At 48.8% G+C, this 107,732-nt stretch overlaps 9 protein-coding genes and 1 long non-coding RNA gene across 21 annotated transcripts; 2 read left to right on the top strand and 8 right to left on the bottom strand.

The window, feature by feature from the left end:
- Positions 1-5,842: 5,842 nt before the first annotated feature.
- LOC120708271 (BTB/POZ domain-containing protein At2g24240-like) lies at positions 5,843-7,470 on the bottom strand. The gene has a single exon (XM_039993468.1). The coding sequence runs from the start codon at positions 7,369-7,371 to the stop codon at positions 6,004-6,006; it is 1,368 nt and encodes a 455-aa protein (XP_039849402.1). The 5' UTR covers positions 7,372-7,470; the 3' UTR covers positions 5,843-6,003.
- A 3,515-nt stretch (positions 7,471-10,985) lies between these two features.
- On the bottom strand, positions 10,986-18,220 carry LOC120708280 (protein IWS1 homolog). Of its 3 annotated transcripts, none has more exons than XM_039993493.1 (15): positions 17,755-18,220; positions 16,680-16,883; positions 16,428-16,609; positions 15,772-15,898; positions 15,484-15,675; positions 15,154-15,204; positions 14,973-15,081; positions 14,398-14,861; positions 13,731-13,835; positions 13,392-13,474; positions 13,001-13,052; positions 12,804-12,872; positions 12,701-12,729; positions 11,883-11,945; positions 10,986-11,802 (listed from the first exon to the last, which is right to left on the bottom strand). In XM_039993493.1, the coding sequence occupies exons 1-15, from the start codon at positions 17,878-17,880 to the stop codon at positions 11,349-11,351; spliced, it is 2,310 nt and encodes a 769-aa protein (XP_039849427.1). In that variant the 5' UTR covers positions 17,881-18,220; the 3' UTR covers positions 10,986-11,348. The 3 variants fall into 3 exon arrangements, with proteins under 3 accessions (XP_039849427.1, XP_039849419.1, XP_039849410.1); XM_039993485.1 differs by having other exon boundaries at positions 14,398-14,867; XM_039993476.1 differs by having other exon boundaries at positions 14,398-15,081.
- Positions 18,221-21,234: 3,014 nt separating this feature from the next.
- On the bottom strand, positions 21,235-25,281 carry LOC120708297. 5 transcript variants are annotated; one of them, XR_005689319.1, is made up of 5 exons: positions 24,328-25,281; positions 23,037-24,198; positions 22,854-22,936; positions 21,849-22,016; positions 21,235-21,769 (listed from the first exon to the last, which is right to left on the bottom strand). It is a non-coding gene; the product is annotated as an uncharacterized LOC120708297 (long non-coding RNA). The 5 variants fall into 5 exon arrangements; XR_005689321.1 differs by lacking the exon at positions 24,328-25,281 and having other exon boundaries at positions 23,037-23,778; positions 23,861-24,321; XR_005689322.1 differs by lacking the exon at positions 24,328-25,281 and having other exon boundaries at positions 21,849-21,985; positions 23,037-24,321.
- Positions 25,282-26,341: 1,060 nt separating this feature from the next.
- On the bottom strand, positions 26,342-27,568 carry LOC120708315 (temperature-induced lipocalin-1-like). The gene is made up of 2 exons (XM_039993522.1): positions 26,887-27,568; positions 26,342-26,764 (listed from the first exon to the last, which is right to left on the bottom strand). The coding sequence occupies exons 1-2, from the start codon at positions 27,292-27,294 to the stop codon at positions 26,579-26,581; spliced, it is 594 nt and encodes a 197-aa protein (XP_039849456.1). The 5' UTR covers positions 27,295-27,568; the 3' UTR covers positions 26,342-26,578.
- Positions 27,569-29,558: 1,990 nt separating this feature from the next.
- Positions 29,559-31,968, bottom strand: LOC120708338 (40S ribosomal protein S11-like). 3 transcript variants are annotated; one of them, XM_039993564.1, is made up of 6 exons: positions 31,826-31,968; positions 31,296-31,336; positions 31,110-31,210; positions 30,128-30,272; positions 29,964-30,053; positions 29,559-29,862 (listed from the first exon to the last, which is right to left on the bottom strand). In XM_039993564.1, exons 1-6 carry the CDS (start codon positions 31,835-31,837, stop codon positions 29,769-29,771), a joined length of 483 nt encoding a protein of 160 aa, XP_039849498.1. In that variant the 5' UTR covers positions 31,838-31,968; the 3' UTR covers positions 29,559-29,768. The 3 variants fall into 3 exon arrangements, with proteins under 3 accessions (XP_039849498.1, XP_039849491.1, XP_039849484.1); XM_039993557.1 differs by having other exon boundaries at positions 29,559-29,866; XM_039993550.1 differs by having other exon boundaries at positions 29,559-29,890.
- Positions 31,969-33,296: 1,328 nt separating this feature from the next.
- On the top strand, positions 33,297-39,144 carry LOC120708325 (calcium uptake protein, mitochondrial-like). 2 transcript variants are annotated; one of them, XM_039993532.1, is made up of 9 exons: positions 33,297-33,788; positions 34,064-34,131; positions 34,221-34,444; positions 34,762-34,845; positions 35,470-35,683; positions 37,553-37,729; positions 37,824-37,943; positions 38,179-38,455; positions 38,758-39,144. In XM_039993532.1, exons 1-8 carry the CDS (start codon positions 33,458-33,460, stop codon positions 38,392-38,394), a joined length of 1,434 nt encoding a protein of 477 aa, XP_039849466.1. In that variant the 5' UTR covers positions 33,297-33,457; the 3' UTR covers positions 38,395-38,455; positions 38,758-39,144. The 2 variants fall into 2 exon arrangements, with proteins under 2 accessions (XP_039849466.1, XP_039849473.1); XM_039993539.1 differs by having other exon boundaries at positions 33,309-33,788; positions 38,738-39,144.
- Positions 39,145-45,392: 6,248 nt separating this feature from the next.
- Positions 45,393-46,295, top strand: LOC120655327 (skin secretory protein xP2-like). The gene is made up of 2 exons (XM_039933086.1): positions 45,393-45,515; positions 45,597-46,295. Exons 1-2 carry the CDS (start codon positions 45,393-45,395, stop codon positions 46,293-46,295), a joined length of 822 nt encoding a protein of 273 aa, XP_039789020.1.
- Positions 46,296-57,212: 10,917 nt separating this feature from the next.
- LOC120657100 (probable glycosyltransferase At5g20260) lies at positions 57,213-58,690 on the bottom strand. The gene is made up of 2 exons (XM_039935355.1): positions 58,086-58,690; positions 57,213-57,994 (listed from the first exon to the last, which is right to left on the bottom strand). The coding sequence occupies exons 1-2, from the start codon at positions 58,425-58,427 to the stop codon at positions 57,323-57,325; spliced, it is 1,014 nt and encodes a 337-aa protein (XP_039791289.1). The 5' UTR covers positions 58,428-58,690; the 3' UTR covers positions 57,213-57,322.
- Positions 58,691-60,280: 1,590 nt separating this feature from the next.
- Positions 60,281-68,307, bottom strand: LOC120708358 (F-box/LRR-repeat protein 14-like). Of its 3 annotated transcripts, none has more exons than XM_039993575.1 (16): positions 68,099-68,307; positions 67,123-67,478; positions 66,929-67,057; positions 66,533-66,740; positions 66,063-66,209; positions 65,906-65,980; positions 65,657-65,728; positions 65,345-65,416; positions 64,629-64,706; positions 64,134-64,205; positions 63,473-63,544; positions 63,168-63,239; positions 61,979-62,122; positions 61,527-61,598; positions 60,930-61,076; positions 60,281-60,839 (listed from the first exon to the last, which is right to left on the bottom strand). In XM_039993575.1, exons 2-16 carry the CDS (start codon positions 67,330-67,332, stop codon positions 60,655-60,657), a joined length of 1,755 nt encoding a protein of 584 aa, XP_039849509.1. In that variant the 5' UTR covers positions 67,333-67,478; positions 68,099-68,307; the 3' UTR covers positions 60,281-60,654. The 3 variants fall into 3 exon arrangements, with proteins under 3 accessions (XP_039849509.1, XP_039849516.1, XP_039849517.1); XM_039993582.1 differs by having other exon boundaries at positions 68,095-68,300; XM_039993583.1 differs by having other exon boundaries at positions 64,635-64,706; positions 68,099-68,296.
- A 14,760-nt stretch (positions 68,308-83,067) lies between these two features.
- LOC120708371 lies at positions 83,068-94,521 on the bottom strand. Its single transcript, XM_039993592.1, has 10 exons — positions 93,137-94,521; positions 91,867-92,346; positions 91,484-91,785; positions 88,374-89,090; positions 88,011-88,289; positions 87,294-87,455; positions 86,271-87,206; positions 85,966-86,181; positions 84,276-84,536; positions 83,068-83,773 (listed from the first exon to the last, which is right to left on the bottom strand). The coding sequence occupies exons 1-10, from the start codon at positions 94,419-94,421 to the stop codon at positions 83,417-83,419; spliced, it is 4,995 nt and encodes a 1,664-aa protein (XP_039849526.1). The 5' UTR covers positions 94,422-94,521; the 3' UTR covers positions 83,068-83,416.
- Positions 94,522-107,732: the final 13,211 nt, after the last annotated feature.

Genomic DNA, 107,732 nt, shown 5'->3' on the forward strand with positions numbered 1-107,732 from the left:
GTAAATAGAGATAGAGATGTACTATATACATACGTTTGCGGGCCGAGTACTCGACAAGTGTACCGTCGGTAGGCTTTACTTTAATCCCGCGCGTGATTGGTCGGTCGGGACCGTACGTCCAGTAGTGTGGGCGCCACGCTAGCTAGCGCAGCGCATGGCCCGGCCAGCTCGAGCTGTAGTCTAGTCACCTGCCGCCCAGATTAGATCAGTCGCCCGATCGAGAGCTTGATCTTGATCTGACCAAATCAGTGCCCGGCCGGCCCATCCCATGCACGGCACGGGCTCGCGCGCGCGCGCGCGCCGTACGCACGCTGCCGCAGCCGCCCCCATCACGGCATCGCTCCACCAGGCGTCAGGCCACCGCCGTACCCATGCCGGCCGGTGGCCGGTGGCGGTTCTGGCGGCCGCACTCGGCCCGGCCGATCTATCGGCGCCGTGAATTGCATTGGCCGGCCGGAGCTAGATATAGCTGGGAGCATGATCAGTACAGCGCCGATCATGCGCGCTACCTATCCATCCATGAGGTCAGTGGCAGAGCTCGCCAGGAATTTTAGCTGGAGCAGAACTCATTTTTGGTCCCTTGCTGCCTGGTCCCGTTGCCGCCCAGCAAAGCATCCACGCCGCCGCCCCTTTGCTCTTCCGCCTTCCCCTCCATAAATCAGACCGGCGGCATGGCGAGCGCATAGCGCGGGGCAGCAGATGGAGGGAGGGCATGTAGGGGAGGGGCGAGGCCGCGAGGGGCCGTGCGGCGGCGGCTAGGGTTCCGCTTCCGGCCGGCCATCGGGGCGTCGGGCGGAGCAGACAGCAGATGGAGGGAGGGGGTGCAAGGGAGGCGGCGTCGACAGCTGCAACGAGAGGCGCGGCATGGCGTGGCGTTGGCCGTTCGGGGCTGGGGCTCCAGTGCAGGCGCCGTGTCTAGCGGAGGCGGCGGGCGGCGGTGCGCGGATGCGAGCGGCCAAGCGAGAGGAGGCGAGGAGCCGAGTATAGGTTTGGGATCTGGGGATATTGGGCCGACTCAGGTGGACTTGTTGGGCCTATTTTCCTCTCTCCCTGTTTGTCCTGTCGCTCACCGTCTCACGAAGACGATGGACGCCGCGTCGCCGCTCCATTGCTCGCCGGAAGGGAGGAAGACAGAAGGGTTCTACTGGTGCTACTCCGACGGTCGGTGGGGCAGCTGCCCCACCGTGCCGTATGGGGAGCTCCGCCTCTGCATGAGGCTGTGTTTAGTTCCCCTTAAAATTCCAAAAATTTCCAGCGCTACAGTAATTTCGAACGTTTGACTATTAATTAGAAGTCTTAAGTGTGGATAACTAACAAAACTCATTCCATAACCCCCGGTGTAATTTCGAGACGAATCTTTTAAGCCTAATTAGGCCATGATTGGACAACGTTGTGCTATAGTAAATAATCTCTAATGATGGATTACTTAGGCTCGTTAGATTCGTCTCGCGATTTAGAACACATCCGTGTAAAAAGTTTTATAAATAAATTTTATTTAGTACTTTTAAATGCCAAAATTCCGTTTCCAAATTTTTTAGAAAACAGAGCTAAACACGGCTTGAATCCATCTACTCCGTGCAAGTTGCAAGTGCGGTGGCCGGCCCTGTCCCCCGAGGATGGATGGGATCACCTAGCTAGCTAGTGCCTCTGAAAGATTCAGCAGCCGGCTGCTAGCCAACAGGCAGCCTGCGCCTGCACCCACTGCATCAATCATCCGCGCGCGCATGCATGCATGTGTGATTTAACCCTGCGTGCCCCGGCCCGGCCGCCGGACAGGGCCACGCACAGCCACTGCGCTGCCTGCCGCCCCGCGCTTTGTTTGGTTGCAATCTACTAACTGTTGACGAACAGTTGGGACAGAGAGGGAAAAAAGAAAACAAAAGTTTTTGCCTGACCCGATGAGCGTCGTCGTCCATATCCTGTAGACAGAGTAGTGTACTGCAGGCATGTGTTCAGCCCGAACTACTAGTAGCTCAGAGGTCAAACCACAAACATGCATGCTAGCTACTAGTAGCCAAGGTTTTCCTTACCGGTAAGGAAAAAAAAACCGGAGGTCAGCGAGAAACGCATTTATCGGATTTTTCGGAAAATTATCGGATTTGCCATTTTGATTTCGGATGAAATTTAGAAAAAAATTCTCAATTTATGCATGAAGTAACCTAGATTATTTCCAAATAATCTAATAGTATAAACAAGATACAACAATGCATATAAATATGACTTTCTTGCCACAACAAACAGTCTGTTTAATATGGCCACCGCTATCGCCATGGCTTCCTATGAAGTTGTGGAGGGACCGAGAGAGATGGGGAATGGAATATGAATAAGATTTAGTGTTAGGAGGCAGCGGGGTGGCCTAATATTTGGCTGCACCAATTTGGTTTGGGTGGAGATTCAAAAGGGCCGAAAATTTCGGGCGATAAGTAAAAAAACCAGACCCCGCCGAGAAACAGGATTTTCGGTTTTCTCGGAAAATTCTCGCCGAGAAATTTTTCCTTGCTAGTAGCTAGATGATGTAGAATTACATGTGACCGACCACTGCTCGTTCTACTATTGTCACACTGCAATCCACTGCATGTTGCTCTCTCCGTTTTAAATTATAGATTGTTTGACTTTTTTATTTTTAAATTTAATCGCTCGTCTTATTCAAAAATTTGTAATTATCTCTACTGCCGGAGATAGTACCTACTGTTGTGTGTTTCATGCTTTCATCTAGTGCATGAATTTTGTTATCTCTGCTGCCCAGCTGAATTAACAAGCCGGCCTCAAAATGAAATGAAAGGCCCCGTCTTGTAGCCGGTGTCTTTGCCGGGTGTCCTTGTCCGCATCCGCACCAGTTGCGGGTAGTAGGGCCGAGCATAAATTCCTGCCTCAGTGGAGGGAGCCTGATGTGCGTTTGGTGCTCTCATTATCGCCACCCACCCAAATGTTTCCTCATCTTGTCACAGTCTAGGCTAGAGGGAGGGAGGAAAATAAAAGAGAGGAAGTTTTGCCATCTAGACTCGAGAACAGTATAGTAGCCCCTCTATGGTTCGCTGGTGAGCAAGATGGCATATTGGCATCCCTCTTTTCTAAAGTATGCGGGGTATGCTAATTTCCGGGCGACCGTGAGTTTTAATTCGTCTGGTCGATTTCCGACCGTTTTCTTTTTTTTCCTTTTTTAGTATTTTTTGTCATTTTCTGATATAATTTTTTTTGAAAAAAAAAATTCAAGGGCATTTTTACATTCAAAACAAAAAAGCTCGGACGAAATTTTTTTTGCATCCAAAACAAAAAAAAAGACTCGAGTAAAAAATTGTTGCATCAAAAAATTCAAATGAAAAAGAATTGTAAAAAAATTGCAACTCCTGGACGGCGAGCCGCCGCACCGGGCCTCCCTGCCGAGCGGAGCAGCCCCGCCGGCGGCCCTCCTCCCTGCCGCGCAGAGCCTCCAAGCCGACGCCACACCACCACCCCGCCGCCGGCGAGCCGGCTCTGCCCCCGCCACGCCGTCGGGTCCGCTGGATCTGGGAGGAGACGGAAGAGATAGGAAAAAGAGAAGAGGAAGGAAGAAAGGAAGGGGAAAGAAAGAGGAGAAGGGTGAGTGGAATTGACCGTGAAGAATTTCGCAAGTCACGGGCAACCGCAAAATCAGTATTGGGGGATTGCAGGCGTCTGGATGGTGGTGGGTCATGTGTACCTGTGGGCACCAAACCGTGCGCTGGATGAGGTTAAAAAAAAAAAGAAAAAAAGATTCATAGCCCGACCCGGAATCAGTTTGAGGCCGCCTCGTTCTCTCAGAGGGCCTTCTGTTCTCAAGCAGGCCAGGTATCTCACGAGGGACCGCGCCCACACAGCCCACACGGTATAAGTGTAACAGCTTCGCCGCGGCCCACGAGTGCATCGAGCGAAGCCCGCGCATACATACACGGCAATAAAAAAAAGGAAATGCATCTCTCCGTGCGGTGCGGACGCAGGACGGCCCGCCGGCCCACGAAACCAACGATTTCGTGCACTCCAACGTGTCACGTGGACGCGTTGCCTCTCGTGCGATCGTGTCCTGCGCGTGCAGGATGATGGCGAGGCGTGCGCGTTCGGGACGCGGTGGGCGGCTATGCGGTGCACGGCACCGAGAGCGTGTCGTCGGAATCATCCGGCGCGCGGTGTGAAGGTGAGTTGTGGTAGAGAGACTAGAGTGGTGGTGAGTTGCTGAGCTCGCCTGCAGTAGGGTGCCGATGCCATCCACGAGAGAGAGCCATTGGTGCGATGCAGCGCAAGCACGAGTGTGGAACTCAGAATGTGCTCTGGTCCCCTTTTGTTCGCCGAGACAAGGGCCCTGTATCTTCTCCATGCTCCATGGCTTTATCTACAGAGCCAATGATTTGAAATTCCGATAATGCTTCGGCTCTGTCAGAGCCAGGGTACTAGCTGTGGAGTGCAAGGATCCTTTTTTCTCTCTAGTAGTCAGGGTTACCTGGCACTGGCAACCTACTTACGGTCCGAGCTAACAGCAAGCAACAAACACTTCACCCCACCGGGGAGTTGCTTCCGGTCCTGGATTCCGAACCACTCCTGCAGCCGCACACTCACGAGCAGGACGAAGCGATTGCTTGCAAGGCTCCTCCCCTCCCAACCCAAACCATGGCGCACGCCCTGAACATCCAAGACACCCGTTGTTTGCACGCATGCGTCAGTCCCCGTCAGTCTCCCGCTCTCGTTGCTGGGTTCGTTACCGAACAATACTGTGAGGCCGGCCGTACGTCCCAGCGCGGATCGGTACTCTCTATGTCCGTGTCGAAGGAATCATTTTGAGTTTATCTTAAATAAAATATTTTAAATTTTGACTATAAATAATTCTTTTTGTTGAGTTTGAAAATATGAAAGCGATATAAGTTGATTCATCTTAAAATGTAGTTTCATAAAAACATATATTGATTAGCAAAAGGATAGTGGTCAAAGTTGTTTCTAGAGACCGTGTCGATGTCAGAAACGAGTATTTCCGAGTGCAAACAACCCCCACAGAACCTGACCATTTTTACAGGAGAACCGTCGGTGCATCAGGACCGCTGGACCGGTGAGACGAAAGGGAGGCTTTCCCCTTTCCCTGCGCGCGGTAGCGTCCGGTGCCGTACGTTTCAAGCGAAAGCATATTGCTCCCCAGGAGTTGCCACGGAGGGGCGGTGACGTACCAACCCTGAAGCGAAGAGCTCACCCGCCGGCTGCTGCAGTGGACAGTGAGCGATCAGCTGCAGGTCTCCTGCCTTGCGGGCGGCTGAACACCGGTGATTGGTGGTGAATGGTGAAGTTCAGCGGCGGCGAGCTCGAGCTCGAGCTCGGCTTCCTGGTCCGGTCGTGGGATCGCTGCTTAACGGTTAAGGGTGTGTGTGCCTTTGCTTTTCGAAAGACGGTTAACGTCGCATCAAAAGCATAAGCATGGGAGGCGGATTGTGTCTGGCTGATTTGTTGTTCATGTTGAGGTAGCCGGCTTGTTTAAGGGAAAGCTTGAGGAGTGCTTGACAAAGTACAAAAGGACATATCTGAACATGCTTCTTCTCGGTCTCCTTTTTGTTTCTTTCCTTGCAGAGGTGGACAATGGCATCTGGGGCAGCCTCAGTTTACCTGTTCCTATTTTTCTGATGAGGAAAACATGTTGAGTGTTAAGCTCATCATGGTTATAATGTACTATGATTATGGGGCCGAGATCTTTCGCGCTGATATCTTTACAAATTAGGAGCACAGAAACATCAGGTGCACACGCGATGACCTCGACAGAACGCAACCCATGATTGCCCGCTGATGTGTTCAGGATCAGCATTGCTGGGTGATCACGAACATCAGAAGGAACAGAGAGCAAAAGAAAAGGTGTTTGTCGAGAATGGCAGTGCTCCACTGATACGATATCCATTCACATTCCTTTCTAGAAACAAAGCACGAGCGTTGTCGCAACTCCCAATGACGAGCAAGTTACAGTGTGTGTGTTTTCTCTGTCGGAACCTGTGTCAGCAATTCCCTTTCTAGTGACAGTCAGATGATCGGTGGCGGCGGCGTCTCCCAGACGTCGAACACGTTCTCCTCGCTGTGCAGGGCGAAGAGGCGGTCGCCGCCGATGGAGAAGTCGCAGATGGCGCCGCCGTTGCTGCACCGCAGCGTCGACGTCAGCACGCGGTCGGCGCCGCTGAACACCGAGATGGTGTCGCCCGTCGACGCGAACAGCTGTCCGCCGTGCGCGGCGAGCTTCGGGTAGCAGGTCTCCTCGCCGCACGCCTTGGTCTTCCCGCTCGCCGTCAGCTTGCTCCGCGATCTCCAGCGCACGCCGGCGGCGTTTCTCCGGAGGTCGAGGAACCCGAGGTCGTCGTACTGGTTGATCACGCACACCGACCTCCCGTCCTCCATCGCGACAGCGTGGACCGCGTGCTTGTCCTCGAGCGACGCCGGGGTGCCGGCGTCGGACCACGACCAGACGACGCTCTTGTCCCGGAAGTCCAGCAGGCCGATGAAGGAGGAGTCGGCCCGCGGGAACATGGTGGCCACCATGAGCGTGCCGGTGGCGTCGAGCCACTGTAGCCTGTCGGCGTCGCCCAGCGCGCAGCCGGGCGGCTCGTAGAAGAAGCCGGCCTGCTCGCCCGTGTTCCAGTCCCAGACGCCGACCCCGTACTCGTTGAACCGGCCCTTGCAGCTGGCGAAGACGTCGCACCCCGCGCCGAGGGCCAGCGCGCCGGCGGTGAAGGACCTGGGCTGGCGGTCGTGGGCCACGCGGAAGCGGTGGCGCGGCTCGCCCGTGAGCGCGGAGAAGGCCGCCACGCCGCCGTCGTCGCGCCGGCCGGGCCGCTCCCGCGCGGCGACGAGGAGCGTGGCGGCGTCCAGGTACGCCGCGTCGTTGACCGGCGCGTGGGCCGGGTAGTACACGGGCCGGCGCTCCTCCAGCGCCCAGTTGTACACGCGGACGGCGCCGCCGTGCGCGACGCAGCACCCGCCGTCGGGGGCCGCCCGGACGGCGGTGCCGTCCCCCGGCGCGCGCCCCGGGACGGACGCGGCCAGGCGCAGGCGGTCGCCGTCCAACTCCCCGAGGCGCGCGGCGCGGACGCGGTCGAGGAGGCCGTAGTAGAGCGCCTCGCGGTGGAGCGCCGCCTCCGGGACGCCCGGGGGCACGTGGAGCCCGCCCGTGCGGAGCAGGTCCAGCAGCACCGCGAAGCAGGCCGGGTCGCGGTCGATGAAGTATTCGGCCGGCCAGGCGCCGTCCCCGCCGTCGCGGCCGGCGTTCCAGGAGGCGTCCAGCATGGCCCCGAGCATGGTGTCCCGCCCGGCGGCGGCGAGCGTGGCGGCCGTCGTCTCGAACACCCGCCCGCCGACGTTGAGCCGCACGCGGCCGCGGCCCGTGGCGGGGGTGCACATGGCCGCCGATCGCGGGCAGGTCACAGCTCGCGCGCGGCGGGCAGCTGGATCATGCGGAGCGCGGGAGGCACGGCCGTTTGTTTGGTACTACTAGTGGCCGAGGAGAGCGGGCGGGAGGACCCGGGTCGCGCAGCTGGCGTATATAACGGCGCGGCGGCCGGGTGCAGCCTCGTGCCGTGCCGGCTGGCGACTGGGACGGAGAAAAGGAGGCGTGCGGCAGGTCGGTCAGGTGCAGGTGCGCGCGGGGACGGAGCCGAGCCGAGGATTTGGTCATCTCGCGCGAGACGTCACCCCAACCGCACGCCCACACCCCGGCGGTTGTTTCGTTGACGCGAGACGACGGGGGCGGGGAGCGAGCGAGCGGGGCGGGGGCGAGTGGAGTCCGGGCTGGGGCCTGGGGGGGACGACGGATTTGGTGGGGCGGCGATCGCGGGAGCCGGGAGTGGGTTTCGGTCGGGCGTTTTTTCTCCTCGAGTGCGGCGCGTGGCGACGCAAACCTAACGGGGTGTGTGCTCGCGAGTTTTGGGGATGGAACTGTAAAGCAAGTGTACTGGTAGTGGATCAGAAAGGCCCTCTGGATGGGTTGGGTCGGTCGGACGCGGACTCGCGTCGCACGCCCCAAAAGCGGCCGCTCGTACACTTCGGTTGCGGCGAGGATCCCGATTCCCGAACCACTCACTCTCGAGCAGCACGACGCTGGGGCTAGCTCACTAGCTCCAAAAGCGGCACCTGCAGCCTCGTTCAGTATAGGTTCACCTTACCGACGGTAAAGCGATTTTCGCCAACTAGCGGTATCGGTAAACCGGCGGTAAATCGCCGAAAACCGCTAGAAACCGCTCGAAATGACAATTCAAATTCAAAAAACCGGTAACCGTTGTTTACCGACTGGTAATCGATGTTTACCGACCGATAACCGTCGTTTTTAACCGGTAAACACCGTATGACTTTGGAAAATTAAAAATTTTGGCAGCATTTCACCGTAATTTTGTAAATATCATTACTGATGGTATATATCAAACAATTATATAACATTTACACATACATAGAATAGAAGTTCATATCATAAAAATAGAAATTCACATCCATAGTCCATATAGATCATCACAACAATAATCCATGCAAATCATCACAACCATAGTCCTCACAAACCATCATCGTCAATATATATAATACATAGTAGTGGTTTCCGGTCCAAATGAACAAATGAACAAATGAAAATATATGTACATATTTGAAATATGAACACACATATATACATATAGCTAAAATGAACAAATTAACATCCAACTACCATGAACAAATGGATCCATATAGCTAATATGAACACATGTTTTTGAATATAGCTACACAACAAACATCTAAAAATCAATGTAAAATCAAGAAATACTCACAATGCAGTGGTTTCCGGTCCAAACGCGCCGATTTCCGCTCGGAAAACGCCGAATACCGCTCGGGATTAGAGGATACCGCTCGGGATTACCGGTCCGAAAGTTTTTTTATTTTTTTGAGTGCCCAAACAGTCAAATATTTGAACATGTTCTATATTAGAATGATGTATGTCATCTCTACTTTCTTACTATATTTTTTCCTTTTTTATTTCAAATATTTTTGAAAATTTTAAATTCGGGCGAAATTTTTCGAAATTTACCGCCGGTATGGATTGCCGCCTAGTAGCGGTATCGGTAAAAATCGGCGGTAACCGGCGGTTACCGATCGGTAAGGAAAACACTGCTACTGAATGCCCGTAGCCGAGGCCACTTAACCGCGGCAGGTAAGGCTTAAAAGGTCGCCTTTTCAGGACGCTGGATTGAGCTTAAAGAGTGGAAAATGCACAAAAGCAACGAGACCGGACAGGATCGTGTAGGCATGTAGCGCAATAATACGCTACTAGTGTCTGGCTCTCCGGGTTCAAGAATTCGAGCTTACGACCATGATCACAAAGAAATGATCACGCTACGTTTGCTTAACCGTCATCGGATAGGAAAAAAAAGACAGCGAAAATAAAAACGGCATTCGAAGTGTACCCGTCGCCGCTTGCGTTCTTGTCCGTAGATCCAGGCATCCAGGTGAGGCATTCAAACAAGTGACAAGAGGAGAGGCCAGAGATTCTCTGCAGGGAAAGCGACGGGTCGGGCGAAGCCGCAGGACTGCAGGAGGATGGCGATCGAGCTGACCTAGCAGCGCAGGTCTTATCCTTGCCTCCTTGGTCGGCTCCAGTGCCGGGGCTCGGATCGGGTGATCTCGACGTCATTTCTTTCTTTGGAGAAAGAAACGCACGCGTTCTCATCGTCTTTGACGAGCGCCCGCAGGACCCAGTAGCAAAATCGGCGGCCGTGCACGGTTCGAAATAAAAAGCGGACACCGGCCTAATCCACTGGCCACTGCCTAATCCTCCATTAATCTCATAGAGTCGACTCTGCTTTGCACGACTTTGATCGAGACGACCGCTGCGAGAAGCACAGCCATGTGTGTTTTGCGGACCGATTTTTTAACAGTCCCAAGGAGGAAGTCCGAGCACTAGAGGAGGGATCGATGATGGCTGTGCTTTAGTTGACCATCTGGACGTGACGCCACCTGACTTGGATGTGTATGGAGTTTCGACTAGTTGAACTGGTCGTTGTACCTGATGCTCCGGTGTATTGTGCCGTGCGGTGACCAAGTTGCGGAAGGAAAAAAAAAACTCGTATTTGAGGAGGAACTGGTCTCTGTCAGTTAATCGTTGCTGACTGATAGACTGGCCTTGTTTAGTTGCTCCTGTAAAATTTTTGAAATGGATTTTTTTATATTTGAAGTATTAAATATAGACTTATTACAAAATTAATTACAGAACTCGTCTGTAAACTACGAGACGAATTTAATGAGCCTAATTAATTCATCATTTGTGTATGATTACTGTAGCAATTTAGTGTCTAATCATAACCTAATTAGGCTCATTAGATTCGCCTCGTAATTTACTAGCAAACTATGTAATTAATTTTTTATTTCATCTTGATTTAATACTCCATATATATAAGATTCCTGTTTGATGTGATGGATTTTGAATTTTGAATTTTACAACTAAACAAGGCCCAGGTTAAAATTGAAAAGATTAAGAAGCAGTGTGACAGTGCTCGGTGCAGACTGCAGAACCATCATCTTTGCCACGCTGGCACTATTATGATTTTCTGTGTTTGCAGCTTTGCATTCTAAAGTTAGAGGAGCCGTTTTATTTCAAAAAAAGAAAAAGGTTAGAGGAGCCGTGTAGCAACAGGAACTGAATTTTCTCATTCCACGGTAGGGGCAAGCGCAAGGCAATTATCGCTACAACCACCCAATATGTAAAATCAAGGTTGCTCGGTCGTTTTTTTTTTCTTTTTTTAATCTTACTGGATTTCCAAGGGTTACTGGAAGTGTATGCCCAGGTATTTTCTACGTTCAAAGCTAGGCAAGTATATATCTCATTTAGTCGCAGTATGTAGATGCCGATGCTGCCCTCGCATTGGCGACTTGGCCTGTCGTAACCTACGTAAATGTAACATCACGGAAGAGGTTAAGTGCAGATAGCATCAGAGCAATTGGTAAGCATGCAACAAAGAAACAAGCCCATTTTGCACGACATATTTTACTACGGCGCGTCCGCTAAGAAAACTACTGCTTAAATTGCCTGTAAATAAACAGCCCATCAGTAAGCTACAACACCATCCTGACAACACGATGCTCTGGGCCTCATGGCGAGCATGGGAAATGGGATTCATTTCGCTTAAAGCTCGGCACCATGCATCTGACCATAACAAACAAGTTACTCCTAACATTACAACTATAGCAAATGTTGCTAACACTCCTAACCACTAGAGAGCCAATCAGATGATAGTTCAAAAGGCAGCCGAACCAAGAGTTACAAATCCATAATAGTGGGTGCCATGCCGGCACCTCTCTGACTAATGGAGCAAATCTAGAAGGGCGGATCCGTTTACAAGAGAAGTTCATAGGCGCCAACTTCAAGCCTTCCTTCTGCGCTTCTTTCCTGTAGAAGCATTCGCTGATGCCTCCTGCTCTATTCCAGTCTTGCCTTCTTTCTCCTTCCGCTTCTCTTTGTCAGCATCACTCACTACAGGAGCTGGAGTACTGGGGTTTTTTGGTTTCCGACCTGGCCTGGCTTTTCCTTCAGTAGACTTTCCTTCATCTTTGGAATCCTTGGGTTTGCTTGCACTCTTGTCATCAACTTCTTCAGGCAATTCATCCTTTGTCTTCTCAGTTGATCCACTGGCTTTGTCCTTGGAGCTCTTCTCGACTTCCTTTTTAACATTGGTGCCAGTTTTAGCCGTTTCTTTCACATCCTTGCTTGCAGTTTTCCCCTTCGCACTTGGAGTAGCAGAGATGCTACTCGGTGTCCCATTGCTTGAACGCACACCTTTGGGACGTCCCCTTTTCTTTGGAGGATCCACAGCATCACTGCCACCATGCAGAAAACACTAAACTCAGAAAATCTCCAGGCATGAATCATCATGACTTCCTTGCATCAATTAACTTACCTTTTAGGTGTTTCTGTATTTTCTTCCTTCACTGCATCCACTTTTCTTTTTCTGCCTCGTGGCCTGTTCAAAACAACCAACAACACAAACTTTTAACAGACAATAATGCCTAGGGCGAGTAGGAGTGAGGGGACAAGTACAAGAGATTATTAACATGCTTTGAATTTGGATAAATAGGAAAATATCAGTTGCCAGCAGGGTTCTGCACAGTTTGCTGGCATCCACAACTTAGTTTACACCAAACATTTCCCTTGAAATTCTATAAGAAAGCAAGCAATTACCAGACTTAAGGAGATATGGAACTTGACTAAGACCATGGTAGTCTACCTGCTGACTCCGATTGCAGTGGAGTGATCATAGCAAACGAAGAGACCATAGCAAATGCACACTACTAATTGCCACGTGACACAAAGGTAAGCCAGGCACTTAAAATTGGAAAACAGGGAGAAAAGTAGACATGTATCACACCAAAAGCACAGAATCACACTATTTCACTATAACCCAAAGCTTTAACTACTCCAGAGATCTAGTTACAAGTGTGCACCCATGCAGGTGGGCAAACAAATTGGCATAACAAGACCTGTGATCCCATTCCCATGGAAAACCATCATCTGTTCTAAGAGTCAAGTCAATTCAAGTATGAAGGGTGTATGCATTCTTAATACAATATATGGAAAACTTGCCCTGCTGCCTACATATATGCCTGCATATACATGAATCAATATCCAAATTTGGAATTGTAACTAAATGCGAAAAATTAGAGCTATAATTTTGACATGGCAGATACAAAAATGGCTGCAAAGACAAAAATAGCTTACGTTTCAGATGCCACAGAAGCTCCTTTCTCCTGCCAGAGTAAAGTTAATCAGAAACAAGGAAACAACATAATCATAATATGCTCATGAGGTGAAATGTGCATACCTCAGTGATAAATTCCCATTTTTCATCCCTGAGAAGTAGTACCTCTACATCCCCATCGTCATATGCGACCTACACTCCAAAAAATGAAAGAACCATGATGAAAAGAAACACAAAAGGTAAATAAAGATCCTTTCATCAACATTATTTTTTCATAGCTAAATAGCTAGTTCAGGTTGCAGTGGTGCATAAATACACACCTTGTGCCTTTTAGAATTGGAATCAAATGATTCCACAACACCTTTGTAGAACCTGCAAAATAAAAAAAAAAGGAAGTTTAAAATCTGGGAAATAATACAAACTGAAAGCCGACAAAATGTTGAGAGGAAGATGCTTTGGTAAATTCAAAAAGAATATTCATTTCCAATCAACCATCAGAAAGAAAATTGATGCAGCTACACGTCAGAACTAGAACTATTCAAAAATAACAAGACATAATAAATAAGTATACAAAGAAATGGGTTGACAACCCTATGAAGCCATTTTGGTACATCAATGAAAAAAATATGGAAACATCTTTCAATATTAAACAGAGAAGGAATTAAACACTTCAACAAGATGACAGAATCTCAAAATCTTCATTCTACTTACATCTTATCATCTGGCCACCAAACTTTGATCCTTGCACCAATTAGGCTGCCATCAAGGCCTTTGTTTTTCCTTGAACGAGGAAGCTGTCAAAAGGAACTCAAGAATCAGATTAAGTAACTGTGAACAAACAAAACAAAACTCTAGGCACATCTGTACTCCTAAGACCAGGTTATTCAAATAATAAGAGGATATATATAAACTGGTTAGCTATCAGCATGAAGAAAATTCTTCACCGCGCAAGAGACTGATTGATCAAGCACTTTCATTTTCCACCTCAACAGCTCAACTAGGCATCTAAAAGAAAATATTGCAATAATGTCAATCAAGCATGTCATTTACCTCTTCTGTATCTTGTTCTTGCTTCCTCTTAGATGTGCTATTCTCTGTGCTTTGTCCTTTGGTTCTACCTGGCCCCTTGGTTGAAGACTTCGGCGAGATCATTTCCTGCATTGTGGCCAAACAGTCAGTAGACTAAATAAGTATTAAAAAAACGAATTGAACGGGCGCATTACAATCAATGCATATGATGTGCTGAACGTTCATGCAATTAAATCTCTAAAACTATACTCAAACGAGCAACTGAATCACAAGCTTGGAATAACAAAGGTACGAATAATAAGATATTCTAAATACAAGTAATTGTATATTAGACTAAAAAGTAGCAAGATTTGATACCTAGCAACAATAAAGAGTAAAGTTACACACACATTATCCAATGCACAAACATAGAACTTCAAAGAAAACTATAATATGGATCTAAATACAACCTAGAAGACATGACGGGCAATGTGCTAAACAATAGAGGTAGCATATGTCAAAAGCAGATAATATTACTCACACATTATCCAATACACAAACATAGAACTTCAAAGAAAACTATAATACAACCTAGAAGACATGACAGGCAATGTGCTAGACAATAGAGGTAGCATATGTCAAAAAGCAGATAATATTACTCAGATCCTTTTCCTCAGAAAACAAAACTTGCTAGTGTTTAGGGAAAAACCTTTAAGCTCAGATCCTCAGCAGGATCTTCCTCAGAAAGAGCTTCATCCTTCTGCTGCTTCGAACTACTCTTTTGAGGCTTCTTAGATGATTCTGCTTCACCAGCCTTTTTTACAGAAGACTTGACCTCATCCTTCGCTGATCGTTTTGTCGACTTCCCTGCTGAATCACTAGCCTCCTCGGCCTTCTTCAAATCCAAACTTGAAGGTTTATTCTTTGCAGCAGCCTTCTTCTCCGATGACTTTGGACCAGGAGGTCGGCCCCGTCTTGGTTTAACGGGTGTAATATCAGCAGGCCTTGATGTATCATCAGCTGCTCCATTGGTCTCCTCTCCAGATGCTACAAGATCTTGTTTAGTATCACCACCAGAATGTGCAGTTGCTTCAGATTTATCCAGAGGATTGAGCTTAATACTTTTATCTGAATCAAGGGCTGACTTCTTTTTGGGCTCTGCAGCAATGGAATCTGCACCTTCATGGTGACAAATATTCAATTGATCAGCATCCACTATGCTTTCAGCATAGCAAGGTTGTGCATGCTTCTCTTTTGTGGAAGGTAGTACTTGATTAGACTCACCAGTACCAGCTGGAGTTGAATTGTTGCTAATAGCAATAGCTGCATTGCCATTCATAGAAGTACCATCTTGCTCCGGATGGCTAACATCTTGCTCTGCCTTTGAAGACTCCTGCCCCACCAAAAAAAAGGAAGCTGGTGTTATATCAGTAATTTCTATAAATTCTGAAGATGCAGAGCGTACCTGTGGTAGTTCGTCAGAGATAGTCCTTTCAGAGAGTTTGCCATCATCCACCTATTAGGACATCAAAAGTAAAGACTATCAACTAAAAAAATTTCTTCAAGCATTTGAAAGCAGTTAATTTCATTCTACAGGCTAAAATCAAACACAATTTCATCTCCCAAACCATCCATATTAATCTAACAAAGTGAAAAATTATGCATACCACCATCTAAAACCAAACAATGAAAAAACAAAGATTGCATATTCTACAGCATGTAAGAATAGCACAATATTTTTTTTAAGCAAAACATCTTCCAATATTAGTTGTTGCAAGTTTGAAATTTAACTAACCGTGTCCTTCCCAGAAGGATCAGCATTGTTATCTTCCCTGTCATCTGAACCCTCTTCACAAACTAATGCAACGATTTGGCTGTATTCGCTCAAGGAAGTGCCTTTTAGTGATTGCAGAAAGACTGGCTTTAGTTTTTCACGGCACGAGTCTATCACCCTCTCAGCAAGTTCAAAAGAAGGTGAAGAAGATTCCTGGAAAAAAAATCAAAACAATTAGATCATGCCAACCCTTATGCTACGAATGTAAAATCTGTGTTGCTGTTGTGAGGAAAGTTCAGACAGATGTACCTTTTCCTCTTTTCTAACATTTTGGAGTAAGCATGATGCAATCTGTGGTTGGACATCCTCACTTTCCTCAATTACCAATCTCATTATTGTTTCCATGCAGGATATGACAGTATCTGAATGTCCAGACCTGAAATAAGAGACAGAAAAGTTCAGAACTTGTATGCAGAATACAACATATATGAAACCATGATATTGTTAAGAAAAGTTCAGAAAACAGAATAAACATAGTGGCAGGATATTGTTAAGTTAAGATCAAACTAAAGATTCATTTAGATCATTATAAAATAATAATCAGTGTGTGCATGTGTACCTTCCACCCAGAGAAACGGAGCACTAAGCTTAGAATCAATATTAGCAGTTTAGCGATGCTGTCAAAACTACAGATATGATGTTGAAGTATCTAAGGAGAATATCAAATTACATATCAGAATTAGATTAACTCTGTCATTTCATTTCTTGTATAGAACAGATCCAAAAAAAAGGAGCAGCTAGCTCTTGTTCCTTAACAAATCATAAGGTACAAGCTATGTTAGATAAATCTATGGAAACTTGAGCGTGCATCCAGGATATAGCTTAGAAAAACAAGTTTTAGCACATCAAGAAATCAGCAAAGAGAAGAAATAGATGAAACCAATACAGATGAAGAGGTTTCTTACGAAACAGTCCTCAAGAAGTGATGGAACATATCATTTATCAAATCATCACATTCAAGATCTAGCATCACCACACAGGACCGGACTTTTGCAACAGTATCAAGAATCGAAGCTCTCCTTCCAAAGAATGGGTTCTCTATGTCATCCAGATGCTGGAAGGCACCCACAATTAAAGAGAATACATCCTGAAACCAAGTAAAAACATGTGAGTACACATAATACAACAGGAATCATTTTGTTCAGGAGAAACTATACCCTCATTGCATCATCATCATATGGAGCGTCGGGTGCCGTGATTCTTGTGATCTCGGAGATACATGATGCCACAGCAAGCCTGACATTTGGGTCAGTATGGCCCATCAGCTCTTTCCTGACCAGCGCTTCAGTTGCTGGTCGAATAGCGTTTGATGTGCTTTCAGGAGGTGATTGCTCAACTTTAAGTAAACAGTCCTCAACTTCCTGGATAAACAAACAATCAACCAACTTGTTGTCTTCATACAATTAGAGGAGCAAACCTAAATAGGCAGCTGGCATAATCAGACCGTTAACATTTACAGTCATTCCAAACTATGGAAATCCCTACATCAATTATTCAGAATAGAAAAAAAAATTCCAGAACACCGAAAGCACTTCCTCTTTCTGCAAGAGAGAGAAAAAAGGACAAACTTCATAGAAGTAGAGAATAAACTAGGCTGACGGTAAACTCTTTTGTGGTAAACATCTCAACCTCAATCCAATCAATATTCGCCAAGAAGTTCTAAGAGGCCAACACCTCCAGCTTTTCAGTCATACCAAACAGCCAAATAGAAAATACAAAATCACATTGTCATGTTCCATAAATGGAACCCTAACAGGTATAATCGAAGGAGCAATTCAAGCCTAGAAAGGCGTATTGTATAATATCTGCTGAAGTTCAATTGCTAAAAAGGTAAAAAAAACATTGTCAGGAATCTATGACAGGGTAACTCTGTATACCAACAATCTATCCCTGAAACACAGTATTTTTTTTGAGACATGAAACACAGTATAGAGAACTGAAAACTCTTCCTGTTTCGGCCAGAACGAAAAGTTTCACGAATTCCAGAGCGTCGAAGACTAAGCAACCCTAGAGTAAATCACCAGCCCAGCTAGCAGTCCACCCGCGGTTCAATCAATCACAGCAAACAGGTAAGAGCGCAAAATCCACCCGTGTTTTCCACTGGTACTACGACAAACCGGAGCCGAAACCACACGGGCGAACACGACACATCATAGACAGCAATCCCTAGCAGATGCATAGTATAATAATGAAACCAGATAAGTACAAGCGCGGGGCACGAGCGGGGCTCACTTTGAGGAGCTTGAGCAGGTCCTCTGCTTCGTCGGGCGGAGCCTGCAGGCATTCCCCGACCTCCCTGAGCCGGTCCTCCAGCTGCCGCAGCTCCTTCTCCGGGTCCGCGGCCCCGTCGTCCGCCATTCCCCCGCCCGAATCGGGCGCCTGCGCGCCCGGATCCAGCGCGCCCGCGCGAGATCTGCCGCTGCTAGGGTTTCCCCCTCCCGGCGCGGGCCGGGAAGCAGGCGGGCGTCGGCGCGGCGGCCGCGGAGGAGAGAGCGAGAAGGGGGTTTAGCGGTGGAGGATGACGAGGCGAGGGATTCCGCGGCTGTATTCCCTTCCCCCAACCCTACCCGCCCGCCAACTCTCCTCTGCTTCCGCGCGACGCGACGAGGTTTCGGTGCGGGGCACGGGGCAGGCTGGTGGTGTCTTATGGCTAGCTGGATTTTCTGGCTCGGGGTGGGCTGCGCGCGGGCGAGGCTTGGCGAGGTTTGGAAGACGCGGCGGGGGAGGCGATTTATTGCGGGCGGGCTGGCGGGGGCTGGCGGTTTGGACTGCGCACTTCGGCGCGGCCTGCCAAAGTTGCATACGCCGCAGCCCCAACGGACCTGGACGGACGCGTCCGGCGGCCATGGAATCCTCTTCACCTGGGCGGTCTCGCGTCCGGGGGCTCGGCTGGCCACCGCCAGGCGGGCGCCACCTCACGCCGCGCGATCTCGGCCGTCGCTCGCGTGGGGGCGAGCCGCCGATGGGCGCCACGCCGCGGGCTGCGGCCGAAACGTAGTTCGGCGCCCGGGTTTCGGCGACCCTCCTCTCTACCTACCGTAGCAGTATTCCGTTTGGCCAAATACCCATCTTCAACTAGGAAGAAACTTAAAAATTGTTCCGTTCTAAGAAAAGAAAAGGAATTTTGCTTGCCTGTTCACATGGCCGTTGTACGGCGAGCGCTCCTGGGATGAAGTAGTGGTAGCGAGTGGTCTTTTGAATAGGAAGCGGCGAGTAGACATTTCGCCGGCGCCGGAGAAGAAGAGAGAGAATATTTTGCCGGCGTTGGAGAAGAAGAGAGATATGACTATGTACCGGTTCGACGCGATGTTTCAAGAGGCAGGAGGAAGCCGTCTGGCGAAAGGGGTATATATAGAGGGCGAGGCAGTAACGGACCATCGCATTAGTGGAATCCACCGAATACGTGTTGCCTCACGTAAAATGTGGCAATGCAGATGGTGTCGTATCGCCTGGACTTGTAAACGAGAAAGATACCTTTTTCAACAGAAAGATATGCATCCAGCGAATGTATTTTCTTTTATCGTCACGCATGCCTCCATATGATGAAAGTTTTTCAAATATTTTGCACGAAGTGATATTGAAATCTTACGGATATCATATAATGAGCTCATGTTTATTGCATAACCTGATATCATCCGAAGTTTATTTAATATGTCAAATATCGTGTTTTTATATATTATTGTTACTATGGTCATTGAATGCAAAAGAGTATTTTTTGTGAAAACTTAAAAATAAATTATGATATAGTTGTGCCACTCGGTACTGCAAAATTCACCTTCAAAATTATTTAATCTGTCGTATTTGTTGGAAGCTGGGACTCATCTCCGACTCCCTGTCATTACCAGCACCTCCCACATCAGAGTAAAAGACAATGACGAGGAGGATGTACTGATAAAAAAATGTTTTGAATAAAATAAATTATTCTATCCCTAGAAAACTTAAAAATTGTTACAGACAAGGAAGAAAAAAATCCTAAAGATTTCTCAAACATGAAGATGGATTGCTCCATCTTTTGGATCATCATTGGCTTCTCTTGCATTAATGGTGACCGTTGCTAATGATTTCCCACCAAAAAAAAAGTTGATCTCAAACTCAGAGGCGGTGTTTGGATATAGGGAAATGAATGGTGCGATAGGGATACGATGGCTTGGATAAATCTTTTGCAATGTTTGGATTCTGGTTTTGGGAAATAAAGGAGCTCTAGGATATGGATATGATGGACTCATATCCCACCATTCATATCCCAGGTAGAGGGGTGAGGTGGGCTATGGTGAGGGGCTTGGGATATAATGTCTAAAATTACAAAATTGTCCTCAAACCTAAAGAACACATGCATATAAGAAAAGGGCACTTCAGTCATTCATTTAATCATTTTTCATACCCAATCCCTAACATCCAAACATGGGAATAGAATAAATTCTTTATTTTACAATCCATAACCCACATAATCATAATCCAATACCATATCCCTATCCTTTTTCCACCATGCATCCAAACGCCACCAGATGGATCACTACTTGAGGTAGGAGTTAGGAGTGATATGTGCCACTAGTGGTGACAGTATATAATAGTACTGTACCCGCAAAAAAGATTATATAATAGCGTAAAGCGACGAAGGTCACTAGTGAGTGAGTCGAATATGGTGATGTATAACATTGATCTTATAAAAATCATAAATAGAAAAAACAGAATAAGCTTTCAGAAAATAAAAGGCCTTATTGAAGGCTGGGCTGGTCCATTACCAGGCTACTGTTAGTGGCCCAAATATGTGGCCCAGCTGACTAGTGGGTTTTGTTTCTCTCTTCTTCTTTTTTTTTTTGGCAAAGGGGCGAACTTGTATTAAAAAAACCCATATTACATTCAAGACTTCAAAGAAAGAGAAATTTATAAGTAGGTACACTAGGATCATCTCCTCCAACTGCTCCAGTCGCCCCCGTCGCCGAGGACAACGAAGAGCAAAGACTGCTCTTCCTCTGCTTCGGCGAGGGGCTCCACAGCATGGACGATGCCGCAAGATCCAACGCCCCGACACACCCAAGGCGCATCTACTCCACTGAACGGACGTCGGCCACCACCTCACCGAAGACGAGCAGAGCAACAAACCAACGCCTCCACCACCAGTCGGTAGCAGAAGCCTAGAAAATCCGGCGCCGATGACGAAGCCACCGACCCGGGACGCAAACCCACTGGGGGTACACAAGTACTCCATCCCAAACACTAGTGCATGACGCGCGCTATCGCGCGCGTTCTAAAGTCTTTGTATCTCGTGTTTTTATCCCTTTCTGCAATTGTTGGCATCCAAAAGCACAATTGGTTGTATGAAAACCACAATAGTATGTCTGAGATTTGTTAATGTGTCAAACCTTCAAGTATTTGTTGAATGGGCCAATAATCCCCTCACTTGGTACATACAATAGATGCAATCCATGTGCGTTAAAGTATTGGGCAAGTTTTTTTAATTTAGTCGACCATAACTTATTTGTTAATTGGCCATCGATCTGAATAATGAAATTTGTAAATTTAGTAGATTGTGATTGTAGAGGAAAAGAATTTACTGGCTTTATTATAAAAAAAATATAATAGTACTTGCAGTTGCAGTTATATTACAATGAAAGATATGATATCGTGCCAAAGAGTTCTAGCAGTTGATTACATCGGAACTTACCAGGAAGTTAAGATCCTAGTGAGATTTGGTGTTGGAGCAACATACCATTAGTAAAATAGTTAGTAGGCGTGTATTTTGTAAGAAATAAAATAGTAATAAATAGAAATGTTCAGACCATAGTACATAATGCGATGGTAATAAAGTTTCTCCGTTCTAAGTGCCGAAGGCCACTAATCAACTTTGGTGACGCTGCTGATTGAAGCTAAATTATCTTGGAATATAAATATTTTATCTGGGGGCAAGGCTTCTTGACTTTACATAAATCGTTTGATAGAAGCTGAATGATCTTGGAATATCAAGATTTTGTAGAAGAGCAAGGCTTCTTTGCTTTACACAGAATCGTTTGACAAAGTACTGGTAAAAGATTACCAGAAGAGGATATGGTCAGAGTAAATAAGGAGAGGAGAACCTGGAAAAAGCACAAGTCCAATTGTATGCTACGGATCTGGAGTAATTTGTGGGACACGTGCAATGTCATCATAGGTCAAGAACAAGAACTCTTCTATGATAGGCCATTTATATGATCAGCATGACAAGAGGAAGCATAACTTGTCAACGTTTTCATACTTGGAACACGAATACCTGCAAGTGAGCAGTGAACCGTGTTGTTAGTGATCATACGAAGGATAATTTTTTTTATGTTTTCACACTATTTTCGTACCTATTTTCAAACTCTTTTGTACCTAGTTTCACGCGATCAGCCGAGTAAGCAGTTTTTTTTGTCTGCTACTAATTGCGTCTTCACACATCACAACGTCACACACCACTGATCTAGCTAGTCAATCATTCAACCTTGTACTGCTGAAATAGAGTATGCAAATGCAGAGAACTGAAAAGCAGTTAATTAAAGAAAATGTATACTCGATCTTTGCGCAGGCAATACAACAAGCAAGCGGTGTGCATCAGAACTGAAATAGAAAGAGGGGATGGACACTTGAGCTACATGTTAGGCTTGCATGTCCTACCGATGATTTCTGAAAAGATCAGGCAAGATATGAACTTATCCATTATTTGATCTCTCTAGAATTAGTAAAACAAGTAGTATCTCAGTCCATGAAACCCAAGGGCTAAGAAAATAAATTTAGGTAAAGAGTTAATATCAGAGCAGATAAAATCAATTCTGTGGGGTTAAGGTCCAATAATGGTGTTTCATAAACTGAAAGAGCTTATCACCTACGCCCCTTTTCCCTTATTTGAGCTCTGATTGATCAAGCTGGCTGGTCATGTTTAATATTACATTATGCAATAGTCATATAAGGCAAAGCACTGCTACAATATTGAATATCAGACCTACAATCTTTGTTTGAGGTCAAACTTTTCAATACACTAATTCAGGAATTCCGAGATGTGTTAAGAACATTGCATTAGGCCTCCAAGTATACTCTGCATTTTTAATTCAAACACAAACTTTAAGTTGATGTTCCATACACTACTCCAAGTATGTACGGACTGCTTATTTTAGTTCAGGAACATATTGAGGTCAGACAAGACTACATGGCATTTTCAAAACTAAATAATAACCATGCATATATATGAAAAAGAATAGATGTGTCTTATAATATATGGTACTTCATTTTATTCTTCAAGTACAAAATACCGACATCAACCAAATCTGGCCATAGAACTCAAACAATTAATAAGTTTGAAGAAAAGTAGCTCATAGTACCTGCCAATGTCAAAGATTTGATACATCTCAAGAACTACATGGTAATAAGTTTCAAATTTGCTCACCGGGATAACATGACATTTCTGCAGATAATCAGTATGCACAAGAAATTTGTTAGTATAGTAAAAAATGCACATGGAAGCATAGGAAGATGTGAAAGTTAATTAGCTTTGTATTACGTACCAGCAAAATAAAACAGCTGACTGCTTTTGCGCCAGTTCAAGAGTCGATGGACGTTGAAGCAGTTCACAAGATGCTGCCATGATAATATTAGTTAAGGTTCAAATTTGAACCATGCAGCCATTTCAATGCAAACTAATCTGCTTTAAACGGCCACAGCCTGCAACTGTTTATAAGAGCACATTTGTAAACAATTAGCTCAAAAAAAAGATGCTATGCTAAGCTTCTTAATTGACTGGTATGAGCAAAAAACAAAAGGTAGTTCTAGAAAAAATAAAATAAAAGGAAACATGGAAAATGTAACTGAATGTAAGCAGGTGTGATTTAGATAGTTTTACTGGACAGACCTCATTGTATTGCAAGATCTATTTGTGATATGAAACGAAAACCTAGTACATTTGCATGGATAAGATTAATTTTATTTGGTCGCTGTGTAAAGAGCTGTTTGTAGCATACCCAGCAATATGTAAACACAATTAACTATGATAATATGGTTGGCAAACAACTTTTCCTTTGAACTAATTTATAATTCTTTTGCACCGTCGTTCCTTGTTAACTTTCTGGGAAAATAAATATGTCCCAGAAATGAAATCTATTTTTAGATAAGTACAATAGCTAGCGTGATACAGGTTCATATCACATTTTAAGTGAATCATTAGCATACTGAATGACATGAATTTACAATACTTTGAAACTATCTCTTCCAAGAATTGCTTCAGTTAGGATGCCTATCCTGATCGGTAGCCTCCCAAAGATGTATTAACTTTCAGTCCCAACTAAAATAATGAAGCATCAAGACTGAAGGTCAAACGTATCGAAAATCTTACAATTTCTGGAATCTCTTCAACTTTGCAGGCATTTCAATAAACCTGAAAATAAATATGCAACGTACAACTGCTAATATGAAATGGTATTTTAAGATAACTTGACTAAGTATAAAGAAAGATATTCTAGGCCAAAATCAAAAAAATAAAAGAAGATCTATAATATACTCTTATGTGATTCTATTTGCTTTTAGGTACCGTTGCAATCAGTGGTGAGGTCTACAATTAATATAGCTGAATAGAAATGTATAGACAATTATCTAAATGATCATATATTAATATGATTTGGCAACAGGCCGAAACTGAAGGTGACCGTGGATGGGAGGTGGCCGAACTGGTTCCTGGTTGCCAATGGCATGCAGTTGTTAGATTTTTTTTTTAAAAAAAACGAACAACGCAGAGCACGATGGAGGTTTGGGCATGGCTATGCTAAGCCTTCTGAAATTAATCCTGATATCGACCGGCCTCACCTGCGTGAGGACTAGGACGTCGATGGGGGATGAAGCCATAGTTGTGCGGGTACACGACGGAGGAGTAGAGGACCTGGTCCACCTTGATGAGCCCCGTGGGGGGGGGGGGGGGGGGGCGCAAGCCTCCGGCCTCCGCTGGCCAGCCGCAGGAGCCCATGCCGCACGTGCCTGTGGGCCATCGCTCGCCTGTCCCTGCCCTGCCCCTATTGGACACGCGCTGCTAGTGGCTGGCCGCGGAACGGTGGCTGTGGCTCCTGGGGTCGGCGCTGGCTGGCGTCGTCGGCCTCGGGGCAGCGGGTCTGGGGTCAGCCGCGGGGCGTCGCCTGCAGAGATGTAGGAAACAGGAGTAACGGGGGAGAGAAGGAACCCAGAGATCCAGACTTGAGGGAGAGATGCAGATCCTTTGAGCGAGGGAGTCCGAGGTCCTTGGTTGCGATTTGAAGCAGAGGAGCACGGGGGAAAGGGCGATTCCGGCGACAATGGTGGCCATGGAGAAGCGACGCGGCCTCCTGGGATCGAGCCTCACTTGTAGAGTCCCGCAGGGCAGCCAGGTGTGCCCCGAGGCGGGCTGACCTCGTGCGCCGGCCGTTCAGACGCTCATCGACGACGAGCGCTTGGTAGCGAAAGCGGCTGGGCGAGGCTCCCCAAGGTGCGGCGCATCGGTGGGCGCGACAGGCGGAACTGCCGATGCGTGGAGACACGGCGGCACAGCGCGCGACCAGGAGCTCAATTCGGGCGGAGGACTTGAGGGAGAGGGTCGACGGCGGCTGGGCTTCCGCGGGGGAAGCTGCTCCGCCCGGCCGGAATCGCCGATTACGGCGGGGAATGGCTCGGCCGGCCTGGGAAATGGCAGCTCGAGGTGCAGGACGAGATGGGGAGGCTCCTGGAGCAAGTTGGCGCACATATGGCCGGTGGCAAGCAGACGAGAGGGAAGATAAGGGAAGCAAGCCGATGAAAAAGTGCTTTTTCATCTGGATGAATGGAAACCTCTAGAGTGAGTTGCCGGTCATGAGCGGGCCGTCGTGCGGGAGCAATATGAACGCAGGACACTCCGTGTTGAAAAACCAGCGCCCGTGAGAGGATAACTGAGGTAGAATCACAACCCTCAGATGACGATCGAACGGGCACTTGATTTCGGGCCGACGTGGACAGCTTCCCTGTGCGCCGTGGGAACGAACTTTCATCTATAGAAATGAGAAGATAGAGCCCAACAAACCTCATCCGTGGATCTTCGCCGGATGCTCCGCCAACACCAACTATGTCGCCACATCCAGGGAAGAGGAGAGGAAGCAAAATCCACCAAACAGCTTCGCCAAAGATGACAGACGGACCCGTCATCGTCACCGAAGTTGACAGGGAAGCGAAGCCACCGCATCATGGCCGGCAAACCTAGACCTACAAACCTATACCTAGTATAGCTAGTAGTCTATACACCGCCGACCGTCGATTAGCACGATCCCCACCTTCGGAGCGCAGGCGGCGACACCCAAAGGGGAGAGGGATCGGCCAGATCGACCCCGGAGATGACAGACGGACCTGTCATCGTCCCCGAAGTCGACAGGGAAGCGAAGCCGCCGCACCATGGCCGACAAAGCTAGACCTACAAATCTATACCTAGTATAGCTAGTAGTCTATACACCGCTGGCCGTCGATTAGCACGATCCCCATCTCCGAAGCGCCGCCGGCGACGCCCGGAGGGGAAAGGGATCGGCCGGGATAGGCCAGATCAACGGCGGCAAATTAGAGTCGCCCCCTTTCCGCCCTAGATTGACCGAAGCAAGAGGAAAGATCCACAGCAGCAGCTTGGGGTGCTTACCAATTTGTTGGCCAGTGGGTTTTGTTTCGATTTAGCGTTTGAAATGAATGGTAGCTAGTTCGAAACGTCTAAATCTCCTGAGAATTTCGTAGGAGATGGTCCCATCTGGCATGCTAGTTGGGAACAATTACAGCACCCATCTAGATACATACTCCAAATGTCTAGTTTACATAGTAAAATTATATATCTAGAAATACTAAAGTAACTAACAAGACGTACATTCTGATTAACTCCATCGATTCCTCCAAATTCCAAGCACATGTATAACGCAACAAGAACATACACATAGGTATAACAGCAGACGGAGACGAATTCAGCAGCAATCCAATTTTATTCGCCGCGCGCGGCACGGATTATAGCAGAGAGATACACTAGTGTACTAGCTAGCTAGCAAGCAAGCGAGAAGCAGAGCAAAGCGCAGCACGCGATGGACGATCATTTGCCGAAGAGCGACTTGAACCACCAGACCCCCTTGGTGTCGGTGGGCGCGGCGTCGCTCTCCGGCGGCGGGTCGTCCTGCGGCGTCCTGTGCAGCTTGCTCACGTCGTAGCCTTCCTCCCTCGCCCGCTCCAGCAGCTGGCTGTACACCTCCTCGTCGATGCTCGTCTTCCTGCACAAGATCTGCACGCGCGCGCGCAGTGATCGATAGATAAGCACACGCGCGCAGTGGAATCGAACGGTCCTTGTCTTCATCAATCCTCAGCCTGAACCTGAAGTGAAGAGAACTCGACGAACTGACTTACCCAGAGGTTCTTGCGGCGCGGCTCGCCGACGAGCGCGTACTGGTAGTCGGCGTCGACGTAGAGCACCCAGTAGTCGCCGACGACGGGGATGATGGGGAGGAACGGCGGGAGGTAGAACTTGACCTTGAGCTTGGCCTCGTCGCTGCCGGGGTCGGCCTTGTACGCCGTCCCCTCGATGTAGTCGCGCTTGCCCTTGCTCCACGTCTCGTTGAGCACGTGCACCGTCGCGCCGTCCTCCAGCAGCGCGTAGGTGGCGCGCGTGTTCCGGCCGTCCCGGGGCTGGAAGAAGGACGGGACCGAGGCGATCTCGTACCACCGCCCCATGTACCGCGCCACGTCCAGCCCGCGCACCACCGTCATCTCGCCGCCGCTCTTCTTCGCTGCCCCCTCCGCCGCCGCCGCCGCCATTGCTAGCCGGTCGATGAGCTGCTAGTTACGGCTTTGCGTGTTTCCGCCTGTGAAAAATCTGGGGATTGATTGCTCGTTGCAGGTGATGATGCGAATGGGATGAGCTGGTGATGGATATATAGAAGGGCCGGGAGGGATGATCTCGGTGAGGGGTTTGGGGGATTGCAGGTTGCTCGCTGGACGGAGAGAGGAGGGGAGCAAGAAGAGGATAAGGTGCAGGTGCGAGGAGAACGGCGTGGAGGGCTCTGGAACGCTTGCCAAGTGCTTGTCCGCTTGCTCAGGGTCTGGGTACGTGGAGACTTGTACGCGAAGGTATGCTTCACTGTACATCTCTCTCTCCCCACCGTGTCGCATCCATGCCCAGACAGGCAGACAGCTGATGAGCTTCCGTTCGCTGGCACGTTGGTCTGGCCGATTTCGCCGAGGAATCAGCGGCGCGCGCGGTAACGCGCGGTACCTAGCCTCGTTTAGCTATCAAAATTTTTCCAGCGCTACAATAAACGTTTGATCACTAATTAAAAATATTAAATATAGATAACTGACAAAATTCATTTCACAGCCTCCGGGTGAAATTGCGAGATAAATCTTTTAAGTCTAATTAAACCATAATTAGACAATATTATGCTACAGTAAATAAACTCTAATGACAGATTAATTAGACTTAATAGATTCGTGTCGTGATTTTCTGTCCATTCATGTACTTAGTTTTATAATTAGATTATGTTTAATCCTTCTAATCTTCGGCTAAAAATTGTTACGGAGATGAAGCCATATAGCCACCGGGTAACAAAGAGGCCCTATTTTTTGTTTGGTTTTGATCCAACTATAAACACACCGTCTACTGTTCCAAACACCAATATTTTCATACCATTTTGAAACTGTCGCGAGTCTTGTGACGGAGAAGCTCAAACAAGCTAAAGGCTGGATAGATTATTTGATCTGAACAGCCAAAAAATCACTGCGTGAGCGATCAACGCAGAAACTGTTTTCACACATGGTTAGAGCACCCCTGGAGTATTCCAGAGCATCCGTGTCGCTGCTCGACGGCCCTGCGCTATTCTCGCTTCTTGCTTGTACCCCAAGTATAAGACTCTACTCTAGACCGCAATGAGAAAACGAAGGAACTGATCTGGGAGGGCGAGACCGCGACACCACTGTACTCTAGCGTTGGAGGTTTCCGGCCATGTCCTTGTCCACGGAGGGAACGGATCTGTTGGCTTCAGACTTCAGTCAGGTGTGCACACGGGAAGACCCAGGCCAGAAGCGCGTCGCCGTTGATCTTTGTTGGGCCTGGCCGATTGGGTCACGTATCTTCTCGGCTGAAGAGAGAATTTTTTTTGAAGTCTCTCATCTGAGTACAGCTGCAGTATCTGTTCATACATGTACATGCATACTTTACACATGCACACCTCACTCACACCACTATATGTATACAAACAATCCTACAACTATACTCAGAAATGAAGACCGCGTCCTTCTTGTGCCTCCGCACATCTTGCACGTTCAGGCCGTCGGGATTAAGGTTGAACACGGACGGAAAAAAGCGATTGGGTCACGTATCTTCTTGGCTGAAGAGAGAAAAGGGTTTCTTGTGCCTCCGCACATCTTGCACGTCAGTTCAGGCCGTCGGGAATCGGGATGGCGCATCACGCTGCACGCCAGCGTGCTAGCATCGCGAGAAGGCCAGGAGGGCGCCACATGAAACCAGAGCATTTTCAGCATATTACCTATTTCTCTCCTCAATAAAAAACTTATCTTTTTGGTGATAGAAGATGCTCCAGCAGACTATCAATCCATCACTAATATCAAAAAAGTTTTAGCAATCTTCAAAACACACCCTCTTGCTCAAATGTAGAGAGTTCCTCCCTTCGCCCTATCTTTTGCTTAATCTACCATAGCACATTTTTTGAAAGATAATCTACCATAGCACTTACTACAAAAAAAATTAAAAGAAAATATATAAAATATGAGAGATAACCAATCTGCTGGAGATGCTCCCGGTCATGCTGAATTGATGATGATCCGAAGATGAATTGGCAGCAACTGGTGTCACCACAAAAGCTACGCTGTTAATGCATTCTAAACAGATACGGGCAGCAAAGATACGGTCGATACTGGCACAGATACATGAGCATTTACTCTACTGCAAATGACACTCATAGCTCCACCTGACAGCAAATCCGGCGTGGATCTTAGCGATTCATGCCTAGACCGCTCGTCTGAGACGATGCGGCACTAGACAGAACAACTGAAAGCCCGCATTATTGCAACCAGCAACAAAAATGATCTTCTAACTGAAACAAAGCATTCACAACATAGTATTACAGAACCTTTTTTGTCTTGACAATATTGCTGAATTCAGCCGCTCTTTGACTTTAATTTCTCACGATATTTTCAGTCAAAAATCCTAGTACAGATCAAATAGCAATACAGAATGGGACATCAAAATCTGATGATCTGTGGTTTTCAGAATCTCAGGCAGCAGTGAATGCCTTCTTTACTGCACCACTCTTGGACCCAGCAGGGATCACCTTCAGCACATTGAACCTCACGGTCTTGGACAGTGGTCTGCATGGCACAAAGGTATTGAGAAGATCTGGGTGCGAAGATAAAAAAATTTCAGATGGAAAGGCAGAGCTCGATCTAGGATCGATCACAACTGCTTTTACCTGCACTGGCCAATGATCACGTGGTCTCCTTCCTTCACACGGAAGCAGGGGGAAATGTGGGCAGGGATGTTAGAGTGCCTCTTCTCATACCTGTACAAGTATAATAGTCAGTACAGTGAAATAATACGGTGAAACTTTGTAAACCACAAAAGACATTCACTTGCCTCTGGTATTTCTTGACGAAGTGAAGGTAGTTCCTACGAACAATGATAGTCCTGTTCATTTTAGCACTATGGCATGTTCCCGCAATGATGCGACCTCTAATTGACACAGTGCCGGTGAACGGGCATTTCTTATCAATGTAGGTTCCTGCAGATACAAGGAAAATGACAAACACATGTCACAGATTGCATTATTTAACAGATTACAGATTTTCTGCACTGAACAGGGTATGGCAGAAACGCACAAGCAATACTGAGTTAAGATGCAATGAAAACAGCAAAACAGACAAACCGACATCAGGTTTCAAATATTCATGTGTTAATGGATTTCCAATAGGAATAATGAAGATGCTAACCAACCATAAGCGAATGATGAAATAAAAAGTCATCTCCACATCAAACAATCTAATGCAAGGGAACAGACAATTCATAATGAATCAGTAATATATAGAAACAAGTGCATGAAGAGAACCAAGGAAGAATTAGAAGACAATTTGTCAAGCCATCTGCATCAGCATCAATTATCCTATGCACATCCAGGTTAGGTGCAGAGCATACCAGCATAATGTTGAGGTCAATGGGGGCATTAAGAGAACCAGACATCAAAATTTCATGCAAAAGAAAAGCAACCTTGCAAGTTGCAATACGTTTGCTATCGTATTATGCCCAAGTGTTGTAGAAAAGACTGAACAGTCACATGATGACAGGTTGATAGCTTAACCATTCATAGTTGCTCTATAGCATCCCAGATCATTGTGATGCTCGATAAAGGGCACATTTGTAACAGATAAATTTTCAGAGAGTTCGATTTAGTAGTAGGACTCTATGCTTGTTTCCTATTAAATTATTATTAAAAAAACCAGCAAATCATGAGTAAATTAGCTTAACAGTAAGAACCCATGAGTAAATTAGTTATGTCAAGCTGATAAGTTCCAAAATGGCAAGAATATAAGCTAATATCTGTTGGACAACCAAGATGACAGACCTTCAATGGCTTCTCTGGGAGTCTTGAAACCAAGGCCAATGTTCTTCCAGAACCTGTTGCCGCCCTTGCCAGGCTTGTTCCCCTTGGTGGCCTTCTTCGGGCTACACAAATGAAGCCATGGTTAGCAGTTTGTTACACAACTAATACCACGGACCAAGTCACAAAGAATATACCACTTTCTCTTACCAGAGGAACACCTTAGGCTGCTTGAGGAAAGCCTTCTCAGTCTGCACAAGTCAGAAAAAATGCTAAATCTAACTGCTTCAAAGGCCATCTTCTGATAAAACGGTGACAATTTAATACAAAACTACACCGATCCTCTTGTGCGAAATCAGAATTAGACTGATCCACAGACGAGAGTGCTCGAATATGGATCTACATCTAGTTCAGAGCATCAGAATTGAACCACTAGCCACTAGGTACTAATGAAGCACAACAAACCATACCACTTAAGCAAAATAACCATAGTACTAAAAAAATACATTGTTCTACGCATTACACGTCTTACACAAGAGTGCAACGATCTCTAACAGAACCAGAATACAGGACTAGATCTGTAGGTGCCACTGCCAACAAGACAAAAAAGCAAGCAAGGCACCTTATAGCAAATTGGGCCAAGAGAACGCTGCGATATGACTAATTGTATCTCCCACACGATTTTTATCGAAAGACAACAACTGGATAGCCCGGGCAGTGAACGACAGGACGCAACTCACCTGCTCGGCCATGGTTGATGCTCGAAGAGACTGACGGGGAAGCGGCTCGGGCGTAGATGGCGGCGGCGGCGCAAGGATAGAAGGCGTGCCCGAAGACAAAACCCTACTCGTCCCGTGGGCTATATGGATGAGAGCTAGGTGGGCTTTTTCCATTTCTTTTGAGAGGTCAGATGGGCTTTTCCTTTTTGTGGCCTGGTTGCTTGATGGGCTAGGTTAGGCCGTTGGCTGGGAACGAAATGAAGTTGTTGCATATTAAGCCCGTCGTCCTCCCGTAAAAATGGTTAATGTCGATACACAGGATGTGGCATGAATAGGGGGCTAATAGGCTGCTATCTTCACAATTCAAATTGGTTTTTATATATTTTTATACTTAAAAAAATTATATAAAATCTGAGTCTGGCCTCTTTAAAATCCAGTCCTTAGATAATTAAATTAAATTTTAAGATGCTTTACCACCACGCATGAATAATGGCGCCCATTAAAGGAAGAGTCCCTTGTAGACTAGTAGTCTTATACTCTTGAGATGACTTGGGGCCTGATTGGATACATAGGGATAATGATTATCTCTCATATCTTTCATGCATCCGAATATATGGGATAATTTTGGATTAAAGTGGATTATCTCTTTTAAAATTCTTAGCCCCTCCAAGGGGTGATAATGGGGCTAATTTTTTTTATGGTCCCCACAAAAATATAAGTATGCACACACACCTAGACATGGGAATGAAAGAGAGAGTGGGCATTAGCCCATAGTTCCAAACAACCTGCTTGGACTAATTTTTAGCCTACAAATTCAAAGCTAAATATTAGTTATATTACTTTATAAAATATTAGGGATGTTTAGATCGAAGTGCTAATATTTAAAATACTAAACTTTAGCAATAGTCCATCCAAACAGGAGTGGTAGGTTAAAATTTAGCCAAGACTTAAAAATTTTAGCAAGAATATGAGTGCTAATAGGTGCTAAAATCAGCTTTAATCCATCCAAATTCTAAACAAGCTATAATCTTATTATTGTCTACAGGAATATTTATGTCACAAACTTATTCTTAATGATACTTATCGCATCAAACAATGCGCATAGCAAAATTATATAGCATAACATACCACATCTCGGAACGATGATCTATCCATTAGCATTTTGTTGAGGAAAATTCTACGATTACATAGAGCATTAGCTACCCATGTAGCGAGGCCTCAAGCATTTGCTACTCACAAAGATCAAAGAGCTAAGTTAGAATTTTCTCTTAAGAGCTAAGTACCTTCGCTTATCCTCGGATGTGAATAAAAAAAATCGAGCCATGGGTTACCAAGGCGTTTACCCCAAAGGTTAACGAGATCACGTGACCCAATGAACTATCTACACCACTGCCATATATTTCGCACACGGTTCCCTTTTTTAAGAAACGAAAAAAATTATTTCGCATTGCGTAGCCTACAAAGCCGGGCATGGCCTTGTCTCGCGGCCACAAAAAAAGGCAGCCCAACCAAAGCCGGCCAGCTAATCGCCTATTCCTTCCCTCGCATTCCGGCAGCCTCGCCCAACGCCCGCCCGCCTGCCCCGTGCGCCCCCGCGTCGCCGCTTCCTCCCTCCCGTCCTCGGCGAATCGAAGCCGCTAGCCCCCGTCCGCCATGGCCGCCGCGCTGACCCGCCTGCGATCCGCCGTCGGGCGGCTCGGGCCCTCCCGCGCGCGCGCCTTCTCCGAAGCAGCCGCCGAGGCCGAGGGGGCGGGCCCGCGCCGCGACTCCAGGGCTTTCGCCGCGGTCGCGGTGGCCGCCGGGACGGGGCTGGGGATCTGGCTGCTGCCCTCGAACCCGCAGCCGCTCGCGGACTCCGGACAGGTGGCGGACGCTGCCTCCGCCGTAGCCGGCGGAGGCAAGGGGGCCTTCTCCGCCTTTTTCGGCGGTGTCGGAGCCGCCGAGGAGCGGGAGCAGGAGCAGGAGCGCAGGTTCCTGTTCGGAGGTGAGCACCCCTGGTTCGACACGTGGCGCTATGATCATTAGCTCATACTATGCGTTATCGATGAAATGTGATATCTCCCCTCACGTGGAAGCCTGTGTTCCCTTTTCTGTTTGATTTGAGACTCGTGGTTATCATTGCATACCCGATTTTAATTGTATTTTCGCCATTTGCGTTCTTATGATTTCACCGACGTTTGTAGTCGTTTATTCTATTCAAGTTAATTTGGTCATGGTTGGTAGAAACGACATGATGATCTGGTTATGGCCCTCGTGTAGACTCGTATCGCAGAAGGGTGTTCTTCAACTACGAGAAGAGGATTAGGACGCGCAGCCCTCCGGAGAAGGTAACCGTGACATGCTACATTCAGAATAACCACTCTGCAAATGGGCCAATAATTTATTGCCGTTCTAATCCTCGCATTTCTACTGCTAGATCTTCGAGTACTTTGCGTCTGTCCACAACCCAGAGGGTGAAATGTACATGTTACCGACAGACTTGATGAGGGCGGTCGTTCCTGTTTTCCCTCCATCCCAGTCAAAAATTGTCAGAGAAGGGAGATTGAAGGGGGAACGCCACCCTGGCGAGCTACATTGTGCCCCATCTGATTTTTTCATGCTATTTGATACAAATGGTGATGGAGTCATCTCCTTTTCTGAGTAAGTGGTTGTGATTTCTGGCAAAATATTTGTTTGCGGTTTGATCTGGTATAGTATTCACTATAATATTGGCAATTATTTGTGTTTTTCTAGTTATTTGTATGCAATGAGATCGTTAAGAGAAGTTACTGTAGGGTATATTACCACATATATTTATAACATCCTCTCAGCTATGCATGCTTGGAGATGACACATTGAGGCATTTAGCTAAGTAGGTCTCACTATGGTGTTGGTGTTGCATGCCTTTCTGTACTTATGTATTATGTATTTCTGTAGGCCGTATGCCATACATAATTTTGCGGTGTTGCCTCATGCAGGTATATCTTCTTTGTAACATTACTCAGCATCCCTGAATCAAGCTTCAATGTGGCTTTCAAGATGTTTGACCTTGATCACAATGGGTATGTATTCCAGCTACTGGGCCTGATAAATTCATACTCTATTCTCGTAGACTTTATCATGTATCTGGTCTCTCCGTTATATCAGTGAGCTCTTAATCATTTCAATTATTGCAAACATGCTTACTTACAGATTTTATTTTGAAATATAATTGATTAATTATATCTTGTTTGGAAACACTGGTGTCGGATGATAATTGATAGCTATTGATACCTGGGGAGAATGGAAACACCATGTTTTCTTCTTTTGACAGCACCTGATCACACTTGTTGTATCGAATTCCCAATATGCTACACTGTCAAATTGCTGCTTCCATAGTTCCATGTTTATGTTTTAAGCTGGGACTTAAAGCAAGGGACCAAATCTCAATTTGTCCGACTTCTGCATTATACCCCCCCCCCCTCTCTAAACTGGACTCTTTTCTGAACCTATTAAATTTATGTTTTTTACAATTTCGTATATGGGTTTTACAGAATGATGCCTTTCAACACTAGTATTTGTGCTACATTGTTGACTTACTTTATGAACATGTCCAATCTTCTCAGTTGTTAGTAAGGGTATGAATAGATTCGGCAAGCTCTTTATCAATTTTATCCTCATTATCATTTGGTACTATGTCTCCACAGGGAAATTGATAAAGATGAGTTTAAGAAAGTGATGACACTGATGCGGTCCTATAATAGGCAAGGAGCTTCCCACAGGGATGGTTTGCGCTTTGGACGTAAGGTTGGTCAGCTGGTGGAAGATGGTGGACTGGTTGAGTACTTCTTCGGCAAGGATGGGAATGAACACCTACACTATGACAAGTTCTCTAGTTTTTTGAAGCAGTTGCATGATGAGGTGATTTATTTGTTTTCATCCTTTCGTTCATTAATTTAAGTATGGTTATAGGTAATGTTTCTGTTGATAACTTGATGTAATACTTGAGAGACTTAATAATGAAAAGCCAAATATGTCTGTTGTGTATCTGTCGGTACCCTGTAGCAGGGATACCCACTCTTACTGCAGCAAGGCAGGACCTGCGTAGTTATCCGTAACTGCGTGGAAAGGACGGAGTAGCCAGGCCCACGGGTCAGGCTCTTCCCTTACCAGGCCAACGGCCCCGGACCCGTTCCCCGCCTGGGGAAGGGTCCGGAGACGCCACGTGTCTCTATAAAAGGGAAGCTCCATGTTGACCGCCGGGGCCTCGGACCCCCCGTAAGGGTCCGAGGCCCCTTGCGTCCGCCCGGACCTCCCTTTACCGCGTAGGGGTCCGGAGCTGCCACGTAGCCCGGAGGAACGGGCTCGCGCGCGAGCCTTCCGCTCGAAGACCCGCGCGCCTACCGCATTTAATGCAGATGGACAAGGCGTGCTCTGCCGCCGCTGCACGCGAGACAACCTTTGTCAGGCCTCGCTGTACACCGCGTATTACCAAGGAGCACAGTGCAGCCGCCTGTGCCGCGGCCGCGCAGAGCCCGCCTGCAGCATTAAATGGATACGACAGCACGACACTTTTCCATCATGTCGCCTACGCCGCAAGCTACACCGCCTGCTTAAGCAGCATGGCGGGCGATGCCACTAGCTACGTCAGGCTCCGTCCCGATAAGACAGCGCCAGGACATGATGGACGAAGGGCTCCGGGAGCAGGCAAGGGAATCCAGAGAGGGATCCCCTTTGCCTGCGACGCCATAATATATGAACAGAACGTTATTTTATACTACAACGTTGGGCCCAGCTGTCGGGGACCCAACAGCTGTGTACGCGCCCCCTTGAGATATAAAAGGGAGGCGCTCGCTGTGCACAGGGACATCCAGACAGACTCAAGCTCTCGCAACCTTCTCACTCTCGTGGGAAGGCAATACAACACACAGGGGACGTAGGGTATTACGCTCTGGCGGCCCGAACCACTCTAAATCCTGCTGTGTTCATCATGTTCTTGAGTGAGATCGATCTAAGACTAGCTAACCCCTGAGTACACACACTCTGGGCTAGGGCGGGTGCCTTCCGCCACCCGGCTGTGGTTTGCAGCACCACGACAGTATCAATCAACTCTGTTTTCTGAGCATTTGCTTGTGGAGTTTCTGTAGAGCTCCAAACAATTCATTGTTTCACGAAATGAATATTGTGCATGTCACAAGAACAAGTTTGATTTTCAAGAAGCTATTGATGAACATGACTATCCTATGTATGTATATATATATAGGTTTGCTGACTAATTCATGTAGAGTTTATTGGTTAAATGAAGTTCTATAAGCAAGTGAATTGTGGAGACTAGGAACAATTTTTTGTACATCGTAAAGGCTGCGAATTCTGGAACGTAGAAAAAGGAGAAGCTGTCAGCCTGTCATTAATAAATTCCAAATCCTTCCAGATTATGAGCATACACAAGTTATCCTGAATTTCCTTGTTTTCAGACTATATAGTGTGTTTTTCTTGGAAACATTAAACTCTGATAAGGCCAAGGTCCAATTTTTTACTGTAAATGCATTAGTCTCATTTGTGTTAGTCTAATGATTATTTCAATTCTGTACTAGATCTTAAGCAGCATCTGGCATCTTTAGGGTACTAAATTTTGCTTCTCTATCATAGAATCAACATTAAAGGATTCATTGAAAGGATTGAAAAATTCTTAGTTCCACAAGCCTAAATCAATACCGTTTCCCCTCTTACTATCTCCAATACATTCTGAGAGAACTTTTTAATCCATTTATTTTGCTGAATCATCTCCAGATTGTTCGCTTGGAGTTCAGTCACTATGATGTGAAATCATCCAAAACAATTCCTGTGAAGGACTTTGCATTATCCATGGTTGCTTCTGCTGACATGAGTCACATAAACAAGCTACTGGACAGAGTTGATGATTTGGATGACAATCCTGATCTCAAGGATCTGTGCATTACCTTTGAGGTTGGACCGTTAGCTATCCAGAAACCTTCATCAAGTCCTCATAATTCTAGGGTTCACCATCTAATACTTTTCAAATTATTATCTGGAATTTCAGGAATTTAAGGCATTTGCTGATCTTCGGCGAAGGTTGGAACCATTTGCAATGGCTATTTTCAGCTATGGTAAAGTAAACGGTTTGTTGACGAAGCAAGATCTGAAACGTGCTGCATCACATGTAAGGTCTTCTACATATGCCCTGTGTAGTTGTTTGAATCATCTGTTACCAATGGAGGGATATTCTTCCAAGTTGCCTCATAAGTCATAAGAAGCACCGGGCCTCACATTTCTCCTATTATGCAGTGTTCTGCCATAGGCTGCTAGCTATACAGATTGTTTATAGCAGTCACGCTACAGTTATTCACAAATATTAGATCTGTTTTCTGAATGATTTTCTAATCTTTGCTTTATAGGTTTGTGGAGTGGACTTGACTGATAAAGTAGTGGACATAATTTTCCATGTATTTGATGCTGACCGTGATGGTAACCTAAGCTCACAGGAGTTCTTGAGGTCATTACAAAGACGAGAAAGTGACATTCGCCAGCCAACAACTTCAGGCTTCCTAGGGGTGGTCGCCTGCTGGCTGAACTGTACAAAGTGCTCTCTTCAACAGATGCTGCCCCAGTAGAATATTTTGATGCTTTCGATACAGTCTTCCGTTGCCCTTGGCTGCTCTCTGCTTAATCTAGGTACCACAAACTCACATTGTGTGAAGTTAATTGCTTTCGTTGCATCGTCAAGCTATCGTGAAATTTCACTTAAACTACTCGTTCTTGTCACTTTAGTTGCATCGTCCAGCTATCATAAAATTTCACCTAAACTACTCATTAGGGTCACTTTAGTTGCATCATCCAGCTATCATAAAATTTCACCTAAACTACTCATTAGGGTCACTTCAGTTGCATCATCCAGCTATCATAAAATTTCACCTAAACTACTCGGTTCATCTCAATATATTTATCACGTTGTAGATGTTTTTGGTTCTGTGCAGGAGCTGGAGAAGCTGATCCGTAACAGGTTGGGTTCTGAAGTGTGGGCCATTGAGGACACGATTTTGGTGTACATATTATCCTGCTCGATGCTGATCAGAGCTGGTCATACACATACTACGTAACAGACGTAAGGAATATTATACCTTACGTTCTCGCCAAGGCTTACATGACAGCTCTCCTCTCCACTGATGTCAAAAGCGACCATCGACTTCACCGGAACCTTTGGTACCTGTCTTGTTAGTTCTCCCCTCAAATGCTAATATTCTGTGGCTGGACAACCACACTTGTCGTAATCCCATAACTAGTCGGTGTTTTCTTGAATAAGTGAATGATAATGATGATCCGTTGGAAGAAAGAAGTTTGCAGTAATATTACAGCCTTATGTACAACGCCTGAGCACAAACAGTCCTGCAGCCAGTGCCCACGGCCACGCTGAGGGTTGGCGACTGTCTGAGCGGCAGTGATTCTCTGCACGCCCACGCTGCCTCCCCAGCCGCCTGTGGCCCGAGGCACCCGCTGCCAGCCAAATCGTCCCTGCAGAATTCCGACCGCGAGAGGTGGCCCGAGGCCAACAGCACGAGGCGGCTAGAACCCCCGACCCGGACGGCGCGCCTCGGCGCCCAGGGCAGACAAACCCGATCCAGGCCGGCGCCGTGCGCGTCCCGCCCCGACGCCGACTGCGCGCGACCCGACTCGGCGTGCAGCCGCGCAGGGGAGCACGAGGAGGTGTCGCGCGACGCGGTTGAGCTCCGTAGGCGGCTGCAAGTTTGTTACGGCGGATGTGGGGGTTGGCCGGTTGGGGCTGCCGATTTCCGGCGGGTTGCGGGGGCCGGCGGTCTACGGTCTGCTCCGCGCTGCAGCGCCCTCGAACCCGGCCGGTGCCTCGTCCCGCCGTTAATTTACGCTGCGCCAGCGCTACGGCACTCAGCAAGTGAAGTGACGTGAGAAAAAAAACCTGTGCTTGTGCTTGCTCTCTTTCGGTTCTGCTGGAGGACTGATTTTCCAGTGCTCCATTTCTTTCAATAGATGGCTCATAATTTTTTTTTCTGAACTACACTCGTCTCATGAATGTACTTTTTGATTTCCTATAAGTTTGTTATTTGGGCATGGGAGCAGCAACCTTTCGCTGGTCCAATATTGTCGGTGTCCTGATCCGGCGGTCCGGACCCAACTAGTGATGATGCTGCATGTTTCCTCGTCCCAGATGTTGATGCAAGAGGCAACACAGTAACGCACGGGTTTATCCTGGTTCCGGCCGTGGGGCCGTACGTCCAGCAAGGGGGTGTGCGAGGGCACTGTATTATCTTGCACCGGAGGTGCCTGTAGTAGGGGGTACAGGCGAGATGAGAGAGGGAGGGAGGCTCCCAAGTCTCTGCTAGAGGAGAAGTTGATTGAGGCGAGTGCCAATATCGGAGGCTCAGTGGTGCTGAGTGTTGCGTACTATCGAATGATCTGACCGCGTCCCCCTTAAAGGAAGCCCGCCTCCTCCTTTTATAGACACAAGGAGAGACAGTGTACATGCGCAGGGGATCGTGGAAGTCGTCGTCTTTCCCCCGAATCGCGGGGGTGCAGTGGCTGAGCACTGTGGGAAGTACACTGTGGGGCATGGCGTCGGGCGTGGCAGTCGTCCTGGGCATCGTCCTCGGTCTTGCGGAGATCGCGCCGGCGTCCTGACAGCCCCAGCAGGCGGCGTGGTCGTCGCTGTAGGGTGTACCGTCTTCCAGATGTGGTGCGGCGGCGTTCCGTGGGCCCTGCAGGCCAAGGTCTTGCATACTTATGTGCGCCAGCAGTAATGGGGCACGTGGCGGTCCCGGGCCCCCCTTGGGCGGAGTGCTAGCGCGTGCGCTAAGGGGGTCCGGGAGTCACATGGAGGTCCTGGACCCCTCGAGGGGGGAGATCCGGGCCTCCGGCTGCTAGTGCTGAGCATCAATCCTTGGGGGACACGTGGCGACGCCGGACCCCTTCCCGAGCAGGGGACGGGTCCAGGGCCGTTGGTGTGGTGAGGTGGAGTTCGGACAGCAGGAGTTGGCAGAATAGTAACGAGAACTGTGCCGAGCACGTCTCGTACCGCGTCGCAGGTTCCCACAGTGTTGCCACAGCGTCTGGGATGGCGGAGCAGTGACCGGAGTTGGCGGACGGGACTCCGGTCACAGCTACTGTGGGGAATGGCAGCCTGACGCCGTTTGTCCTGGGCGCTGTAGAGGAGTGGTTGGCCTTTAATGCCTCCGTACGACGGGCGAGTGAGCGGAAGGGCCGTTTGTCCTTTTCGTCGAGGGGTGGCCTCGAGCGAGACGGAGATGATTCGCCCTACTCAAGGGTAGGTTCGCTACCCTCGAGCGAGGCGGAGACGATTCGCCTCCCCGAGGGTAGGCTCGCTACCCTCGAGCGAGGCGGAGACGCGGGGCGCGGTCGAGGGTCTCGATGGGAGCCCTCGAGCGAGACGGAGATCACCCCGTGGGTCCGAGGGGGGTGCGGATGGGCCGCGTGCTGGGCTTCTTTGAGTCCTTTCCTTTCTTCCAAATTGGAAGGAGGCCGTAGGCCTTCGTGGGCTCAGTTGCCTAGTATGTGTTTGCGTTTTTAGGGTGATTTTAGTACCACGATTAGGGTGCCCCTAATCGTGGTCCCCGACAGTAGCCCCCGAGGCTTTGGTCGAGTCAGGGGATTCGGCCAAAGGGTATTTCGGCGATTTTACCCCTTGACGTGATCGATCGGTGCTGCGTTCCCGCCAGGCGCACCCGGGTGCTGGCCCGGCGGATGTGACAACTCGTCGGTCGGGGCAGTGCGCTTGCGGAGAGAGTACTCCGAGGCGCGCGCCCCTTTTGGTTTTGTTCCGGGGACGAGACGCGTCAGCGTGCTGAGCGGGCCTGGGCCACGATGGCGCCTGCTGCTCTGCAGCCGGTGCTTTTGCTGCGCTGTCCTGCGCTCAGGGTCTCGGCCCCGCTTTCCCTGGTCGCCTTGTGACATGTCGTTCGAGGGCAGTCGGCCAGCGCCGATGCTGCGCCGCTCAGCGTCCAAGGGCTCAGCTTTGATTTGTCCCGTCATGTCTCAGCACAGTGACCGAGGGTATCTTTCGCTCGTGGGGAGCCGCGCCGTCACGAGCGGTCCAAGCCTTCGCACTTCGACAGGCTTGAAGCTTGGCGCCCGACGCAGCTATAAATAGGGGTCGTGGGACTCCCTTTCCTCTCTAACTTCCCTGCTCTTAGCATCGCCTAAGTCTTGTAATATTTTCCTTTGCCTTTCACGATCGGCCCCCAGATGGGGTGGCCTGGCTTTTTTAGGCTTTGATGCTAGAAGAATGCTTGCGAGTGGCGGGGGAAAGCTGAAGAGGGCGTAGGGTTGAAAATGGGACGGGAAAATCCCGTCCCGACCGGCTCCGTTTACCGTTTAAACCGACCGTAAACCGTTTCCGTGGAAAAAATAGAAAAATGGGAAAATAAAACGGAAAACGGGCGGGAACGGGAACGGTTGGGGCGTTTTCCCCGACCGTTTTCATGGTTCCCGTTTTCAGCCGGGAAAATTCCCGCGGGAATTCCCGTATTTGTCGTAGTCGGCTGTGTTACCTGTGTTGGAAACGTGAATTGTTGTTTGCATGTGTTACAACGTGAATTGTGAATTCGTGATTCACTTTACCTGTGTTTCTTAATTATACGAGTTTTGTTTCCATGTTATTTATGCATAGTTGTAATTATTTTATCGAGTTAAATGTTTGAAGTGGTTGTATGTATTTTCCCGTTTTGAGTTATCGATTCCCGATCGTAATCGGCATGCTCCCGACTGATTGATTCCGTTCCCGATATCTCGTAATACCGATTTCGTTTTCCCGTCCGATTTTTCCATTCCCATTTCCGTTCCCGACCAAAAAATATAGTTGCGGGAACGGTTAAGGGGTTTTCCCGACCGTTCCCGACCGTTTTCATCCCTAAGAGGGCGTGCACACCATCCCTTAGCTTCAGTGGGATTAGCAGAAGAGCACTGGGCCCATGGGGTCCTCGTTCTGCGATGTCCCTTAGCCTGAAGGGGGGTTGAGACGCCTGACCATGGCGTTGGTGTCAGGTTTGGTGGCCGTTCTTCGCATCGTCCCTCCTGGCGACAATGTCGCTCTCGGGGAGATGGTGTGGAGGGCGCTGTCCGCCAGCTTGACCCCCCGCAGGGTCTTCGGTGGAGGAGATGCTAGAAGAAAGCTTGCGAGGAGGGCATCCCGCTGGACCCGTGCAGTCTGGGGGCTGCTCCTTGCAATCTCGAGCGGCCTTGCCGTCGCGCCGGCTAAGGACTCGGGGCTCTTCATCGGCGCTCGCTCCTCCCCAAGACAGGGAAAATTGCCACGCAGGTGGCAATGCGTTTGTACTTTTCGACGGCTTTAAGCCGGTAACCCTTTGTAATCTTTGTTCGCAAAGATCAATGAAGTCTCCTTCTCCTTCGCGGAGAGGACTACCGAAAGTGTATGGGTGGGTTCCACCCCTGCAGGGGATTTTGATCCTCGAATGTGTGAAGTTTCCTCCGTGGGGGAGCGTCAGCGCACCCCCGGGTGTAGCCCCCGAGGCCTTGGAGTGTTTGCACTCGTCCAAGGGCTATAAGCGTCGTCCTGCTTGGTTGCTTCACTGAGGTGGCCGTCCAGCATCTTTTTCAGCCGGCATCGGCACTCCTTTCAGCCGGCCTCGGCGTTTTTTGTGTTGGCACAGCGACCCAATGTCCGGCTGAACCATCTGGCAGGCGCGTGTGTCAATAGTGGGGGTTTTGGTTAAACACATGGAACTTCGTAATCAACGGTCGTCGACCCATTCGAGGGTGCGGCCTGAGCCACGGTGTGCGAGGAGCCCCCGAGCCCCGGCCTGTGTGAAGGCGTTCGGGGAACCCTCGACTTTTGTTATGGCCCTTGTCGCCCTTCCGCAGGGAGGAGGGGTGAAGCGTACCATGCTACCCATGCCCGGGCCGCGAGCTATGGCTGCTTCAGTGAGCTGTTACCGGGTAGTTCAAGTGGATGTCCGTGCCCCGTTCGATAAGGGTCGGCTCGTGGTCTGTGGACACGTCACATAAAGCGCTCGCAAAGGTTCGCTAGGCGGGGTTCGGACCCATTCGATATGGTCCGAGGGCTCGATGCTCTCCCTCGATGGGATCCCCCTGCTAGGCACCCTCGACTGGCCTTAAACACTGTGTAGAACGTCTCGAACTCTGTGTTCGAGGGTACCTTGTATGGCACATCCATGTAGTCCCTGACTCTGGCGATCTGGGGCGCCTGTCGAACCCTCGACGGGCCAGGCTACGAACCCCGGATCAGTAAGGCCTCGGAATAAGGTTCCCTCGAGGGTGGCACCCGCGAGGAATATTCCGTCACGGTTCACGAGCGGCGCGGAGTCGTTTGGTCGTGTGCGTGGGTCTTCCGCTGGTCGTGGGCAACGTGGCCCGGTTCGTGCGGTGCAGTGCGGGCTCGCCTTTTCAGGCGACTACCTCGGGTAGACGAAGCGGCGTGGGCGGCGGCTGACGGATGGAACAGTGCAACAGTCATGCCACGCCCATTGGTTACCGCGCCGTAGTTATTGCCGAGTGCGTGTGTGGGAGACTCCGCGGTCATGGGGCCCATCCGTCAGCAGCAGCAAAAATCTACCGCATTCAATGCGGGGGATTCGTGCCGCGGCGGCGAATCTGCCCGTCATAGTGAATAAAAGCGAGAAAGGGGGGATTGTTTGGGCTCACCTGGCCATTTGCCTTCATCTCCCTTGCCTTCTCCACCTCCCCTGCATCCTGAGCCCACAGCCGAGAGCGATAGGAGGAAGAAGGAGAGAGCGAGAGCGCACCTTAGGCACCGCAGAGCTTGCCTTCCCACATCCCCCCGTAATTCGAAGCAATATCGGACGTCCGGAAGCCGTTGCCGTGGGGGAAATCCACCGCCACAGAGGCTGTTCTGGAGCAGCTGGTCGCCGACCGGCTGCTACCGATGAACATCAACTTGGAGCGGCCGGCGTGGATTCCCCCGCAGCTGGAGGAGACCGAGCCGAATCCCCCCGAGGGCTACGTCGTGAACCTTGTGCGTCTCCACGAGCGGGGATTCGGCGTCCCCGTCAGTAGATTCATGTGGGCGTTGTGCGAGTACTACGGGGCGGAGCTGCACAACTTCGGCCCCAACTCCATCTCGCAGGCGGCGGTCTTCGTCGCTGTCTGCGAGGGATACCTGGGGATTGAAGCACATTGGGATCTATGGATCCACTTGTTCTGCGGCGAGCTCTTCGTCGAGAACGTGCGGGGCCAGCCGAAGAGGTTCGCGCGAGCCGGCGGCCTGATGCTCCATTTGCGTCCGAGCCGGAAGAACCTGTACATCCCCAACAAGATGACGACGAACAACGCCGTATGGACTCGAGGGTGGTTCTACCTGTGCAACTTCGGCAACAGGCTCCCAGCGTTTACCAATAAGGTGCTTCGGGAGATACCAGCGAAGTGGGATTGGGGGGTATCACCCCCAGCGCATCAAGCCAGGCTCGAAGTGCTCACCGAGGCATTGGTGCACCTGGCGAGGAAGGGGTTGACGGCGGCTGCCGTCTTTGCGAACTTTCACCGGCAGAGGGTGTTTCCTCTCACGGAGAGGAGCCTGCCGGTCTTCGGCCTCACCCCCGGGGTCCCGGCCTCGGGCTCGAGGACGTCGATGGTGCTGCTCCCCCGAGGCATTGCTGCCCGGAGGGCGAGGAACACGGTGGCAGAGTTCCCCGACAACGCAAACGATCTCTGGGAGATCAAGATGCGCCCCGAGCCGGGGTACCTTGCAGTGGCGAGTCTCGATTTCGATTCGTTGCCGATTTGTGCTATTCCTTTCCCCGCTCCCTGACTCTGATTTGATTGCGTTTTGCAGGGGGTGAGCCGCAGGTGCCACCCCTCGTGGCCTCCGATCCCAGAGGAACACGAAGTCAACCGCCTGCACGTAGAGGCGGTGAAGAAGCGGAAAGAAGCAGCGAAGGCGGCTGCCGACAGGAAGAGGAAGAGGAAGAGGAAAGAAAAGCACGACAAGGCATGCAAAATTGCACGCGCGGAGGGGAAGCCGCGGCCCGCTACGCCCGAGTCCACGGATGACGAGGAGGACACCTCGGACACCGAGGTCAACCTTCCGGGTGATGACGAGGCGGCAACAGGCGCGGATTCTCCGCCTATCTATCAAGGGGCTGGCGACGAGGACACGCCAGTGACGCTGCGTGAAGCGAGGCCCACACCGGGGTTGTTGGTGGACCCGCCCCTCGCGGGGGCGGAGCGGAGGTCGCCCACGCCAGCGGCGGGACGAAGGTCACCGACGCCCGCGACGGGCGGAATATCGTCTACGCCCGCGACAGAGCGGAGGTCGCCCCTGCCGGCGACGGGTGAGGGGATCCCCGCGCCCGCGATGTCGACGGGCGGCGATGGGTCCGCGGCAAGCGCGGAGACGCCTGCGCATACGGCCTTGAGGCATCAGGCCGATCCGAGGAAGACACCCTCGGATCAGTCGTCGAGGGGCGTCAGTGTGCCGCGGGCCCGAAGGAGTGGCACGGGCAAACGCAGTATGAGTGCCCCGTCTGGGTAAGTGGTTTTGGTTTTATTCTTTGCGTTCATTTAATCGATCTCCCAATCCTGCAAACATCAGCCTTTCTTCCCCGATTTCTAGCTCCGGGGCCGTTGCCAAGGATGCAGCCCCGCTCACGCCGGCCAAAGCCCTCAAGACCGGGCGCGCACCACGCCACACTCGGCGCCGCAGCCCCCGCCCGTCGTAGATATTGTGGCGGAGGCTACGAAGCTGCGGGAGGCGATGGCTCGAGGGGCCCAAGCGGCCCAACAAGCTCGAGCGCCGGGGGATGGGGGTGATTCCGGCCAGAGTGGCGTTGAAGCAGCCGCTCAGGCTGACGCCGTGGGGGAGGCCGGTCGGGGTGGCGCAGATGACGCCACCAGGCCGGACGTCGAAGTCGAGGCCGACCGGAGCGACGCGGGTAGCGCCGCTCGGCCGGTCACAGAGGAAGGAGCTGGTAGGGACGCGCAAGAGTGCCCCGCCAGCCAAAAAAAAGATGGAGACCCTCATCCCTGAGCCCCCGAGGGCTGGGGTAGAGGGCGTCGCGGAAGAGGAGTCGGCGCCGAGGGCACCGGTGGCGGAGGAAACCCACGTCTCGGTGCCTGCAGAGGCTCGGGATGAGGGTGTCGTCACAGCAACGACGGCGCAGGCAGCGCCGGAAAGCGTCGTGCCGGTGGTGCAGCTGCCGGATAGCAGCGAGGAGTTCGGGGACTCGAGGGACATCGACCCCGCTGCTGCGGCAAGCACCGCCGACCACATCGCCGAGTTTACGTTGGCCTGCGAGGAGGTGTTCAATGCGGGGACGTCCGAGGGGCCCCATCACGGGGCAATCATCTAGTCCGGCCCCCCGGAGATTCTCCACGACGAGCAAGAGGAGGAGGCCATCTGGTAGGTGTAGATCGAGGCAGGCTCTCAGATTCTGAACCACCTCGATGCGCCCTGGAGCTCCATAGGACGACAGATTACCAGATCAGTCAGGTAAGCAGCTCCCTCCCGGGAATCATTCATATTTGGCCTTGATTTCATTTGTTTTACCCACGCTTTTCCTCTTGCAGCGGCTGAGGGACATCTCGCGCAAAAAGAGCGCCGAGATGACCCGGCTGTACTCTCAGGTGCGCTGGCTTGGGTAGCACAATGCTGGCTTGGTGCTCCAGAACATCGACGCCAACACCAAGATGACGGATCTGGGGGCGCGTCAGCAGGCGCTAGAGGAGGAGCTGGCGCGGACCGCCGGCGAGCGTGACGTCTAGAGGGCCGCAGTGGAGCAGAAGGCTCAGGAAGCCGAGGCGCAAACCGCCGAGCTGCAGCGCACTAGGACGGCACTCGAGCAGAAGAAAGCCAAGCTCCGGCGCAACGAGGCCGAGCTCCAGCGCGAGAAGGCGACCATCGCCACGCTCACCGGGACCCTCGAGGAGAAGGGCAAAGCCCTCGAGGGAAAGGAGGTGGCCATCCGGAACGCGGAGGCCGCCCTCAAGGAGAAGGAGAACTCCTTGTCTTCACTCGAGGAGGCCGCCCGAGTCCAGCAGGAGGAGGCGCAGAAGAATATCGCAGGTGTGTGCTCGAAATTTCATTGTTGTTGGGTTCTAATTTTTCGCAGCTTATCTTGGTTCCTTTGATCAGAGCTGAGGCAAATAGTGGCAGACGAGACTGCGGCGAAGGAGGCGGTCAACACCGCGCTTATGGCGGCACAGGCGGAGTACGCTGACCTGGAGCGGACCGCTGTGAGCGTGTGCCAGGAGCTCGAGGGGGAGGGCGCCGTGTCTGGTAGCTCGGTCATCAGCCGCCTGCGAGCGCTAGGTGGCCGGATCGTCGAGCACGCCAAGAGCACCTTCCGCCTTGGCATCCTGCGAGCCCTCACCGTGGCCTCGACACACTATATCATGGACCTCCAGAGGGTGTTGTCGGGGTACGTCGTTCCCAACGACGCCGATGTGGACGCCACGTCGGCCATCATGGACGACACCGACGCAGCCGCCGAGGAGTTCGCCACAGTCCTGGCCGGGAAGCTCGAAGCTAACATCCCCCCGATAGCCGAATTCGATGCTGTTGCAGACTCGCAAAGGGGGGGATGACAACCTGTAGGGAGACTGGGCCTCGGAGCCCATGTAATGAATTAGTGCTTGTCGTAATTGTACTTGTGAATTAAGAAATTCATTATCGTAAATCGACTGTGTGGCCCATCGAGGCCTTGTGTATTCGAGCCCTCGTTTTCTTTACTCTACTTCCGTGTTCTCGTGTGCGACTTTGGTAAACTTCTGCGAGGAATTTCACGTTCATAAGCGACTTAGGCGTGGGGTGGTGAGGGGGGTGCCGTATCCTGGAGGCGTTGGCGGCCCCACGACTCGGCCGGCCCCGTACCGTAGTTGCTTATGCCTCGCGTCCGTTTTTTCCAAGTGTACGAGAAACTTAGAGACAGAAATTTTTCGAAAAAACGTTGGCAATTTTTGGAGACGTTCGGGGGTTCCCCCCGTAGTAGCCCCCGAGGGAGGCTTGACTTTACCGAGGGTAAAGTCAGGCGTACCTCAGTGTTCGTGCGCATACGAGCCCCCGAGGGTCAGGAAGGTTCCCAAAAAATAAATAAGTAAAGCATACTCCTTTATTGTTTCGAAAAATCAAAAATGCGAGTACAAACAATGTACAAATAGCTCGGAACTCTAATGATAGAAGCGATGTAGCTGCTGTATGTTCCAAGCATTGGTGAAGACTTCGACGTTTTTGTTCGCCAGCTTGTACGTGCCGGCCTTCCCACGGTGGTGAGAGCTTGTGGCGGCCCCTGTTGTCCTGTCGAAGCCTCAGCACCAGGTCCCCTTTGTTGAGGTCTCGGCGCCGGACTCTCTGCGCTTGATATCTTCGCAAAGACTGCTGGTAGCGCGCAGAGTGTAGGAGCGCCACATCTCGAGCCTCGTCCACTTGATCCAGCGAGTCTTCGCGGGCTCGCTGGTTTTGCTGCTCTTGATAGGCCTTGAGCCTTGGTGACCCGTACTCCAGGTCCGTGGGGAGTATGGCCTCGGCGCCATAAACGAGGAAGAACGGGGTAAAGCCCATAGCTCTGCTTGGGGTCGTCCTCAGGCTCCAAATAACCGAGGGTAGCTCTGTGAGCCACCTCCGGCCAAACTTGTTCAGCTAGTTGAAGATCCTTGGTTTCAATCCTTGGAGGATCATGCCATTAGCACGCTCCACTTGCCCGTTCGTCTGTGGGTGCGCCACAGCCGACCAGTCCACACGTATGTGGTAGCTGTCGCAGAATGCCAAGAACTTCTTGCCTGTGAACTGGGTGCCGTTGTCGGTGATGATCAAGTTCGGGACCCCGAACCTGAAGACAATATCAGTAAAAAACAGAACGGCTTGCTCGGATTTAATCTTGCCGATGGGTCGAGCCTCGATCCACTTGGAGAATTTGTCGATTGCTACCAACAAGTGGGTGAAGCCCCCGGGCGCCTTCTGCAGTGGGCCGACGAGGTCCAGCCCCCACACAACAAACGGCCACGTGTTGGGGATGGTCTGCAGAGCGTGGGCCGGGAGGTGCGTCTTTCGAGCGTAGAACTGGCAACCCTCGCAGGTCCGCACGACGTCGGTGGCGTCGGCGACCGCGGTGAGCCAGTAGAAACCTTGTCGAAAAGCGTTACCCATGAGGGTTCGTGGCGCGGCGTGATGACCGCAGGTGCCTGCGTGGATGTCACGGATCAGCTCCTTGCCCTCAGGGATGGGGATGCATCACAGCAAGACGCCCGAGGGACTGCGCTTGTACAGCTTGTCGTCGATTAGGGCGAAGGACTTGGCCCGCCTAGCGAGGCGCCGCGCCTGAGCGCGGTCCGAGGGTAGGATCCCTCGAATCATCCAGTTGAGGTACTGAGCGCGCCAATCTTGCGAAGTGGGGGCCTCGTCGATCTCCATTGCTTCGGCCTCGTCCGTGGAGGAGGTCTCGAAGTCAATGCCCATGGGCTCGGCCTCGTCTGCCGGGGGGTTCCCGCCGAAGGGCCCGGCGTTCGAGGGGCCTGGCTCCGCCGGATCCTCGAATTCGACTGAGGGCTTGGTGATGTCATGAGCGAAGATGTTTGGGGGGACGGTGGTCTGCCCTGACGCGATCTTGGCTAGCTCGTTGGCATCCTCGTTGTACTTGCGCTGGACATGATTGAGTTCTAGGCCGTCGAACTTGTCTTCGAGGCGGCGTACTGCTTTGCAGTATGCCTCCATCTTCGGGTCGTGGCAGTTAGACTCCTTCATCACTTGGTCGATGACAAGTTGAGAGTCACTGCGTACGTCGAGGCGTTTGACGCCGAGCTCGATGGCGATGCGGAGGCCACTGAGGAGGGCCTCGTACTCTGCCATATTGTTAGATGCAGGGAAGTGCAAGCGTATTACGTATCGCATGTGATCTCCGAGGGGTGAGATGAAGAGGAGGCCAGCGCCGGCGCCGGTTTTTATCACCGACCCGTCGAAGTACACGGTCCAGCATTCAGCCTGGATTTATGGTGGGGTAGCTGAGTCTCCGTCCACTCAGCCACGAAGTCAGCCAAGACTTGGGACTTGATCGCTTTGCGGGGGGCGTAGGTGAGAGTTTCTCCCATCAGCTCCACAGACCATTTGGCAATTCTACCCTCGGCTTCCCTGTTGCGGACTATCTCTCCATGAGGGAAAGACGAGACCACGGTGACGGGATGAGCCTCGAAGTAGTGGCGCAGCTTGCGTCGGGCCAAAACCACTGCGTATAGCAGCTTCTGAATCTGCGGATAGCGTGTCTTGGTTTCAGACAACACCTCGCTGATGTAGTACACCGGCCGTTGGATAGGCAGAGCATGGCCCTCCTCCTGTCTTTCGACAATGACCACCGCGCTGACCACTTGAGTCGTCACGGCTACGTACAGATAGAGGGGCTCGCCATCCACGGGTGGCGTGAGAATGGGGGCGTGAGTGAGCGATGCCTTCAGCCTGTTGAGGGCTTCTTGAGCTTCGGGGGTCCACGTGAAGCGCTCGGTTTTCCTTAGGAGTCGATACAGGGGTAAGCCTTTTTCGCCGAGACGCGAGATGAATCGGCTGAGGGACGCTAGGCATCCCATGACCCTCTGTACCCCCTTTAGGTCTTGGATCGGTCCCATCCGAGTGATGGCCGAGACTTTCTCAGGGTTGGGTTCAATGCCCCGCTGGGAGACAATGAAGCCCAAGAGCATGCCTCGAGGGACTCCGAACACGCACTTCTCGGGGTTGAGTTTCACCCCTTTGGCACTTAGGCAATCGAATGCGATCCTGAGATCAGCAACCAGGTCGTCCGCCTTCCTGGATTTTACAACGATGTCGTCGACATATGCCTCTACGTTCCGCCCGAGATGGTCCCCGAAAACGTGGAGCATACACCGCTGATATGTAGCTCCGGCGTTTCTGAGGCCAAAGGGCATCGTGACGTAGCAGTACATGCCAAAAGGTGTGATAAAAGAAGTCGCGAGCTGGTCGGACTCTTTCATCTTAATTTGGTGGTAACCGGAGTAAGCATCAAGAAAGGATAAAAGTTCGCATCCTGCAGTTGAATCTACAATTTGATCAATGTGTGGCAAAGAAAAGGGAACCTTCGGACATACTTTATTTAAACTAGTGTAGTCAACGCACATCCGCCAACTCCCATTCTTTTTCTTTACTAATACAAGATTAGCTAGCCACTCGAGATGGAATACTTCCTTGATGAATCCGGCCGCCAGAAGTTTCTGCAGCTCCTCGCCGATTACCCGGCGCTTGAGCTCATCGAAACGTCGCATGCGCTGCTTCACCGGCTTGGAGTTGGGTCGGATATCAAGGGAGTGCTCGGCGACCTCCCGCAGTATGCCAGGCATGTCCGAGGGGCTCCACGCGAAGATGTCCGCGTTGGTGTGGAGAAAGTCGACGAGCACCACTTCCTATTTGCTGTTGAGGGTGGCGCTGACCTGCAACGTCTTGTCGTCGGAGTGATTCGGGTCGAGGGGCACCTTCTTGATACCCTCGGCGGGTTCGAAGCTTCCTGCGTGTCGGTGCGTGGAGTCCAAGGCCTCGCTTGCCATTTTGTCGAGGGTGGCTGCGAGGGCCTCGTCCTCCGCTTGAGCCTCTGCATGCTCAACGCACTCGACATCGCACTCGTAGGCGTGCTCGAACGAAGAGCCAATGGTGATGACACCCTTCGGACCCGGCATCTTCAGCTTGAGGTAGGTGTAGTTGGGGATGGCCATGAACTTGGCGTAACAGGGACGACCAAGAATGGCATGATAGGATCCCCGAAACCCCACCACCTCAAAGGTGAGTACTTCCTTGCGGAAGTTGGCTGCCGTGCCGAAGCAGACGGGTAGATCGATCTGGCTGAGGGGTTGGACTCGCTTCCACGGCGCAACGCCATGAAATGGCGACATGCTGGGGCGAAGTTTGTTCAATCCAATCCCCATGAGCTCCAAGGTGTGGGCGTACATGATGTTGAGGCTGTTGCCTCCGTCCATGAGCACCTTGGAGAAGCGGGTGTTGCCGATGATGGGGTCGACCACAAGCGGCTACCGTCTCGGGTGCGGGACGTAGTCGGGGTGGTCTTCGCGGCCAAAGAAAATGGTGTCCTTCGACCAGTCGAGGTAGGATGGCGTGGCCTTGGTGACGGAGAAGACTTCCCGGCGCTCACGCTTGCGCTGCCGAGAGGTCATGTTCGTCGTTGGTCCTCCAAAGATGAAGAAGGCGTTCTCCACCGGGGGGAACTCAAGATCTCCACCTTTGTCGCCAGTATCCTCCATCTTGTCCTCGTCGCGATGCGCGACGCGGTTGTAGTACTTCCTGAGCATTTCGGATTGCTCGAGGGTGTGGTTGACCGAGCCCTTGTGGTAATGGCACGGCTTCTTGAGCATGTCATCGAATAGGCCACCTCCACCTCGAGGGGGGCCTCAAGGTCCTTTGCGGTACGGGGCGGCGACGAAGGCCTCGTCGGAGTTTTCCACCTGCCCCGGTCCATGCTGGATTGGTGGGGCCTGCTTCTTCCCTTTCCTCCCCCGCTTTTGTTTCTTGTCGGGGGCGTTGATCTTGGCATTACCGCCCTCTGCGGGCGCATCTTCCTTGCGCTTGTTCGGCTTGTCGTCGAAAATGGCACCAACTGCCTCCTCGCCGGCGGCATAGTTGGTGGCGGCATCGAACAACTCGTTGGTGTTGGCGGGACGGCTTCGCGCAAGCTCATGCACCAGGTTCCTGCACGTCGTGCCCTCGAGGAAGGCGTTGATGACCTCGACGTGGGTGACGCTGGGGAGCTCGGTGCATTGCTTGGAGAAGCATCGTATGTAGTCGCGCAGGGACTCATTGGGCTTCTGCCGACACCCTTTGAGGTCCCAGGAGTTCCCAGGGCGCACGTACGTGCCCTGGAAGTTGCCCACGAAGATCTGGACCAAGTCGGCCCAGTTGTGGATCTGGTCCGCGGGCAAGTGCTCGAGCCACGTTCGTGTGGCGTCAGCAAGGTGAAGGGGAAGGTTGCGGATGATAACCGCGTCTTCCGTCGCACCGCCCAGCTGGCATGCTAGGCGGTACTCGTTGAGCCAGACTGCGGGATCGGTCTCGCTCGAGTACTTGACGAGGGTGGTGGGCTGTCGAAAGCGTGCGGGAAAAGGAGCGGTTCGGATCTCCCGGCTGAACGCCCGGGTGCCCGGAGGCTCCGGTGACTCGCCCCTGTCGTGCTCAGGGTCGAAGCGTCCACCCCATCGAGGGATGTACTTCCTGTCGTTGACGATGTAGCGGGCGTCGCCATCGCCGGCATGCCCGCGCGTGTCGTGGAGTCGCTCCCTTGTGGGAGCCTTTCCGATGCGGTCGTGCACCGAGGGTGCCTTCGCGTCATGCGCTACGGCTGCCTTTCCCTTCCCTCCTAGTGGAGTGTGCACCGAAACCTCGTGGTCCTGGCGTGCAGTCCCACCGGGCTGCCTCGGGATTACCGAGCGCATGCGAGACGTAGAGCTCTCGGCCTGCTGCACAGCAGCTTGCTCGATGAGCGCATGTGCCTCTCGACGCAGGTTGCGACCCGAAGTCGTCGACGGCTCGGGCATCGCTTGGAGGTTTGTCGACGTTGTCATCGGCTAGGATCCGCTCCCGGGCAACGCGTGCCGCCGCCTGGGCATGTGCGCCACGCACGGTGCGCTGTTGCTCGAGTACGGTGCGCAGCTCCTGAGTCTGCCGACGCTGATCGTCGAGCTTGGCTTGAAGCTCCTTGAGCTGCGCCAGCTGTGCCTGCCGTGCCGCCGAGCTTGACGAAGAAGAAGGGGCCGCAGCTGGCACCACCGGTTGGTTTGCCTGCGCGTCTGCCCCGCCATTTCCGTCATCACCCGGAGCGTTGTCCTCTTGCCCGTCCGCGAGCTGGACCATGAAGCACTCCCGGGTGGGATCATAATTCCCCTCGCTGGAGTCCTCGGAGCAGGTGAGGCAGCAAGCCGACGCGAGCTGGAACAAGCGGAAAGCGTCGGGGTCGCGGACCCCGGAGTAGTCCTCGGCCTCCTCGGCCGTGAAGTTGTCCATGAAGAAGCTGATGTCGTCGGCGATCGAGCTCGCCGTCTCGCGGTAGGAGTCGTTAGGAGACGATGCGATGAGGCTGCAGTTCGACAGGAGGTGATGACACGGCAAATCCTCATACTCGGCGAAGTTGGTGCTGGACGAAGAGGCGTAGGAGACAGCGTTGCGCATCCCGATGGAGAAGGGCAATGCCGCAGTCGCGCCCCCTTGGGAGGCACTAGGGCTGCAGTCGATGATGGTGCCGGCGTAGCTGGCGCCGAAGCACGTGATGACGAAGCGGTGGCCCCGTCGGCCGCGACGCTGAGCTGTGACATGGCAACCTCAACCCACGTGGGGGAGCTGAGGCGTGCCGCCCGGCGCCGCTCCTCGCGCGCTTGTCGCGAGTGCTGGCCCGAGCGCCTGTTGCGCCGGGCCGGTGAAGTCAGAGTGTCAGGGTTGCGTCTGGGCGAGAGGAGCTCCATGAGGTAACCGTTGCCGGTTGCTCTGAACTCAAGACTCCCGAACCAGATCACGTATCCTGCTGGGAGCGGATCCGAGACGCCCATGGGGAATGGGTTGGATCTGCTCGCCATCCCTGGAGATCAAATGGGAACAAAAAAAATGTCACGCAGTGCCCCCTACCTGGCGCGCCAACTGTCGGTGTCCTGACCCGGCGGTCCGGACCCAACTAGTGATGATGCTGCGTGTTTCCTCGTCCCAGATGTTGATGCAAGAGGCAACACAGTAACACACGGGTTTATCCTGGTTCCGGCCGCGGGGCCGTACGTCTAGCAAGGGGGTGTGCGAGGGCACTATATTATCTTGCACCGGAGGTGCCTGTAGTAGGGGGTACATGCGAGGCGAGAGAGGGAGGGAGGCTCTCAAATCTCAGCTAGAGGAGAAGTTGATTGAGGCGAGTGCCAATATCGGAGGCTCAGTGGTGCTGAGTGTTGCATACTATCGAATGGTCTGACCGCATCCCCCTTAAAGGAAGCCCGCCTCCTCCTTTTATAGACACAAGGAGGGACGGTGTACATGCGTAGGGGATCGTGGAAGTCATCGTCTTTCCCCCGAATTGCGGGGGTGCAGTGGCCGAGCACTGTGGGAAGTACACTGGGGGGCATGGCGTCGGGCGTGGCAGTCGTCCTGGGCATCGTCCTCGGTCTTGCGGAGATCGCGCCGGTGTCCTGACAGCCCCAGCAGACGGCGTGGTCGTCGCTGTAGAGTGTACCGTCTTCTAGATGTGGCGCGGTGGAGGCGGAGACGCGGGGCGCGGTCGAGAGTCTCGATGGGAGCCCTCGAGCGAGATGGAGATCACCCCGCGGGTCCGAGGGGGGTGCGGATGGGCCGCGTGCTGGGCTTCTTTGAGTCATTTCCTTTCTTCCAGATTGGAAGGAGGCCGTAGGCCTTCGTGGGCTCAGTTGCCTAGTATGTGATTGCGTTTTTAGGATGATTTTAGTACCACGATTAGGGTGGTCCCCGACAAATATCATTAGACAAGAAAACGCTGGAAGACTGCGACACTCGGCCCAGGGCTTAGTAGGATTAATAGGATATTCATACCAAAAAGTTGCAACTTCTTTTCTGAAAACTGGTCTCCAAAGAACTCCGAGGTTAAGCATGCTTGGCATGGAGCAATTTGGGGATGGGTGACCGACCCGGAGTGAAGACAAAGTGTGCAGAAAAGACATGTGCTGGTCTGTGAGGATAGTCTGTGTTCTAATTAAGCTGGTTACAGAATGGTATCAGAGCCGACTCTTGCGGTTTCACGGGCACGTACATGCGTAAATGCGCGGGCATGAGCACGGGCGCGTGGGGGCGCAATGCCACTGGCATGTGGACGGGTGCGTGGCGGGTCAGTGCACGGGCATCTGGGATGCGTCGTTGGCACTGGACGCACGGACGTGCCACAGGGACCGTTGGCACTAGATGCACGGACGTGGTACATGGGCCGTTGGCACTGGACGTACGGAACGTGGCCAAGAGAGGACGTTCCTGGCTTGGAATTGACAGACGGGGACGTCGGTCTCTTAAGGGAGTGAGTATGTGACACCTCGATCCAGAACTTAATAGGATTAATAGAATACTCATACCAAAAAGTTGCAAGTTCTTTTCTAGAAGCTGGTCTCCAAAGAACTCCGAGGTTAAGCGTACTTGGCCCGGAGCAATTTGTGGATGAGTGACCGACCGTGAAGTTATTCTCGGATGCGCACGAGTGAGGATAAATTGTGCAGAAAAGACATATGTATTGGTCTGTAAAGATAGTCTATTTTCTAATTAAGCTGCTTGGTCCGATCTCGAGGAGGCGGGATGTTACAAAGACTGGAAAAGAAAAAAAAACACACACACTAGATCGAGAGATTTTGTCGCGTCGACGTCAACACAGACCGATGCAAGTGATCACCGTATAGTAAATTTAAGATTGTAAAAAGGAATGCCCCAAAAAGTAGTCACGAAAAAAAAATTATACTTGCTGCTCTACTACCAATACCGTAGTACCTGTCCTAAATTCAGCTGAACACATACATGTACAATTAAACAGGGTCGGCACAGATGGACCGCCGCCTGACCTTTGAAACCTGCATCGATCAGTACGGGAGCCTAACGTTGAGCCTTCTGAGCCAGATGGAGTGCAGCACCATGTTGATGACGTCGAACCTTTGCGCGGGGCGGTGCATGACGAAGTGCCGCTGCGCCTGCAGCACCCGGGCGCGCAGCACCCGGTACCTCCGCTCGGAGACCCCCTCGAGGATGGCCTTGAGCTCCGGTATCCTCGCCGGCGGCACGGCCACCGACATCTTGCCCCAGTCCAGCACGTCGCCGAACGGCGGCGGGTACCCGTCGGAGATGATCACGGGCACGCAGCCGGCGAACACGGACTCCACCACCCTCGGGCTGGCCACCTCGAAGCCGCTGGGGCAGAGGCAGAAGCGGGCCCTGGCCATGCGCGCGTGGTAGTCATCCTGCCCCGCAGGGAGGTACTCGTGGACGTCCATGCCGCCCGGGTCCTGCCTGCCGAGCCAGTGCCCCAGCAGCGCCTTGCGGATGTGCCCGTGCATGCCGCCGGCGAAGAAGGCGAGCGTCGTGCGGTTCTCCGGCGGCAGCCCGAACGTGGGGCGGCGGAGGATGCCGTCGGCGAGGTGCACCTCCGGCAGCGTCGCGTCCTTGCGCGGGCGGAAGCCCTCCGAGGTGTTGGCGTTGCACAGCACCCGGATCGCGTTGGCGTACAGCTCCCGGTTGCCCTCGGAGACCAGCGGTCCCTGCGGCACGCGCATGCCATCATCGTCAGAGAAAGATCGATCAGCTAGCCCAACGACGGTGACGAACGAGATGGAGCGACGGCGAGCGTACCCAGTCGTGGCACGAGACGATGACGTGGTCGGCGCCGCGGGACCTGTTCCAGTAGGGGTACTTGGCGGCGACGACGTCGATGTAGTCGGAGAGCATGCGGCGCATGGGCTCGACGCGGGCCGTGGTGTTGAGCCTGTAGACGTAGTGCACGAGGTTGCAGACGCTGATGGGGAGCAGGAAGGCGTGGGCCTCGCCGGGGTCGCGGGCGGCGAAGGGGTTCCGGGGGTCCTCCATCTCCTCCAGGAACTGCCCCTCGATGGAGTAGATGTCGGCGCCCGGGCCCAGGTGCACCAGCGGCGGCTCGCCCTCCCTGTACGCCCAGATCTTGAACTTCCTCTCCATCTCCAGGTAGCTCCTGGTCGATCACCATCCAACATTTCAAGATCCATCGATCGAGTTACTCTATTTCTTGTGCACGATGACATGCTGCTTTAATTTGCATAAAAAAAGTTTCATTTCCTCGACGCGTGCACTTCGATCTATCGATGCATCGTCGACGTGCTACGTGATCAGTAGTACTACCTGTGGAAAGCTCGGGGGTTCCGGTAGATGGCGCCGCGCGGCACGAAGGCGTCGCCGACGTCCTTGAAGCTCCGCCGGGCGCTCTCGGCCGCCGCCGCCGGGGCCTCGCGGGCCGCGCGGCGGATGGCCGCGCGGGACCGCGCCAGGCCTTCCTCGATCGGCCCGACGCTCACCTGTACACACACACACGTAGCGCAGACGATCAAACGCGGTGGTGGGTTGGTACATGGACGGCGCGCGTGCCACGTACGTACCTTCCCGGCCGCGGGTGGCGTGCTCGCCGGCACCCGCGCCGCCGGCTTCTGGGGCTCATGCGGGACGTGCCGCAGGAAGTGCTCGCGGCTGGCGGCCGACTCGCCGCCCAGGAAGGCGGCAGGCCCCGGCAGCACGAAGGCGGAGGCGAGGAGCGCGACGGCGACGAGCGGCACGGCGGTCGCGGCCACGCGGCCGCCGCCGCCGCCGCCGCCGTTCTCCATGGCCTGAGCTCGACGCGGCTAGCTGCGCGTCGTCCCCTGCGATGAGCTGCTCCTGCTGTCGACGATCCCGGGACGCTCGCCGAATCGCAACGACCGCCCGCGCATGCTGCACCCACCCTCTCTTTGACTCCCCCAACGAACTGACCGTGTCAGTCCAAATCCGACGCCCGCGCGCGGCTTCTGTTGCGATCCGAAAGGGAGGTTCGGCGAGTCCGTTGCAGCGGCGGCGGCCGTTCGTTGGGCGCGGGGCGATCGGGGCCGGCAGGCAGCTCGAGATCTCCAGCTAGCGTGCGCCGCAGCGCGCCACCTTGGAGAGAGGCGCTTCCGATCCCCGGCGGCCCAGCCGGCCTTGTATCTCTCGCGCTCGGGCCGGCAGCGCCCACAACGACAAGGGCATGTTTCATTTAAAAAAAAACGACAAGGGCATGTGGCGAGTACGTGCACACGCGACGCCGGAGTACACGGCAGGTGAGGTTTCGTTTGGCAAGTTTGGTTGATGTTGGGTTGAGGCATACGTGCGGAGCTCTGTTCGGCGCGCTCAGCATCGGGTTATGCCGGGTCTGATCAGGTGGATTGATCACGTTAGCATTGGGGAGATTAGGACCGAGAGCCACTAAACTGCCAACGGAAAGCTCCGCCATTTATTTGAAGAAGAGTGTCCACGTAGGACACCGCTGGGACGAGATAAGTTTGGTGTAGCTTCGTGCCAGATCAATTGCCTCTTTAATTTTTTTGGTTCGGTAATGTGATGATCGAGCTCCCTTTACTTTCAGTTTTTCAAGGCTGCTGCGAGAGGATTGATCGGCTTGCCTGTGGGTTAGCTCTATAACTAGACTTTGATTGCATTTTTTTGTAACTTAGGAATGGCAGAACTCTTGTGATAGCACGTTGCTGTTTTAATATGGTGCCCAAAGTGAACAGTTCCATGCCGGAGATCTGAACCAGTTGTTAGTACTACAAGCTGGTTGGACTATCAGTCAAAATACCATTCTCTCATGGTATAACTGTCAAAGTGTTAGTTTTATTATCCGCTTGACATATTTTTGAAATTTGTTTTGAAATATTAATTTAGTTTATACTTAATTCAATATCTATTTGAATTAAAATTTATTTTTGTTTCTTAAATCACGTGCGTCTATACTAGTATTTTGAAACGGAGAAGCAACAGGCAGGAAGGACAACCATGGAAAACAAGTGGGAAAAATTGAGCATTCAGAAAACATCGAACCAGAGAACAAAACATCCAGTTCCAGTTTAACACGGAAATAACATGTTTTACACACGACAACATACAACATAAAGCATCCCAGATGGCGAGGAAGCGCGCTATTTACAATTCTGTTTCTTCCCGTCGCGCCTTGGAGGGTGCACGCACGGCGCAACGCAAGCACCCGGTTCTACAGCATCCTGAAACGACGGGCACGCTGACACCGAGCACTAGACCTGACCTGCCACACACTAACGGTATCATTAACTAATATATGTCTGCCCTCTTCCAGGACTATACCTATCACTATCTACAGAACAGCCTGAAGATTATTTACAGCAGGCGTCGGATAGCAACCAGCAAGCTACTCAGGCCGCATGCTGATCAGATTGGGCAGAGTCGTCGCCTGGAGCTTCTTCATCTCGTTTGCCGTGACCCTGGTGGAGTCCAGGGACAGTGAGCGCAGGTTCAGCAGGTCCTTCAGGTGTTTGAGACCGGCATTGGACACCCGGGAGTTTGAGACGTTCAAGTTGACCAAAGCGGTCAAACCTGTAACACGGATGACCGTGAGATTTTAGTCGTATTAAAGGAGCATATATGCAGGTAAGTGAGCATACATTCCATGTGTAAGAACAATACCAGAAATTAGCTCCAATGTTTTGTCCGTAAGGTTAACATTTTGAGATAGGTTCAGAAGCGTCAGAGCTTTCAGATCCTTGATGCTCTTCACTCCAGCATCGGTGATAAATCCACCACAGGCCTCAAGAGACTTAAGATTCTTAAAACCTGCAGTAGCATAAATCGAGTCAAGTGATGTGGCCTGTTTAACTACAGATGACATCACTAGTTTCAAACAATGCCTCCCCAATATGATCTTGAAATTTGAAAAAGGGATGCCAAATAAACCCCACTCAACAAGCTGGCCTGCACACCAGGGCCCAGCAGAAGCTATTTCTGTACAGTGAAACAGTTCAGTGGTTCTATAAATACGACTTCAACCAAGTTATAGAAGACGTGCCAAGTTTATTAAAAGAGCATATGTTTTATCCAATTTGTGTCAGCGTGTGATGAATGATAATGCATCATTTCATGAAAATGGCTTAACAAACAAGGCTGGTATTACTACATATTAAATTCCGGACAAACTGAAGAATTAAAATTAGCTAGAACACATGGAAGATTTATAGCTTAACATCCAATTTCACAACTGAAATTTATTTTGAAGTATGCTCTTACATCTGAAGCAGTTTGCGCCATAGTCAGTAATGCGAGCTCCAAAAAGGTCAAGATGAGTCAGCCCGGTGAGACCTACATTACCAAACCACATGGATCAAATTTTGGTTAATATCAAGTGGTATTGAAAGAATGAAATCTAGATTTGTGACTGCTATTGGAACCATGCAAATTGATCAAGCCAAATATTCCTCATATGACAAAACAGTGCCGTAGCATAAGTCCTAGCCAAGGCAACAACCAATGATCCAAATTTCAATTTTGAGCCCAAAAGAGAAGATACAGTGACATTTCACAAACTTGATAAATAACAAGAAAATGCAATCCGAAACTCAAGACCGTGGTCGCTTATACCTGCGCTACAGTTTTGGAAACTAGCAAATAGCAGTATACCACAAATTGAATGATTGAATCAAACAAAGATAAGGCACAATCCGTCCCAGCATGATACATACTTGTAAGTGCTGCCAAGCCAACATCAGTAATTTGGCGGTTGTCAAGGTTAACCGACTTCAGCGCACTCAACATGGAGATCTTCTTCATACCAATGTCCGTAACCAAAGTAAATGAGAGATTGATACTTTGCAGATTACGAAGGCCTGCAGAAATAGAAAAACAGAAACCCCTAGTGAACATGTTTCTCAGGTTTTAACTCAATTAAAAGATTTGACGGGAAAACACCATTGTCTTCATAAACATGCCAATTGAGAGAGTACATGAATAAAGAAGAGAGGAAGATGCACTTATAATTCCAATATTCACATAAATCATGTTTTGTCAATAGTCAGATAGTTCCTGTATATCAACTTTGCATCACACACTAGAACCTTCTTTTTTTTTTTCTTTTGGCAAAAACACATACATTGGTATATTCATGTCGAAGCAGGAACTTCCAGTCCTATACAATCAGATATTAGATACTCCATACACCCCAAATTATAGGTAGTTTTGGCTTTTCTTGATACATACCTTTTGCTATGCATCTAGATATGTGCTATGTCCAATGTTCAAAATAGCGGGCTGCTGGGCTATAGAGCTGCTATAGCATTTTAGAGAAACTCCTGCTACGATATGGCTCTTCCGCTAGAGAAGCTAAGCTCGCTATCGCGATAATTAGCGCCGCTAAACGCCATTGCGGCTAGAGAGATAGTGCCATTAATGCGTGCTGGGCTTTCAGGCACGGGTGTTTGCTCTGGCGCTCAGCGGCAGCATCAACAGAGCCCCCGCGTAAGCATGCGGGCCAGCCCCCAGCAGCTACAGCGCTGGCCAATGCCCTGCGTTGACATGGTATGATGATGGCCTGGGGAAGCAAAATCCGACCATTCGGCCTGCTGCCTTGGGCCAGTTGCCCAGGTTTGGCCCGCGGGGATGCATGTGATCCGAGCCTGCTGCATGTGCATGACATGTGCTTCTTAAAATTTCCGTTAAACTGATTAGCGGCACTATTAGCTCGCTATAGCCGCTCTTAGCAGCTGGAGGAGATGACCGCTAAATGATTTAGCCCACGATTTGAAACAATACGACCTATGATTTGGAATGGAGGGAGTCCAACTTCTATCAAAAGTTCTATGTATAGGGTTCATTCAATTCAGCTGCTAAAAACTGATGAGAACTAAAACGATCTTAACAGAAGTCAAAACAAACCACATAGATGCTGTAGTCCATTGTTTCCAACTTCAGTATCAGAAAGCTCCAAGCTTTGTAGTAGCACAAGGCCTGCATTAACATACACCCATACTGTCAGAGATACAAATATTCTTAAAAGCTTTAAGACTTAAGTGTAAAGAAGGAACAGTTATTCACACATACAAGCTGCATGAAATCCTAGTCAAATAATTAGTGTTTTTTACTAAGAACTCATCATTGGTGCTAAACCTGCAGGAATATGGAATGGAATGGATAAACAAATTGCAGAGATGATACTTAAGACTGCTAAATATACAACTCACCTTTAAGATGCTGTAGACCCTCATCTCCAACCTTGCATGAATCCAAGTTCAAGGACTCCAAATTGATTAATTCTAGAAGCAACAAAGCAGCACAAGGATTTAACTTTACTATATTGAAGTTCTACTCTACAGTTGTTTTTTAAAATATCTTCAAAAGCAATAAAGCATAAGAGGGGGATCATCTGGCAGAAATAAGCATATGCATGGCATATAGAAATGCACTAGCACCCAGACGAAATCACATCCCTTAGTTTTAAAATTTTGGTTTTGCATATTGTTTTATGTCTGGTGTATGTATTTTGTTATTTGCACTATTTTACAATCAACTATATTTAGTACCACAATTCATGATTCTTGCTTACTCCATCAGATCACCAAGGAAAGGAAATTTAAAAATCACCACGCCATTTTATCAGTGAATAGCATCCAGCCAATCCCTTGAAAGAACCTGATCATTTTAATTCTTGAAAAAAAATACTATCGGATAATCTAATCAAGTGATACCATATGCAAAATCAAGACCTCAACAAAAAACCACTACTGAAATAATCAAGAAAACATGAATTTGATGCATGCATTGTTTGTGAATATCATGTATAACTCCAAATGTAAAAAATTAAGACACTGAGTTTTCAACCACAATGCAATAAGGTAGTCCTACCTTTGAGATGCACCAAACAAGCATCTGTAATATAATTAAACCCCAAGTTCAAAACCTTCAATTTTTTAAGACCTGGAAAGAAGTAATAGGCAATGAATTAGATTTCTAAGCAGGAGATAAATATGCAAATGAATTGATTTTAGAGCAGTTATCATGGCAACACATGCTCAGAGGCTAACTAAGCAAGCCTGTTTCGACATAGCAAGGCGTCTATCATCTACTGTGAATAAAAGCAGGTAAACCTTCTAAAATATTTTTTGAGTCAGAAACAAAAGCATTTTGCAACTTATTTCATGCCATCTCCATATTATTATTATTATTTACTAAACTGGCACCACATAGTAGGAGAACACGGCTAAGTGGGGAGCCGGATCATAAACATTCTTCCAGCTTCGATGCAATTTCGCTCCATCTAATGTTGCTTAATATGTATATCTGCACATAAAGAAAACTGCACTAGTGCCGAATCGAGAAATAGTCAGCAAGAAGCATTACATTTACCTTCAAAGTTTTCACAGCCATCATCGTATATACCACAACGATTCAAATTCAATGATATCAGTGAAGCCAATCCTACAAAAGAAAATGACCATTAAGTTAAGAAATCTTCCAGAACATACAGAATCAGCCATTGCTTAGAAGATGCACCTAACACCTACAACTACTGTCCAAGAAATAAAACACAAGATTGAAAAATGTACAAGAAGACAGAATACATGATGTGTATAAATCAGTGATAAGTGCAAAATAGTATATATCAAGAAGTCAGGCATCATCTGCAAGAGCAGAGTCCTAACTCCCCAAGGGAAGCTATTTAACTCTGCATTATCGTAAGCTCATTTAAAATAAACATAAGAAAGCAAACATACTTAACTGGCAAGCTAACTATATTTGCTACCTCCATGAGAAATGCCAAATCTACCATTGTTACAAGAAATTGTCATTTTTAGCAACATTTATCCAATGATTGAGTGTTTTTTTACACAAAATCAAGAGTTTCTTCAGGACACTTTATGGACATAATTTGGGAAAAGGACAAAGATATTCACAGGAAATAAGTACATTGTCATGCCATAAAGTGCAGCTGAGGTGAGGCATAAGTCTAAGCGCAGATGAACCAACCAAACAACAGAAATTTTTTTTGGAATTTTAAGATCAAACACAATGAAGACCCAGTGGCACAGCACACGACACCAATGAAGGATCAATACCTGAAAGAGCTTCCAAACAAGCAGCAGTCACTGGGCAGCCCTCTAGGTTCAAGTGAGTGAGCTTCAACAAGCCTGCAGGATAGAAATGATAGAACATAAAACTTGTGAAATTTGATCGGTTAAAGATAAACAGTTAAAGTGACCGACTTACAAATAAACACTTAAATAGATCCACTTACAGAAACAGTTAAACACAGGTCATCAATACACAGTAGAAAGGGAAATAAGGATTGGAACATACAAAAGTACATTGACTCAACAGCTAAAATGATGTAGCACCAAACTAATAAAGAAACCTGACATCATGTTTACCTCTAAGATAAGATACACCCAGATCTGTGACCCTACAACTTGACAATTGAAGGTCCTTCAAAGTGGTAAGATCTACAAAAGAAAGATGATTGTCAGCTTTGCAAAGATGGGGGAACTGGATAGGACATCTTATAAATTTTACTAAGTTGAAAGCGGCAATAGATTAATTTATGTTACGGCAATTGTTTGTGTCTGACAGACTGATACTATATGCTATATCTGAAGAAAACACACAAACAATGCTGCTACCTGCTAAATATTTGATATCTGAATCTGCAATACAATTGCAATATCTCAGATTCAGTGATTCCAGCTTTTTCAGATCTGAAAAAAAATGACAATTGCAACTGATATTTCAAGTCAACAACTCAGAAAGTAGTGGAAGTTCATGAGGGCCAGAGGAAACCTTTTAAATGAATAAGGCCACCATGAATCTTTAGGCAACCTTCAAGGTCGAGATTTAGTAATTTAATTAAATTTGCAAAGGCTCTCATTCCTTCAGCAGTAACACCATTACTTCTCTTGAAACTTAAGGAACTAACGTTTGAAAGTCCTGCAGATAGCATTAAGATGTAGCATAACAAAATACAAGTTCTGGCAGATAGCAAGTTAATTGACTAATAGGTTATGACACAAACTTAATAAAGAGAGCTTTGTATTGTAACTGCTGTCAATGAGCCAACATTAGCATAAATGAGTTGGATAACAAGCCATTCGTATTCAAGGGGGAAAAGAGAGTCATTCAAAGAACAAACTTAACAGTAGTGCACTAATCTTGCAGAATAAACAACAGTTTTAAGTTCATACTTAGAACCATCCGAAGCGACCAAGAGTCATTTAAATAGATAAAAACCCAGTAAGAAACGTGTGGCTGACCTGACAACATTCCCAGGCCATGTTCCGAAATTTGATCACAGTAATTACATGCCAAGCTTTGTATGCTTGAGCAATCTCTAAGAAGATCTATCCCACTATCAGTTACTTCCGAGCAAGAAATATCAACTGATAACAATGAGTTTCTTTGAGATGCCACTACTTCCATCCAAGCATCCTTCACTCCAGGATACTCCCCTAAGCAAATGTCCTAACAGTGAGACATGAAAGAACAGTTAGCACACATCCTCATATTTTCATGGACTACAAGAATCATTCTCGAAATGTACATTGTCAACAGAAACCCCACCTTTAAAGTTTGGCATGCATCCTACAGGTACCAAGCTATGCGAGCATGTTCCTACTTGAATGCTATACATATTAGAACAGAAACATTACCTGCAGAGCACAATCCCTAAATGTTTGAAGCGATGCCTCTGTAAGACAGTTTGATTCTACTAGCTTATTGAAAATCTGCTGGCTTAGATCCCTCGGCAGCATCATGAAACTAGAATATTTGTCGATATCCTGCAAAATTGCTAGGTTAAAAAAGGAACACATTCCATATCAGAATCCAAACACGTGTAGCCAACCTTGCAGACTCTAGCCACACAAAGCTCCATGAGGGACGGGCACCGCCCGGGTCCCTCCCCTTGGCCCTTGCGGGAGACATCAGAACTGGTGCGGGGCAGTGAGAGCAGCAACCATTTCAAGCTGCTCGTCTTTGAGAACCTTGGGGATGCCTCGAGAGAGTCTCCCTCATCCACCAATTGGCTTCTCTTCCTGGAGCAGACGCCACCCATGATTTTTGTACAAGATTGAACCAAATTTCACTTCCCTTGGTATCAACGATTTTGCTTGTAAGAAACTGGTAGCTGCACTGCGACTATCTTATCACTCAATTAAGGTGTATTTGAAGCCCAAAGCCTTCGTCACCTCCCACTCCATTCTGCAACACGAGCATTTTTAGAGGAATCAACGGTGGCTCAGAACCCACCAGACACAACATTAACATTCAATACAGTATTGTGCTGTTTTACTAGCTTTTTATCCAAACGAGTAGACGCACAAAAACTGTCAATCAATCAAACATCAAACCTTATCCTAACTAACCAAAGTACGCAACCAAAGACAAAATGGAAACAGAGTAAAAACTACCACCAGAAACCATCACAATTTCTTCGGTACGATCGTATCGGGAACCATCATCCACGGAACGAGCAACAGTCCTGCACATCCCCAGATACAGAACCCCCGGCCAAGTAGCACGAAAAAAAAACTTCAAGACAAACAAAACACCACAGCGATCGAACTCCAGCCCAAATCCCACGTACAGAGAGCGGATCAAAGGAACCACCCCGAAACCTCACCGATCACGATCAGTCCTTCATCAGTGGTAAAAAAAAATCCCGAACAATCCAGAGGATAGATAGGTTACCGCACCAAAAGCGCAAAAGGTTCAACCAAATCGAGGGGAAAGGAACAGCGCCCAACCACCCCCGCACCCAGCAAGTCCCACATAAACATAGAGTCGCAGTCACACAAACCGGCCGCGGAATTTTCACCCACCCGGAGACCAGCGGGCCGCCACCGCCGCCGCCGAAGCCACCAACACAGCCACGCCCCCGGGCTTGGGCTTACCCCCCTCGCGGCTCAGCTCTCCACCGCTTGGCGCCTGCGACTGCGAGCACGAACACGAGAGCGGGGAGGGATGGTTCACCCGCTGCTGCGCTCATAAATATCTGACCAGTTCTCGCGGGGGAGCGGAGGGGGAAGGGAGGCGAAATGGGGAAAGAAAGGAAGGGAGGAAACGCCAGTGGGGGCGAACTGCTACAGCGAGAGCCGGCGCCGCGGGTGAGCTCCACGTGTCCCGCGGGCCGGCGGATCAGTTCCGCTGATGGGTGGGCCCGGCGCAGGAGGCCCAGAGCGGCTTGTGGGTGGGGGGAAGGGGCTGCAGGGGTGGGCCCGCGGAGTGGAGGGGATAAGGCGAATGGGGCACGCAAGCGATGGGCCGCAGCCGCACGCTAGCCGGCTGATTGTGCGGCCGAATGTGTGGCCTTTTTTACTATTGGCCGGGCCTCAGAGGACACGTGGGTTCCACAGTGATTATTTTTGTTATCAATGTTTTCAACGTGGTAAAAGTATTTGCCGTAAGGCTAAATCCTGTGCAAGTTTTATCGAATTTTCATGCTAAATATAGTGACATGTTAGCAATTGTGATGACATGGCAAGATAATTATGAAAAAAGAGAAGAAAGGAGTTTCATTAAGATGAAACTGTGCACGGTTTACAAAACTATGACTTACTGGAATTTGCATGAGAGACTATAGAGTTTCATTTCATGCATTTGTGCGCAATCATAAGCAGCACAATTAATTGTTATGGCTAGTTTATGAAATCGTGAAATGAAACTTTGCATAGGGTGATTTTGTTTTATTCACGAACTCAAATGTATTTAGATATTAAATCGTGAAATCTTGCATTGGGAATAGTCTAAAATATGTTTTCAGCGGGGAATTAAACTTATTTGATTGAGTTTATACCATTAATAAAATTAATTATTAGATTTAACTATTACTGCCCCTATTTTTAATCAGAAAACCACAAGCTTTCTCTTTTCTCTCTTTGGCGCGGCCCACCCAGGGTTTTAAAATCCGACCGGACCGGCCTAACCGCCGCCCTCCGGTACCGGTTTACCGGACCGGTTAGGCCGGTAACCGGTGGAAACCGGTTGAATTCAAATCCAAATTCAAATAAATTCAAAAACTCCTATGCAACCGGTTCCGACCGGTTTACCGGCCGGTTTGACCGGTTTACCGGTCGGTTTGACCGGTTTGAAATTCAAAAGCTCCCGTGCAACCGGTTTACCGGCCGGTTTGACCGGTTTACCGACCGGTTTGACCGGTTTACCGGCCGGTTTGACCGGTTTGATCGGTGGGCCTTCATGGGCCGGCCCATTTTTTTCTTTTTCTTTTTTGATTTAACTTTAAATTCCCACAAACTATACTAAATGAATGAATTTTTGAGAAAATTTGACACCATTAGATTCATCACACCTTGAAGTATTTTTAAGAATTTTTTGGAATTTTTTCATTTTTTGAATTCAAATTTAAAATTTGAATTTGGGCCGGTTGGGTACCGGCCGAAACCGGAACCGGACCGGACCGGTTTGACCGGTTACCGGTCAAACCGGACCGGTTCCCACCGGTTAGGTTAACCATGGGCCCACCACGCAGATGCTCCGGCTCCGGCGCCAGGATGAACATTGGGATGAGTCTCCTCTATGCAGTATCGTAGGGAGACTCTCTCACTGACTTGTGGCCCCCTGCATTACGGGATCCGCAAGTCAGTGGCACCGAGCTGCAGGTCTACTGACACTAGTGGAGCCGAGCCGCGGCTACGCGGTCGCAGAAGATCCATCCCCCGACGTGGAGGATCATCGACACGGCGGCAGTCAGGACGCGGGCCCTGTACGGACGGCAACAACGATCAAACACATCACACACATCTAGACGGACGCCTGTCGAAGGAAGGAAGCATCTAGACCCGGCCATCTACTACTACTCACGCCTGTTTGGTTTAGAGTAGTTCTACTAGCAAAAAAAAAATTTCATGCATGAAGTATTAAATAAAATTTATTTATAAAAAATTTTCATAGATAGATGTAATTTTCCACAACGAATCTAATGATCCTAATTAATCTATGATTAGCTACAGTATAACTACAGTAACCATCGTCTAATTATGCGTCAAAAGCCTCATTAAATTCGTCTCGTGAAGTAGTACAAAATTCTAAAATTGATTTTGTAAATTACTTTTACTTAATACCTCTAATTAATGGTTAAAGTAAGCTACAGTGCATTGTGCTATGTGCTAGTTGAAACCAAACAGCGCCTCAGTCGTCACGCCGATGAGATGCCGCCGTCCAAGCCTCCAGAACGCCGGCCTGGCCCCCGCTAGTCGTCGGAGCCTTTCAGAAGCTTCGATCCGGCCTAGAGGAGGCCGGCCCGGCCCGGCACGGGATCGCTTCGGCCGGAGCAAGTGGCGGCGCGCCACCGCGCCCGTGCTGCTTGCCCCGAAAGGGACGGCGGGATCCCTCTCCACCGATCGCATCGCATTCTTCCGTGTTTGGTTTGGTGTGGAAAATTTTTTATAATTTTTTTTATCTCTTTAACTACTAATTAGGAATATTAAATAAAGTCTAATTACAAAACTACCTCCACAATCCCTCGTGTAAATCGCGAGACGAATCTAATGAGACATTTGACCGCGTGATTAGAAAATAGTTACTGTAGCATCTCTGTAGCAAATTAATATTTAATTACCGTCATTAAATTCGTCTCGAAAAATTACATTCATTCCTGAAAAATTTTTACAAATAGATTTCATTTAGTACTCTATGCTATGCATGTATTCATCTTTTTGTATAAAATTGACGTGACGGCTAACCAAACACCAGGCGAGGCACGCAACCGATTTCCCACCACACTCCAGTACGGCGGCGATGATGCGAAACCGGACCGGCGGGGCTAGCTGCTTTTCCCAGTGGATGCGCTCGCCGTCGGCCGTCCGACCAAAGCGTCTCCGTCGACATCTTTTGCTCCAAAACTGAGCCACCATATGGAGTGTTGGAGCCACCAGTAGTGTCACTCGGCCGTGGCACCCGGGCCGTACGTGTGGCTGCAAGGATGTAGTCAGCGCTCGTTGCTGTCTCCGACGCGCCTCCGAGCTGACTCACGTAAACGTACACGTATGCTACGTGCCGATCGGTTTATTAGCCTGTTCCGGGCACGTGTCAGCCGTCGGGGACGGATCGGCTAAATCAACTGCCGAACCCGAGTTCCGCGGCTCACGTCTCCTGAGCTCTGCCTGCAGTTGATAATGAGCCATGACCCAAATTTTTTAATTCAAAATTATAAAGAATTAAAGTTTAATTTTTTTGGAGTCCGATCCTTAAATTATTTAAATCAAATTTGACGGTTCTTTACTATCACCTCTGCGGCAATAGCTCCATTTGTGGTTCATCGATATCCGTGCCAGAGCTATGCGTCAAAAGCTTCGCCTGTGGTCGGCAGCTCCAGCAGCTTCCAGTCTAACAATATTTTTCTCTCACACTGCTCCAACACCAGTTTTCAACTACCAGCCAACTAACAGTATTTTTCTCACACCACTCTAGCTACCAGCTCCAGCTCCAGCCCAGCGAACAGGCCGAATCATCGATATTTGCACCAAGCATCACGAAGCAAGTGGACCAATGACAAACAGTGTCAATGATAAATATATGTGCATCGTCAATGATAAACAACGTTGTTGAAGCAGGCAGTTCACGTTTGGTGACATAGCCCACGGCTGGGTTGTGTGGGCTGCTAGATGGCAGCCCAATAGCATATCTGTTCCCTTCATTTTAATACGGATTAGTTGAACATGATATGATAAAAAAACAGTTGCGAGCATAATTTTAATATGAACTTGTCACTTTTTTACATTTTTGAAAATTAAAATAATTGATATATATTAGGCATGGTCCTAATTCCTCTTTTCTACGATTTGACAACCGTACCTGCATTGAGTTAGACATTGACCGCACTCGTGTTTTGGCAACACTACCAACAACAAAACACTCCAGCGCAAGCCAGATGGACACAACAATCAATTTTGGTTATCTGAAGGCGGATGTTTCTCTCTGGCTCTTCAATCGGAGGGTTAGTTGCGATGGTGTGTATGGTAGGCTGTGAAAGTGATACCAAGAAGTACTTATGAGTTACTCCCTCCGTGTATGGTAGGCTGTGAAAGTGATCAAAAGTACTTGAGTTACTATGACTTACCATAGATTCTAAGAGTTATGCTTCAGCTCGAATAGATCTGCCAACTCACTTGGTTTAACCATGCATCCCATGCTGCAGCAAGAGCAAACATATCATATGGTAGTCAATTGAAAGAGAACTAATTCGACTGATACCATCTGGATTTTATTGGCAAAGGACATGCCCCAAACATACGCTATTGGTGTGTGGAGAGAAGTAGGGGGTGGGCACCCACGTAACCCCGAGTTGCCCCGTCGCAGAAGTGGGAGGCGGCGGCTGGCCGCGGGAGGAGAAGAAGCAGACGTGGTGCCATCGGGGGCGTGCCGTGGTCCCCTTCCCCCTCTCCATCTGCGCCGACAGCCCAATGCGGGCTCGCTTGCGGTGGGTGAGGCCACATCCGCTGGCAGAGGAGTTAGAAGCAGCGGTGGCGAGTTGCTGATGAGGAGGGCGGGGGAGTCGAGGCGGCGGCGATGCTGTACCCGGAGGATGGGTTGATACCGTGACAGATGACGACGACGTCTGGATCAACAAGCAGCGCTTCCGCGTCCACTGCCCGATCGATGAGCGTGGCTTCGCCTTCATCACATGGTCATAGAGAGCAGCAGCCCACCTCCGACGCCGCGCGAGCCAGGCGCCATGATGGCCACGTCTCTGGTCCGCGCCCTGACGCCCTCCCTTAAAGGCTCAGTGGCTCACGGTTTTGTGAATTTGTCTATGGACGAATTTGGTATGCTGGATTAATTCATGAAATTGATCCAAAATGAATAGAAGTAGATTCGTGCATTGCTTTAATTTTAGGTTGGGAATTGTCCATTCTTGATTTCACTAGCTATCTTGGATTGCTGCGATCAGATGAGTGGAGGTTCTTCAATTCCACATTTTTACAGTAATGAAACACAATAAAATGTTTTATAAATATCTTTTGCTTCATGTTTCAATCTCAGGATGGAACGTATGCCATGAAGAAGGTGCTGATACTGATCAAGGAGCAGCTGGGTCTGGTGAGGGAGGAGTTTGGTCCTGGGCACTGCATTGACCACCTGTGACAGTAGCAGCTTGGCCTACTACTGTGTCCGTCCGCTCCTCTGTGCATCTAGGATGAAGTTATCTCTGAGGTTAAAATCGTGAACATAATGCTGGTTTTTGCGAGCCATGGTTTTATCTTTGGAGCTAGGCTCATATTTGTCTTAAAGCACCTTCTCTCCAGTGACAAGCAATCATATTTGTCTTTTATTTTATTTGGATTTCTAAGATTTCTGTAGTATTTATTTTGCAACAGTAGCTTCGTTTTGTTCTTCGCAGACCATAGATGTTTCATAATGCTCTATCAGTGGAAATATTTGTCACATGATATATACTGTTGTTTTTATGTGATACTAACCAGAGCAATATGGAACTTTGCTAGACATTCTCAGTGGTTTGATCGAGTTGTTGCTGTAGATCAGCATGTGCTACCATCCTGTATACCATCTCATGTACCAGTTACATGGATCTTTTCATTTTGTAAATTAAAATGGCTTTCAACATTAAAACTACAGTGGAACCACTAAAACTGTATATCTCAAAGTAGGCTCCTACAAAACCAAATAGCAGTCCAATTAGCTCCATGAATAATTAGTTATACAGTTATTCAGACATTACATTTGATATTCATTCCTCACTAATCCTGTCAAATCTGAAACTGGTCTTGCAGGATAACGAGTGATGGATAGAGCTCTCGCACCACCATGTCATTGCAAGCAGAACTGCTCTCTCCAGTCTGGGTCTGTAGCTGTAGTTACAAGTGTTGTCAATAAAGTGAAATAGTTCAGTTGTAGTCTTCCCCCTTCTTCAGCACTGCCGTTATTGCAACGTCAATCTCCAGTCTATATCTACCCTCAAGCATTTATGCCTGTTATAAATCTCCGATCTCAATAGATGATGTTTATCGCTAAACAAAATTCAGCCTCTAGTTTACCCCTCTGCATGTTGCCTACGGTTTGATGATGGTGATTTTGGGTTGCTTTGCGCTCTCATATCAGAATTTGGAGCTACCTCTTGAATGGCAAAGGTTAATGCACTGAAGATGCAGAAGTCACGGAAAATTTGACTGGTCCAGTTGCAAATTATTGATAGATGTACATTTCATTACTTCATTGAATCTGCAAGAAGCAGCCTGTTGCTTTGAAATAACCAAGCAAAATAAGATCTTGACAGTTTGGATTTTGATGTTCACTTTGACAAAGCAACCACATAATGCATAACTGCTGCTTTCAATTGGTGGAAGAGTCTGTGCTTTCAATCAGTTGTGGTAAATCGAGGCACTTGACTTTGCCTGTAATTTAGTAAGCATAGTACTATTGCTGGAAGAGTCTTGATGCTATATCTATTTGAGCATTTGCTTTCTTTACAACTGGTTCTCTAGACAAAACTACGAGTGATTGCGTGGCAATGCGGTCCTTGCTTTTTTTTAGAAGAGCCGTACTTGTTTCTAGTAAATTATGAATTTCCTATGCTGGGTCCATGCTGCTGGGCCTTCAGGCTGACGTCCAAGCTGGGGGCACCAGCGACGCCGGTGAAGAGGACGCGTACGACCATCACGTCCAAGCAGGTCCTTAAAAAATGAAGTATGCTTGCTTCATTTTTTAGATAAGGGAATATATTAATCATCTTTCAGCCTCTGTATCGATTGATACATATAATTATTCGAAAACACAACTACACCGCACAACACGTCCAAAAGAAATGAAATCGAGTAGCAAAAGAGAGAGAGAGAAACTAAAATGTGCTTAAACACAAGCAATCCGATTACTAAATGGCCATCCATTCGACACGAAGACTTCATGGGTTGCTATTACATGTCCGAGATTAGCTGGGATGGTGGAAAGCTTTTTTGGTTGCTATGTCTCATATCAATAGAATCTTCAGCAAATTGAATACTGACGGTAGCAGTTTTGCGTCCTAGAAAAGTCTGCAATGTCATTGTTTGTCACAACTCACAACACATGTGCCAAATTTAAGTTATTTTTCAGCGTTTTTTGTAAGCTGCTTTGGTTTTTGACTGCGACCGAAAAAATCATTAGTATTTAGTAGAACTACTATTTGGAGAACTAGTTAGGTTGATGTAGCATTATGAACACATTGCATAGCGCTCGATATGTGCAGAATATAGCATGATGCATGACAAATGGTTTCATTCGGTGGTGCCAATTTGTGTGCTAGACACCACTTTTGTGTTATATGATCCATCCATTCTTCTCTGCTGGTTTGTAGAACAGCTTTTTGGGTTTTCGGCTCCTGCATGCTCGCACTCCTCTCCCTACCCGCCTCCCAGCCCAACTGGCAGACGACGCCTAGACCACTTTATCAATCAGGCATCAAAGGGAGCAGAACGGATTGGTTGCAATCCTGCCTGCCGTTCCAAATAGACAGCTATAACCACCGTCATAGCCTGTTATACCTTTTAGGAGAACAGAAAGCTAGGATATCTATATTTTAGCAACAAAAGGCTAAATTCGCTAATAGTCGGCTAAATTTCGCTATAGCCGCTAAATTAAAGATTATTTAGCTAGCTAAACCATATATTTAGTATTTATTTATTGTTAGTTTAGTATTTAACTTCATCATTTACAAAACTTAGTATTTCACCAACGAGAGAATGAAGCCAAGACGTACTTCAGTACATGAAATTTTCTTGATTTTATGTTTATTTGCAAAATAACTCATAGATTTATGCATGATGTTGAAGTAGAAATGTATATTTGTGACTTGTGAAAAACTTCTAATCAATTAGAAGATTAGACGCATGAACCAAATTTACCATGCTTCATGGTTAGAGTTAGATATTTTGTAAAAAAGTGTGTAGAAGATGAATATATATCAAAACCATATAAGCCTTGGAGTCCAATAAATAGGGTGCTCTCCTCCCCTCTTGCCATACAGTGACATAAGAGGTCCCAAGCAGGAGGTGACAAGATTGGCATGTAGTGTAGTAGTACATGTAGTAGTGTCATGGTAGGATAGCAAAATAAAAGATTCAAGAGTCTTATTTTGTACTAAGTTATGGTGAATAAAGAGTTGATTTCTCATAGTGTCTAGGTGAAAGTCGTCTTGGTGTAATATGGGTAGAGTCATCCATGAAAGAAATGGTATCACACTACTTTGGTACCGCTTTCTCGAAAGTCGGTGTAAAGGTTAGGATCACCAATTTCTCAACATATGTTATTTATAGAACCGCTAAATGGTTTAACTAGGCTATATCCTGCTATATTCATTCTTAGCCTCTACAAACACAACAGCTAAATCCCTTATCCCACTGTGTGTAAGACAAGCGCTCTTTATTCATATCTGCACTCTGTTCCTCACCCATACAATCGAGAGACCTTGCCCCTCTTCTCCCTAAAACCACAGCCTTTCTTCTCCCCAAACCTCAGCACCAGCCCCCCCCCCCAACCAATGGCTTCTCTCGCCCGGGCCGCCTTAGGCCTCGCCTCCAAGCACCGGGCCACCACGAGACCCACGCTCGCGACTCCGCTTGGGGCCGCCCCTTCGCTCTTCTCCCACCCTGCGGTTAGCCACCATCACACAGCGCCTGTTGGGCCTCCCACGCCGTGCGGCCTCCATGGCTTTCGGCACCAGCAAGGCCGTCATCCATGAGCCGTCCGCCGACATCCACGCCAAGCGGGTGAACTCGAAAAGCCCCTGCCCTTGCGTGCTGAATGAAGCGCTGGTCTCTAAGGTGATCAACCGGGAGATGTACCGTCACACCCAGATGGTCACCATCCAGCAATAGGTAAATGTGTGTGTGGGGGTGGCGTTAGGTTTTCAATTGGCGTTGTTTCTCTAACCCAAATATGCTTGTTTTCCAGAGAAAGCTGGTGGGAGGAGAGCCTCAAGCAATCAATCAGACATTCACTTATTACGATCGTCGGTGTTATCCTCGAGGTCCTCGTCGTTTGGGTGTAGACGAAGGGCAGCGTCAAGGTAAGGCGGGCAATGAGGAAACTGTGAGATCGCCGTCGAGGAGGGCACCAACACCGGCGCCGTGGAGGGTGGCAGCACCACCACCACTGTGGACACCAAGATCGGCCCCGCGGAGGACGGCACCACCAGCACCGCCGTGGGCACAAGCCCGACGCTATGGAGGGCGACAGCACCAGCACCACCGTGGGCACCCAGGCCGGCGCCGTGGAGGGCGGCACCACTACCACCGTGGTCACCCACCTAGTCCGACGCTGTGGAGGCAAGGCCGGCTCTATAATTTTGAGGGGCCCCGGGCGACGAAGAAGATAAGGGCCTGTTTAATAAATTTTAGTGTCAAAATCACAGTATATAGTATAAATAATAAAACAGTATATAAGGGCCGGCTCTATATAGTATATATGGTAACATTGAATTAGAAATTTATAACCATATAATTGTTGAGTGTTGAGAAAATAAGAAAAACAATGCAAAAGTATTAATCGTCAATCGATCATGGTTGTTGATGTGTTACTGTGATGGTGTTCCTGTCTTGCCCGTCGCCGCTCGCTGAGACTGCACTGCGGAGAAGAATCAGATGAGATCGCAGCATTGTCTCTCTAGTCGCCTAGTCCTCTCCTCTTGACTATTTGCTTGTCGTAGTCCGTATGGATGCACACGCAGGGCGGCGTCTCGCACTTGCGTCTTGTGGCGGCCGGCGGCAGAAAACCAAGCGACGGTACCCTGCAAAACCTGGGAGCCCTCACGTCTCGTTATGGCCTATATGGGCTTATGGCCTCATGTAGTCATGTTCATGGGCTGAAGGCTGGTTTGAGCGTTTGGCTTAATGGACTTTCAATTAATTACATATACTAATACTACTAGTTACATGTATAATCTTGGGCTCTCTAGCTCGGTGGGCCCCCGGCGGTCGCACCTCTTGTCCCCCTAGAGCCGGCCCTGCGTGGAGGGCGGCAGCACCACCACCACCGTGGGCATCGAGGCCGGCGCCATAGAGGGCAGCACCACCACCACCGTGGGCACCAAGGCCAGCGCCATGGAGGGCGGCACCACCAACACCGCCGTGGGCACCCAGGCTGCTGGTGCGGAGGGAAGTCTGCATGATCTTATCAGATTATTGAGTAGTTTTAGTTACTATGCTATCATTGTCAGTATTAAACAATTTGAAATCATGTCCTAAATTAATTAAGGTTTGATAATAGTATATGGAGTACTGGTAGACATAAGCTAGCGACACCCGTCGGCCTCATGGCTAAGCGACACCCGTCGGTCTCATGGCTAGCTGCCTAGCACCGTCACCTCGCCAACACACCCCGCCCAACCCGCGTCGGCTGCCGCGCGCCTGCCCGTTCCACTCGAGGACGCGGCCGTCGGAGACGCCGCTGCGACGCTCTTCGGGCCGCGCAGCAGCAATCCGCGAAGCAGCGGGTGCTGGTGGGCTCCGGCTGCCGTCGATGGTGGTAGAGCGCCTGGGGAAGCAGCTTCGTCCAACTCCATGGCTGCTTCTGGGCGCGCGGCCTTGCATTGCGTTGGTTGATTTGCCTAGCTACAAGCTTGGACGCACACGTTTTGCTTTGGCATCGGTTGTCCGACTCGGTGGAGTCCGTTGTCGTCGTTTCCTCCTCGTAATATAAAGGCAACGCATACGCCTCCTTCCCTACGCCGTCCTCGCCGAGATCTCGCGACTCTCTGGTTGCCAAGTTGACGAAGGACCTCCCGCGTCGGATGTCGGGCTTTGGCGCCTTCGTCCCCCCATCTGCCATCTCGATCCCTTCCCCTCGGAAGTAATCACCACGCTTGAATAGATTTGATTTATCGTTGCATGTGTACGCGATCCATATCCGTACGTGATACTATGTCCAATTGATTCATGTTCATGATGATCAAGATTCAGTCTATTTTCTGATCATTTTTTTTCCTGGAACATTGAGTTGCAGGATAACCCATGCAACTCAAGTTCTGCAAGAATTCTAGATCCTTCCAAATATTCTTCTTTTGAAGAGATGTTTCGAGTCATGCAAAAGATGAAGTACAAGCCCTACTATCCTTTATTTTCACATGACACTCTGAATTTATTACTCGTTCAATCTCAAATATGGGCTGGGAAAATGAAAAGCAAGTTTTTCAAAAAAAAAAAAATGAAAAACAAATTCCGGTGGGCTGGGAAGCTTGACTTCATCTAAAAAAGATGTCGATCTAGATTTGATGCTCGGCAAAATGAGCCGTGGGTTTGCTTTAGTTTCGCAGCATAATTGGTGTTTCCTCGCTCCCAAACTTGATAAGAAGAAAGTTGTATAGGATTGAAGGATCTAGTTGTCGAAATTTTACTTTCCCGTCTAGTTTATCTTGATCATAATATGAGGCGTACGTGAAGTTTGGGCTGTTACTGGAGATGTTTTGTTTTGGCAGTAGAGCAAAAGAAAAAAAACTTGTAATTATGTAAAACTAGCGAGACCAAGTCAAAATGCAAAGCAAGTGAAATCCAAAGCTAATAAGTTGATACAGCAAAAGATACTCCCAGATTTCTTTTGGGCGTGCAACTTTAGTTTTGTACTGGTTGAATGGCGCACTTGCTGTATTAAAAGGCCAATGTGACTACTTACCGTATTTGGGTGAAAATGCAAAGTGAAATCCAAAGCTAGGCATCTCCAAAAGTTTAGCAAATGGAGTTGACATCTTTGATTTTTTGGCAAAAACACTTAAAACACCCCTCCAACAGTTTAGCAAACAATTTGGCAAAATATGGCAACTTGGCAAAAACCCTCCCTCACCGCGCACATTTGGCAACTTGGCAAATTCTCTCCCTGCTTGCATGCTGCGTACTGACCACGAAAATAAAGTCTTCTCTTTGCTTGCATGCTGCCTATTGCTTTTTTTTCATTTTGCCAAGTCCGAAATAATAAAGTATTGGAGAGGAACTGTTTTTTTGGCAAAGAGTTTTGGGAGTTGGCAAATCACAAAATTTGCCAAGTAGAATATGACAAACTTTTGAAGATGCTAATAGAGCAAAACAATACTCCAACGTTTCTCTTTGCCCGTACAACTTTAGTGTTTTAATTTTTCACATGAACAAACTATTATTTCAAGTACATCAGCATACAGAGACGAGGAAAAAAATGCTGCCATCTGAATAATTTAGAAAACTTGCGCCTACTTTTGCACCGTCTCATTGTGCCGTGTACGCGCCTTCAATTGCATTTTAACATAGACAGAAAGTGTACATGGCACCCAGCATCGGCGGCCCAGCAGCCAGCGTTTGGGCGGGCTCCTATACATCTTGTGGAAGAGATAAATTTTTTATCTTTAAAGTCCATTTAGCCTAATTAATTGATGCAAACAAGTAAAATATTTCAACAGAATCACCTCAACCTTTTTCATAAACATGTTCAACATTGAACTTCAAATTGTTGAAATTGTAGATACGGAATGTTGAAATTGGAGTAATGGAATGTTGAAAATACTAAAAATTGAAAGTTGAACAGGCGCCTCTTCTCCGACGACTTGGGCGCCTTCTTCTCCGGCGCCGGCGCGGGGCAGCGTGCGGCAGCGGCGTAGCACGCAAGCAGCAACGCGCAGCAGCGGCGCACGGCAGCAAGGCAGCGCGGAGCAGGGCGGCGTGCCGCAGCGGCACGTGGCAACACACGACAGCGAGGCACCGCGCGGGGGCGCGTGCGGGCACACGGGGCTCGGGCGGCGGCGGCGGCGCGCGCGAGTAGACGGCGGCGGGGTGGGAGAGAGAAGGTTAGGAGAGATAGATGAAGCTAGGGTTTGAGATGGATCCAAGGGATGTGGTTGTTTGCACGAATCTCAAACAGTAGAAGGTGAGGAAGAAAAAATCTTCCGGAAGATATATAGAATCCACACTCTCGAGAACGCACAGCACTGTAGCCATCGCTCATCGGCCTTGGCCTGTTTGGTTTACTCAGGGACTTGGCCCAGGCCTCGCGCGTGAGGGGGGTGCAAATGTCAGGAGTCGGTCGGGCTACTGGTTGTCAAACCATCACACAAGACCCAATAACTATTTTTTGTTTCGGAATAAAATTTTTTATTCCCGAACAAATTTTGTATATTGCTAGAACAATTAAAAAAATATTCCAAAACAAAAATAAATTTGACTATAACTCAATTTAATGGACCAGTTTAGACCCAACAATATAAATGCCCTCTTTGGTAGGGCTCCAGCTTCGGCTCCAAAACCGGCTCCAGCCGGAGCCCTGCCAAACGTTGGATTTCGCAGCCGCTCTACGTCCGGAGCTGCACCTGGAGCCCCTCGCGGCTTCCACGCGCGAGGCGGAGCCAGGAAAAGGTGGCTCCACGCGGCTCCTGCTGTCCGTGGACACTCTTGTCCTCCGAGGGAAGTGGACGGTGGGAGCAAGGCTCGGCCCACGCGGAGGCGGGCGGGGCAGTAGCGCAGCGCTCGCGGCGGCGTGCCGCACCACCGCGAGACGGCCTGCTTCACGCGGCCCAGCGGGGAGGACGGCGGCGTAGGGACCTCGCGGCGACGGGGCAGCCGGCGGAGGGAGGTCGTGGCAACGGGGGTCCCCGAGGCGGCCTGCGATGGAGGAAGCTCGCGGCGGGGGGGGGGGGGGGGTCCCCGAGGCGGACGGCGGGGCGTGGAGCAGGGAGGCGGCGGAGGGAGCTCGCGGCCGGCGGCGGGGCAGCCTGAGGCGCGGCGCGGCAGGACGGAGAGAGCCCAGATCGCCGGCGAATGGGAGGTGGGGCGGGCCGCCGGAAGGGGGGAGGGGCGGCGGCCGGTGGGGCCGAAGCTCGCTGCGGCGGCCGGCGGGAGGAGGAGCTGGCGGCCTGCGCGAGGAGGACCAGGAGGTGTGGGCGGCAGGAGGGAGGTGGGTGGAGAAGATAAGGCGTGGAGGAAAAAAAAAGGGAGAGAAAAAATCAAAAAAAGGGGGAAAAAAGAGAGGGCAAGTTAGACATTTTACAACCTCAATACAACAGGTGAAGCCGTTTTGCCAAATGTTTTTCAAAACGCTCCAATTCCATCAGAGAAGTCGTTCCACCAGAGAAGCCGGAGCTATTTTTGGAGAAGCTGGAGCTCTACCAAACAGGCTCAAAGTTTGAAGCGGGTGACAAGTCTGTCGGGACCACCCGTGTGTCACCCCAGCAACCGGGGGGGGGGGGGGCGGTAGCTGCTGCCATCCTGCGTTTCGCCTGCGGCGCAGCGGGCGTTGGGTTTGAAGCCACCACGTGCAGGACGTGCCGCGTTCGCCATGGTGCTCTACTGCTCTGCGTCACTCCTGTTCGATGTGCCGCTCTATCAGGCGCCTCAGCCGTGTGTAGCGCGCAGGTCTGCTTGAGCTGGAGTGAATTCGGCCGTCGTGCCAAGGCCCAAGACTCCAAAAAGCCCTTGGCTCTGATTCCACTTTTCCAGGCTTCCAACCACTCCATAGCTCCGTGACCGTACATCGTCTACCAAAATACTACTCCTTTAATGATTGGAGGTGCTTTGGCAGATTACAAATTTAATTTATATTACTAAAAAGTTTTTATGATAATCACCAAAATACACTTTCCTTTCACTTTCACCTTTATGATTATACCACTACTCTATCCTTGGTTATTGGATTTTGATAGTTTGTTGCACCAACTATTACCAAAATCACAAAAATATTTACTGGTTATTATAGAGAGGTTTTAGTATGAAATATGAATAATCTGCCGCAGATGCTCTCATACCGGAAATCCAAGGGCTACTGTAACCCGTTAGGCAAAAAAAAAAACAGAAACATTTGAGGACCTTAGTAGGCAGGAGAAATAAAATGACGAAATAAACCTCGAATGGCACCTTCCCTTATCAAAAGAAAAAAAAACAAAGGCTTTTAGAAGTGTGAACAAGCACAACCATTCCCCTAGCTCTCCACTTGCACATGATATTTCCATCGGTTCCTTGATTATTACATACATTATTTCATGCTGACGCCCTTTGCGCTCATGCGACATCAAGCCGACGGCACTACCAAGTAAGTGCAAGGGGACAGCCTGACGGAAGGCCAGTAACAAAAAGGCTATCGCGTTGGCTTGCCACGCCCAGGCAAATGTGGCCCGGTGAATTAAATGCAAAAAATGGACACCTTTTTTTCCCCCCACTTCCGACGAGTCTGCTTATTACTCAGGTCGGATTGAACCAGCGGCCCCCGCCGCCGTTCACGTGCCCATTCCCATGGATTCCTGCACCGTTGGGTGCGATCGGGGATGTGGGATTTCGCGAGGACGGCGGGCCAACTGCCATTGAAGGAGACGGTGGCGAGGAGAACAAGCTGGGGATGTGCGAGAGGGAGGGGCCACCCAAGAGATGGTTGCTACCTTTCCTTTGCTGGATCGCTTTGATCTGTCTTAAACTCTGTTCGTGGATGTTTGCAAGCGCCTCAAGCTCGTCAAATGACAATGATTCGACGCCGACACCGTAGAGTGGAGCATGCCGAGCCATCTCTTCTTGGAGTGAGCTTTCAAGAGTCCGAATGTATTGCTGAAAAAAAAAGAATGACAGATCAAACATGGTACAACAATAGTAGTGCTCAGGAAAAAAAAACAGGAAAAATATGGCGAATGTGATGAGCTCATCGCAATGCGTAACATGGGCCTTTACAAAGTTGCCAACCTTTGTAAGTAGCACACAGTGGCAAAAGGAACATGTGTTTATGACATAGATAACAAAACAAGTCACAAATTTAGAAACACAGAAGATTGCAGGTTAACAGTGTTGTGATCAGTTATGTCCATAGAGTTCTCAGTATTTAATTGGATCAATTAAAAACAATGCAAGATTCATTTTCAAAAAGAACTTGGCATACTATTTGGAGTACATATCTAAAAATCAATGTATACTAAGACATTTTTGTGACAAAAAAATACTCTATGGAAATAATTGCCATATTTTAACAAGGCATTTGAGATAATAGTCAATGTGGATATAAGTATAGAACAGACAATTGTGGAAATATATTAAAAAAAATAGCAAGTTGGAAAACCTGGCAAACTTGCAGTTTTGACTGCATCCCATCAATGTAAGCTTCACAACGACTAATTTGCTCTTCTTTTTCCTTTTTTTCTCCCTCGGTTTGCCCAACCGTCTGTGTCAGCTTTCTCACTTCATTCTCAAGTGATTTTCGAATCTCTTCACGAGTCTGTGTTTCAGCTGCATAACGTTTTAATTCATCATCGAACCTTTTCCTTGAAGCTTCAGCATTCTTCAACCGTTCTGCTAATGTATTTTTCTCCTTTGTCACTTTCTGCATACAGCATATAATGCATTAGTTGTTTGAAAATGTGTGGCAAATATTATTGATAGTATTTGAAATATAAACAGTTACATGAAGGTAATGATAACTAATGTTTAATAGGAAAGGAAGTAAAAACATGCTTCACATATATGATAAATCCATAAAATATCTATAGTTATCATGTATCTACAAGAAACCTCTACAAGAATTGTAAATCAGTAAAATGGCTTCTACCACATTATGTATGGGCACCAATGCATGGAAGTTGTCTTCCGGAAAAAAGAAAAACAATGCATGGAAGTTGACTCAGCACAAAATTGTAATTCTTCTTTAAGAAAGACAAAATCCGCAGTCAAGCAATATAAAACCACTAACCATCACAGGTCTAGAAGATCACAATGCAAGTCTGATTTCCATGGCACACATTTTCGGATACTTAAAAGCGAGTAGAAAACAAATGACTCCAACAAATGATGCCTCAGTGTTAGCACAAGAAACAGGATACGTGGATATTTAACCAAACTGTCATTGGCCCTGTCGACTTGAACCAAGATCGTAGAGGAGCTCAAATAGGAAAGGTAGAAATACTACCAAATGGCTTCACCATATCGTTTGCTACAACGAATCGTGCATTATTCACAATCTTATTTATAGTTATATAGCACAATTACCTCAAGTATCTTTGTGCAATAGATGACCAATGTGCCTTAAAAAGGAGCTACTCAAGGCAATGATGAATCATTATCAAGATATGCATCTTTATGATAGAAGAATAATACAACAATTTTTAGTGTAGGAGAAATAAATTCCAAAAGTACCTTTCCCCAAACATGCACTAGCCTACCCCTAAATCCCACCAAAAACGAACACACAAGCATTTTCTTTCGTTTATCAAATTCCCACAACACACGGCAATGAATTTCCATTGAAAAGCTCTATATAACTGAAAATGAACAGCTAAAGGGCACCTGTTCCTACCCAGGATGACTGCATATCAACCCGCCAAGGGTGATTTTCTAACACTGCTTCTGGCAACTCAGAAAGCAGATAGTAAGTAACCAATTAAAGGTACAGATTTGAAACTACAGTTTCTTAAAGCAGCAAGTGCACTTTTATGCTACACCTTAACCTCTTATGCAATAAGCTTGGAATATTAGACATAGAGACTCAAGGTCAAGGTGCACAGACATATTAAGAATAACTAAACAACACATATCTACAGCATCAAACTACAATGGTAGCCAAAGGAAAAAAGGATTGAGCAACGACGTAAGATGAACTTAAGGCAAGGAGGCGATTAAAAAGCATTTATTTCGAGAATTGGTACTGTAATCAATCTATCAATTGATGGGAATAAACCACAGACAAACAGTTTGTTTTGATCAGCATAAACATATCTTGGCACACAAATATTGCTTATGGTTACTACAATTTCTACCTTCAATTCTTCGCGTTTCTGTGCTTTCACCATGGACAGTTGTGACTCTGCATCATTAAGACGAACTTGGAGATTCTTCTTTTCAGCAGAGAGCTTTGCGATTTGCTCATCTTTCTCTGATCGCACCCATTCTAACTGATTCTCCATCTCACGCATCTGATCAGACAGTGCCTTCTTCTCACGAGTAAAACGATCCTTCTCAGCTTTTAACTCAGACTACAGTGAATGAGAAAATCAATAATTGTTAGGCTAACCTACAAAACATGAACAACAGGTTTAACAGTCAGGTTACAACAAATAACTACCTTTAGATGGCTGATAGTTGCCTCTGATTCAGTTAGCCGTTGGTTTAGTGCAACCTTTTCGTTGGTGAAATTCGTTTGTTCCATTTCCATGTCCTCTCGAAGACGAATATTTTCATCTTCAGTAGCACATATTTGGTGCCAAAGATTTGAACGGTCAGCCTGAGCAACTTCAGCAACCTCACGCAACATGTTCAAAACAGGTCTTGCAATCCCATACTCCTCCTTTACAAGAAATACCAAGACATCCATATCGATGTCCACTGCCCGGCAGTTATCTGATGTATTTGTTGCTCGTTCAACTAGGCCCTTCAGAATTCTATATCTATAATCATCCTCGGAATAGATCTTAAATATGATAGCATAAAGCATCCGCACAAAGTCTTGAACCTTTGTTTCTGTAGATAGAGATAATACCTCACCAAGTGCAAGGACTGAAGTGAAATCATTTTCTTGGACAGACAAAGGTTCAAGCTGCCCATCTAACAGAACTTGTTTGTTCTTTGAATCATTCACAACAGACCCAGACTTTGAACTTGATCTGCAAGAGTGTCTTCTTTCCAGCACCATGGCAACTAATTGTAGACCAAAGGCCCCTCGCAATAAGGCCCTCTCAACAACCTGTGCGACTTCAACAAATAATCCAGGTATTGATAACATTTCAATCACTGCAAAAACATCTGACAGATGATTTCTTCCATGCACAGCTTGCTCTTGCCAAGAATACATTCCTTCAGCTGAGAGCCCATCAGTAGAACAAGTACTACAAGATGATGTTGATGACAGACAATTGTTTTCAGTCTCAGAATCAGAATCAATATCCTTCAATATAGCTTCAGCTACATCTGGCAGGCTTTGAATTGTTTTAGACAAAAAGTCAAGCACACAATGTGGAACTTCAGTTCCCAGATCTTTCAATCTCCATCGAACGGCTCTAACCTTTGGAAAATAAAAACAAAAGGTTGCTAATATAAAAAGTAAGAAGATGCTGAACAAATAGAAAGTCAAGAAGCATGGTAAACATACCGCCAGAGAAAGATGCTGACAATTTGATGCCGACTTAAGAACATAAGTAATTGCAGTTACAAGAGGCTCATCGTTTGTGTCAGACAATAATTCAAGTGCATGAACCGATGCTTGTTTCCAGATATCACTTTCAAATTCTAACTCCGAAAGGGCACCAAAAACCTGCCATAATTAAAATAAAAGCAGCATCATATCAGGTATGAGTTGTCCATATGTATTTCATATAAGCTAATCAGGCATGATAGCTATCCACCAATACAACCATATTAAGTCAAAAACTCACAATATGGTAGAACAAATGCACATCAGCTAGTCATCCAAAAGTAGTGGAAACAATATGTTTTGGTGGATTACTCTAGTGTTCTGTATATTATAACATATAAGTTTAGTATAATTGGATTTATATTCGAAAGGACTTTCAAATGATGTCAACTTCATGGTCACTAAAAGTATAATAAGAGATATAATGGTCAAGTGTAGCCTTAGAGACCACCCTGGGTCAAACACCTACATTTTGATAAGGAGGTAGTAGCATTATAGCATGTCTTCTTTTTAAGTGAAGACACAAGAGAGTTGAATATCATTATATTAAAAAAGAAGAAAACGGTAGGAATCTCTTACAAACACCCACTCACACCAATGTTAGTTTATAGCAAGTCTTAGGAAGTAAACTTACACCAATGTTAGTTTATAGCAAGTCTTAGGAAGTAAACTTACTGGTAATCTCAATGAAGGCTCTGCGTCCGACTTTTGAAGATGATCTAACAGTGCACAAGCTGCAAGCGAGTGTTCTGAACCATCCACTAACTTTGGTACAAGAGCAATCAAATCTTGCTGGAGCTGTTTTGGAGCTTTCTCTAGGACAAGTGCAATCTTCTGGACAGCCTGAGGGCGCCTCCGTGGTTCAGGGCATCCATGTGGAACCGCGCTGTCCAATGCCCTCAATGAATTAACAATCAACCCTAACAGTTCCTCTGATTGCTCCGGCCATTTTGACTGAGAAAAAATTTTGGTAGGACAATATATTAATTGAAGGAAATGTGATGATAAGGTTAAAAGATATGAAACCTCAAATCATACCCTGGAAACCTGTTCAGGGCCTTCATCTGCTGGCAAATCAGTAGCGGATGTTTCTGGACGAAAACAGGAATGTTCTAGATTATTTGCAGCAACCTCATTTGTGGCCAAATCTGCATCTTGCATTGAAGGACTATCTCGAATACCATCACGATTAGGTTCCGTGATCGCATAAACATTACTGCATGCACATTCTGTTAGTTCACCTTCACCATTAACCTCTGGCGGAGAGCTGGCCCCATTTGAATCAGAAGCTTTAGTGCTTGCTGAGGAACCACTTTCTTCTGAAGGCTGGCAACACTCAACCATTATATCTAGAAGCAAATCTATGATAGCCTGCTTCAAGGCACTAACCCCCATCAGCAGACTAATGAGACTTGTGGAGGTTGAATTACACTTTGAAGCATCTTTCTTTCCACCACTCTTGGTGGATACTTTGGTCGGAAGAAGCATACGCTTAACTTTTGCTGGGTTATCCAGATAAACACGCAGGCCAGTTAGGAACCCAGCAATCGCACTAGCATCTGTTAGAATTTTCTCTCTTAAAGTAACTTGTGGTTGAGTATAGTTATCGCCATATGTAAGAGAAAATCCAGCTCTTGAGAGGAGGTTCCGGAACATATCTTCCTCATCGCCACTCATATCTTCGCTATCTTCAGAATCAACAAGTTCATCAGGATCTGTCGACAGTTCATCCTGGTCATCATCTGAAGCCCAAACCTGGTCGGCAAGTTAATTATGAGCCCAATAAGGAAAGAGCACTGTGTACCAAATGAGCACATCTGGTTATCAGTTACAAAAATGTGCCATGAACAAAAACGACTTCAATATCAGAGTGCCACATAGGAAGGACTATAACTTGGGCACAACTACAACTTGCATATGAATATCATGCTATCACCCATAAAATCCTTCAAAAGACCTGCGACTCGGAGCCATCGAGGCTGGGCACGTCTGCCGCTCGGGCCGCCCTCCCGCAGGCGGCTCCAACGGAACCAGGCGCCGCCGCCGGTTCTCCCTTCCCCCTCCCTCCTCCACCTCGCCGCTGCCAGAGGGGCCGCTGGAAGTCCTGCGGGCCTCGAGGAGGGCGGCGGCGAGGCTTTCCCCCGTGGAGGCTGCGCGGAATCTCGCGCGGGCGGCGAGTTTCCGAGGCCGTCTCGGCTCCTCGGCGCGGGCCGCCCCGCGGCGGCGGTGGCTCTGGGCCACGGATCCGGCGCCGCCCTGGCCGGATCCGGATGCGGCGCTGGTGGGTGGGATGGGCGGCGGCTTCGGCGAGCACGGGCAGCGCCGGCAGCGGCTGGGGCTGCTGCGAGTCGGTGGCTACGGCGGCGGCTACGGCGGCGGCTGGTGTGGGACGCGAGGTGGCGGCTGCGGCCGACGCCGTGGTAGCGGCGGTGGCTGTGGCCGGGCCGCCGGTGTCTGCCGTTCCTGGCCATGATGGCCGGGAAATGGTGGGACCGGGGGTGTGCGGTGCGCAGGCGACGGATACTGCTGTGAAGGATGGTGCTCCCCTTCTTCTCTCCTCGTCGGCGATGCTGTTCCGGCGCCATCTTGGTGGTGGGGCTGGGGGCTGCTGGTGCTTGCTAGTGGCGTCGTGGTGGTGCTTTCAGGCGGCACCGGGCTTCTTCCGGTAGAGGCGGTGCAGAAGCAACGGGGAGCCGGCTACTGCCATGGTCATGTGTATGCGGCAGGCATGGTGCTGAATCGGGCAAAAGCCTTCACTGATGTGTTGTCGGTGGGCATGGTGGCGGCGCCCTTCGAGCGTCGTTTTCCCTGCTGGGGGCACCATGGCGAGGCACCATGTTCTCTGCAGCGCGGGGCTCTCAGGGTGAAAACCCTGTCCATCTTTGGACGCGCGACGGCGGCGCCTTGGCGTCGTGCCCTCGTTGGGGGCGCCGCATCTGGAGACCCGGAACGGCTTGTGGTAGTGGTGGAGGTTTGGTTGGTGGTTTCGCCTGTGTGCTGCAGGATGTGCGCACGGTTCGTGTTGGCAGGAAGATGCAGAGGGCCCATGGGTGCTGGAGGACTTGAGCTAGCGAGCAAGGTGCAGTGGTGAGCTCGGTGACAGCTGGGCGGAGGTGGTACTCTTTTTGCGGCTTCAGATATCTGAGTCCTTGGCAGAGGAGTGTGAGGCGGTGGGAGAGGCGAGGCCCCCACGCAGAGTGGCCAGGATCAGTGGTGTTCATTGGTGCTGCGACGGGAGTGTTTTGCTGATGCACCACTGGAGCAGAGCGATCGACGATCGTGTTCGTGCGGCTTGAGGGTGATAGTCCTATGGTGGAGGAGTTCGGGTAGCCGCTCGGGCTTGCAGCGGGCTGCGGCTCTTGGCGTGGCACGGCGTTGGCGACGACGGCACAGTTCGCGGCGGCTTTTTTCACTTCCTCTCCCAGTTTGTGGTGGTGTAGTGTTTTGTTGGGTGCGTTGTTTGCGTGCGTTATTTGTGTGGTGTTGTTCGCTTCGGCGCGTTATGTACGAATGCTTCTTCTTTTTATATGATGTGGCGGTGCTCCTGCCTTTTATTTCAAAAAAAATAAAATCCTTCAAAGGTCAGAAGACTAAAGTCTACTTACTCAAAAATAATTAATTAATCCTGCAGATATTGTTATCTTCTGAAGAAAACCCCATTGAAGTCATAGGACATCCGTTTGAAAAGAAGTGTTACATCTCATTGCTTTGAGTGCACTAGCAGATAATGCAGGCATCATTGCAATAATCAACCAGACATGTTACCTATCGGCCATAGCTAGGCCAGCGTAATCCTCAGTAGCAACAAGCACAAAAGGTGTAATAAAAACACTAAACAAAAGGACCAAGGGATGCGTATTTCAACATAGATGGCTGCTGTCCCCAGAAATATCAGTAAACAATGCAATTTATTCGTTCACATGCTTAAAAAAATTTGATGGGTTCATAGGACTCTTAACAATGGTAAACATGATATCTTAAACTGCAATCTGACCAATGTACTGTTCACAATGTTTACAACTATTTTCATTGGCACATGCTGTAGCAAACCAACAAAATTCTACTTAAAGTTTCATTAAACTTCCAGCCACTCGAGCATTAATGAGAGCAAATAGACAAGACAAAAAGAAAAGCAAATGAAATCTCACCTCAAGATCAGAGAAATCAAACCATGGGCAGCAGTCTATGATTTCACAAGTAAAGATAACAGTGTCCCGAACAAGAAAACCAGCATCAGTATCAAGCATGTCTGAAATCTTCATAAACTGGAGAACTGAATTGTTCCATGTTTTCGTGCAGATTGAAGATTCCTTGCACACAGTTTTTGCAGAAGTCTTCTGATTAACTATTGCCATCTTATAGTGCACCCAAAAGTTCTTATCAGGATCATACACAGATGACTGATCACTCTCCAAGTATATGCATATCGTATCAAACGACTCATATACACCTGCAAGTTGCGATGAGGTAAGCACCAAATATGGGTTTGGTACAACTGTACAAGTCATGAAAGTAGATAAATTTGCTTTACCTATCCGCAGCTCACAACCCCCAGCCTGAAAAAATTTACTAAATATCTTTCTGGTCTCCATAATCTCCTTAAAGGACAAAAAATTTTCCACTTTCCATGTAAATGATGGCCGCTTTGGTGAAGCTTCAATCTGACATCCAGAAGTTGAACTGCATATTTCAGAATCTTCATCGCTTAGCTCTTGCATAGTTGCTGTTTCCTTCAGAATGAGAACCTCTGCTGAAAACACAACGGTATCCTGTACAAGAAAACCTGCATCCTGATCAAAGAGGCTCGTTAATGTCACAAATTCGCGCCAGCCCCAATCCTTCGCTGACTTAGAGTAACGATTCTGAGACTCTTTCATGATCGACTTCTCCTCCACTTTCTGGTTGATGACAGAGAGACGATGGCTCACAAAGCAGCTCCACTCACTAGTTGTACTTCGGGGATCTGTCACTTCCAGAAATACTGATAGGTGGCACGGTGGTTGAGACTGCCCTGGTTGCAGAAACATAAACAAAACCAATTGAAAGAATCAGTACTAAGAATGCTCACATATGTAAAGTTAACAAGTAATCATACTCAAAGGCTACTAAAATGAATGGCCACAATTTGCCTGTAGCAAAACCAAGTTCAAACTCCAAATGGACTAAAAAATTGGGTGCTGCCATAGATTTGTGTACTTAGGAGCAGCAGTTACCAACCCCGACAATTACATACTAGGTCCACAACAGTGATTTCAATATTGAGGTAAGGTAAGGTGCCCTGGGAAATCCAAGTTGTGGCTGCATTTGCAGACTGCATATTCTACTTGAAAAGAGGAATTTAAGATCAATTTGCTAGTTCGGTATAGTGTAATCATGGGTCACCTCTTGGATCAACTCTGAACATAAATAGGCACTGTTCTATCATCTCACGCAAAAAATGGGGATTTAGCAAAACAAAAGGAAGATTAACATTCACTATGGTGCTCTATGGACTATGGTTGCTTCTACATGCTGGAACATGTGCATGACACTAGTCGGTGACATCCATTAGTTTCATGCCACATGAAACTTTATTAACAGGGATTTTGGATGGACAAAATGAGAAATAAACATGATAAATTGCTTTGGAAGGGGCAACAGCTACTAATATAGAAAAGTGTGTCTGTCATGTGCCTATTTGCCTATGGCATTTTACCAAGTTTCACTCTATAAGCAGGTTAGTGTATGTCAGAATAAAATCCATAAAGTTGATTTCAAAGCTACCATATGAATCTTGAGGAATACATGGGCATAGTGCTTACCCCGTGGATAAACAATAAGACGGCAATCTCGATTCCCAACTTGAAACCGTCTGCTTTTGATACATAGACCTGTGATCTTGCGCTTCTTGAGAAGCTCCTTGAGTCTTGTGAAGTTCTCAATTCTCCACACAAACTTCCCAAAGTGTCCATCTGACTTCCTAGCTCCAGCACGCCCACCACAAGCACCACCTTGACCCAGAACCGTGGGCAAGCTACGAGTGAATGAGTTTGACTCCTTTATCACGTGCACGGAGGCACTGAACACCACAGCTCCATCAACCAGGTATCCGCTATCAGCAGCCAAAAACTCATCCATTTTGATGTAATCGCCCCACCCAAGGCTGGCATTGTCCGCCCCAAACCGACCATACGAGTCCTTGTGGATATGGCTCCCACCAGACCTCTGATTAAGGATCGAAATGCGGAAAAGGCACCAGCAGCCACGATCACCATCTGGCACGCCGCTCCCTGCACCACTTTGCGGCAAAGCCGATGCCGATGACCCAGATGCAACCTGAACAACAGGCTCCTTGCTTTCCAGACAAACTGACAAATGGTCTGCGCCAGAGACATTGCTCTGGTATATACTAATCCGGAGCCCGCAGTCACTCCCGCTGGCAGAGGCAGCAGCAGGGAAGAATGCGGGGCTCATGATCTTCTGCGTGCGGATCATATCCCGGAAGATGCCGAAATTGAGTACCTTCCAGGTGAAGCGACCGTCAGAATCGGCATAGGAGGCCGTCTCGGAGAGGACCGATATGTCGGCGGCGATGACGAGCGCGTCGTGGGGCTGGAAGAGGAAGGCGGCGACCGAGGAGGGCGCAAAGTCGCACCAGCCGTGGGAGCGCTTCTTGGAGGAGAATCGGTGCCATGAATCGCGCCCCAACGACTTGGCGGGATCGGTCGGGTGGACGACGGAGAGGCGATAGCTGAGGAAGCAGTCCCATTTCGAGGAGGTGGTGGTCGTGGTGGAGGACGATGACGACACCGGGGTTTTGGGGTCGAGGACCTGGAGATAGAGGGAGAGGTACCCCGGCAGCGCCTGCGAGTCGCCCCGCGGGTAGAGGAGGAGGCGGCAGTCGAAGCCGCCGACCTCGAAGTAGCGGCTGTAGAAGGTACGGGCGCGGGTGCGGGGGAAGTCCGGGAGGGTCCACCGGCAGGAGGCGGAGGCGTCCCCGCGGCGGTCGACGGTGAAAGTCGCCGACGTGGAGTCGGACGGCGAAGGGGAAGGGTCATCGCTGGTGGCCGCCGCGGCGGCGGCGGCGGCGGAAGTGGTGGGCTTCATGGATTGGGGATTTTTGGTTTGTTTTCAGGGGCGTGTTTTCTCTCCCTTTTTTCCCTTGGTCTTGGGTAAGGCTGGATATCGAGCTGGCTCGGCTCGGCTCGGCTCCAGCTGGCTCGGCTCGGCTCATTATCAGACCGAGCTGAAAGTCAGGCTCGGCTCGGCTCGGCTCGTTTGGCAGCTCGAGCTGGCTCGTTTGGCTCACGAGTCAGCTCAAAAAAAACCAGCCAACTAGCAGAGCCAGAGCCAGAGCCAGAGCCACCAGCAAGCAAAATGCATATATGAATATAGTGAAGCAATATAAATTACAAGTATCCAACACACATACAACACATCTGCAGATCTGTCAATACATATGAACATCTTTGCCATACTAGCCAGCACAGGAAATCTATGAGTGTTGACCTTCCAATAATTGAGTAAGTTGAAGTCCTTCTCTTCAACGGAGACATTTGGTTCATCTAGATAGATAAGTAAATCTGATTTTGAACTTTCTGTAGCACTAGATTCTAGAAAGGTTTGGAATCCACTTGGAATAATAGATGCCAATGAGCTGCTAGTATCTTTTGTAGAAGAGGATGATTGAGCATTGCTTGGGGTAGTTTCACTTTCATCCAACTTGCGGCGATATATAGTCTAATACTTCTTGTACAACCTTTCCAACTCCTTATCAATGTCCTCTATCTCTCTTTGAAACCTTATCAATCTCTTTGCTCCTCTATTTCCCTTCTCTGCCTTTGACACCTCATCACCATCCCCCTCTTGAGTTATAGACACCATCAGCTGAAGGTAGGCTAACAGATAATTCATCGTCATGGTCAAAGCTGTTCTCTTCCTCATCATCCTCCTCCTCCTCCTCAGACAAAACCTCTAATGCCACCTGCTAACCATAAGACATAAAACTCAATAATGCACTACTGCATACAGTAAGAGCTAACAACGCATTTCAATTTCCTATTGCACTACTATCTACATGCCTACGTGGCTACGTATAACAGATCGAGCAAAACTTGCACAATAACATATCAATCAAAACTAGCAATAGAACACTAGATGCACAGAACGAACAAATACCTTATCTACAGATACAAATCCAGCACCAGAAGGGGTTGCTGAAGGAGTTGCAGCAGAGGATGGGTGGTCACGGTTGCCCGGAATCACCCTCCGCACTTGGATCCGAGTTCTCATGCGCTTGGATCGTGATTCAGAGCTTCGCGGTGGTGGTGGCGCAACAGGAACGTGTCCAGGGTCTTCCTTCATGGCCGCAAGGGGCGAGGCCGCGAGGGCACAGAGCGGCAGAGGCGCCGGCCCCCGGGCCGTGGCTCCCCCGCGCGCGCGTTCCTCCGTGTCACTATCCCCGTGCGCGGGCCGCCGGTGTTGTCGGTCGAAACCCACCGGCGAGCAGCGACAGGCAACACGAAGAGCCGGGAGGTTGCTGGGGCACTGGCAGGCACTGCTCCCTCGTCGACGGCCCGCAATTCCAGCGCGCACCGCAGCTTGTGAAGACGCAGGGCGTGCCACCTGACCTATACCCGATCAGGAAGGTGCGAACGTGCTTGTAACGATTAGCCTGCAAACACAAACACGTGGAAACGTAAGTCCGAGCCGTGGTCGGCTCCCCGGGACGACGACTCTTGCATCGGCTTTAAAGAGCCGATCGAGTCCCGGTGTCAGATTGGATCTATTTGCATCCGGATATTGACAAATAAAGCGAATAACTGTAAAGCTGCTTCAATTAAATCTAATTGATCTAATCCACGACAGTAAAGGCTTCACTGTTAAATCGGAACGTCCTACACGTGATTGGGCCTAATGAACGCAACAGATAACTAAACCGTAACCCAAAACAGAGGCCTAAGAACTAGCAAGAGCCGATTCCCGGAACAATCCCTATTAAGGCTAAGATAAAGCATCTAAAACACCACCGGATCATCCAACCCGTTTGCAAGGCCTAATCTAATAGATATTACGCCAACTCTTAGAGATAAGAGCAAACCATAACAGATAAGATCTACCAGACATAAAAGAAGGAGGGTGTTGCCTTTACGCAGCTAGCTCTATGCAACAAGAGCCAGTATAAGATGATGACATGATCGCGTAAAGACAACATGATATTCGTAGATGATAAACAACAAAGCACAACAGATCCACTAAAAGCCATGCTACGAACATCGAGATAACTAGTACTACTCGCCATCAAAAACGCTTCAGTACGAATAATACCAAGGTAAAAGCAAGAACAACGCTGCCCTGATCGCAAGAAGCGATCAGGGCAGCATGGCGCTTACTTGGATGAAACCCTAGGATTAGGGGTGGCGATGCGCCGAGATTGTTGTTTGCGAGACGTGATGACATTCTTTCTTCTATGAATAACACAGGGTACATATTTATAGTCCGGAGACTTGGGAAACAATCTAAACTAATCTTGTCCCGATCGGACTCTATCTCTAATTTCGAATTAAATCTAAATATACATGGCCCATGTTGCTCAAATGCTCACGCAGAAGCCGATTTACAAGTCTTCTTCAATCTTCTGCTTTAAGCCCATCTTGCTTTCGGCCCATAAATTAATCCTGTTAATTTATGGCGATAACACATGCCCCTTGGTTTTGGCAATGATAGTTCCAAAACCACTCCATCGCTTCATCTTCCCGTTAATGCTCATTAAACACACTGCAACCACCAAGGAAGACGCAACATCTCTGCAACTGGCTCCTCGTAGAACGTGAAACTGCCGATCCGTCTTCCATCTTTTCACTATTTAATCTCACCCTGAATCGGCTCTTCTTCATGGCAAACTCCTTCTTCCCAAACCAATAGCGCAGAAAACCCCACTTCCCTGCCAACCATGGCGATCTCTTCCTCCTCCGACTCCAACTCCTTCGGAGACTCTCCCTCCTCCTCTTCTCCTTCTTCTTCCCCCCTCCCTGCTTCTTCCAGCGACTCCATCCCGGAGAGTCGGGAGCCGACGCCGGAGTGGGACCCAACTACAGCGTATGAAGCGCTGGCTCCTCTACACTGGGATGCAGAGGAGTTCGACTTCGGGACCGTCTCCGAGGAGGACGAGCCCAAGACCGAGGGAGAAGACCTCCGGCTCCTGTTCCAGGAGGAGTCGGAGAGCAGCGACAAGGAAGATCCCTCATCGGACGGAGTCGACTCTTCCTCGGAAGAGGAGATCGACTCCTCCTCCGATGAGGATGAGCCGATGGGCGGAAAGCCCTTTCGGTTCCTCGGGTCCTCCGAGGAGGACAGCGAGGAAGAAAACAGCGGCGGCGGCGATGATTGGAGCGACTTCGGCTCCGAAGGCGGCGGCAGCGCCTTCGGCAGCGACGACGACGACGACAACGATGACGACAGCGGCGGGGATGCGCCGGCCCGAAGCCCCAAGCGCCGTAGGTACTAGGTACCTACGAGCAGTAGAAGTAGTACTGTAGCACCATAGGGGTAGGATCACAAAGCCGAAGGATTAATTCCTTTGTAACAATCGGCTTCCCTTGTAATGACCTTTTATTAATGAAATCGAATTTCCTTCAATTCTGTGTATATCCGTTTACTTTCCAAAAAGCCGATGGCAACGCATCAGGCTTCTATAAATATCCAAGAGCCGACGAAATTCAAACTAGAAGCAACCCGCATAAGAGTAGAGTAACACTTCCACCTTGAACCGAACTCGAAACAAGCTCTTAAATCTGAGTGTAATTCGAAAACCCAGCTCTACAAATTCGAGCAAGAACTCTCCAAGCATCCGGAATTCGAATCAGAGCCCACAGCAATCAAACACCAAGTCAACGGATCTGAACCATGGCAGACTCTGCAACTCAGACAACAAATCCTACTGTTGATGATGCGGCAATCTGCGGTCTGAAGGTAATATTCAGCCTAATTCTTTTAGTATTCCTCAGCTTATTAAGCTTCTGAAACTTTAAATCCTGAAACCTGACACCGTATGCATACTTCTAAATTTCTGAACTTTAGGTGTCAGACATCCTTTTGCCGCATCCTTCAAACCCCAAATCTTTTTGTCTTGGCCCACGAATTCATGAAAATCCCATAGATTTAATCTCTTGTGATGCAAATAGGATTCCTTTCGTGAGTCAAAACATCGACCTGAACCTCTGGGCTGACTGCTTAAGAGCCTGTCCTAACCCACCTGAGAGCTGGATTACATGGTACAGTAGAGTAGCAAAAGCTTATATGCCCTCGTGGCAGGATTTGAACATAGTCGATGCACTTAGCTTATCATTGTCTCCACTTGACAAAGATGAAAATCTTCTGAAAACCATCGGCTATTTCTGGTCTGATGCTCTGAACTGTTTCCTTTTTGGTCATGGACCCATGACTCCCACTCTGCTAGATGTCACCATGATCACTGGCCTAGACATTGGATCTCCTAATCCAGCTGCCCACAAAATGGCAGAAGTCCCCTTCAAACTTTCTTCCAAGGTTAACTGCACAAACTGGGGTACTTACATGAATCAGCACATGAAAACAAAAGGTCTAGTGACTGAGAAGGAACACACAGCCTTCTTAAATCTTTGGCTAGAACACTTCATCTTCTGTGGCCCTTCTTTAGCTCCAACTAAGAACTATCTTCCCCTGGCCTATCACCTGGCCCATGGCAATTACATCGGCCTAGGCAAACTTTTTCTTGGAGAAACCTACAGATATCTCCATTTGATGACATCTAACTTTCTTAACCAAAAGAAACTGAGAACTGGAGGCCCTTGGTGGTTTATTCAGTTGTGGGCACAACTGTACTTTCAGCACCAGATTCCGAACTTCGAAGGCCTAACCAAGAACTCTTTTCCTGATGAGAGTGGCAAACCAATTAGATGTACTAGCTATGGCCAAACTTTATTTAGTCTCTCTGGCAGTAAACTGAATTCAGCAGATGCAGCAAACTGGTTCAGAGTCTTCTACAAAGAACTGGATAATCCACTCTATTTCCCATTCACTGAATCTGAATTCTTTGAAAACCCAACTGCCTTCAGATTAGATAACTTTGCCGATGACAACAGCACTCGGCATTTATACTCTTTAATGATCCGACCTGGCTTCCTTCCTGTTGGCATTAGCACCTCTAATAGAATTATCAAGCCAGGTTATGAATCTTACCAGCCAGTCATAGCAGCTCGGCAATTTGGCCTAGGACAGGTCCCTCCCCACTTCCATATTCACCACTTGGTGGAGAGCAGAGCCGATCTGCCTGACGGTCTCACCAACTCAAGATGCTACAACATATTCGATGACCTCCACATTCCAATATCAGCCGATCTATCCTTTGATCCTTCATCGATCGATTTCAGCACATGGTGGGGAATGTGGAAAACCCATGTTTTCAGAAAAGCTCTAGGTCCTCGACTGCAGCAACAGGATGGTCCAGAATATGTAATCCCCGAGAAAGAGGTACTGAATTTATGCATTTTACTGTTTCTAGATCATCCATTCCTTTACTTAACAATTCCTGCTCACTCTGTTAGCAGCAACAGGATGGTCCAGAACCTATGACCAGCAACGAGGAGCCATTCCACTTTCTTCCAACTGCTCCTAATGTACTCTTCTGCAAAGGATCATCATCAATGAAGAAAGTGATAATGAATATTCAGCCAGACTTACTTCAGTCGGCTTCCAAACGAAGACAAACTTCTGCAAGCGTTGCCCCCCGAGTTTTGACCAAGAAAAGGAAGATGATCACTAGACGAGTCATCAAGAAACCAGCACCAGCTTCCCCGAATCCATCAGAGTCCAACACCAACCAGGTAATTCATCATTCCAAAACTTCTTCTTTATTGCATACATATGTACTCTGGTTGACTGTAATTCTATTTTCAGGACGCAACTGGAGACATCCTTGAAACTAGTAGCCCAACACAACACGAAGTAATCGTTCATGAAGCTGACACTAGAGCAACCGAAACTTCCAACACTCTGACGGATGTGCATAACGAACAGGCTGACATCGAAACCCCTGTTGTCACCTCCAATTCAACTGGATCGGCTACACCTGAACCGATCATCACTTCTTGTTCAGAACAGGTAATTTTCATGAGTCAACTTAAATCAGCTGACACCCCATTAATGCACTTCATTCCTAATTAATCTTCATCGTATCAACAGGGCTTCAATATTTCGGACCTGCTCTCCTTTGATCCAGCATCAATGGGTCTGAATGCACCGAATGCAGAAGTGCAGCCAGAACAATAGCCGATTACAATTACAAATCAGCTTCAGACCATCAAAAACCTGCTCTCTGCTCCAATCACTTCTCTAGTTGGTGATTCCAGTGAGATAAAGAACATCTTCGAGCAAATAGAATCCCAACTCCCGGAACTACTGCAAATCAAGCTCTGGCCAGCCAGCAATCCTCCGTTCTTCCGAGTAGAAGTGAATAAAGCACAACAAAGAATAGAAGCACGTCGCTCTCAAGTCTCTCTGAAGGTTGACATTGCCCAAAAGTGCAAGGACCTCAACCAGAAGAAGGCAACTCTAGATACCAAAGCTGACGTGTCTGCCAACACGAACCGACTCGACCTCCTGAAGAAAGAACTGGCAGAACTCGAAGAAAAGTTTCGTACCACCAAGAGACTCATCCAGGCCGAGGAAGCTTCCATTGCAAACTCCAAACAAGAAACCCAGAAAATAGCCGAGCAGATACAAGCAGAGTTTGCAGAGATAAGCACCTTGAGTCGGCAGATAGTATCAGGCGATGACAAGGATGACGAAGCAATCATAGCACGAGCATACGCCGTCCGCATGGAAGCCATCCATGCCATAGAAGAATTCCTGAACCAATAGATAGGCTCAAGAAACAATTAGTACTGCCTGTTAACCTGAAACTTGTAACTGTTTAAAACATCTTAAGTCGATGGTTAGACATCGGCTGTATTGCTTCTCATATGTATTTTTACTAGCCAACTCAACGTGTTGGCTTCTCATTCATTTTTTTTACCGGCCAACTCAACGTGTTGGCCTATCTCTTTTCTCTCTCTTTTTTTTTACCGGCCAACTCAACGTGTTGGCCTATCTCAGTACAGCCAGATGGATCTCATCGGCTCTTGTTACTCGCTTTCCCACATGCTCGGGAAATACTTCTTGAGGTATTGACCATTGACAGCAACAGGAAACTTGACACCGTCCAGCTCCTCAAGCATGTATGCATTCCCAGGCAAAACCTGATCATCCTTGTACGGCCCGTGCCAAGTTGGAGACCATTTACCAAACTTCTTATCTTTAGTTCCCAATGGCAATACTGCCTCCCAGACCAAGTCTCCAACCTAGAAATTCTTTGGCTTGACCTTCTTGTTGTACGCACGAGCAATTTTAGCCTTATTTTCCTTGATCTTCTCCAACGACCAAAGCCTTAGCTCTGTCAGATCCTCCACATTATCGTTCATCAAGGCTGCATATTGTTCAGCAGATAGATCATTCTGAAACTCAACACGCCTTGATCCGGTCGTGATCTCCCATGGTAACACAGCATCTTGGCCGTAGACTAAATGGTACGGCGATGTCTTAGTGGACACATGACATGAAATACGATATGCCCATAAAGCTTCTCACAACACTTCATGCCAACGCCTAGGATATTCATCGATCTTTCTCTTTATGAGCTTGATGAGGCTCTGGTTGGATGCTTCAGCTTGTCCATTAGCCTGGGCATAACATGGAGATGATCTGATCAGCTTAATCCCCATGTCATCGGCAAACTTCCTGAATTCCTCTGATATAAAGACCGATCCTCCATCAGTCGTAATGGTCTGAGGGATCCCAAATCTGTGAATGATGTGCTCTTTGACAAAGCTGATCACATCTCTTGACGCTACTGTCCTCATGGGCACTGCCTCTACCCACTTTGTGAAATAATCTGTAGCAGCTAAGACCCATTGGTGACCCTTGCTAGACGACGGGTTGATCTGACCAATCATGTCCATGGCCCAACCTCTGAATGGCCATGGTTTGATGATAGGATTCATTACTGATGCTAGCACTATCTGAATTTTGCCAAACCTCTGACATGCCTGTCATCCTTTGTAATATTTGAAACAATCTTCAAGCATAGTGGGCCAGTAATAACCCGATCGCCTAATCAGCCACTTCATATTATGAGCCGATTGATGAGTACCGCAGGCTCCTTCATGAACCTCATGCAAGAGCTGATTTGACTCTGAAGGTCCCAGACATTTAAGCAGCAGTCCTTCCAAGGTCTTGTAGAACATGTCATCCCCTATCAGAACATACTTCATGGCCTTGAGTCTTATCCTTCTGGGTGCCCACCCCCCGAGCCGAATCCTTCAAGTAATTGAAGATATCGGCTCTCCAGTCTCCGGGTTCTAGAAACTGAACCTCTACATCAACTCCATCGGCTGTCTCCTTGTAGCCAGAAGCCATCTGTGCCAAATCATTGGCTTCAATGTTCAGAGTCCTGTGTATCCAGTGGAAATTGATGTGCCTGAATTGAGACATCAACTCACGGCACTGCATCCATATTGGAAAAAGAGCCTTGCTCCCACATCTATATTCTTCAGTGAGCTGAGAAATCACCAGCTTTGAATCTCCAAAAATTTCCACCGCTTCTGCACCAGCTTCGAGGAGCAGTTCCATCCCTTTGCGAACGGCTTCATATTCCACCAAATTATTGGTGCATGGGGCAGTCATCCTAATGGAGAAGGAGTAAGTCGCCCCTCGAGGCGATACCAACAGAATTCCCACACCGCATCCATCATCACAAGCCGATCCATCAAAAAAAAATAGCCCAAGCACGAATAAATAGTGCAGCAATATCAGTACTGATCCTGTCTGCAACAAGATCTGCCAGTACCTGTCCTTTGACTGCTTTCGCAGGCTGATATCGGATATCGAACTCTGACAATGCAAACATCCATTTTCCAAGCCGGCCTTTCAGGACAGGAGCCGACAACATGTGCTTTATGACATCCGATTTGCATATGACAATTGTTTCCGCCGAGAGAAAAATATGACGAAGCTTTGTACATGTAAAGAATAAGCAAAGGCAAAACTTCTCGATTTCAGGATACCTGGTCTCGGTGTCCAACATGCACCTGCTGAGGTAGAAAACCACTCTCTCCTGGCCGTCGTGCTTCTGGATTAACACCGAAGCAATGGAAGTGTCACCCATGGATAGGTACACGTAGAACGGCCTGTCTTGCTGAGGAGGAACTAACACGGGAGGCTTTGACAAATATTCTTTGATTTCATCGAAAGCTTGCTACAGTTCTGCCCCCCAGCGAAACTCATCGTCGGATTTGATCTTCACTAAACCCATGAACGGTTCGATGCGCCCAGACAGATTAGAAATAAATCGTCTGACAAAATTAATTTTACCGATGAGCTTCTGCAACTCTTTCATCGTGGTAGGCGGCTTCATCGTTTTTACAGCTTCTTGACTCTTCAGGCCGATCTCGATTCCCCGTTCGTGCACCAGGAATCCCAAAAATTGACCGGCCGATACTCCAAAGGCACATTTCTTTGGGTTCATTTTGAGCCCAAACCTTCGAGTCCGCTCCAGAACTTGACGCAGATCTTCTAGATGCCCCCCAGCTGATTTGGACTTGACCACAACATCATCAATATAGATTTCTACCAGTTTGCCGTTGAGGTCATGAAAAAAGTAATTCATGGCGCGTTGGTACGTTGCACCGGCATTCTTTAGTCCAAAGGTCCTAACCAAATATTCGAACAAGCCGACCGCGCCTGGTACTCTGAACGCGGTCTTGTTCACGTCTTCTGGGGCCATGAAGATCTGGTTGTAGCCGGCATTACCGTCCATAAAACTCATCATTTTGTGGCCGGCAGCTGCGTTGATCAATATCTCTGCAACAGGCATCGGGTATTCGTCCTTTGGCGTCGCTATGTTGAGATCTCTAAAATCGACGCAGACACGCCATCGGCCATCCTTCTTTTGCACCGGTACCACGCTAGAGATCCATTCTGCATACCGGCACGGCCTGATGAACCCAGCATCCAACATCTTCTCCACCTCTTTCTTGACTTCTTCTAGAACTTCGGCCTTCATCTGACGTGCTCGTTGTTGAAACGGCCGAAACCCTTTCTTGAGCGGGAGTCGATGCTCGACGATGCTTCTTTCTATACCGGGCATCTCAGTGTAATCCCACGCGAAACAATCCCGGTACTCTTTTTCAGCAGTGCAATCATCTCCTCACGCAAGGCCGGATCCAACTTCTTGCTGATAAATGTCGGCCGTGGCTTATCCCCAGGACCGATGTCAACCTCTTCCAAATCATCAGCTGACGTGAACCCGCGTCCCAGCTTGCTATCGTCTGAAAAACCAGCTGCGAACGCAGGCGAGTCTTCGTTATCCACAAGATCAGCGGCAAACACACGGAGATGACAAGAAAAATTATTTGGCCAACCGCATGGGCTGGCCGCTTCTATACTCTCATCATCATTCGAAACCAAATAGTCGATGAGTGGCCAACTGCCAGAGCAGGCCATCATATCTACATGATGTAACAATTCCGACCCTAAATAGGATTTTTCTATTTTTTGGGGCTGGTCGCTGGGACCGGCCTCTCTAAATCTATTACGCCCCGTAGCATGCCAGGATGCGTCTACTCTGTGAGGCCAGTGGATAAGACCAGCCTCGGTCCGTTTTTTGTCGCTTCGATCCGATCACAATCTTCCAGGGCGATCCCTGAGATCGGCTCTTGCCCTTCTGCATCCTAGGCGTTCATGTCTGCGAGCGAGACCTCACTGGAGTCATCTGCACGAACCACCTCCACTTCATCGCCATCCCATTGGACGAGATACTGATGCATTGTGGAAGGGATACAACAGTTGGCGTGAATCCAATCCCTCCCGAGCAATACCGTGTATGTACTTTTGCTGTTGACGATGAAGAACGAAGTCGGGATCGTCTTACGGCCCACTGTCAGCTCCACATTAAGAACCCCCATTACCTCTGATGGTTGTCCGTTGAAATCATTGAGCATCACATTGGTCTTGATTAGGTCGGCAGAAGAACGCCCCAACCGGCGCAGCACCGAATATGGCATCAGGTTGACTGCAGCACTGGTGTCAACCAACATCCTGTTAACGGGTTTACCGTTAATGAAGCCCTTGAGATACAGCCCCTTCAAATGTTTGTAGCTTTTTTCCATTGGCTTCTCGAAGATGATCGGCTGGGGGCCAAGATCCAACTGTGCAACTGGCAAATCCTCCGGTTGGGGTGCCCGGCACTCTGATGGGAGCATGAACACCATGTTCACATCAGCCGATGGCTTCTCATCGGCTTTTGTCTGCTTGGGGCGCCACTCTTTTCTTGGAGGGCGCCTTTCCATCCTTCGCGGGTGCTTGACTTGTTCCGCAAGATCTGGATGCGCCTTCCTCGGCACATCAAGGTACTTTGCTTCTGCCTCTTCTAGATTGCGCAAGCACTGCACTCTGCGCTTCTGCGAGCGATTAAGCCCGTCAGGACACCACCGTGGGCGATGGTACCTGTCTTCTTCTTCTGGCTCGGAATCACCCCTGGCCGACCGGTCAGCATGTTCATTGTGACGCACTTTGGGCCCCAAGCGTCGAAACACCGAAGTATCGCCTGACTGGCGTGTCCGAGGAATGCACTCCAGACAATCATCTATAGTGGGCAATCGGCTCATGCCGGAATTCCAGCAGTACCTGAAGAATGGGCAATGCCAGTGGTCGCGTACAGCCTGGCGCCTTCCCAGCGTCCTCCCTGTGCGGTACTCGTACTCCTCTTCTTCCGATTGATATCGGCGACGCAGCTTGTGCTGATACTCATATTTTTCCAGAAGCCGATCGGAAGCTGGAAGCTGATTGCGGATGTAACGCACTTGCTCTTCAGTAATATGCTGTCGCCCTGGCTCATTTTGATCCTGGGGCCGTTTGCCAGAAACAGCCTCTCCCCTTTGCTCGTCACGACGGCGTACGGGCCCCGCCATGTTGATCTGAAACGAAAAATTCTGGCCCGTAGGAGTGAAGTCCGACAACTCTACCACATTGGCTTGTGGGAAGGGCTTCGTGTCGACCTTCTGTAAGGATCGATGGACCAAGAGGGGGGGTGAATTGGGCCTTTTTCAAATTCTAAAACAAAGTAAAGCAACCTTAACCTATGCAATGCTAGTAGGGCACCAATTCACCAACCGGATAACTAAGCTTCTAACACAAGCTAAGAGAGCTAAAACAAAGTAAAGCCTAGCAAGGTAGAGCTAAGTTATGATCTCTAAGTCAAGCACATGAGTAAATTGCATGAAAGAAAATGCTTGAATAAAAGGAATGGACAAGAGACAACCGGATTTTTTCCCGTGGTATCGATGTGTTGGCACACACCCCTAATCCACGTTGTGACACTCACAAAGAGTATTGTCACCTCCCAAGTCACCGAGACGAGGGCGCTCACTAAGAGTCTCCGTTCACCATCCCGGCGTGGTGGAGATCAAGCCACGTACAATCTTCTTCTCCGGGCTCCCACAATCCTTGGCAAGCTCCGCGAGAAACACCCCGATCACCAAGATCGCCTAGGTGATGCCAATCACCAAGAGTAACAAGCTAAGGCCTTCACTTGAGCAAGAACCGATCACCAAGAACGGATGCACACTAGCTTCTCTCTACTCAAGTCCTTAATCTTGCTTCTTGATTGATTGAATGCACAAGTATGTGAATGATGAAGCTCAAGGTGGCTCTTGACTATGGTATGAGTGTTTGGATGTTGCCTGGTGTCAAGAGTGGGCGAAATGACCCATTGGAGGGGTATATATAGGCAGCTCACACAAATAGAGCCGTTGGAGAAAAGCTGCCAGAAAACTGCGTAGCGTCGGTTAATCCGACGTACCCCCTATTGTCATCGTCGGTTTAACCGGTGAATGTAAACTGCCTCTTCTGAAAACTAGCCGTTACAACTGGGGCAGATTAACCGACGTAGCATCGGTTTAACCGGTGAGTGTAGTTGTCCACTGAACCACTGAAAAATCAAGTCTCTGGACAACTGCACCGACGTTAACTCAAACCTATCGTCGGTTTAACCGGTGAGTACAACTTTTGAATTCCTCTGAAAAAACCATCTCACTGGTCAATTGCACCGACGTCTTGATTCAAACAGCGTCGGTTAATCCGGTGAATAGAACTTGAATTTCCCTGGAAAAACCAACTCTGGACCAATGCACCGACGTTAAATTTAAACACGTCGGTTTAACCGGTGTATTGAATTTGTCCAGACTCTGCTGACTTCGTTTAACCGACGTATGGTAAATTGAGAGCGTCGGTTAAACCGGTGTATAGACTTTTTCTGATTTTGTCTTTTCTGATTTGAGTCTTGAG

This window comes from Panicum virgatum, chromosome 1K (assembly GCF_016808335.1).
Source record: "Panicum virgatum strain AP13 chromosome 1K, P.virgatum_v5, whole genome shotgun sequence".
NCBI lineage: Eukaryota > Viridiplantae > Streptophyta > Magnoliopsida > Poales > Poaceae > Panicum > Panicum virgatum.

What these genes read in the sequence shown, in the direction of transcription:
- LOC120708271 (XM_039993468.1), bottom strand. Translation starts at nt 7,371, where the DNA reads ATGTGCACCCCCGCCACGGGCCGCGGCCGCGTGCGGCTCAACGTCGGC.
- LOC120708280 (XM_039993476.1), bottom strand. Translation starts at nt 17,880, where the DNA reads ATGGCGGACGACGGGGCCGCGGACCCGGAGAAGGAGCTGCGGCAGCTG. An exon ending in ACCTGCTCAAGCTCCTCAAA is followed by an intron (nt 16,884 to 17,754) that starts GTGAGCCCCGCT and finishes TTGTTTATCCAG; the next exon opens with GAAGTTGAGGACTGTTTACT. An exon ending in AATGGGAATTTATCACTGAG is followed by an intron (nt 12,730 to 12,803) that starts GTATGCACATTT and finishes TTACTCTGGCAG; the next exon opens with GAGAAAGGAGCTTCTGTGGC.
- LOC120708315 (XM_039993522.1), bottom strand. Translation starts at nt 27,294, where the DNA reads ATGGCGGCGGCGGCGGCGGAGGGGGCAGCGAAGAAGAGCGGCGGCGAG. An exon ending in CGCGCCGCAAGAACCTCTGG is followed by an intron (nt 26,765 to 26,886) that starts GTAAGTCAGTTC and finishes GCGCGCGTGCAG; the next exon opens with ATCTTGTGCAGGAAGACGAG.
- LOC120708338 (XM_039993550.1), bottom strand. An exon ending in CAGCCTAAGGTGTTCCTCTG is followed by an intron (nt 31,211 to 31,295) that starts GTAAGAGAAAGT and finishes TCATTTGTGTAG; the next exon opens with CCCGAAGAAGGCCACCAAGG. An exon ending in TCCCAGAGAAGCCATTGAAG is followed by an intron (nt 30,273 to 31,109) that starts GTCTGTCATCTT and finishes TTGTATCTGCAG; the next exon opens with GAACCTACATTGATAAGAAA.
- LOC120708325 (XM_039993532.1), top strand. Translation starts at nt 33,458, where the DNA reads ATGGCCGCCGCGCTGACCCGCCTGCGATCCGCCGTCGGGCGGCTCGGG. An exon ending in TTTGACCTTGATCACAATGG is followed by an intron (nt 34,846 to 35,469) that starts GTATGTATTCCA and finishes ATGTCTCCACAG; the next exon opens with GGAAATTGATAAAGATGAGT. An exon ending in ATCTGTGCATTACCTTTGAG is followed by an intron (nt 37,730 to 37,823) that starts GTTGGACCGTTA and finishes CTGGAATTTCAG; the next exon opens with GAATTTAAGGCATTTGCTGA.
- LOC120655327 (XM_039933086.1), top strand. Translation starts at nt 45,393, where the DNA reads ATGGTGCTGCTCCCCCGAGGCATTGCTGCCCGGAGGGCGAGGAACACG. An exon ending in AGCCGGGGTACCTTGCAGTG is followed by an intron (nt 45,516 to 45,596) that starts GCGAGTCTCGAT and finishes TGCGTTTTGCAG; the next exon opens with GGGGTGAGCCGCAGGTGCCA.
- LOC120657100 (XM_039935355.1), bottom strand. Translation starts at nt 58,427, where the DNA reads ATGGAGAGGAAGTTCAAGATCTGGGCGTACAGGGAGGGCGAGCCGCCG. An exon ending in TCGTCTCGTGCCACGACTGG is followed by an intron (nt 57,995 to 58,085) that starts GTACGCTCGCCG and finishes CGCGTGCCGCAG; the next exon opens with GGACCGCTGGTCTCCGAGGG.
- LOC120708358 (XM_039993575.1), bottom strand. Translation starts at nt 67,332, where the DNA reads ATGGGTGGCGTCTGCTCCAGGAAGAGAAGCCAATTGGTGGATGAGGGA. An exon ending in AGATATCAAATATTTAGCAG is followed by an intron (nt 65,729 to 65,905) that starts GTAGCAGCATTG and finishes TTTCTTTTGTAG; the next exon opens with ATCTTACCACTTTGAAGGAC. An exon ending in TGGCGCAAACTGCTTCAGAT is followed by an intron (nt 61,077 to 61,526) that starts GTAAGAGCATAC and finishes ATGCTACTGCAG; the next exon opens with GTTTTAAGAATCTTAAGTCT.
- LOC120708371 (XM_039993592.1), bottom strand. Translation starts at nt 94,421, where the DNA reads ATGAAGCCCACCACTTCCGCCGCCGCCGCCGCCGCGGCGGCCACCAGC. An exon ending in AGAAACGCGAAGAATTGAAG is followed by an intron (nt 84,537 to 85,965) that starts GTAGAAATTGTA and finishes TGCTGTATGCAG; the next exon opens with AAAGTGACAAAGGAGAAAAA. An exon ending in CAAAACTGCAAGTTTGCCAG is followed by an intron (nt 83,774 to 84,275) that starts GTTTTCCAACTT and finishes TTTTTTTTTCAG; the next exon opens with CAATACATTCGGACTCTTGA.